Source organism: Pseudorca crassidens, chromosome 18 (genome assembly GCF_039906515.1).
Source record: "Pseudorca crassidens isolate mPseCra1 chromosome 18, mPseCra1.hap1, whole genome shotgun sequence".
Lineage (NCBI taxonomy): Eukaryota > Metazoa > Chordata > Mammalia > Artiodactyla > Delphinidae > Pseudorca > Pseudorca crassidens.
In genome coordinates, this window is record NC_090313.1 from 75,868,622 (window position 1) to 76,012,800 (window position 144,179).

The window sequence follows — 144,179 nt, forward strand, 5'->3', positions numbered from 1 at the left end:
CCCTCGACCCCCGGGGTCCCTACCCACTGGACTCCCTGTCCTTAACCGCGGCCGCGTCAGGGACTCCTCCGTCCTCCCTCCGAGCCTCGGGCGATTGTGGCGACGTCCCAACCGCCTGCCTGCGCTCCCATCCGCCGTGGCCAGAGACTGAGACCGGAGACGTCTCTCTCTTTCTCTGTTCACCCGGGGACAGACCGGAGGTCATGGGGACTTCAGAATCCAAACCAGATCCTAAGGCACCCCTGGGGTGTCTCCTGGCCCACTTTTCAAAACTCGGCTTTTCTCAAGATCTCCGCCGCAGGCGGCTCGTATTCTATTCCACCGAGGCCTGGCCACGGTACCCTCTAGAAAATCAATCTAAATGGCCTCCTGAAGGGACTTTCGATTTCAACATCCTCCGCGATTTAGATAACTACTGCCGCAGGACGGGTGAATGGTCCGAGGTCCCCTACGCCCAGGCCTTCTGGTATTTACCCTCCCGCCCTTCCCTCTGCGCCGATTGTTCCACCTCCCAGATCCTTCTTGCCAAACAGACATCTCCTACATCCAAGCCCCTAATTTCCTTTGACGATGACCCCTCTCCACTCGCCGACCCACCCGAATCTCTCGCCTCTCCCCCGTCCAGAGCTCCTCTCCAACCCCCACCCTACCCTGGACCGGCCCCTCTCCCTCCCGAACCCACTCCAGCACCCCCCCCCCCACCTCTCCCCCGCTTCCTCTCCCTCAGTCTCTCTCCCATCACCCCTCTCCTCGCCGGTCAGCTCACACACCCGCTCTCACCACCACGACTCCCAAAACCCAAACCTTCTCTGTCCCTTAAGAGAGGTGGCCGGAGCGGAAGGATTAGTTAGGGTTCATGTTCCCTTTTCCTTCCAAGATCTCTCTCAAATAGAAAAGCGATTAGGCTCCTTTCCTGCCGAGTCCTCCCGCTACATCAAAGAATTTCGCTACCTCTCTCAAGCTTATGATCTAACCTGGCACAACATCTATGTGATCCTATCTTCCACTCTGACCCCCCGAGAGGGAATGAATTCAAACTGCTGCCCGTAACCACGCAGATCAGGTCCACCTCACTGATAACTCTATGCCCGTCGGAGCCTCTGCCGTGCCTGGCACTGATCCGGGCTGGAGTTATCAGAACGGCCAAGACGGTCACCGCAAACGCGATCTAATGATCCAATGCCCCTTGGCTGGTATGCAGGCTGCCTCCCACAAGATTGTCAGCTTCGAAAAGCTAAAAGAGATAACCCAAGAGCCCAGTGAAAATCCAGCCGTTTTCCTCAACCACCTTACAGAGGCCCTAACTCTCTACACCCGCTTGGACCCTGACACCCCCGCAGGCGCAACGGTCTTGGCCACCCACTTTACCACCCAATCAGCCCCTGATATCAGAAAAAAACTTAAGCGGGCAGAGGACGGCCCCCAGACTCCCATTCGAGACCTGGTTAAAAAAGGCCTTTAAAGTCTACAATGCCCGTGAAGATTTGGTAGGGTCCAGCCGGCAGGCCCGGATGCACCAGGAGGTGGCCCTCCAAGCCCAAGCCCTCGTAGCCGCCCTGCGGCCGGCCATCTCCCATGGACAACATCCACGGGACCCGCCGAAGGCAACCCCACCAGGGGCCTGCTTCAAGTGCGGAAAGGAGGGGCACTGGGCTCGCCAATGTCCCAATCCCCGGCCTCCTTCCAAGCCCTGCCCTGGCTGCGGGCTAACAGGCCATTGGAAGAGTGACTGCCCTACGGCCGGCCCTCCCTCAGCGCCTCCACGCGGAGGGCGAACCGACCCAACGGCTCTACCACTCGAACTCCTGGGATTGGCTGACGACTGACATCACCCGGACTCAAAGACCCCCATCACCCTCGCCGAGCCCAGGGTAACACTACAGGTAGCGGGTAAGTCCATCTCATTCCTGGTGGACACGGGGGCTACTTATTCGGTCTTGCCTACATATTCCGGGCCAGGTTTTCCTTCCCAGATCTCGGTTATGGGCATCAACGGTAAGCCGTCCTTCCCGCTCCAGACCGGCCCCCTCTCATGTTACATCGAGAGGCTCCCTTTTACTCATTCTTTCTTAGTCATACCTCCTGCCTGGTTCCTCTGCTAGGTCGTGATGTTCTCTTCCAATTAGGGGCCTCTCTCCAACTGGCCAGGCTTGATCCTAAGGCCCCCTCCTCTCAACTCCTGCTCCCCCTCCTCGGTCTGGTAGCGGAACCCTCTCCCTCCTCTCTCCCTCCTCCCATCTCCCCCAACCTGATAGACCCCCAGGTCTGGGATACATCAAAACCCATAATAGTGATACACCACCCCCCTGTCCTAATCCATCTTAAACACCCCTCCAAGTTTCCATCCAGGCCCCAATTCCCCAGCTCTGAGACTCATCTAAGGGGCTTACAGCCTATTATCACCAGACTCTTAGACCAGGGGCTCCTCGTCCCCACGGACTCTCCCTGCAACACCCCCATCCTGCCTGTCCGCAAGGCCTCAGGAGATTACCGCCTGGTCCAGGACCTCCGACTGACCAATGAGGCGATAATTCCCCTCCACCCAGTTGTGCCAAACCTGTACACTTTGCTCACCCATATTCCCCCGTCCACCACCCATTTTACGGTCCTCGATCTCAAAGACGCCTTCTTTTCTATCACCCTGCACCCTGATTCCTACTTCCTTTTTGCTTTCACCTGCACAGATCCGGACACCCAGGCTTCCCGCCAGCTCACCTGGACGGTTCTTCCCCAGGGCTTCCGCGACAGCCCCACCTCTTTGGCCAGGCTCTGGCGCGGGACCTCGCTTCCTGCCCTCTCACTCCCAGTATAGTCCTCCAATACGTGGATGACCTCCTCCTCTGTAGCCCATCTCTCAGCCTCTCAAAACAGCACACTGCTGACCTCCTCAATTATCTCGGCTCTCGCGGCTATCGGGTCTCTCCAGCCAAGGCCCAACTGTCTACACCCTCAGTAACCTACCTGGGGATTCACCTTACCCCCACAAGGAGCCTGACAGCCGACCGCACCCAGGCCATCCGCGACCTCCAATCTCCAGAGACAGCTGACCAGATTCTCTCCTTTCTGGGCCTAACAGGATTTTTCCGACACTGGATCCCTAACTTTGCTCTTCTTGCTAAGCTCCTATATTTAGCTGCTAAAGAAACCCCCCAAGGACCCCTTACCTCTCCCTCCACTGTTCAACGGGCCTTTCTCACCCTCAGAGACACCCTGCTATCCTCCCCTCCCCTCTCTCTGCCTAACCCAGACCGTACTTTCCACCTCTTTGCAGATGAACGGACCGGAATAGCAACTGGACCCCTTGCCCAACCCGTAGGGCCTTCCTTTCGCCCCGTGGCCTACCTCTCCAAACAACTTGACCCGACCGTTCGGGGACGGCAACCACGCCTCCGAGCTGACCAAACAAACACTCAAACTGACCCTGGCCCGCCCCTGACTGTATTCTCCTCCCACCGACTGGCCGACCTCCTAGGCCACAAGTCTCTCTCTCTCTCAGGCCCCTCCTGCATCCAGGAATTCCACCTGCTGTTCATTGAAAACCCTGCTATCTCCCTCGACCTCTCCCCCCGCCTAAACCCGGCCTCCTTCTTGCCTATCTCCGATACCGGGACCTCCCCTTCCCACTCCTGCCCCCAAGTCGTAGAGGCCCTCAGCCCGCCGAGGGAGGGACTCTTTGATGCTCCACTGTTAAACCCGGACCGCACCCTCTTCGTAGATGGCAGCTTAATACTCGGCCCCGACGGACGCCGCCGGGCGGCCTACGCGGTGGTAGCCATCTCAACCGTCATCGAGGCCAACCGGCTCCCAGAAGGGACAGCCTCTCAAAGGGCTGAACTGATCGCACTCACGCGGGCCCTCGACCTCTCTAAGGGCCAAAGGGTCAGTATCTACACAGATTCAAATACGCCTTCCCGATCGCACACAGCCGTTCGGCTCTTGGGAGGGAGCGCGGATTTTTGACCACCAAGGGCTCCCCGGTGGTCAACGCCTCCCTCATCGCAGAACTCCTGGATGCCCTCCAGCTGCCTGAGGAGGTGGCAATCACCCACTGCAGGGGCCACCAGGCTCCCTCTAACCCAACAGCACACGGTAACTCAGAGGCCGGCTCCGTGGCCCACGAGCTCGCCAAAGAGGCCCCTCCAGCTCCGATCTTGTTCCTCACCACCTCAATCCGACCCGCATACGACCCCCACGAAGAGACGGCCCTACTATCCAAAGGGGGCCACCAGGCCGAAAAAGGATGGATTTTTATGGACAACAAAGTTGCCCTCCCTTCAGCCCAAGCGGCCAGCCTCCTAGCAGACATCCACAAGTCCCTACACATTGGCCCGAGGGAGATGTTCCGTTTCCTAGATCCCCTCTTTTACATGCCTGGACTCGAGATGCCATCTCACAAACTCACGCGGCTTGCCAGACTTGCGCGTCCGTCTCTCCACAAGAAGGCCTACGGCCCCGAATCCCTACTCACCAGATGCGCGGACACCAACCTGGCGAGGACCGGCAGACTAACTTCACCCATGTGCTCCGCCATAAACGCTTCCGATATTTGCTCACTGTCGTTGACACCTTTTCAGGTTGGATCGAGGCCTTCCCAACGGCCCGAGAAACGGCAGACACGGTCGCCACCATCCTTCTCCAACGTATCATCCCCCGATTTGGCCTGCCGATCTCCATCCAGTCGGACAACGGACCCGCCTTCATCTCACAGGTGGTTCAACAGGTTTCTCCGCAGCCGTATACAAGAAGTCTGTCGGGTGGCGGTGAATCAGATGCTCCTCCACCCACATGCCTTACTACCCACAGAACCCCCCGCTGCCGCCCTCCCCTAACCTCCGGACCGCTGGCCGCCCGACTCCCTTCCGGCGCCCCCGTACAGCAGGAAGTAGCCAGAGACCAAACGTCGCCCCATTACACCAAAGAAGTCGGGACGTAAGGCCAGCAAGTCCGGGGAAGGGCCCAGGGAGCCAGACGGAACCCCCGCCAAGGAGGCGGATGCAGCCGACCGGTCTTCCCGCTCCCCGAGGGGCGGAACCAACGGCTCTGAGGCGGATGCAGCCGACACCCAACCTTGCCACAACACCCGAAAGGTTACCACAAAAGGGGGCTGCTTCACACAGCAAGCGCCTCCCCTGCGTCCACCCTATAAATTTTGTTGGCGCCCGCACCCGGGCGCGACTTCTCTGGCCCCTTTCTCTCGGACCAGTGAACCTCGCCCGGGAGCGCTCCCAAATAAAGCTTGTTTAAGCTCTCCTCCGCTTTTGGTGCCGTTCCTTACAGTGACCTGCCCAGGGCCATGCAGCCAGCGGAGGGCCGATGGGCGACCAGAGCTCCGGCCACAGGCAGGGCCCTGCTCCCCGCTCTACCTCCGTGCTGCCCCTCCCCTAACCCCACCCTCTCCTGATCACTGCAGCGTTACAGTGAGTCTTCAGCAGGAGCGTCAGCCCTCTGACTGTTTCCTCCTTCAACATCGTGCTGGCCGCTCTTCTCAGACCAGCCCTGGCCCAGCCACACCCTCTCCTGAGCCCAGCCCCCCTGCACCACACCCTCTGGCCAGGCCAGGCGCCTGCCTGCCCATCCTCCAGGAATAGTGGCCGCTGTATAGACCAGTGTCAGCCCACAGCCTGGCAAAGGGCTTGTTTTGTCTGAGTCTGGTTTCCCCCCAGCAGACTGCGGGTTCCTGCGGGACCGCCGTGTGGGAGGGGTCCCTGCCCTAATCCTTCATTCCTTCATTGCCCCCTCTTGCCCAGCCGAGAAGCAGTAGCTGTTCTTTCATACCTCTTACCTCTGTACTCCTCGGGGTCCTCTTAAGGAATTAACCACCTGGTAGGACTTCACCTGTTAGGAATTAACCACCTTGTCTTGTTCTACTTAATAATTCTTTATAGAATTCCCTGGTGGTCCAGTGGTTAGGATGCCACATTTCCACTGCGGGGGGCACAGGTTCAATCTCTGGTCGGGGAGTTAAGATCCCGTAAGCTGCAGGGCCAAAAAAAAAAAAAAAAAATCTTTATATTAAAATACCCCTGTTCAAATAACCAGTAAGTTTCTGTCTCCCAATTGGACACTGACAGGCCCCCAGCCGAGCTCCAGGCTGGCAAGAGGGGGAGTGTCTCTGGCAGACTCCCCGCCCCAGGGCACAAAGCAGAGTGGGGATAGGGGGTTGGGGGATGGGGCGTGCCTGTGGAGATACGGGAGAATCACTCAACAACGAACTGAGGGTGAAATAAAGATATTTTCAGATGAAAAGAATGAGTTTTTTTCCATCAGCAGATACTCACTGAAACAAATTCTAAAATAACATACTTCAGGACAGAACGAAGTGATCCCAGATGGAAGTCTGAAATACGCAAAGAAAGGATGAGCAAAAATAATGATAAATATTGGGATAAATCTAAAAGGACATGAAACAATGCTATCTTACAAGGTTGAAAAAAGGGAACATGCAAGTCAGACGGGGTGGGGGAGCTATGGACAGAATCGTATTTCCCCAAAATTCACACGTTGAAGCCCTACTCTCACTGTGATATACCATTTGGAGGCAGGGCCTTTGGGAGGTGATTAAGTTATGAGAGGGGCCCTCATGATGGGATCGGTGCTCTTATAAGAAGAGACCCCAAGGACTTCCCTGGCCGTCCAGTGGTTAAGACTCCGCCTTCCAGTGCAGGGGGTGCAGGTTCGATCCCTGGTCGGGGAGCTAAGGTCCCACATGCCTCGTGGCCAAAAAACCAAGACATAGAACAGAAGCAATATTGTAACAAATTCAATAAAGACTTTAAAAATGGCCCACATCCAAGAGTAAATCTTAAACAAACAGAAAAAGAAGAGACCCCAAACAGCTCTCCCTCTCCCCCTGCCCGGCCGTGTGAGGACACAGTGGGAAGGCGGCTGTCTGCAAACCAGGACGGGGGGCCCTACCAGAATCCAGCCACACTGGCACCCTGATCTTGGACTTCCAGCCTTTACAACTGTGAGAAAATACATTTCTGCTGTTTAAGCCACGCAGGCTGTGGTACTTCATTATGGCAGCTGAGCTAAAACAGGGATAAATGCTGCAAAGACCCTTGTATTGTCCTGAAGGAGTGAGCAGACAGGGCTGGCACCCAGGCGGCGTGAACCTGTACATCATCCCAAGTGAATTGGCCACTAGGGTTCTGATTGGTCCGTGTGTGTCATAAAACAAATATTTTTATCACCTCTGCAGAAAATTATTGACTAACTTTAGACTTTGATAAATTAAGCTTTCATATTATAATTCTTAGAGTAATGACCCATTAAAATTTTTCCATTTAAAACACAGAAACTGTCAGAATGAGGAAAATATCCAAATATTTGCTAACAAGAGGCATATCTAAAACATAAGAATACAGACGTTGAAAGTAAAAGGACAGTAGAAGATGCAACAGGAAGATGTTAATCAAAAACAAAAAAGCCACTGGAACATTATAAATATTGGACAAAATAGATTTAAGGCAAAGATAATCACCAGGACGAAGCTCGTGTCATAATGACAGAAGCTCTTTCAGTAGAACAATGTCAGTGTGGTTAAAAGAACAGGTTCCAGAGTCAGTCTGTTCAAGTTCCAGCTCGGCTACTTACTATACGTGTGATCTTCAGCAAATTGCTTCGTCTCTGTAGTTTTCAGTTTCCACACGTAAACGGGATACTAATAGTAACTACCCCGTAGGATGGTTAAGAGGATAACAGAGTTAGCATATATTTAAAGCACTTAGAACAATGCCTGCCATGTATGGACACAGTAGGCATTACACACATAGGGCATGAAATTGCAAACCCTAATAACATGCATCAAAATACGTGAAGACAAGTTTAACAGAACGACAGAAATGAACAGATACCAGTCCAAATTCTCAATGGGCTATTTTAAACACATCCTCTGAGTGATTAAAAATTCAGTAGCAATATGGAAGAGTTGACAATACAAAAAGTCTATGGACACATAAAACACTGCATCCGATAACGTATACATTATTTTCCAAAATTTGCCGTATACTGGGTCGTAAAGTGAATCTCATCAAATTTCCTACAAAGCATGCGTGAAATCATGAGAGACATGTTCTAGAACTACATGCAGTAAAGCTAGAAACCAAGAACAAGCCAAAACACCTAGAAAATCCTCATCTGGAAATTAACATTTCTAAATAATTCACACAAAGTGGAAAATGTCTTGAACTGAGTGCACCATCACTCCCCACTGTGCAGAGGAGGAAACTAAAGAATCGGTCATTTGAGTAACTGCCCAAGGTCACAGAGCAGAGGCAGGACTTGAACCCCAGAAGCCTGATTCTAGAGCCTCACTCTTTACTGTCGTACTTTACTGTTTCCCTTAATTATAGAAAAATAAGGTGAATGTTATAATGGTCAGCAGCAGTCTTTCGTCTCTATATCACCATGTCTAGCATATCAAAAGGCCTTTATACATTTAAAAATAATTGATCAGTTTTTTTTAGGTAGGTGAACATTTACTTGGTTACAAAATTGACAGGTACTGAAAGGGGAACATAGCACAGATTCCCCTCCCCACCCCCAGACAGCCGGGTGCCCTCCAGAGGTAATGCTGTCACAATCTTATGGGTCCTTTCAGAAATGTTTTATGCACATATAAACAAAGACATATATTTTTTCTTTTTATCTAATGAATAGCATATATGCACATTTTCCTGCTCTTTGTTTCTTCACTTTAATGATCTATCTTGAAAATCACATGAATGCATTTGAAACATCCTCATTCTTTGTACAGTTGCAGAGCATTCCATTGTGTATGTACTATAATGTCATCCATATTCTGTTGCTAGAACAGTAGGTTGTCTCCAATCTTTTGTTATTTTAAACCATACTGTGGGGAATATGTCATTTTGCACATGTTCAATTAAGTCTGAAATACCTATCCGTCCCAGTTACTGGAATCTGTCTCGGTTCCTAAAGATGTATAACCAGTTACACCAAATCTGAGTTACCTAAAATGATGGCATTTATTTCTGCTCACAGATCTGCAGTTTTGCCCTGATGAGCTCTGTCGGGATGGATGTCCCTGCCTCAGCAGGTGTCACCTGTGGCAGTTCATGGCGGGGACTCTGAAGGGGTCTTGCCCACTCATGGGGCTGGCAGGTGATGTTGGCTGCTGGCTGGGACCATGGCTGGAACCAGACTTTGCATGTGGCCCCTCAGGTGGCCTGGGCTTCCTTACAACATGGTGGCTAAGCCCAGAGGGGGGTCCTGAGGGAGAGCCAGGCTTCTTGCCTTTGTGACCTTGCCTTGGAAGTCAGGCCTGCAGTGAGGCAGCCCCCAAGTCCCATCAGCTCCAAGGGGAGGGAAATAGAATCCACCTCTTGACAGTGGAGGGGCAAAGTGCTGGAGGAGAACATGGGGCTGAAAATACTGTCCTCACACTTTTGGAAAATCCACTCTAGATGTAGATTTGCTTGATCACGCATATGTACAGTCTTTTTTTTTTTTCTTTTTTGTCCTTCTTTGTTGGCATTGCCTACCATTATTACTATTATTATTATCATCTTGGCTGTGTTGGGTCTTCATTGCTGTGTGCGGGCTTTCTGTAGTTGTGGCGAGCGGGGGCTACTCTTTGTTGCAGCGCGCGAACTTCTCATTGTGGGGGCTTCTCGTTGCAGAGCACGGGCTCTAGGCGCGTGGGCTTCAGTAGTTGCGGCACGCTGGCTCAGTAGTTGTGGCTCGTGGGCTCTAGAGCGCAGGCTCAGTAGTTGTGGCGCATGGGCTTAGTTGCTCTGCGGCATGTGGGATCTTCCCGGACCAGGGATCGAACCCGTGTCCCCTGCATTGGCAGGTGGGTTCTTAACCACTGCACCACCAGGGAAATCCCCTACCATTACTTTAAAAAAATTTTTTATTGGTGTACAGTTGATTTATCAACACAGTGTTGTGTTAGTTTCTGCTGTACAGCAAAGTAAATAAGTTATACGTATACATACATCCACTCTTTTTTAGAGTATTTTCCCATACAGGTCATTACAGGGTATTGGGTAGGGTTCTCTGTGCTATACGGTAGGTCCTTATTAGTCATCTATTTTATATATAGTAGTGTGTATATGTCAATCCCAATCTCCCAGTCTATCCCTCCTCCTCCCCCCGGTTTCCCCCCTGGTAACCATGTTTGTTTTCTACCTCAGTGACTCTATTTCTGTTTTGTAAATAAGTTCATTTGTGTCATATTTTAGATTCCACATATAAGCGATATCACATATTTGTCTTTCTCTGTCTGACTTACTTCACTCAGTATGACAATCTCTAGGTACAGTCAGTGTTGACAGATGTTTGCTAACTGCCCTTTGGAGAATGTGTCCCAATTCACTCCTAAGAGCAGGGCGCGAGAAACACATGCAGGACGGATTGAGGGAAAGAACGGGTTATGTGCCGCAGGAGTGAAGCTGGTGCACCATGTGGCCACTGGGGGGCGGAGCTGCGCCCTCGGGAGGCTCCCTAGCACTTGGTGACACGCACTTTAGCAGAGGGAGGCCGGAAGCTCCCTGCATCCGGTCCGTACTTCGGGGTCACACGGCACGGATGCCTCGGTGGACGGAAGAGGGGAGCCGGGATCACAGATTTCCGTTTCTCTAGCTTATCTGTACAGGGGGCGTCTGTTCCCCGTGGAGAGTCCTCCCAAAACCACAGGACCGGGACTCAGAACCCACCTGTCTTCTGCAGGGACCTCAGGGGGTGATGCAATTCCTTTAAAGGCAGGTTTCCAAACGGCCTCCGTGTTAAGCCGGGAGTCGCTCCGCCCCGGGAGAACAGGAGATGCTGCTCTGCGGCCCAGAGACCGTGCGGATACTGAGCCCCGCGCTCCGGCTGTTGCCCAGGTGATTCCAGGGGCGCTGCTCCTCGCCCCGCCCTCCTGCGTGCAGAATCCTCAGTCGCTTCCAGGGACCCCAGACCAGAGGCCCCCGAGACCACGGGCGTCGGCTCCGGGCGTGGCATCCTACGGGCAGCAACACCCACTCTGCAGACATCTGCCCACACGGTCGTTTGCGGAACCTCGCATCCTGAGATGCAGGCCCGCCCTGGTGTCATCATCATACAGATGCCTACTCCTGACAGACCCAGTGGGGATGTCCGCGTCCACCACTGAGTCCCGGGCGGGGCTCGGGACCTGCTGGAGTCAGGGAGGGTCGCGGGAAGCAGCACAGCGCCTCGGGACATCCAACAATTGCTTTTAGTCCAAAGTGGGGGACCAGCAGCCTTCTTCCGCTGAGCCCTGCCGCCTGCCATGAAGAGGCCGTGTTGCCCCTTGCACGGACTCGTCTAGTTCTGGGGTCCATTTGTGCCCCAGCCCCTCGCTTCCACCTTGCAGTCCAGCCTCAGTCCAGCAGCGGGGAAGGCTGCCCAACGAGTCCTCCTGCAAATTCCTCCAACGCCTGGGAAGGCGGGGGCGCGGAGTCCCATCAGGAAGGCCTGGTTTGAACCTCAATCCTGGGACCCTGGGCGGGTGACGTGGCCTCACTTTTCTCACCTACGAAACGGATCACAGCCCCCACGGCACAGAATCGCTGTGTTCAGTCAGAAAGCACACGCAGCCATCCTAGCGTGAGGCCTGCCACGGGGGGCGGGGGGGGGCCAGCCCCTGTGCCAGTCCCGCCACTCTGGCCCTGCCCTGACCTTACAGCTCCCAGCCCTGATGCCTTCGTCCAAACGGGAGATGCAGGCGTCCTGGCCACACTCACAGCAGAGGCGGGTCACGCTGAGACTCAGCACCAAGGCTGCCGGGGCTCACGAGCCTCCCTCCAGCTTCCCCTCCACGCTGTTTCTCCAGCTGATGTGGACGGGCCCTTGGGGACACGGCAATTGCTCCCCCTGCATCACCTGTGTTGGGGGGCAGGTTGAGTGTCAGGCCCCGGGTGCCGGCTCCACCAGGGCCCAGCCCCGCCTGACTCTCTGCTGGACTAAATGGATGCTGGACTTGGCCCTGAGCCCGGTGCTGGTGGCTCCAGGCCACAGAGGGGTGGGGTGCCCTCCTCTCCATGCCGTGGCTGGCCCCTCACTGCCCTCTATCCACATCCACTAAGGAGCCTGCCTCCTACCCTCCCAGGTCGGAAGCGAGGCCCCTGCTAACCTCCTTTCGGGATTGCTTTCCTGCGGTGGCCTCGGAACAGACTGCGTATGAGTCCAGCGGGCAGGGCCGGGAGGGGTGGGGGCTCCAGCAGGCTCCCTGGGCCCCCAGGCCGAGCACAGGCGCGTCTTTTTCATGCAGCGGTGGAGGGCCCGGCGGGGCGTTCATTAGTCTCTTTGACCGCTTGTCTTAGCAGAGGGCACATAACCATGGTACTAGGTGTGGGGCTGACTGGAGGATGTTTATTCTGTTTCCCACTTAAAGGCAGTTACCACATGGGAAAGGACAACCTAGGGTGCTCCCCACCCTGGACCGGTGGTTAGGGACCCACCCGCCTGGGTCAGCTCTGCACACCAACTGCACCCGGGGCAAGGAAGCCCCCTTCCCCCCTTCCCCGCCCTGCGTGACGGGCCAGGACCCCACAGCAGCATCTTTGTAAGACACGCGGCCCAAAGAAAATCAAGGAAGTGCTTGGCTCTCTTTCACGCCGCCTTTGACGCTGCCCGGCCCCGCGGGGCCGAGGGGCAGGGCACCCCCCGCCATCGTAACCTGCCCCACAAGCTGGTTTTATGGGCCATGAAGGGAGATAAGGGAACCTTTAAGAGTAGGTGCTCACAAGCCCAGGAGAGAAGTCCCGGGAGCCTGGGGCCAATTCACACACCTGCGTGCATCATGCCACCTGTTCCCACCCCAAGGACCCCATGGCGGTAGAAACAGAGCAGAGACTCAGACTAACATCTCCCAGTCCAGCCACGGGAGGACGAAGCCCTGTCCAGTGAGTGACATCAACGGGGACAGCCCCCAGGCAAGGATCAGGCCCCAGCATTTGTCTTCCCAGGTTCTGAGGCCAAGAGCTCAAAGGGGCTCCTAACTTACCTGCCCCGAGACCATAACATCTCCCAGGGGCTTTGGGCAGCCAGGACCCATCGATATAAACAAGTGAGAAGCTTGGTGGAGGTGCCGAGCCGCAGGCAGGCTTGGAAGCGAAGGGACAGCTGCCCTGAAAGGAACATGGAGCTGGGCCACCGGGTGTGAAATCAGGGATGGTGATTCTGCATCCCTGCACCTGGGGTCCAAAGACGAAGATGGCCAGCAGGGACTCAGCTCGCCCCTGAGTGCACCAGGGCTGCACAGAGCCTCCTTCAGGAGCCAGAGTGACACACAGCCCCCTCCTGTGGTCTGGGGCCCAATGTCCAGTCCGCTTGGTGCCTCCGCCGGCTGAGCAACAGCCTAGGTCACCACAGGGGCATCTCTGGGCTCCTATCAACCATGGAAGGGCAGGTGCTGACCTGGCGTTTCTGGAACTTTGGTGTCCCTAAGAAACACCTGCGTGACGGGATAAACTGTGGATTCCACAGTCTCGTGCTCAAGGTTTGGGAGAGGGCCCGGAAATCTGCATTCTAATACGCATCCCAGGTAACTTTGAGGTGGCTAGGGTGGGGGACCGCCCTGGGAGAAAACCCCGGCTCTGCTGGTAAGACAGGGAAGGGGCGCCTGGCCTGGCTCCTCCCCCCACATTCAGGAGCACCTCGGCTCCGATGCCAGGCTGAGTCCTCTGTTAACTGCCTTGGGCCCCTGTGCCCCCAGCGTTGCCTCAGAACCCGCTGTGGCCGCCAGCTGGCCGCTGGGGCCCGGGGGGGGGGGGGGGGGGGACGGCGGCGGTGGGGGGGGAGTGGAGGGGCGGGAGCGCCCTGGAGGGGATTACGAGAATACCCCGCGGTGACTCGCTCAGCTCTGCCTCAATGCACAGGCCGTTGAAACTCTCTAACTTACAAATCAAATGAATGCCTGGGTCCTTGAAATATTTCAAAGGAGCTCAAAGGTAACAACACCCGACCTTAATTATCAAGGTCATAAAGTCTCGATTTCGAGAGGGTACATTTCGAGCCACCGTCACGCGCGCTCGCAGAAGGCAACGTCTGATCCACGCAAACGCTAAGTTACGCTCACGTCTGCGGGATGCGAAGGCTACGTACTCTTCAATTGCCCGACTTCAACTTAAACTGGTTTTAGGCCAGAACAGCCGAAGCACATCCTAGAATATTAAATGCTTTGAAATGTCACTTCATGGGAAGGCTTGGTAGGCTTTAAATTACTCTCAAAGGGCATATTTTCTTCATTTATCTTCATTGTGAATCCGCTACCAATGCACCACCTCTAGCTAATCACGGCGCTGTGTTTGACGCTAATTACTCATATCACAAATGTGCGGGACGGATGCAGTGGGGGACCTGGAAAGACGACAGAAGCAAATATTCACGACAGAGCTACTGTGTTTGGGCAAATCCATGTCCAGCAGGTGTCAGCTCTGTGAAGAAAGTGTACTTTCAAAGCAAATCTCTTTCTCATCTAAGTCCCTGTCAAGACAGATACCTCTACAAGTTACTCACACCTGCAAATTCAATACGTAAGTCTTCTCAAGCTTTGACATACCTCTGTATTAGCACTGCCTTTGCAGAATACAAAACCGGCGCACAGTACAATGCGCTGTTAGCGGTGTGAATGCTTCTTGGTCTAAGGATAAGAAAATCAGAGAGTGATGATGTCAAGCAGTGGTTCTCAAACTGTTAAGTAGTGAAACCATATTTTCAAAGGAACCCCCAATAATAGAATTTCCATTTCTAACACTCAGTGAAAACATTAAGGTTCTTTGGGGAACATAAAAATTTGAGACTGGGGTTAATTAAGGCCGGCAATTTGCAAAAGTAGCTTCAATCTCCACATTATTTATGTACTGTGTTTTGCCGGCGGTTTAGAGAATACCCTGATTCACAGACACAAGGAGATGCATACAGCACGTGTTTCAGAGCACACCATGCGTGCAACCCTTCTATACCATATGAATAAAGATATCGCAAGTTTTATTGCAGAGTCCTTGCAAAAACAGGTTTGCCTGGTAGAAAATCTGAACCGTTGGTGGTCTGTTATATTTTGGTATTCAACAACAGTCTGCATTTTTAAAAATCACATTTAAAAATATTTTAAAAATAAACATTGCATCAAATATTTACAGACTGAGGGCTCCTGGGAATGAAGGACTAACCCATTCCAGACCAATTCTTTACAGAAAACAATTATAAACTGGACAAAATAGACCTCACAACTATTTAAGGCACTGGAGAGAAATCAAAAAGACAGTAGAGGAAGTTGACGCTTGGAAGGAAAGAAGTTTGGTGCATTTCCTGTTTTTTAATGGCTTTTTTGCCTGAGGACAGGCTCCGTCCTGCCAAGCAGGGCAGCTAAACTTGAATAGAAACCCTGAAGCCTTGCTGGCGTATCCCAAAGTCCACTGGCTCAAAGAATAAGAGGACTAAGTTCAGAGAGACCAGAGTAGATAGAAAGTGAAGGAGGATCCAAGAAAGGAGAGCCTGAGAAGGGACCCAAACATTCTGTGAAAAACTGCCCACCTCCCGTTGATCCTGCAACTAGGCCTGAGCAACGCAAACTCCAGGCAGCCTGACTAAACTAAAAGAACCTAAAAGATTTCTGCTGTTATACATTGCAAGGGGAGTGGGGAAGCACTGGGAGCTTAATTCTAGCCATGTTAACTGTCTCTCTTAAAAAAAAGAAAAATTGGCACTTTTCAGAGGAACATAATGGAATCCAGAGTCTCTGAAATGCGTTATTCACCAAGTTTAGGATACAAACCCAAACTACTAGGCCTTGTGCACTCAGGAGAAGAGGCCATCAATAGAGACTCATCCGGAAAAGATCCAGATGTTGGAATTAGCAGGCAAAAATTTTTAAAGAGCTGGTGTAGCTATGTTCAAAGAGGTAAAGGAACATAATTCTTATTTTTTGGCCGTGACGCGAGGCAGGCAGGATCTTGGTTCCCCGGCCAGGGATCGAACCCGTGCCCCCTGCAGTGGAAGCTCAGAGTCTTAACCGCTGGACCAACAGGGGAGTCCCGGAAAATAAGCTTTTAATAAATGAACAAGTAGGAAATCTCAGCAGAGAAACTATAAAAAAAGAACCAACAGCAAATTCTAGAATGGAAAAAAAAGAACAATGAATAAAAGATATACTAGATGGGCTTAAGAGCAAATTACAGATTACATATGAAGATCCAGTGAACCTGAAGATGGAGACATAAAAATTATCCAATCCGCAAAACAGGAAGAAAAAGAATTTTTAAATCGAAAGAGTCCCAAGCAATTGTGTGCCAACATCAAAAGGTCTAACATATGTATACAGGCAGACCTCGGAGATACTGCGGGTTTGGTTCCAGAACACTGCAATAAAGCGAGTCACGTGAACTTTTTGGTTTCTCAGTGAATATAAATTTATGTTTACACTATACTGTAGTCTATTAAGCGTGCAATAGCAATATATCTAAAAATTAATGTAAATACCTTAATTTAAAAAACTTTATTGCTAAAAAATGCCAAAACAATTAACAATAGTAACATCAAAGATCACTGATCACAAACCACCATAACAAATATAATAATGAAAAAGTAAAATATTGAGACAGTTACCAAAATGTGATGCAAAACACGAAGTGAGCAAATGCTGTTGGAAAAATGGCACCGACAGACTTGCTTGAGGCAGGGTTGCCACAAAGCTTTGATTTGAAAAAATTTCAGTATCTGTGAAGTGCAATAAAGCAAAGCACAAAACGAGATCTGCCTGTAACAGCAGTATAAGAAGGCAAGTATGGAAAGGGGCAGAAAATATATCTGAAAAAATAATGTCCAAACATTTCCCAGATTTCATGAAAGACATAAATTTACAGATTCAATATCAGTGAACCCCAAGCAGGATAAATACAAAGAAAATCACATCTAAGGATGTGGAGCAACGTTGCTGATGGCGATGAAACAGTATATCCACTTTGCAGAAGTCTGGCAGTTTCTTATAAAACTAAACAGGCACCTACCGACGATACAGAAATGTCACTCCTAGACTTTTATCCAAAGATAGATGAACACGTATGTCCAGAAGGGACTTGTGTTAAGTCTTATCCAAGAAAATGGATAAACCCACTGTGGTATATTCATACAAAGGAACAGTACTCAGCAATAAAAAGGAACTAACAATTGACACATGCAATAACGTGAATGAATTTCAAGAACATTACGCTCAAAGAAGCCAGAAGCAAAAGGGCACGTACTGTTTTATTCTATTAGATGAAGTTCTAAACAGGCTAAATTAACCCATGGAAAACAAACAAACAAAAAGCTAGAACAGTGGTTGCTCTGGGGACTGGAATAGGAGAGAACTGAATCTGAGAGCGCCCGAGAGAGCTTTCTGAGGTGAGGATAATGCTTCTATCTTGATGGGATTTGCACTACACGAGCGCACACATTTTAAAACTCATTGAATGGTATACCTAAGATGTGTGCATTTCACTCTAAGTATCTTTTACCTTAAAACATTAAATACAAATATTAAACTCTAATTTATGATATACTGAAGTGCTCAGGGGTGAAGTATACTGGAACTTTGAAATGCATGAAATAAGGTGGATTGATGGATGGGTGGATGGATAGATACAGGTGCGTGGGCATTTACTGAACAGGTCTGCTGTGGAACAGGGGCGCCACCGTTTGAAAATAAGACTTAAGAGACCAAGTTCTGCAACCCAAGCGATGGCCAGATTCCCCATCTTTAAGGCTAGGGAGCTGGACTAGCCTAGCACTAAGAAGCCTTCTAAATATAATATAAATAAATAAGTAAAACTGACCTAAGTAAAACTAATACGCTACATAGAGTATTAGTACTAAGGCACGAGGCTGTCGAGATCAATGAATAACCAACATGCTGCAAATATGGAGAGATTTTCTATACGTTTGAAGCTGCAGCTGTGGTGGCTTAAAAAGCCCCCTCAGGGGCTTCCCTGGTGGCGCAGTGGTTAAGAACCCACCTGCCAATGCAGGGGACATGGGTTCGAGCCCTGGTCTGGGAAGATCCCACGTGCTGCGGAGCAACTAAGCCCGTGCGCCACAACTACTGAGCCTGCGCTCTAGAGCCTGCGAGCCACAACTACTGAAGCCTGCACGCCTAGAGCCCGTGCTCTGCAACGAGAGGCCACCGCAATGAGAAGCCTGCGCACCGCAACGAAGAGTAGCCCCCGCTCGCCGCAACTAGAGAAAGCCCGCGCACAGCAACGAAGACCTGATGCAGCCGAAAAAAACAAAAAGCCCCCTCGGTCCTGAGTACTGGGCCCAGGAAGGTCTCCACCCTATTTGTACCCCATCTCATGACACTGTCCTTCTTCTCGCTCCATTTCACTGATCCCTGGGTTCCATGGTCACCTGTCACGGTCTTTCCCACTCAGCAAACACCAACGCTGTCCCCGCTATTGAGAAACCCCCTCCCTGCCCTTGGCTCCCAGCTAATTTCTGTCCATTCCTAGACCTCAGCTTCCCCTGGTCCAGTCTAGACTGAGCAGACCTCACCTCACCCCTGAGTAAAGTATACAGACAATGATCAAAATTACTTATTCGACAACATATGACGTCTTTCTCTTTAGACGAGATGCTCCATGAGGGTTAAGACCGACCTGTGCCTCATCTTCAGCAAGTGGCCTGCAGATGCCTACAGCCAACATTCCCATCTGTCGACAAGGTGTCCAGCACAGTTCTGTGCACTTTACGCGGGTTATTGCATTTACACTCTTCTTAAGCCTTCGAGTGTGTGTTGACGAAGGCTTCTCTTCTGCTCTTTCTTCTGCAAACGACCATCAGTCAGTAAAGATGTGTGGGCCCCTAGGAAGTACCAGGTGCTGTGCTCAACAAACAGGCTGTAACAGTAAACACGAGGCCCCAGGTCTGTGCTGCGGAGCCCAGGCTGTTGGGAACACACCCAGACAGAGTGGGAGCCGTGCGTCCAGGGACAAGGAGGAAACATGGGGTACCTGGCAAAATGCTTCATGTTGTAAAAATGGCACACAATTAACTTCTGGTGAAAAAAAGTAACTGGAAAATCTGTCATTCATCCAATCACTGCACAAGCAGCTGCTCACCATCGAGGGGTCGGGCCGTGCCGGGAGGGTCTCGGGACATGCAGAGGAACGTAGCACACGCGGAGCACACCATGCACACGGGCAGCTCGGGGCAGCGGCCACAGCAGCCTCGACGCCAGCCTGCTCCTGCTAAGGCGCCCCTCTTACCCCCCGACCCCCCGCAATGCTGCAGTTCAGATCCCCCGAGAACCTTCCCCGGGCCAGCAGCTGATCTTCACTCCGTTCCCTCCCACAGGACGCAGAGAGGATGCCCCTTTCAAAGGTTAAACGGAAGCATCTCAGAAGCAATCAATGCTCAGGGTATCAGTCGCTATGATAACTGAGACTGGATGCGGTCGAGACGCCTCTGTCTTCTGGGCAGGCTGCTTCCTGCTCTGGGAACGGCTTCTTCTTTCTAACTGTACCAGTGCTTTCCCGACTCACTCGAGAATCCAACCTGAACTCTTGGCTACACAAGAATTGTGCAGAAATTTAAATGGAAATCAGAGCAGTATCTTCTGTTACCTAATAAGGAAAATGCTAATTAAAAGCCCCACCCTTGGGCTTCCCTGGTGGCGCAGTGGTTGAGAGTCCGCCTGCCGATGCAGGGGACTCGGGTTCGTGCCCCAGTCCGGGAAGATCCCACATGCCGCGGAGCGGCTGAGCCCGTGAGCCATGGCCGCTGAGCCTGCGCGTCCGGAGCCTGTGCTCCGCAACGGGAGAGGCCACAACAGTGAGAGGCCCGCGTACCACAAAAAAAAAAAAAAAGCCCCACCCAACCCCCAACTTACCCCCCTCCCCGCCAAAGATGAAACATACAACACTTATCAATAAGCAAACGTGTTTAGGGTGAAAAGTGTAATTTTATTTAGATGTTACTTGTACATAATCTATAGTAAGATATACAAACAGATAAAAATTGTTTACTAGGAGGTTTTTTTTTTTATACCACTTTAAATTCAATGTACAACAGCATTGGTAATACTGCAAGATGACAGACTCTGGTTTAGAAAACAAAAATTACTTGCTACTGTCGCTGACACATTCCCATGAGTGTTCAATGGATGAAAATGTATCATGGATTTCAGCTGCAAATTATTACAAAACTTTCACAACCTAGCCACTTGGTGCTCAGAAAAGATTTCGATATTCTAAAAATTTACTGAAATGAAAATGCTAATTCTCCAACAGTATACTTCTACTGAAGAAAACCAAAAGTGACCAAATCTTATGGTTTGGGGCCAAGAACAGAAAATCAACCACATCATGGGTGGTTCTGAGGCATCTTCTCATCCCTCTGCCTGATCTATGACGTGAGGAAAAGCTTGTAAGAAATTAAACTAAATACACGCCAGGGGAAACGGGACAATTTAAAATAACCTTACCACATACAACTACTTTAAAATGTAAAATCCATGGATATGAAGGATGCATTTACATGTTTTTCTCCATCTGTTTTGTAAATACTTTTTGCAAATGAGAACGGACAATTCAAAATAGTCACTTTTTCCTTTTCATGTACTATCATATTAGAAAAAGTCTGGATTTCATTTTTAGAATAAATCAAATGCGCTGAGAAAAATACTGCAAAAAATAATCTACACTGGATTTTAGTCCTCTCCCCTTCTGTTAAGGGCTACGTAACACATCAGGGCGAAAGCTTTTTCACTAGTCAGAATATCAAGTTGAAAATAACTTGCTAATTAAACTACAGGAAGACAACCAATACTTAACAGGCTCATGAATATTTACGGATAAAGTGCCACTAATTTTATCGTGATGAGATATAAACAGAAGAAATCCTGACACGGATAGTAGCTTTACGCATTCTCTCCATCCTGAGGACAGAAGGGCCGTAAGAAAAACCAAAGAAGCATTCCAAATACAAGTTCTAGAATGACACAGGTGACTCCTTATCCAAAGTAAAGCTAAAGACGAAATATTATAAGAAAGACAAAATACGATCGAAAGTGGTAAAAGTCCCAAGGAAAATGCCAACACAGTTGGCCTCCACACTGGGGAAAAAAAGGAGAGAAATTAAAGAGAGAAACTGAAAAGTTCATTAACAGCTACTACTTACAGGCAATAAACGTATGGTGACGAGCTCCAAGACACAGAAACTCAATCAAGAACCACGTGCCCAGACAGCTGGCTTTAGCTGAAAAGACTCAGATAACCTGGCCCGGGCACTGGGAAAGGTAATACAGACCTGAGGCTTTTCAGAGTTCCAACCTAGGTGACTAAAAGCCCGTCAGGCTGGCCTTACAGGATGACCACGACCTTCCACAGGCCACAAGTGTCCCTCGGGGACACAGACGTGATGGGGGGGGCCGGTGACGTCCTGAGGAGAACTCATTAACAAAAGCCGGCAGTCAGGGTCCTGCTGACGTTCTACCATCCACCCAAACACCTCTGTCTCAGCTACAGATTCCTGGGCCACAACTGAGTCACTAGGACCCACAGTCCGTTTGACACACGGTACAGACGAAAGAACTGCTCAGTGGGTAAAGTGTCTCGTACATCTGTGAAGTTATATCTGAGATCAAAGCCTGGGATGTTTATTCCTTCCAAACAAGCAGTTACCCTTCACCCAGCATTACAGAATGTAAGCTCTCATTCATGAGTTTCCCAGGGGTTTGCCTTGGGCAGGAAAATCTGCCTGGGCTCGCGTGTCACCACGTGGGAGGGGACAAGGAAGGGACATGACCTGCTCCAGCGAAGGGGCGACTCTCCTCTGAGGTACCTGGTCCAGCCTCGTGTGCTGACAACCGTGTGGGAAAGGGACCGATGTGCTTCTAGGACAGAGCGAAGGCCCTACTCGTGCTGGGTCCCTAACTGGCCATCGCGCCAGGAAAGGTGAAAAGCTGCCCCAGTCTCCTTTCACCTAAACTGAAGCTGTCAGGATTCAGACCAGGTGGGGCGAGGTGCCGCCCGGCCCCTCCTCTGCAGCACCGAGGCCTCCACGTGGCCTCACTTGGCACATGGCTCCGGAAGAGAGGTTGTGCAGGGCTCTACACCCGGGGCCACCCGGGGCCGGGCAGGCTGGCACCCGAGCTGCAAGGACCGCCAAGGGCTCTGCATGCCATCGCAGACGGCAGTGGCCCTGAAGGAAGAAGGGCTGATCTCCACTTTCATTACGGCTGCGCTGCTGAAACCTCTTACAAAACTCCTCAACAAGCACCGGCTCCACGGATGCCCACAGGGGATCCTGCCTGCAAAGGGCCAAGTTCCCATTTCACAAGAGGGAGCAAAGGAAGCGCAATTCTTCAACAGAGCGTTCCCACGCACAGAGGCTACCAGGCCAGAGAGACTGAAAACAGAAACATCTAACTCTCCTACTTGTCAAATCTTTCTCTCTAGAACCAACTTCTTCTGAAACACATTTAAAAAAAAAAAAAAAGTGGAAACAATATCTCTTACGGATGGGAAGACATCAGTCTGACGCACAGTCATTAATCTTGCAAAGACCAGACATCAGGCAGCTTCACAAACGCACAGCGAGTCTGCAGGATTCTAATGATCAAGGGGAGTGAACCCAAACTGCACTAAGTACTCTCGTGGCCAGGAGGAAGGAAGCAGAAGGCTGTTTTCGGGACAATGCAATAGTTACAGCTTATTTCCTCGTGTGCAGCACGGTTTGCTATGTTTCGTGGCACTTAAGTATTCCACAGTAAATACTGAAAAACCCAGAATTTTTGCATGTGCAAGAGCAATCTCACGTTATCGATACAAAAGTCGCTAAGCTACGGGATTATAATACCACTATGTGGGCGCCGGGGCCACAGAGATCGTCAGCACACTCCCCAGCCCGGGGCCCTGGGCGCCAGCCTCAGTCGGACCAGTCGTTCTCGTCCAGCTCCGAGTCATCGTCCGAGTCGCTGTACTCGACGGCGATGCGGCGGGACAGGATGGTGGCCACGTCGTTGCCCACGGGCTCGCGCTTGGCTTCCTGCTCCTGCAGTTCTTGCACCTTCTTCAGCTGAATTCCTGGATACACGGGACACGGCTTAGAACGACACCCCTTGGCTTACCGCTCCAATCACACAGAACGGACAGGGAAGTCTACCCGGCTGCTGTTCTCCCCACTGACACTCTCAGAAAAAGCTTGAGAAATCTGAGGGGAGAAGCTTGGGAAACAGAGTTTCATGAGCAAGAAAAAAGGAATGTGCGAAGTCATAAGGTTCTTTACAGCGGTGCGTTGAAATGTAAGAAAGTCAGTTACAATTTCAGCGCACACAAGCACCGTGAAAGAAAACTCCAGGACGGCACAGCCTGACCCGGCAGCCACCAGGCACGAGAGGCTGTTTCAAGGTAGATTTACGGTGGCCGGTGGCCCCCATAGTGGACCGTGTTCCTGGACAGCCTGGGACCCAAAGGCTTGGGAAACAGAGCCAAGCTTCTGGCTAAGCGGGCGAGGTAAGTGAGAAAGCTCAACTTCAACAATTACCGTTGAAAATGGGTATGAGATCGCAATCACCTTACTCTCTTACTTTTGTAAGTAACAAAATGGGATATCTAACAATGTGCTGTGTTATTTCCTTAACCTTTTCTTTCAGAGTAATTTCAGACCTATAAACTAGCCGTAAGACTAGTAGAAAAACGTTCCCATATAACCTACTCAGATTCCCCAACTGGTAACATCTGACCAAATTTATCCTCTTTCGCTCTCATTTACACACACACACATACTTTTTTTCTGGACCATTTGAGAGTTAAGTGGCATATAATGTCCCTTTGCCCCTAAAATACTTCATGTGTCTTTCCTAAAAAAAAAATTGATCAAAATCAGACTAGCAGCAGAGATACAATAGTACCATCTATTCTACGAATTTTATTTAAATTTTGCAAATAGACCTAATATAACAAACGAAAAAAGTTTTCCACCAGGTTTGGGATCCGCCATGGGATCTCACCTGTTACATTACTCGCCACGTTTCATTAACCTCCCTTAGTCTCTGTGTTCTACGACCTTCACGTTTCTGTAGGACGTCCCTCGATGTGGACCCCTCAGAGGTTTCCTCTGACACATCCAGGTTACGGATCCCTCTCATTGGACAAGGCTCACAGGTGTCAAAAAGCAAAACACTGTCCTACCAGGCCCGCAAACGCGTGATCAGTGAGGTATTCTGACTCTGGGACTTTTTCTTCTTGACAAAATCATCGTGCGTCAGTAACGTCAATGCATACAAGAGCTCCCCGCCCTGATCTGACCAGAGACGCTCCACTTCTTAAGGTTTCGTGCTCTGGGGTTTGGTGTAGGACCTTCACCTGACAAGGGTTTTGCTACTTAAATACATGTTGAAAATCTACTGGCTTAGTACATCAAACTAAAAATATGAAAAGGCTAAGTAAGTTACATCCTAGGTTTCTAAAAAACTAAATCACTGACATGAGCTCATTTTCTTTCATTTATACTTTGGCCCTTAGAGTAGAACGCAGAGAAAGAAGATCCAATTAACTAATGATCATTTTTATTATCCGTTTCTGCTCAAGTAAAGCTTTCCTGAATTCAGTGCTTTATCACTGAGCTTACTTTGCACTGAAAAAAACATGTATCCACTATTAAGAAAAAAGAAAACCAAACAAGGCTCCTTCAACCCTCTTCTACCGGCCCTCTGGGGCAGAGGGGGTCCCTGGAAGCAGACGAGGCTGCAGCCGCCGGGACAGGGGGCAGCGTCCCGGGACGCGCACTCACCCATCCGAATGGCAGCGAGGAGGTCGCTCCGGGCGTCGCTCACGGGCGGCTGCGCAGCCTCCGGCCTCTTTGCCTCGGCTCCCGGCGGGCCGTGCATCGGGGAGGGGGAGAGCGAAGAGCCGGCACCTGGAGGGCCCGGCGGCGGCGGCGGGGGGCCCGGGGGGGGCGGCGCCGTGACCACCAGCCCACCGGAGGGAGGGTGGGTAGGACCCGCGTAGGAGGGGCCGGCGGACGCTGGGAAGGGGGGCTGCGTGGGCATCTGGAGGGGGCTGACGAAGGCAGTCTGTGCGGAAGGGATCATGGGCGGGGGCGGCGGCGGCGGGGGTCCTGAGGGGTTGTAATACTCCATGATCTGTGCCGGGAGCATCCTGGCGGAGACACGAAACAAGAGTCACCAAAGAGCAACCCAGGGTCCCAACCTCGGAGTTCCCGCACGCCTCGGAGAGGGGCCTCCCCGGACAAGACGCACACTGGCAGCTGAATTTACAACACTGCAGGACACGAACATCCACGCTTTGGACCACAGGACCACACAAATCCCTAGGTCGGAATTCAAGAGCATCTACTGACGTGCACCAGAAAGTTAACCACTGAAAACGTAACTTTCTGTGGAACACTGGAACAGCTGACTGCAGAGGTAAGAAGGCAGCACAAATGCATCCTTTGCACGAGGCATCTCAGAAGTGGGGGCTTGAAAACCCATCTTACAAGGGTTCTGTGGCCAATCAGATTGGACACTTCTGTATTTTATATCGCGTCTCCACGGAAATTCCCCAAGCCCATGACGCCCATCAGAACATCCAAAGCTTTGAAAACCCCTCCAGCCGAGAAATCTGCTGAGTTCCGCGTAGCCAAGAGCTTTCCAAACCAGCTGGACTGCAAACCCTCCCTGCCTGATACTTGGGAAGAGCCACAGAACACACTCTGGGGATCCTGACTTAAAGAGAAGCAACCACGGGAGAAAACCTCGGGGAGCTGAGGGACCGACATCCAGAACGTGACCCACGCTGCTCTGGAGTGAAGAAAAACAGTCGATGGGAACACATTTTCAACTTCCCTGGGCGCTGACTCGGAGGGGCTAACTCTTTAAAGGCTGAGGTGGTGCGAAAACCACAGCCTATCAAAACACAGGCAGGGGGCTTCAACGAACAAACGCTGAACAGGAGGGTCTTTGTTTAGGTGGTGTTCGAATTTTTCCCAAACGACAGAAAACAAGAGGACCTGGTGGCAGAAGAGTATTTGGGTACCAAGAGGTCCGGGTGACATGTACAAGTGTAGCAAGCGCTGCACTGTATAGCTTTCTCCTTTGAGATACGAGTTCTCTGCGGTTCGCCCAGCATATCAGAGAAACACTGGAGCAGCTGGGACAGGCTCACAAAACCGGCAGCTCATCCTTTGTCAATGCCTTGGCTCAGTCATTCAGACATAAAGGGAACGTGTGTTTGCGAATACAGACACCAACCTGAGGTTTATCTGTAATAAAAAGGGGGAGTAGCATGACACTGCATTTTTTCACACAGGATTTCTCACGACTGACAGTATCCGTATCCGGTCATTCTGGGCTGCATCCTGGCCTCCACAGTGTGATTACTCAGTGAAAATTCTTCCACCACGCACAGCAAGACCCCAGTGCAATGGCAAGGCACGGTCAGAGCCCGGGAGTGGGGAATTACCCGTAGTCGGCGGGAGCCAGGGGCGCGGGGGCCTGCGACGCCTCTGCGGCCTGCGGCGGGGGCGGAGGCGGCTTCTGGGGCCGGTTCAGGGCCAGGTGCCTGGCCGAGGCCGACGGGGGCCGGAACTCGTGCTCGGGGGCCTGGGCTGCCGGCCCGCGTGGCGGTGCGTCACCGGCTCCATGGGAAGGCGTCCCGGGCTGCGGGTGCAGAGAATGGTTGGGGGTGGCAGGATACGAGTAATCCGTGACGTCCGACGCGTGGGACCTGACGGCCAGAACCAGGGGTGGGAGAAAACGACGTAAGTGAAAAAGATTTCCCCTCCCAGGCATCAGCATGTATTTGAATAATAACACGGCCAAGGCACAGAAATCACACGCTTTTTCCCTTTCCCATCAGCTAGATCTAGGCCCACAAGCGACAATGTAATCACGACTTTGGCAGCAAGCGCCAGGGTTACGCGGATTCAGAGCCGCAGCTTTGAAGTGAGCGCATCAGACGGACACGGACGGGCAAGCGGCAGACAGCAGAGCCCCCTTCCTCAACATCGCAGCCGACTCTCTTCTAAGAGAGGCTGCAAGACACACAGTGCTTAGCTTGAAAATGGCATCGGAGACCTAAGATTTTAGTGCAACGAAACTGACAGCATATGATGAGACCTTATCAAACGGCAGACGAACCGGATACGTATTAACAGTAAGAACAGAAAAAGAAATCAAGGATGCGATACGGTGAGTCGCGGTTTTCTTAAACAGAAGAAACATATTTAGCCAAAAAGGAGAGGAGGAGTGCGGTGCCACGCGCAGAGGCCCTCTTGCTGTCTCTGAACGCACGGGTGGGAGGGAAACTCTGAAAGGAATGCGCGTCTTGTTTTAGTCAGCAGGGTTCAGGAGGATGCTGGGACCCGGCCGCTGGGGGAGGGGAGGGCTCGGCAACGTCACACGGTGTTAGTCACCCGGGTTACGGGACGCGTGGTCAGTACAGGGGGCACATCCTCTCGTGACGCCGAAGCAGGGGGCTGCTGAGGCTGCGATCCAAGAACAAGCGGAGCGACAAACCCTCTGGGCGTCCTGTCGTCTCCCGAGCTCCCTGCCTGCTGCAGTTTCCTGGCGTCACTCATAAACTCAATGCCCATCTTCCTTCTCTCCCACTCTTCTCTTCTCGTTCTTACTTTTCTCACACTTACTTGCTGGTTTCTGTTAGGATTCAGCTTGTGTCTCTCCCTCTGAAGGAAAGAGGCAAACACACATCGGGTCTTTGGAATTCAGACAGTAGCGTCCCTGGAGCGTCACACCACACAGAAAAGTTCTTTAAATGGCAAAAGATCACTGGCTTTTTTCTTTTTCCTTCCCTAATTGCAATATAATAATAACCTGTAACTCACTTTCTTCTCCCCTAAGTGCCCTATGAACTCTAGCTTACAGTGCGCGTGTGCCTGCCTTCTGAACTGTGGCAACCGCTTGCTGGTCAGAGAGTTAAAAATATTTTCAACGGGGGAAGACTCTGACCTGTATTTAGATTTATCTTATTCTAAAAACGTAAATACCTAAAACTCTGGAGTCCTTGACGATGGGTGCTTGGCTCTGTCGGGGGGGCTGCGTCATAGACTGGGCATAACTTTCTAAGGGAAATGGACTCGTCTACAAAACACGGACTGCTCCTGCGGGGATGCGAAGCCAGGAACTGGGAATATTCTGGCACCATTTGGAAAGCTGTCCTGTAAAGCAGCTTGGTGATAAAGGGCCGAAAGGAGGCAATACAAACGGCATAATCGGACGGAGGAAAGGAATGGGCGGTGAAGGTCCGACATCAAGAATTACAGCAGGAGAGCGGGAAGGACAGGGCTCTGACGAAGGGTGCGTGGGAGACGGGACCGGTCACTCGACGGGTCACTGCCCAAGTACAGGGGACCCCGGTGGGCTGGAGGAGAGGTGAGGAGGGGGGTGACCTCTGAGAGACAAGGACCCCTACAGGAAGGCAGAAATCAGCCACAGAAGACACGGCACTAGTGTGGGCACGAGCGGGTGGTCCTGAAGCTGCATGAGCGTCAGGAATTATCTGTTACGGGAAAGAGAACTTGGAGGACTGAAGACAAGATGGAAACAGGAGGAAGTAGGTGTAAGCAGTGGAGACCCAGTGGGAGAATCAAACGAATCCCGCAGGGTTCTGTGGGTGGGAGGGTGGGCAGAGTCGGGCGTCTGCAACACCCAGGACAGGAGGAGGAAAGGGGCGAGGATGGTGGGCAAGGAGGCATCCTGCTTCCGGGTCGCTGGGGAGAGCAGTGGACAGGCACTGCATCAAGTCTCATCCTAAACGTACGCTTAGAATCAAACCATCCCTGACCATCTACAAAGAGAGTAAAACTTATCATCAGTTCATGCAATCAGCTTAAAATATGTAAGTTATATGAACAACTTATACACGTACCATGATACCTGATACTCAAATTTCCCTCAGTTATCCTGAATACATCCACTAAAAACCAAGTTTCTAAGTAATACTTAAAACGTGAATACAAGAAGTTAAAAAATCAGAAGATAGAAAACAGAGCAGGATTTCACTTTTGTAAAAAAAAAAAAAATTTGCACATTTACAGAAAAATGACCAAAGAAAGAAATACACTAAAATGCAAAAAAAGTGGTTTCTTTGGATAACAGGATTATGAATACTTTAATTTTTTCTATAATTTGCAAACATGGAAAGTTTATCTTATTTCATAATAAGAAAAATAGTGATATGCTTTAGTCAAATAAAAAATAAAAATTTCCAAAATAATTTAAGGGATCAATTGTACACCCAGTATGGCACAATCTAATCTCAGATTCTAGAATAAATATCAATTATTCAACTGAGGGATTAAAAAAAGTCATTTTCCATCTACCTACTGAAATGAAAGGGAATATATGGAGAATTGCAAAGTATATGTTTTGCATGAGTCAACAGTCACAACTAAGTTAGCTGGGAAAAAACAAAACCCAAATGGCCCTCCTGGGACCGATCAAGTTCGAGCACTTCTCCCACCCAAAGAACTATGGGCACAAGTGTGTCATCATTCTTACTTTCCACAGAAATAAACTGACATAAAGATTAAAACTTGAGGCCAGGGCTCAGTTAAAGCTCCAGTAATTCTCTGATAGCTAACCGATCGCAGCTTGTACAGAAAAATGACCTAGACCTGCCTCACAGGCAATGACTGACAGCCCTTGTGGGGTAGGAGCATCTATAGGGCTGTAACCACCAAATATCAAAAGCATCTTCCATCTGTCAGTCTGTGCTAAACGCTGAGGTTAATAAAGACAAACATAAAAAAACCCCAAAACCCAGATCTAACGCAAGGTCCAGGTTGTTGCTGTTTGTGAAACATCCTTGAATCATGTAAGAATTCTCTATTCACATTTTTAAACACTGACGGAAGACTCCAACTTTACAGAAGCAGAAATAGGAAATTAACCGTAAGTTACAATTGACTGGTCAGTTCTTCTCCTTCAGTGAAGCCCTTTTGGGATAAATGCTGCTTACTGACCACATCTTTCACATCTGCAAGAGAGATTTTTACTTAATTGCTAACAAATTTTTAAAATAAACTTCCACAGAATTCTCCTCCTGCAATTAGAATACATAAGATTAGCGAACTGAAGGAAAAAAATCTTTGTTCATCACTTTTAGAAAAGGTTATCAAAAAGAACAACAGTTATTCCTTGATCACATCAGCTACCACCTACCAATCGGTTCAGATACCAAGTGAAAGGAAAGGCAACATTCTAAGCAAAAGAGGCGGAGAGAGAATTAAATGATTATTAAAATTAAAAGGGTCAGTCATAGGCAGTTACGATGCCCAAATTCAGAATCAATGTTAAAACAGTGCATCTAGGTTAACGGAATGCTCGAGTTAAGCCAGAGAGACAGAAAATCACACAAGTAACCCAACGTCACAGAAAGCTGCTGTGAACTATTATATACGTTCATTTCTGAGGGAAGTTTGGAAACACACTGTGGGCCAGAGAAGCACAATGCTACCGTGCGTTTCCATTCACAGGGACGCCAAGGCCGGCTTTGCACACACACATGCACACGAACACGCACACGCACACACACCTAGTGTCTGGGGACAGGGATCCCTCGGAAGATGCTCCGTGGTGTACGCTCTGCGACAACCTGGTGTCGGGTCTAAGCTCTTTGTCATACGCCATCATATTCCATTCCTGGCGCCTGTTTCTGGCTTTTCTAACCTTTTTCACCTCCCGGGTTGTGCCATCTATGCGCTTTTGCTCCTGACGTCCGGGAAGGAAGGCAAGCGTGCCGAGACAGAGGGAAGGAAAAGAGCGGGTTAGTGCAGCGGCCCCGGCAGCCACGAGCCTGGCGTGCAGGCAAGGCAGGCCCGTTTCCATCACTCCCGGGTCAAGAACGTTCTAACATGCTTACCCAACTCAGACCCGACCAAAATAACACATACCTAACGATTTAATGTCGACACATCAGAGTTACCGTGCTGCAACTTCAAGAGTCGCTTACCGTCATTTTGGATCAAGAATTCTCACTTCACTAGGATTTAGCTCGTTTTCAATGTACGACACCTTTTAGATCCCTATTACACACATGAAATACCTGCCCACACCAGACAGAGAAATCGTTTCCCACCCCCACACCATTCTGACTTGTTAACGTGCAATCACCTTTCAAAACATAATTTTAAATGCTCCATTTCAGTTTGAAAAGGTTATTGCAGAATATTTAAGCGAACCCTGCAACTAGCTTAACAAAAAAAAAAAACAAGATAAGAACTTACCTTCCGTCCCGTACAAAGAATCATTCCTGCTCCAGCCCTACTTTGCCAGCAAAAATGTCTTCGATAAATAACTTGGGTCCTACGCAGGTGCTTCTTTAAAGGTGAGGACAGTTACTTCTACATGTGTTTACGTCCCTCCTGCTTCCCCCGTGAGACCTGCTGACCTTTAGGGAGGTGAACTATGCGCCTTTATGTCCTACGCTCCCCTCACGGCACCTCCACGCTCAGTAAACGCGGACTGAATGATCACGTGCAGGTGAGCGATGGTGCTCACTACGTCCCAGCACCTGCCAGGCCCGGACGGTACAAACGGCAAACAAAAGAAGACAAGGATCTGCCCTCATGGAGCTTGAGGTCCAGCGGGGAAGCCCACAGAGTCACACAGGTAAATGCACAATTATGAAATGTGCAACAACACGACTGTATTACACAGAGAACGCTGTCCGGTCTGGAAGTCAGGGAGGGTGCCCGAGAGGCTGGGACGAGCTCTGCAGGGTGAGGAGGCCTGAGTCCTGCAGAGGAGGGGGGCAGACGCACGCAAGAGGCCATGGGACAGCATCTCGCCAGGAGAAGCGACAGAAGGCGAGTGTGAATTCGGGCGAACGGTGGGTAAGACCCTGAAGGCTGTGTAGAAATGTTGTTCTTTATCCCAAGAGCAACGGGAAACCATGAAGACTGAGAGGGGAGGGGCTGGCACGTGAGAGGAGCCCCTGTGCTGGGGACAGAGTCCACGGGGAGAGGCAGGGATGCCGGGCAGAAAGCTGCTCAGGTGTCCAGAAGGAGAGGAGGCCCATGGGAGAGGAGGGGAGCCGTTAGCCCAGGTACCCAGGAGGCTCAAGTGATGTGCTGGCAGACGACGTGAACGTGAAATTCACAGAACACATGCCAAGTGTTAATAAAGACACGGAAAGATGTGCCATTCGTATTTGATTTTTTGGGGGGTGGGGAAGCTCATCAAAAAATAATAATAGTTCATCAGCAGATGAATGGATAAAGAAGATGTGGTACATATATACAATGGAATACTACTCGGTCACAAAAAAGAACGAAATAATGCCATTTGCAGCAACATGGATGGACTTGGAGGGCATTATGCTCAGTGAAATAAGTCGGACAGAGAAAGACAAGTACTGTATGATACACTTATATGTGGAATCTAAAAACTACAACAAACTAATGAACATAACAAAAAAGAAGCAGACTCACAGATACAGAGAACAAACTAGTGGCTACCAGTGGTGGGGGGCACGTAGGGATGGGGGAGGGGGAGGTGCAAACTAGTGGGTGTAGGGCAGGCTCGAGGATGTATGTACAACATGGGGAATAGAGCCAATATTTTGTAGTAACTGTAAATGGAAAGTAACCTTTAAAAGCTGTAGAAAATTTTTTTTAAATTTTTAAATAAATGAAGATAATGCCAGATAATAATAATCATCTTCAGGACTGGAGGAGGCCTGTTAGGAGTATAAGCTGGCTCAGTCCTTAAAGGGTCAGGAGCAATAGGATGGGATCTTTCCAATTTTCAAGTTCGCATTGCACTTCTGGGAATTTACTCTGACGAAGTATGTGCACGTGAGTACAGGTGCCCCCTACAGTGCTGTAACAGCAACAATTCAGAAGCAACCTAAATATTCATTAATTCGGTAATGGGTAAATAGTTTATGAAGCCTCCGAACTTTGGAATATGACACAACTATTAAAAAGCATGAAGTCCACCTTTATTACGTCACTGTATGTATATGTCTGTGTGTGTGTGTATACAGGTCAATTCTAGGAATAAAAAATACTCTGTGAAGTGTGTACACATGTATTTATGAACGCCCTACAAGGCCGAAAAGTATGCACATGTGTTACCAGAGGGTGGTTATGCCTGGGCAAGGGAGAGACTCACCCCCAAATTTTCTAAACAAATGTGTTTTACTTCAGGGTAGGTGGGGCATTTTACAACTGGCATGTATTGTGTGAACACTTTTAAATCCAAAAGAGAGAACAAAGAAGGGAGACCTCAATGGACTCCAATATACATCTCACTCAAGCGTCACTGTATTACACTAATTGATAACTATCACCCTTACTTTTAAGAGATGTATGCTGACACATTCAGGGATAAGTGTTATATCTGCCACTTTCTTTACAATGGTTTAGTCTCCAATCTACCCATCAACACACACCCGACACACACACACACACACACACACACACACACACACACACCCCAACTATAATAAAATGCTAACCATGAGGCATCTGCATCTCAGCTACGCTGCCTAGGTTAAAATCCTGAGGCTACTGCAAGCTGTTTCCTGCCCCAGGATGATCCTAGCTGCTCCTACCAATACCTGAAAGCCCCTCGGTCTGCCCAGCACGCCTCCGGCATCCCCTCTCATGTACATGCACGCACAGTCGCACACACATTCACTCTGCGGAGCTAACTTCTGCTATCAGTTCTTGCACCTCAGCGAGCAACACCGAGGGGCCTTCCTCAACTCACCACCTCACCTTCTGCACTGTCACCCCACCTGCTGCTGCCACCTCCCCCAAGGCTTCTCCTTCCCAGCACTGTAACTACAGCCTCACAACGACATAATTATTTGCATAACTTAAAAAAAAAGTTCTTAGACCATCAAACCAAGGAAATTTAATGTTCAGAAACAATGGATGTCTTATCCCCAAATTTTCTAAACTAATTCTTCCTTCAGATAGAATTGTCTGTTCCAAAGTGAAAGTGACTTTTGGGTTTCTAAAATCCTGGGAAATTAAGGATATCTTGCCTCATTTTCTGTTCCTGTATAAAGCAGATTTGTATTAAAATTTTCAAATTTCTTTCCCTCTTTGAGTTCCAAAGGACAGCATGATTATCTAATGTTTGTTTCCCCCGCTATATTTTCATCTCCATGAGGGGGATAATCCTTTCTTTTTCATCACAGCATTTACAAGCCATTCAAAAAAGAACCGTTATATAAACGAATGAATAAGAAATTCTCATCAGAATTTTATGTCTTTGAGGAATATGGAATGAGACAAAACTGCCAAGGAAATGACAAATAACTCTGAAGACACAGTAACCACACAGAGTAGATTAAGACTAAAGAACAGTGGCAAAAAAGTTAAATATTTTTGGCAAAAGTATCACTGATGCTTCTAGGAAATCCCGGGAGGCCACTTTAAAAGCAGGAGATTTTTAAAGGAGAGTACTCTTAAAAGTACTTGGGGGTTTGCCCTGTTACCATAAAAGAGTTCGGGGATTCAGACCAACAGGCCTTTAAATCTCTGTTCCTTTTCCTTTGGAGAGATTAGTATCTTCTCTTTCTTCACCTGAACACTTTGCAGCTTCTTTGCTTGGATATTTCTCCGCGTGAATACCCAGCAACTCTTCGAAGATTTCCCATTAAATCTCCCCAACCCATCACCACGAGAAGTGCACACAGATAACCAAGTCTGTGGAATTCTCTCCCAGAATTCGTGGTAACCTCTCATACTTGCAGTCTGCAACCTATTTCCATGTTCCCTTTCCTAAATCCTGTTTTCAAATCTCAAGTTCTCTTCCATCTCGAACTGTCACTCCTACTGGGCCAATACACCTACTAGATGTCTCAGAACCTTCAGGCAGCCAGCCCACAACATGCTAAGCTCTTAATTCACACACCCTAATAGTTGTCAAACAAAGCAGGTGGTCATTTTTTAAAACACAGCTCACATATAAAAGGCTTGGCAAATATCTGCCTTTGGAGAGTTAACTCTGATTTTCAATGGTTGAAGTCTAATTTCTGGGCCCCAAAGGGATAATTTTCAAAACAGAAGTTCCTTAATCTGAGAGTGGGTTTGTCCTCCCAAGAGCGTTTGCAGTACAGATGTCTCTCAACCTTCCAACTTGCAATTCTCCTGCCTACGACCACCCCACCAAAGGGAATCTCATTTTTAGTAAATACTACCCTCCTCCAAGTGTGCAGATCACACACGCTTTTCAATCCAATATGAACCTCTCACCACGGTCTTAATTACAGTTAGGTGACAACCCAACAATTAATAATGTTAAAAAGACCAAAGCAGAAAATTCTAACTGATACGGAATGTTGACTACTTTACGAAATTTGAAGAGCAAGAGAAAAGTTATAAACCACAGTTACGAACAAAACTGTATTTATTAAAGCAAGTATTAGAGAACAAATCAACAGTATTTATTGAAAACAGTATTACTGTGTTAGACTGAATGGTATCTTCATGTGACAAATGCAACCTCTAAAACAACTTCACGAAATTCAACATCTCAACTGTTTAAAGAATTTACTGATTTTAAACTTCTAATTTCTAAGGGAGAATCCCATTTATACGCACGTTTCCCATACTAGAATTATTTACCTTTTGACGTCTTTTCTCTTTCCTTTTGTCTTCTGTGTCCTGTAGCATTTTTTCTTTCCAGAGGTCAAAGAAATAGGAAGGATCAGTATAGAACTTCAGCCCGTCCTTTTTATCATCTCTATAAACCAATGTATTACAAGTCGGGGGGGAGAAAAGGTCGTTAGAGAGTTTCATACGGGGTAAACATTAATGTTAATTCTAAATCATGAGATGATAACATCTACGTGAGGAATTTGAACTGTCCTTATACACTGTTAAGTCTCCCAATTTTCCTTATTTGGAAAAATGTGTGAACATGCAAGAACAGCACTTTTTTTCTAGAATAATGAAGTAAAAACTACTCTTGCAAATTTAGATTTCGGTACAGCAAAGTGCTGCCCAAATCACAATATGGCTCGTAAACAGCAACATTTAGTTCCACAGTTATTTCAAGGTATGTTCTGTTTATTCCAATGGGGGCCACACACACAGATGGATTCTTAGTATATATATACATTCACTTCTACTCTGGAGCGACAATGTTATTAGGATAAAAATTAGCAAGTACTCTGTGCTTTTCTCTTAATCAGGTTTGCCCAACGTCTACAATTCAATTAGGAAAGGAGCAAAAGGTTCATGGTGTATAAATGTAACTAGGATAAAAAGTGATGACCTAGATATTTTTTTAAATGGAAGTAACCGACAAAGAAAATTCACTTGTAGCCATTTCATTGTCAAGAACTGCTACAATTACTATATTCTAAAAAATACTTCAAGTCTTTTTTTAGAAAATTTATTTATTTATTTTGAGCTGCATTGGGTCTTCGTTGCTGTGCACGGGCTTCTCACTGCGGTAGCTTCTCTTTGTTGCAGAGCACCGGCTCTGGGCACACGGGCTTCAGTAGTTGTGGCTCACGGACTCAGTTGCTCCACGCATGTGCAATCTTCCCGGACCAGGGCTCGAACCCGTGTCCCCTGCATTGGCAGGTGGATTCTTAACCACTGTGCCACCAGGGAAGCCCCAAGTCTTTATATAAGTTATTCATTTATCATAAAGCCAGTAAGAATGCAGCCAATATGAATCCACAGTTGTAATATAAATCAATAGACAGCAAAGCTCAAAATAATCATGATAAGGAGGGAACACTCTATTTATTCTACTAATGCTTTAAAAAGTATCTGGCCTGTATATTACCTTCAAGAGAAGGCAAAACATTTACATTTAAAATTAGCATGTCAGGGACTCCCCTGGTGGCGCAGTGGTTGGGAATCCGCCTGCCAATGCAGGGGACACAGGTTCGATCCCTGGTCTGGGAGGATCCCACATGCCGTGGAGCACCTGAGCCCATGTGCCACAACTACTGAGCCTGCGCTCTACAGCCCGTGAATCACAACTACTGAGCCCGTGTGCTGCAACTACTGAAGCCCGTGTGCCTAGAGCCTGTGCTCCGCAACAAGAGAAGCCACCGCAATGAGAAGCCCGCGCACTGCAACGAAGAGCAGCCCCTGCTCGCCACAACGAAGACCCAATGCAGCCCAAAATGAATTTATTTTTACAAATGAGCATTTCAATTAGTCATTTAAGGCATACAGAGAAAGAAAAAAAAATCAGAGAAATGAGTATAGAAAAGAGTTTGTGGCCACACAGTCAAAGAAAGTGACATGAATTACTCAAGGAAACCTGGTCTTGAAGTTCCTGCTATGCCGTGTTCTGTAAGCTTCTCAGCATCAAATAAAGAGACCCAGGCTTTCATGAGGGTCATCTGGTAGCTCTGTCTTAAAGTCGCTAACAAATCAGCACAATTCACTCGGTACTTTAAACTTTAATTACTTAAAATCCTTTCTTTTCCAAATTTCCTAAGTGAGAAGCAACCTGCACTATTGAGATTTTATTAATAACATTATTGTGAAAAATATAAATTATTTCCCTAAGATACTAGGCCTTCAATACAGGTGAAGACAGAAAAACTGAGCAGGAACTTGCTGCAATTTTAAGATGTATAAAATGCACCTTCTTTTTTTCAAAAATGGAGCTAATACTTAATGGAATAAATATGTTTAATAACTTAAGCAAATGTTAACCTTGACATCAGAATATAAGCAGAAATGTCCTATGTTTATCGCAACTAAACATTCGATTTTTCAGTCACATTGTACATCTCATATTTAAGACTGCATTGTGACTGTGTCATATTTAAGTCCAAATGCAAAAGTTTATGTGTTTTCTTACCCCAAACATTTCTGTATTAATAAAAAGGAGATTTGAGCTGGCACTACTATTCTTAAATACTATTAAAAAGTCAAAGACATTTTTCTTTTCCATAAAACTGAGTAAACACACAATAATATAATATATAAAGGTCGATTCATTTTTTATGCAATTAAACATTTTAAATCACCACAAATATTTAATCATGATCTTGAATAATCAAACACAAGTGGTTCATTGAATTTTCTGGGTTTCTTTTTTCCTTTAGAACAAAGTATTTACTGAGGTTTCTTAGGAAAATTTTACTACGTTCTCATGGCTCTGGGCTAATAAGTAAAACTGAAATTGTCCCAGAAAAATGTCTATTGAACAAAAGCAAAGTCACAAGTTAAAACGTTAGGCTTACAATACCACTATTCATCTACATCTTTAAGTGAGTGCGCTAAAACCTCCAGAAAAGTGTGCTTGTTTCATATAAAAATGTGGTACCCTGGTCCTCTCCCATCACGGTTTCCATGGAATCTCTATTACATTTTTTGGAGAATCTTTCTGTCCATGCTGAAAGACAGGGATGCAGTCTGAATTACTGCTTTACTAGCAGAGCCACAACAAAGCACAGCTCCAAACGTCTCCTTTTGGACCCTGCGAAAGGATAGTTAATTCAGACCCAAAAAACCTCTGGGCACTCCCTGAGAAGGGCCACTGGGCCCAGGAGGACAATAATGGACGTGAAGGACACAGTGATTTCAGGAAGGCCTCTGCAGGGGTACTACCCAGCAGAGCTAATCCTGGGGGACCGTGGGGACCCCACCACCAGCCTGACTGAGCTCATCAGAAGCTGGACCAGTGAGCTCGACAGTGGGGTGAAAAGACAGGGAAGTACATGAAATGGGAAAGAACACACGGATGTGGCCGGCGGGAGGAGAGGAGTTCTAAAGGGCATTTTTAGTTAGTTTCTTAATATTCATTTTTTGCACATTTTCTCTTCTTTTTCCTGGAAGTCTGGTCCTAATAATGTGTCCTACCACTTCACACAGAAGGTTAATTTCTTGACTATATATTCACTCTTAGAAACCTCTAATGCTGTAGAACATGTTTTTCTGAATTCAGTAACAAACGTCTGCAGGGCTGAAATGCTGAGACAGGTGTTTTTCTGCATTAGAAGTGAATTATGCAGTTCCTTTAAACTTGCTTTTGCATGCGAGGAACACCACAATCCCACAGGGTTATTACATAATGTGCCCACTTCTGCTCTAGATATCTGCGTTTAAAAGCGAACATGAGCGCTCCCACTTCTCTTGGTAAACTTATTTATATTTTGAAAGACTCAGACTTTAGCAATTCTGTAAGTAACTAATTTCACTGTGGCTGACACCGCAATTATCATTCTCAAAGTCTGAAAAGATATTTTCACCGCACTGCTCGCCTCTCTCAACTCATTTACGCTGAAAAGGCTCTGGGGATACACAAGGCCGTACCTGTACGGTGTAAGGATATTCAGAGGAGGCGGTTTATCACTCTGGTTGTAAATGTCAGCAACAGGATTGGGAATGCTGTTCTTTGAAACCACCTGCTGGTCTTGGACTGTGGAACTTTTGAAAGCTTTTTTCATGTTGATATCCTGTAGTGACACTATGTAGAGAAAAGTCCAAGTCGGGTTATATGGAAATATTTTAGAAACAAGTATAATTTGACTCACAATCATAAACATCTCCTAGAACAGCCAAATAATGTCTTTTATTGTTCACTTAAAACCATGCTTAAATAGTACATGCATCCTCTCCCTCTGATAAACAGTCATCTCTGTAAGTCGCGCCTTTCCTTCTTCTGTAGCGATATAATGATTTCATTGAACCTAATATTAGAGCGTCATTCTTTACTTAAATAGCATTTCTCAGAAACCACACAGGAATAGAGTTATGAGTATAACAGGAATGTAAACACAATACCCCTGGGTATCTTAGGGGGAAAATCACTCAAACAGTTAATACCAGTTTAATTACAATACATGTGGGAAATACTTCTGCAAAAAACACACAAATGGAAAAACTGCATTAAATTTTTCTGACACTAACATTAAAGAGAGGGCAAAGCTTTTCAACCTACCTGTAGTCCTAGAAATTAAGCAGCATGATACGAATCTACACTAAGGAATGAGAGAACCAGGCTAAGTATCCTCGTTTCCTGAGTTTGTACAACATGTTACATCTCAGGTTTCAACTCATCTGACCTCCACACGGACTTTTTGAGGTGGGTAAACTGTTGCATTAACCCACTGGACCAATGAAGCTGGCGGTCAGGGGTGTTAAATGACCTCTCCAAGGTCACCCCGCAGGACAGTGGCAGGCCCAAGGAGAGCACAGATCTCCTAACTCGGCCGAGGGACTTTTCTACAGTTACATCCACGGCAAGGAAAGCAATAAGGTAAAATCTTGATTGGCAAGAAATTTTCAGGATATGAGATATGCTGTGGAATCTCATGAGATTTAACCTACAGACTAACCTTCTCCAGTGTAAGGTTTATCACAGGCGTTACAACTGCAAGAGCCAACAAAAAACTGAAGACAAATATTTTTTAAAAAAATACTTGTGATACCATTTGAAAAGTGAATGATTAATTTAAAATGTTAAAAATTTCTTATCTGAATAGACCAAGCAGCTATTCAAATTTTTATTTTTTAAAATAAGAGATACATTTTAAAAATCAGATTAAAAAGAGCACAGCTTCCGCTTGCTACTTATTGTTCGAAGAGTCAGTAAGAAATGCTCGTAACAGATATTAAATATCAATGTTCTACATTTCTGTTAAATTTTTAGTTTGCTAATTTAATTCTGACCTTTGAAAAAGATCTGAACATGAGAAAACATGTTTTTCTTAAATGATGAGGGATGAATTCCATAAACAACTATATTAAAAAAAAGAAAACCTTCTTATTACTACTACTATTAAAGGCCTAGTAGAAAAATCAGATGCTAGGACTGTTTTAATGTAACAAGAGAAATTGTAAGTACCCTTACATAAAGGTAAAAATAACTTTTCAAAGTAAATATAAAATGGCATATCTTGATTTGGGGGGACAGATTTTTTCCAGTCTAATTTCAGTCTTTTGTTCAAAAGAGACAGCAAGTGGAAAAATTTTAAAAGGAATTGTTGAATATTCATTTTGTTGAAACTACCCCAATTTCAGGGTATGACCACCAATTAACTACACAGCGCCTGTCAACACTAACTTTGTTTTAAAACCCTGAAGCCTAGAGGCCTTCAGTAAATGTTATTTCTGGGTAGTTAACCCAGAAGGATCAGCGGCATGACTTAGAAGCCTCGGCCCTAAGGAGAGCAGCAGGTGATAGCTCACCCTCCCCCTTAGCTGGACAGAGTCTGTGATTTTTAGGTAAGAAATTATCTTTACTACCAATAACTACCAATGACGTCCATGAGGACTTCTAATACCGAATGCATTCAAAGAGTCCTTTAAAACAAATACTACATGTGTAGTTTATTTAAAAAGAGAGTGTGGGGCTTCCCTGGTGGCGCAGTGGTTGACAGTCCGCCTGCCGATGCAGGGGACGCAGGTTCGTGCCCCGGTCCGGGAGGATCCCACATGCCGCGGAGCGGCTGGGCCCGTGGGCCATGGCCGCTGAGCCTGCGCATCCGGAGCCTGTGCTCCGCAGCGGGAGAGGCCACAACAGTGAGAGGCCTGCGTACCAACCAAAAAAAAAAAAGAGAGTGTGGCACACAAGGCTGACAAGATAGGACTCTCTTAATTACTAATTAACCCCATTGTTGTGGGTTTTCCCCCTCATCGTTCTTCTAGAAAAAGACAAGATGAAATAACAGCATGCGACCCCAAGGAAGAAGCAGGAATTACCCCGCGATTAGCCACTCCTGTCCCGTCCGCACCATCTCCAGCTCACAGCTCTCAGGCAGTTACCTACCCTCTTCCACTGTTGAGTCCAGCTGGGTGACTTTGACAGCAAGGCGGTCGATTCTGTCTTGAAGAGAATTTGCTCGGATGTAGAAGTTGTTGGCCTCATTAAACAACTCACCAAATATGTCTTCAGCATGTTTGCCTGGAGAAGGAACGCACGGGAAAGGCCACCTGGTCAGAACCCACATTCTCACCCAAGCCAAACTCCAATCTCAACACGTGGGGTTTTGTGCAAATGATCACAAAAATGAAGTATCACAGTCAAAGGCCTGTAGAATTTTTCAAAATTTATTAGGCATGTTCCACGTATCTGAGACTGACCCAAAGTTGTAGAATTTTAAAATGCCCCAAAATGGTATAGAATTTTTACTTGATTGTTCCATGAGCTATTCCACCAGTTGCTTTCCATTAAGCTTCTTTAGAAAAAACTACTCTCTCATTTTGCAGGCTGCATGTATAAACATCTCAGGACCTACGGTTTCCCTTTACTTCCCAAGGTAATTCGGTAAATCATGTTGTTTTCTAAACTTAGGATTTTACCTCATTCACAATCGGAAACGTTAGACATCTTATATGGCGCCGACAACTTTCCAATGGCATTAACGTCTTCTAATTCATATTTCAAAATCTAGGTATACAGTGCTGACTCTGGCCCTCCCTAAAAGTCGACATGTTGAATCCTGAGTTACATTTTTCTCTGTGGATCACCTCTTCATGCTTGTGAGTTTTAGACATACTTCCCAGTTTTTCTTAAAGTGTAATTAATAACATTTCTGAAAGTTTAACAAGCAAGATAGGAATCAGTACCTTACGATGAATTTCCAAATCCGAACGCTATTCCTTCATTCTCTCAACAATCATTTAGTAACTACCTACTTGAGTGTACAAGGCACGCCTGCATCCTCTCTCCCCGGACAGACATACCACTATTTTTTTTTTTAACTAGATTTCATTTTTTAGACAGTTTTAGGTTCACTGAAAAACTGGGCAGAAAGCAGAGAGTTCCCACGTAACACCTGCCCCCCACACACATAGCCTCCCCTGCTATCAGCACCCTGCACCAGATGGCACGTGTTATAACTGATGAACACACACTGACATGCCATTATCACCCCAAGTCCACGGTCTACATTAGGCTTCACTCTGGTGTAGGACATCCTATGGACTTTGACATGTATATACAATGACGGGGATCCACCACTGTAGTTATCATACAGAGTAGTTTCACTGCCCTAAACATCCTCTGTGCCCCAGCTGTTTACCCCACCCCATCTTGGCAACCACTGATCTTGCTTTTACTGTCTCCATAGTTTTGCCTTTTCCAGAATGTCACAGGATTGAAGTCATATAGTAGAGAGCCTTTTCAGACTGGCTTCTATCACCTAGTGATATGCACTTAAGGTCCCTCCGTGCCTTTTCATGGCCTGATAACTCATTTCTTGCTGTCACTGGATAACATCCCATTGTCTAAAAGTAACACAGTTTTATTTATCCGTTTACCTACTGAAGGACATCCTGGCTGCTTCCAGTGTTTGGTGATTATGAATAAGCATTTGGGTGCGGCTTTCCGTGTGCATCTAAGTTTTCGACTCACTTGGGTAAATACCAAGGAGCATGACTACTAGATTCTACGGTACGAGTATGTTTAGGTCTTTAAGAAACAGCTAAACAGTCTTTCGAAGCGGCTGCACTCCCACCGGCAATGAACAAGAGTTCCTGTTGCTCCACGCCCTTGCCAGCACTTGGTGGTGTCAGTGTTTTGCATTTTTGCCATTCTAATAGGTGTGTAGTGATATCTCGTTTTAATTTGCACTTCCCCGATGACATATGATGTGGAGCATCTTTTCATGTGCCTGTTTGCCATCTGTACACCTTCTCTGGTGAGGGGTCTGTTCAATAAAAAGCCTGCACACAAATTACATATGTTTTAAATACTGCAACTAGACGTGGCACCAGAGTTAACGTTTGTTTGCTGCCTTGTCAACTCTTTCCTGAGCAGACTTGTGCATCTAATGACCTCATAAACATCTCCACATGGATGTCCTGTACGACTCTCAACGCCAGCACAAGTTCTCATAGGAACTCGTGTCCACCTTAACTCAAACGTGCACCCCCACGTGGAAAGGCACGGACCACCCCGAAAGAAGCCCAAGCGAGAACACAGTCCTCCGGGACAGCTCCCTCCCTCCACGGCCATTGACACTAAACCTCGGCCCCTTACGCCCCCAGCCCCTCGGCTCTGGCCCTCCTTGTTTCTCGCCCGAATTACATCAACAGCTTTGTTTTTCTGCCTCCAGACTGACCTTCCGCCCTCAAATCCCTGCGGCACGCTGCTACTGTGCCGACCCTGCACGGCTCCCAGCAGCCTAACGCCACCCCTGAGGCTCTCAGCAGGACACGGGGGGCCCTGTGCACCTCCGCGCTGCCCCTTTTCTGGGCTCCAGAAGAACGCACTGGCGAAACCTGCCCCACTTGCTCACAGACCCTGTTAGTCCCTCCTCAGGTTCGAACCCGTGCACTGTCACCTCGCTCAGAAGACGCTGAAGGCCAGTGACGGCCCAGAAGGTTCTACGTGGTCCGGCTCATCTGCCTCGCTGGCCCATCCCCTGCTTTCCTCTCCCTCCCACGCCCCACGCGGGCCACACTGGCCCCTGCTGACGCTCAGCTGCGCCGGCCACGCCCGCTCCTCCCCAGGCTCACATCTCCTGTCCCTCCTGCCTGGGCCACTGCTGCCATCCAGGTCTCGACCCAAGGTCACCTTCTAAGGGAGGTCTCCTCCAGCCACTACAGCTAAATGACCATCGCCTCCCGCCCACTCTCACAGACGTAAACAAACACACAGGCAGCCCGTCCCTGCCGGGCTGTGTTTTTCTCCCGAGCACTTACCACCACGTAGTAAGTCACACACCCGTACTTATTCATCCCGTTTCCTGCCTGGCTCCCGCCACTAGGACATACGATCCGGAGAGGAGGTCTCTCCTCGGTCTGTGCGCTGCTGTTTCAGTCGCCAAGGTCTAGGGCGTGCCTGGCTCATCACAGGTGCTCAAAAAGAGTTTTGAATAAACGAATAAAAATGCATACACTTAAAATCAATCCTTCCAGATGCAGACTGGGGTCTGTGAGATCAGAGGCCCCTCTCTGTGTTCGCAAATACAGTGAGTCTGTTACATACGAACCTTCAAGTTGTGAAATTTCAAAGACCCGAACATGCGTTCCCAGGTCCAGTCGTGTAAGTTAGTTCGCGTGTCTGGCGTACATGGTCACGTGCGTGCGTCCTCTACATGTGGCTGTGCTTTTGTGTGCTTTACTGTGCAGTACGGTATAGAGCACAGCAGTGCAGTCCCTTTATTTCAAGCCCAGGACATCCAGAAGCAAGTGTAGAAGCAGCAATGATGTGGCTGGTACTACTGTACTTTTCAAGGTGCTGTACTGTAAGATTAAAAATGTTTTATTGTTTGTGTTTGTTTTTTATGTATTATTTGTGTGAAAAGTATTATAAACCTATTACAGTACAGCACTATATAGCCGACTGTGTTAGCTGGGTACCCAGGTTTTGTTGGCCTTATGAACAAATTGGACTTACGAACGCACTCTCAGAACAGGACTTGTTCACATGTCAGGGACTTACTGTACCCAAAGGACGCCTCAGTCACAGGACGCATCACATGCCCCTATTCTTGTCTTTATTGACGGAAGTTCTTTAAGGGTGTGAGCCATGCCTTAACTGCATTGCTTCTCTGCATTGTCTGTGCTGAGCCTGTGCTCAGTATCTCTTGAATAAAAACACATAACCTGTACCAGTGTTTTCTTGTTAACAAGGACACAGCCAACAAAGGCTCCCTGCTCATGTAAGTTTGGGAAATGCTGGACTAGAAGGATTAAACATGTATTTATGCCTCAGGGCATCTTAAAATCTTTAATACACTCGTGTGTGTTAGGATTCTGCAGAAGCCCCTAGCACACCCTGTTTTCAAACTGACTGGGCCTGGAAACACCAGTAACACCTTTCAGAAATACTGTTTTCTGAAGCCCATTTGGGAAAATGCCTGCCCGTGCACCGGGATGACCTGTAGACAGAGCACCGTGTTCCGAATGCTTTAGATCCAGGTCTAGGAGTTGTTTATTTGGAATGCCAGACATAGTCAAAATGGAACCAACTGATTTTTGTTTTTCTACTTGCCCATTCATGGTTAGAAAAAAAAAAAATTCCAGTGCAACTCCAGAAGAACCCTTTTCCCTTCAACTCTGCAGAAATCTAACTAATAGGGACAGCATATGCCAGCAAGAACACAGGCATATACAGCACAACCTCTTGCAGAAGAGACATCAGCGTTCTCAAAGCACAGCAAGCGCTGCTGAGAAGCACACTCTGCGAGAGGCTAAATGAGCTGAAAAGGGCCAATAACACGGGCCCTTTACCTTCCATGCTTAACCGTACTTGAAAAGAACACACAACTGCTGCCATACTCCCATTGGAAGTTCTCAATTTATAAAAAGAAACAGAAATTAAAGACTTGCATACTTAATCCCTTCCAGCTGCTGAAAGCTGACGAGTGACTGAAGAGAAGGAAATGGAAGAACTATATTTTCCGATGAACAAGAATAAAGTGTTGCAATTACAGCATTCCGTTTTGCAAACTGCAACTTATTCGAAAAGCTTAATTGTACTCACTCTTCCAGTGGCAAGTCCAATAATAGCTACACTAAAATAATTCTGAATTGAATTAAAGACCACACAGAGGTAAGCACCATTTATTCATTCTTTACTGACAAAGGATCCATTTACAGATTTATTGGCACCACCACGAGCTTACGTCCAAGTGTGTCAGGTCGCGAAGTGCGCCTCCCAACTGCCAAGGCATCAAAATTATGTGCGGATTTTCTGTTGTATTTAGGATTTTCGGGGAACAATCAGTGTGTCTGTGAGAGTCCTTTCTGCGGAACAAGGCACCAGTCATAATGAGGTCCTTCAGAAATTTTAATCCGTACACCTAGCACCTTGATCTTGGGTTCGTCACGATTTTGGCTTTCCATTTTCCACTAAAAGGAATGAGGCTCCTTGAAAAAATGACGGATTCTAGGGATGATGGTGAAAAAGTACAAGATGTGCTTAGAATATCTTGGTGTGCTTTTCAAAAAAAGCAAAGAAGTATTCAGAGAGTGGTGGGGACATGTCAAAAGGACACAGGAGCCAGCATGAAAGGGTCCCACTGGCCAAGTCTGGGAAAATGTGAGTACTAAGACAAATAATCAAGATAACGGCTTATAATCCACGGAATAAGAGTCCATGAGTCCAGACTGTTGTAAATAAACGAATGAATGAATAACAGGCAAAGAAGTGAAAGCACTTACATCAGAACTCCAACTAATAAACGCAGAAGAAGTTAGGGAATGACAAAAATCACCATTCTGTGACCCCCCCCCCCCCAATAATAAGTGCTTTGGCCAAGGACCATCCGTGGATGCTAAGACTACTGGGTAGAACTGGGACAGAACATGGTCTCAAAGTGTCTCCCCACAAGATACTTACTAATTACATAGGGGATAAAACTTTACAGTACAGGAACCCACACAAAATGTTAACCAAGCAATCAGAGTTCACAGGGGCAGTTACGGGACAAGCCAGTAACGTGAGCTTCCAGATAGAATGCCCTGAGTAGGAGGTGTCAACCCTCTGTGACAGTCGTGAGAACATCTTAAATCTAGTCATGAGGGAGCATCAGAAGATAGACCAAGGAATGGTCCATAAAACCATGGCTGGTTCCCCTTAAAATGTCAAGATGTCAAGTCATAAAAGTCAAGACAGACTGAGGAACTGCTCCAGATTAAAGGAGAAAGATAGAAATAGATACATGTTTGTATATATAAGAACTATATATGTATGTGTATGCATGTATGTACACACAGACACAGGAGGGGACAGAGGAGGAGAAAGCAGGGCAGGAGGAAAAGAGAGGAATTTCTGAGAAAAAGAAAAGATGAGGTAAAATAATATGTGGGCGAAAGTTTGAGAATTCTTCATTCTCTTTTTGACCTCTTTGTAAGTCTGAAATCATTTCAAAATTAAAAATTAAAAAATAGGGCTTCCCTGGCGGCGCAGTGGTTGGGAGTCCGCCTGCCGATGCAGGGGACGCGGGTTCGTGCCCCGGTCCGGGAGGATCCCACATGCCGCGGAGCGGCTGGGCCCGTGAGCCGTGGCCGCTGAGCCTGCGCGTCCGGAGCCTGTGCTCCGCAGCGGGAGGGGCCGCAACAGTGAGAGGCCCGCGTACCGCAAAAACAAAAACAAAAAATAAATTTATTACTGTGTCTGTAATAAAGTCCAACTGCTTCTGAATTCCATGAAATAATGCCATAATTATTGGGCCCTACGTTATTTTTTTTTCCTTTTTAAAGTTTCACTTTTTTCCTACTATGAAAGTAATCCATGCTCACAAGAAATGTAGAAAATATGGAAACGTAAACAATAGGAAAAACAGCCCAAAGTCCAACCTAAGGCAGCAACTTCTCACACTCATTTCTTTTGTCTTTGTTGTATTTATAAGTATGTATAAAAGTTAAACAAACAAACAAACAAAACAGGGCTTCCCTGGTGGCGCAGTGGTTGAGAGTCCGCCTGCCGATGCAGGGGACACGGGTTCGTGCCCCGGTCCGGGAAGACCCCACATGCCGCGGAGCGGCTGGGCCCGTGAGCCATGGCCGCTGAGCCTGCGCGTCCGGAGCCTGTGCTCCGCAACGGGAGAGGCCAGAATGGTGAGAGGCCCGCGTACCAAAAACAAAAACAAAAACGTAGCATACAGCCTGATTCTCTGAAATGTCTTTGTGGGTATATAAAAGCAACACAAGCTCATGGAAGAAAATTTGCAAAACTCAGAGAACAATAAAAAGTAAAAAATGTCATGCATAGTTAACCACAGTGAACTTTTTCGTACACTTGTTTACAACACCCTTTCTAAGCATTTTATAAGAACTAAGACAACAGATGCTGATTGTTATGCATTTTCAGCTTATTCAGCAAATATGTATCAAACACCCACTGTGTACCAGGCACTATGCTAGTCACTTGAAGAAATACAGCAATGAACACAGCTTTTATTATATGCAGACAATACCACACAGACCATAAATAAACACACAATCCATCACATGACAAGTGGTATGAAGAAAACAAAACTGCAAGAGAATATGGTAGGAAGTGGGTGACACTCAGGTGGTCACAAAAGGCCTCTCTGAGGAGGTGACGTTTGGGCGGACGGTGGCTGGAGGTGAGGGGGCACCTTCCAGGCAGAGACAGGCTGCAGGTGAGGACAGCGTTCAGGGAGGAGGGCGAGTGGCGGAGGAGGACGGAGAAAGGGATGTCCTTCCCTTGCGGTGGGGGGAACCAGAGTGGGGCGGGCAGGTCCCACAGGGCCCCCGTACAGCAGGGCTGGGGCAGCTGGGACCAGAACTGCGGCAACAGAGGTAGGAGCAGGTGTGCGGATTCAGAACACACTGTGAAGATGCAGGAAGAGAGAAGGGAAAGACCACGGCAGCCGGAAGAGCAGAGCCCCCACCTGCTAAGATACATGGGGGGGAAGAGAGAAGAAAATCATTATTTCGGTTTGATCACGTTGCACGTGAGATGCTTCCGGAAGCAGCTGTACACACAAGTTTGAGGTCTGGGGAGAGGTCGTACGTTTGGAAGCCGTCAGCGTGAAGGTGGTATTCGGGCCACGGCGGGTGAGGTGGCCTGGGAACCGGGAGCGGGGGAGGGCTTGTGGCCACACCCTGGGGCCCAACGATGCAGAAGGGCTCGTGAGGCGAGAGACACCCTGAGGGTGCTGGCCCGAGGCAGGTAAGGAAGCCCTCCAGGACGGGGAGGGAGTTATCAGGGGTCGAACGGTGCTCAGGCATCAGGCCACACGCCTGAGACTGAGCACGGGACTTAGCAACGTGGGTGTCACTGTGGGTGACCCTGACAAGCACAGTCTCAGGAAAAGATGCGACAGAACTTCAGTGGGGACAAGAGACAAGCGGGGGTAGGGTAAAGGCAGGAGTGGTTCTTTCAAGGAAGCTTGCTGTGAAGGGAGCAAGAAATGGGGTGACGGGGAGAGGATGACCTGAGCGTGATTTCTCAGTGTGTTAACATTCAGTAGGAATGATGCGGACGGGGGTGGGGTGGAGGACACGGGAAAGATGGAGCGTAACCCAGTCCTGGAGTGAGTCCTGGGGTCAGCACTGTAGAGCAGGGGGGGCAGGGCACCGGTGCACAGGCAGGTCGGAGGGCTGACCTGGCAGGAGGGGGCTGTTTGGTTCTCCCCTGAATGCTCTTATTGTCCCAGGGAAATAAGCAAACCACCAGCTCAGAGTTTGGGGTGGAAAGAGAAGATGTGACACAGGCACCTCCGGGCGGGGAAAACTAACGAGCGAAGGAATTTCAGCAGGACTGCCAGGCAACCGAGTGTTCACCTGAGGAACGCTGGTGATTTGACATCTCTCTTCTTTCCTGATACAAGCATTTAAAGGTACAAATTTCCCCCTAAGCACCTCTTTACGTTAATCTCACAAATACACTGGGGATTCTGTGTGTTCATTACCCACACAGTTAGAGACAGTTTGCAATTTCCTTTTTGATTTCTTCTTTGACCCAAGGAGTTATTTAGAAGCTATTGCTTGGTTTTCCAATATGTGAGAAGTATCTAAAAAGGTTATTGTAATTATTTCCTCATTAACACCACACTCTCTATGGTGTCAGTCCTTTCAAATGCATTATTCTCTGGCTAAGCATATGCCCCACCTCGAGGAACATTCCATGTGGGCGGAACATTAGAAGAACGTGTATCCTACAGGTGGGCGTTTAGTGTTCTGCAAAGCTCCATCAGGTCAGATTGGGGGGGGAGTGCTGTGCAAAACTTCTGTATCCTGGTGAGTTGTGATTCTCAGAATCTGTCTGTCTTTCCAAATTTGGGGGCAGCGGTTTGTCCTGTGACCTCAGTTCTCTGAAGGATCTAAGAGAAGCTGGTGGATTTCGGTTTGTTGAGCTCTTTTCCTGTTATGCAGGTGGGAGTGGCTTCTAAGTTCCTGAAACGCCGGGCTGGAGTCATCTGTGGATCCTGTTGCTACTAACTTCTCTTTCTCTTAATTATGAGTCATGCTTTTCTCCTTTCCCATGTGTCTCCTATTTTAATTTTTTGCTGGACAACGTGTGTAAAAGACTAGTCAAGAATGAAGTAGACAGGGCTTCCCTGGTGGCGCAGTGGTTGAGAGTCCGCCTGCTAATGCAGGGGACACGGGTTCGAGCCCTGGTCTGGGAGGATCCAATATGCCGCAGAGCAACTGGGCCCGTGAGCCACAACTACTGAGCCTGCGTGTCTGGAGCCTGTGCTCCGCAACAAGAGAGGCCGCGATAGTCAGAGGCCCGTGCACCACGATGAAGAGTGGTCCCCGCTTGCCACAACTAGAGAAAGCCCTTGCACAGAAACGAAGACCCAACACAGCAAAAATAAATAAATAAATTACTGAACTCCTACCCCCAACATCTTCTTTAAAAAAAAAAAAAAAAGAATGAAGTAGACAACATTTACTCCTATGAAAGGTGCTATGTCGAGGAGGAACACGACTCAACTCAGGACGCTGGTAATCACAATCGTGGACCTGAGAGGGGAGTGATCATGGTTAGGACAACTTTAGAAAACAACATTAAAATCCTTGAAAATCTTCCCTCAAAGTTTTTAGATGATAATAACAGTGTAAATCACAACCATCAGGAAGACACCTGTAAGTCACTGAAGACACGTTACCATAAGCCTATGAACTCACGAAATGGAAAGAATACCGATGACAAAAGCAGAGAGGTTTGACGGCAGACTTGACTGAACATTCGGACGTGGCTAGCTCTCCACCTGTGCTCTGGACAATTAGTCTACACTTAAATCCTGCTATGTCGCAACCTGTCCAGGGCAAGAAGTGAGAAACGGCCCCCTCGTCGTTTCTTCTGTGAAGGAAGTGTTTCCGATGTTCCAGGTGGGGCGGTAAGTGCTTGGATTCCCAACAGTCCTGCCTTTGTGGGGGACTCTCATTATACTCACCTCCAGTTCTACGGCTGACGGAGTTGTGCCTTATACTTTCCTAAGTACACATTTCTCTTACCTCTCTTCACTGGCTTCCTATTTTTATCCACAAGTAATGCAAATACTTATCTCAGATTGAAGCAGTAAACTTTAAAAAATTCGTGCTGTTTCTTCCAGTCAGCTCTGTCCACTACATTCACACGTTTCCTTTTAAAGTACCTCAACCCAGCCTTAACCTGCATGGAAATGAACTTATGACCTATTTCTTGCATATACTGTGTTTACATCTTCCCTTTCACTTCAAAAATCCCATTTGGCTAAGACCATCCAAGAAATCTATTCAGTGCATGCCTTCAAAATACTTAAATCTCTATTCTGACTAGAACTGCACTTGGTATAATCAATTAATACAACCCTGAATTTCAGATCCAATTACATAAAGCAGATGTATTATACTGCAAGCCCTCAAGGAAGCATTTTTATGACGATTTGGCATTTGGTTTGATACGAGACATAATACATACCATAAGGAGTAGCAATAAAAAAAATAATCACTAATTAAAATCTGAGAAGAAAACAGAATTTCTTTCTCATTTATACAAGTACTCAATATAGAAATTAATAGAAAATAGATTTTGTAATAACTTTTTTCAGAGACTCACATTTAAAATTAATGGAGTCTCAAAATTTTAGACCATTTGTAAGAACGATCCTAGCTCTTTGTGAGGAAGTTTGATGACCTATAAGATGTAAGAAATCTTAAAAAAAAAAAAAAAAAAAGTGCCAAAAAAGACTAGTGCCTCCCTGACAAAGAAACATACAGTTATGTCCAACAGCAAGATAATGGTTAATGATACTGTATCAATATAACACAGTAACCTCTAGCTATTAAAAATGTGTCTTAGAAGACTCAACAAAGATGTTTACTATATACAAGTGAGTATAGGCTACAAAACCGTATGTGTGAGGTATCATTTTTATAATGATATATACAAAGCATTATCAATGATTTCCTGATTAATAAAAAAATTGTAATTTTTTTCCTTTGTGTTGTCCTGTGCTAAGTTCTCTATATGATCTTATTAGTATCATCAAATATAACCAAAAACTTTGGGGCAGGGGAGGCACCTAAGGTCTAACTCTTTTCCTTGTGACATACTCTTAAGAAAGGAAAGGGAAGACAGCTATAATCACAAGAACGAAGTGAAAGAAGTGGAAACCAGCCTGGGAGGTATTGAAGTGGATTTGCGTCATCCTTGGTACAAATGCCCTATTTCCTTTTTAAAGCAAATTATATTAAAATTACATTATAATGTCAGTAGGAATTTGATTGCAAGACACTGTAATTTTTTTTTTTTTTTTGCGGTACGCGGGCCTCTCACTGCTGTAGGCTCTCCCGTTGCGGAGCACAGGCTCCGACGCGCAGGCTCAGCGTCCATGGCTCACGGGCACAGCCGCTCCGCGGCATGTGGGATCTTCCCGGACCAGGGCACGAACCCGTGTCCCCTGCATCGGCAGGCAGACTCTCAACCACTGTGCCACCAGGGAAGCCCAAGACACTGTAATTTTAATTGAGCAACTAGCTGATAAGAACAAGAGCACTCAGATAATTAATCAAGGAAAACGATGAAAAAGCACTCCTGATTTAATGTTAAATGCTACACTAAACTGTCATTATTTGAAGAAAAAAATATCAATATTCCATTACTGGAAAACCAAGTGACACACTAATTTTTTTTCAATGAAGTAGAGTTGACTTACAATATTATTTTAGCTTCAGGTATAGAGTATAGTGATTCAGTATTTTTACAGATTATATACTCCATTAAAAGTTATTACAAGATAATGGCTGTAATTCCCTGTGCTGTACAATATATCCTTGTTGCATATCTATTTTATACCTAGCAGTATGTATCTCTTAATCCCATACCCCTATCTTGCCCCTCCCAGTGGTTACCCCACTGGTAACCACTAGCTTGTTTTCTATATCTGTGAGTCTCTGTTTTGCTAGATACATTCATTTATTTTTTCGATTCCACATATAAGTGATATACAGTATCTTTTTCTGACTGATTATTTCACTAAGTATAATGTTCTCTAGGTCCATCCATATTGCTGCAAATGGCCGAATTTCATTCTTTTTTATGGCTGAGTAATATTCTACTGTATATATGTACCACATCTTCTTTATCCATTCCTCTGTCAATGGACATTTAGGATGCTTCCATGTCTTGGCTGTAGTGAATAGTGCTGCTATGAACACTGGGGTGCATGTATGTTTTCAAGTTAGTGTTTTCATTTTTTCTGGATATAAACCCAGGAGTGGAAGTGCTGGGTCATATGGTAATTCTATTTTTAGTTTTTTGAGGAACCTCCATACTGTTTTCCATAGTGAATTCACCAATTTATTGATACATTCCCACCAACAGTGTACATATCCTCACTGACATTTGTTATTTGCAGACTTTTTGATGATGGTCATTCTGATAAGTGTGAGGTGATATCTTGTTTTGATTTGCATTTCTCTAATAATTAGAAAAGCTGGATATATCACCCTCCCAGACTTCAGACTATACTACAAAGCTACAGTAATCAAAACTGCCTGGTACCAGCACAAAAATAAACACACAGATCAATGGAACAGAATAAACAGCTCAGAAATAAACCTACACACTTATGGTCAGTTAATCTACAACAAAGGAGGCAAGAATATACAATGCAGAGAAGACAGTCTCTTCAACAAGTGGTACTGGGAAAACTGGACAGCTGCATGTAAAAGAATGAGATTAGAACATTTCCTCACACCATTTACAAAAATAAACTCAAAATGGATTAAAGACCTAATTGTAAGATGTGAAACCATAAAACTCCTAGAAGAGAACATAGGCAGAACACTCTTTGACATAAATCACAGCCATTTTTTTCATCTGTCTCCTAAGGCAAAAGAAGCAAAAGCAAAAATAAACAAATGGGACCTAATTAAACTTAAAAGCTTTTGCACAGCAAAAGAAACCACTGACAAAATGAAGAGACAATCTATGGAGTGAGAGAAAATATTTACAAATGATATGACTGACAAGGGATTATTATCCAAAATATACAGACAGCTCACACAACTCAATATCAAAACAACCAACCAACCCAATCAAAAAATGGGCAGAAGACCAGAACAGACATTTTTCCATAAAAGACATACAGATGGCCAACAGGCCAAGTAACACACTATTAAGCAAAACCACTTTAAAAAGTGGCTTTCCTTCTCCCTCCCACTCCCCTCCCCACACCGTCACTCATATTAGAAGTTAGTAACACTCAAAGGAAAAAAATCTGAAAACTACTAAACACTAATTTTTTATTTTATTGGACAAAGCTTTGAAAGCTTTTGATACTTATTCTCTAATTATAAGGCTGGTCAAGTTACAAATTTCCTCTTCCTCATTTCTATGACTGTTCTTATACTCAATACCAATAAGCAACATTTTTTCATTGAAAAGAAACAATTCCCTGAAAAGCCTGGGAAATATCTAGTTCTGACAAAATTTCTGGCCCTTTAAAGTCAAGTGTCTAGTTTGGATGTAGTGGGAGCACTGTAACCGGTAAAAACCTAAAGATTTCCCCAAAGTTACGTAGAGTCACTGGGGCTTCAAAGGCCTATCTGGTACCAGGACCAGGTTCTCTTGTTTGATGTAAAGTTATTTAAACCTTCATGATGACCCTGAACTGTTCCCCCATAGATGTGATGAGAATCAGAACGATCTGGTGAATCGGGCCCTCAATTGCTAGTCTTCCTTTTTGGAAAAGACCAGAGAAACTCCTTCTGGCCCCTTGGTCTGTTCTTCCTTCCTTAGACCCACTAGAGAATTAGTTACTCTGGATTACGGCAGGAGGACAAGTCTGCTGCTCAGGCAGGTATGACCGCTCTAGGATCAAGGCAAATCCCTAAAGTTCCCCTTGGGATTCCCCCAAGACGGCCTTTGTAGACAAAGTCTAGCCTCCCTCTGTATCACTTACAGGAAGTTCAGATGACTGTACATCACCTGTCCTAATCTGGGAGTGGAGGCGCTGGGGCAGGGTGGGCAGGAGCCTATTGAATGACGGTCAGAAACTCAAAGGAATAAAAAAATAGACTCTGTTTTGACTTTATCTTGAAAATTCATCCTCAGTAATAGACGAATTTTAATATGACAGACTCATACTTTCCTAAAACTTCACTTTAAAAATAACTGATGAATGATTAGAAAATTAGAAAACAACACAAAAACTCTACTCAGTGCTCTGTGGTGACCTAAGTGGGAAGGAAATCCAAAAGGAGGGGATATATGTGTATGTATGGCTGATTCACTTTGCTGTACAGCAGAAAGTAACACAGCATTGTAAAGCCACTATACTCCAATAAAAATTTTAAAAAAGAAATCTATTTATGTCCAGGAAAACAAGGAAAAAAACATTGTTTTATTGATTTATAAACATTCTTTTAAATTCTTATTTTCCTTAACAATTTTAGATCATAAAAATTTTTTTGCATATACCCTTTCTCATCTCCTGTATTTCCACTCAGTGGGAAGAAAAACCTACAAAAACTAAAGATTCACCCAAAATGTAGACGCCACTCATCATGTGCGAGAGTTTATGGCAGGTCATAATTGCATGTTGCCTATTGTATGACCATATTGACGTCAATTATATATGCTTTTGTAACTTCTAAGTAGGGACCCAGTTGACTTTATTTGCTGTAGGCTGCACCTAGAGGAGCACCAAGTGAATAAACAGGAAAAAATAAATCACTGGTTATCAGTAATTTGCTGCTCCACCACCAATAAACAACCATCCTAGTTTTCTGAAGTTACACCCTTGGTTCTCACGCCCCCGTCCTCCCTGGGCGGCGAGCACGGGGCACCTGGGCACCTGTGAGGGTCTGCCGTGAACCGGCCACGCGGCTCCTTGACTGGGCGCGGGGCCATCAGTGCAACCCTCCTGCCTCGCCGGCCTGGGGCCTCGCTTGTGCCCAGTGCCTGTTTCTCTCCCCGCGCCCTCCTGCCTTTCTTCGTCCGCTGGCTTCCTCTAGCTCCTTGAGGCCTCCCTCTAGCTCCTTGAGGCCTCCCTCCACCCCCCGCAATAACCACGCAGGCCTGCGATGGCCACCGGGACCTCTCGGTCCTGGGCCACACCCCAGCGGTAGATCCCACGATAAACGAGCACACGCGCTGTGTCTTAGTTCAAACTTCCCGACAGAACACGACTGGCCCAGACAGGCTTTTCGATCTAGACACGCAGCATCTGACTTCGTAGGTCACCCCAATCACGATCCCTGCAGTGATTCCTAGCATCTTCTGTTCAAGCTCCCCCAGTGATTCTAGCAGAGAATCAGGGCTGAAGCAGGCTGACTGGGGTTGGACTGTGCTTGAGGCCAGGACCCATGCCTGGTCCACTCACGAGGCTAGAGCAGGATGTGTGTACAAAGTGTCACCACGGCTCCAGTGGTGCACTGTTTCCTACTGCTGCTGTAACGAATTTTCACAACTTCAGTGGATTAAAACAACACAAAATTACCATCTTACAGCTCTGGAGATCAGACGTGTGAAATGTTACCACGGGGCTGAAATCCAGGCGCTGGCAGAGCTCTGTTCCCTTGGAGGCCCCAGGGGAAGGTCCAGTTCCCAGCCTTTTGCAATGTACAGAGGCCACCTGCACTCCTTGGCTTGTGGCCTCTTTTCCTTTCTTCGGACCAGCAACGGTTGATGGATCCTTCTCACATCCTATCACTCTGACACTCCTTCCTCCCACTTAAAAGAGCCCCGGGATTACATGGGGCCACCAGACAGCCCAGGATAACCTCCTTCTCGTGAGGTGAGCTGACGAGCAGCCTTAATCCTCCCCTTGCCCGGTCACACAGCACATCTGCGGGTTCCCAGGGTGAGGATGCAGACATCCTCAGAGGGGCTGTGATCATTCTGCCTACACACGGACTCTACAGAACAAAACGTACCCTGCGGGTAGTTTCACTTAGAAGAGACTGTGGCCAGGCAGGCACCTCTGATGTAACCCTGCGCACGAGGCATGGTGTGATTATTAAAACCTCAACAGTTCATGTTGGTTTTCATCACTTAGACCTTATGCCAATAGACGTTTCAGCCATAAGAAAACAAGAGACTGAAAAAACATTCTCGTGGAGATATATGAATGCACACAGAAATACTTTCACCCTTCAATAATTCACAAGGTATCCTCCTGTAATTATACGAATTTATACATTTTGCCAACCACCACTACCAAAAATCAATTATAATTAGTTCAGATTCCAGAAGAAATCTATTTTGAAGCACACTTTAAGCAATTTCCAAATTACTTTTGTTTAGCCAATGATTATAGACATAATATATCAAAAATATACCAATAATGATGCGCTACAATTCTTCTAAAGAAAAAAAAAAACTCATCCATAGTGTTTCTTCTCCAAAACAAATAAAAGCACTTGAGTTGTTTTTAAAACCACTCTCCCCGGCTTGACGCGGCCAGGATGTGAAATTTCATGGAGGATTTTCTCATTATTAACAGAGGTTCTGAAAATTTAACTGTGAAAACCTGTCATCCAAAATGCAGTGTGAACCATCTAAACTGAAAAGGAGTGGGACGAAGTGAGAAAATAAGATCACGACGTAAATGTAAAAGTTAGGGAGAAAGACTGCAACTTCAAAAAGCTCTGAAGGAAAAGCATTTTCATGCATATGTGAGTCTTAAGAAATAGAATATTTCTTGGGTATTTCATATTCATGTTCAAAATTAGAGTAACAGGAAGTCCTCTCTTCCTTACGCTTGTGTTTGCTTATATTTCTATAATCTGTGTATGCAATGTGTACATGGCACTGCGTACGTGTAACCATCAACTCATCTGCTGACCTCAATCTGGAAGTCAATACCTGCATTTTAACCTTCAGTAGGTTAAAATCAAGTCTCACTAGCTTGGGGCTTGATTCTTTGATTCATTTGGAATATTATTCAATCAACAAACATGTATTGAGCCTCTATTCTAACGCCGGGCATATCACAGGTGCGACCTAGTTTTCAATTCGTTACACTGAAAAATAATTAGTCCTGTCCAAGTTTAATGCATAATTCACATTTTTGAAAATGCCAATTATTTTATCCTCATTTTTAATAAGCTTTTAAAAATGAACACTACTTTAAATCTACACGTTTGGTGGTACCTAGTGACTTGTGAACTGGTCAATGCTAACTTCGTCACATGAAGCTGGTAGCAACAGACCAGTGAGGGGGCCACAGCTGATTGCATGCTGGGAAATTCAAGAGGGAGGGTGGGAGGGAGGGAGGGAGGCTCTCTCCTTCAAAGCTGCAGGCCTCTTCTCTGGACAATCACATAACTACTGAATTGAAATCAATTTGCTAGTTTGTTGAACTAGGTCACTGGTAATCAGAAGAAAGGAGTCCCGAGGCAGGACACTCACTCAGACTGCTCAGCTGACGTATGATGGCGGCCAGGGTGCTGTTGGTCACACACTCGAGTTCACTGGGGATGCCCTCGGGCAGGGCTCCCCGGCACAAGTGCCGGGGTTCGATGTTCCTCTTCACTAAAGGCATGGCTCACAATCTGAAAATTAAAAAGACAGTTTTAAAAGCTCATATTCACGTTTTAACAAGCCTAGAGTTTCAACTCCCTGGAAAACTGACTCTTTTCCAGGAATCTGCATTATCCTATCATTTCTATGTGAGAGAATCGGCTCAATATGCAACAGATGTTGAATTCCTTACGTGAATGCCATAGACTTCAGAGATATATGGACAGCACAATCCCACTTTTATAGAAAAGGGATGCACGCGAGATTTCCAGTGAAGCGTTAGCGACTGAATACATGCATTCTTACCCTCCCCCACTCCGCTAAAATGACGAGAGAGAGGAAAGGCACAAGCCCACACGTACTAAGAGAGGAAAGGACACAACAGCCCAAAACCACAGGCAGCGCTTACAGACTAGGACACAGGAAAGGCCGAACCTGGGCTGCCAAGGAGGGAGCAGGACGGAGCCCACCTACCTGGGCGAAGGGTCACCAGACACTCAGGAAAGCCTTCCCCGTTATCCTGGGAATTCAATCCACTTCTCTCCTCAAAAAGTACGTTATACATCCAATGACATCTCAACGTTTTGTTTAAGGAGGTATATAGAATTTCAAGCCTCCCACCTATACAGCAAATCTACTGCCCCCTACAGCAGGAGAAAACCCAGTGACTGGGACACACTGTCACCCTGACAGGGCGCCCACAAGGTCCAATTCACAGGAGCAGCACCAGAAAAGCCAAGGAGCCTGGTGGCGTCTGAGCAATTCTCGCTACGTGAGACAAATAATACCCTGTTCAAGTCACTGTTGCTGGGTGTTCTGTTACTGAATTAAATTTATTCCCAACTGGTACAACGGCTCACCTCAAGAAGCCGGAACTAGCGAGGCACACGGTAAATCTTTCTTTCCTTCCTCCCCTCTCCATTACCTCTGTTCACGCATCCCATAAACACCTGCTGAGCACTGACCGGACACCAGGCAGTGTGCAAGGTGACGAGGACCCCGTGGTGAGTGAGACAGACAAGGCCCCTCCCCGCCCCCCCGGGGAAGTGAGACATCGGTCCAACCGCCCAGGTCAGTGGACTCAGGTTATGAAACCCCCTGGGGGACCCTGGGCAGCCTCTCTGTGGACGTGACTGCTGAGCTGAAATCAGAAGGGTGGACAGGGGCTATCTCACAGGGCTCTAGCAGAGGGCGAAAGGTGGGGGCAGCTGTAGAGGAAAAGTTCTGCTCAACTGGCCAGTGTTTTTATCGACTATTTCCGGCTCTTGTCCATTAAGGGGCTGGTTGAGCACACCGACCACATCTTCCAACCCAAATACTACTTCATCCACTGACCTAGGTGCACAGCCTGTGGTACATCACTTCACCCCTCCATGCCTTCCTTTCCTCCCCACAAAACGGGGACAACGGGACCTACCTCACGGAGTGAGGACTTAATGCGTTATTACATAATAAACCACTTAGAACAGGGCCTGGCATATAGGGACACTCAAACAATGTGACTAATTATATTAATTTTATCATACCTCATATGTTGTTATGATGTTAATTCTGACTCTGATTATAACAATAAAAAAGGAACAGTTCACTGGTTGAAAATAAGGCTGAACCACAGAAGACGGATAACAATATCTACATTAAAATTATGTCTAAGAACATATATACACTACTATGTATAAAACAGGTAACTAATAAGAACCTGCTGTATAGCACAGGGAACTCTACTTCACTTTGCTGTCCAGCAGAAACTAACACAACACTGTAAAACAACTATGCCTCAACTTAAAAAAAAGGAAGGTAGAACTGCACGTAACCTCAATAGCCGTGGACCCATCAAACACTGAGCACCGACTGTGTACCGGCCCGATGCTGACGTCTGACACCTTCATAAATTCAAGTGGGAGACTGAGAGGTACCAAAGGAGAAGGGCCTGGAATTATCTAGAAACTGGAAGAAGTGAGGAGAAGCCCCCGACCCTTTCAACTGAAAGCCTGTGGGCCTCCTTCCGTGCAGACACTGCGGTGTCCACTGGGCAGGGTGGGTTTAACAGGCCTCATGATGCTCTCACTGGCCTTCCAGGGCCATCCCATTCCCCACTCCCATCCAGAGCATCAGACTGGGATGTCCCAAAGCCACATCACTGATGGGAGGATATCTGAGTCCTATTTGGGGGACTAGTTTGGGGAAGTCGGGCACCCAGAGGAACTGTTAGAGTCTGGTTCATCTCAGTGATGTCAGCCATACTTCTACATCTGTTCCTAAAATTGTTTTTCTCAACGTACACATATGCTGACATTAGGAAGACATGGGCACTGTCTCCCACCCCGTCCTTAAACATCTCATGATTATTAAGAATAAGAAAGGGACCAGGTGGTGACGAGAGAACCTTTATATGCATAAAGATAAACTAAAAATCTCCCAGAGTGCCAGAAAAAAGAAATGATGTCAAGGAAGAGGTACACATCCAAGGAAAGCGTGTTAAACTATGAAAATTCTAGATATACTAGTCTCTAGTCAAACGTGTAGCTATGATTTATGCCATTTCTTCCTGGGAGAATCAATTAGAGCAAGAGGCTGGTAACTAGTCATAATAAACTAGAAAATCTCCTAAGGAAAAAAAGAAAAATCATTAACAAACTTAATAAAAGCATAAAGTATAGGAAAGAAAAATACTGAGAACCAATCAGCAGAGACTGGAGAACTCGCAGGCAATTAGGCAACAGCAACTACCAGGTACATAAAGAGGCGGCGAGCACTGCGGGGGCGGGGCGGGGGCGCAGCTTCTACAGACGCAGGTGAGCAAGGGATGCGGACGGGACCGCAAGGCTCTGAACCCACCTGCTCAGGACGCTGCTCAGTGAGAACGGCCCACGTGTGAACTAGCTCTCGAGTAAGTTCTCACAAGAGGGTTGTACAAGGGCTTGGGGTAGACATGAGCTCGGAGCTGAGCGCCGACTGTGTATATAACATTCTCTTCCACGTGCATTTGTATTTATTCAAGATGGAATGTCCCTCCTTCCCCATATTTTTCGACCTCTGACAGCCCCAAAACTTGCCAGTCTGACACCCCCCGGCCCACCACCCGTATTTCTTTGGATCCGCCGTCGTTCAGATACACAAAATCCTAACTACACACGCACCCCGCAGACGTCCCCCCTGCACGTGCAAAGCAGGCCAAGCGGTCATCACCTCCCCCTCCTTCCCTGACTGGGTGGCTCTCCGACGTCAGATGTGCCGTCACGTCGTCGTCCTGGCGTATCTGGAGCTAACACCGCCGTTTCCCACAAGCCGTCCTGAAAACCACACCAGCCTTTTCGGAGCCTCCCCTGCCCTGCCGCCCTGCCCCGCCCCCGCTGAAGTCCTTCACGTTTACACCTGAGACACCCGCTCCGGCATCGGTGAGCTGCCTGGAGCCTCCGTGTGTCCCTGACAGACGTGCTGAAGGCGCCCACCCGAACACTCGCCTGTGATGCTATCAGGGCACAGAGGAGAAGAGCTTAAGTCTCTGCAGGGGCATTAACCACATCTTGTCTTTTCTGGATTCTCATGCTTCGACACCTGAGCCCAGGCTCAGCCTGCAGGGGCTGCCCCTCCTGGGACTGACCAAATCCTGAACTCGCCTTGCCATCCAGCCCACCAGTGCAGGGCCCTCGCCACCACCTCCACTGCTCCCAGCAGGCCACCTTCCGCCTGCCCTAATCACCCGGGCGCCAGACACCAGGGGTGACCTCACACCCCAGAGCCCCTGAGATTATTCAAATGAGCTCCTCCTAAACCCGCTCACCCTGCCTCACCCGTGCCTCCGAGAAAATCCACAGTACAGGCTCCTTCCCCTGATCCCCCCCCACTCCCTCTGCCTCCGACGGCCCTGGTGCTTCCCCGTGGGGCCCCCGCCCCTGGGAGCGACTCACTCTCTTGTCAGTGGCAGTTGTCTCTGGATCCACTGGCTTCACTACACCTCGTGTTTCCTATTAACACACCATATTCTAAACAGTGAGAGGTCTGAGAAGGATTCAGAAGAGGCTGCGTTGTCAGACGCTCACACAGCTCCCCGCTTACTGTCCCCAGCACCCCGCAGAGCCGGTGTGCCTGCACTGGGCCAGCACAGACGGCGTCTCTCCCCGCAGGGCAGACCGTAAACTGCCCAGATTTCGGGGCTGAGTCTATCGACTCTGTTCCCCACAAAGCCCTTCACAGCCCACACCATGGCTCGAGCACCCCAATGATGCCTGCTGACCTCGTGCCCATATACATACACACGCACATGTCTATCTGCCCCTCCCTGGGCACCTGGCCTATTGTTCAGTAGTTCAGCTCTAATTAATCCCAGCCTTCACTTCTCACTGTCATTGTACCTAGAGGTGGGGTTCCCGCACCTGTCTAAATACACAAGACAACAGAGAGAGGACATGCTGCCGTCTGTATGGTTTTAGAAGAAGGGTTGCATTTCACGGATCCTTTTGAAAGTTCTAATCACCCAGCAATGACTCTTATGGCTTTCCTGTCAGTGTGAAGTACTCTAACAGGTGTATTTTTTCCCAGACAGCCTTTATCTGACACGAATCCAGTTTTGAATAAATGGAAGCGCAAGGAAGAGGTAAAGGAGAAAATGTTGAGTCAATCGATTCTCTTGAAAACGCTTTGCAGTTACAGAAACAGACATGGAATGAGCGAATCCACCCAGTCACCAGCAAACAACTTCCATGCGCTTCACCAGCCCATCCCTGGAACATCCCAACCATGCTTCAAAGCCACCCTACGTGCTAAGAAAAAAATCTAACACTGCTAACCAAATGCTCAAGGACTATCCGAGGTAGCATGAGGTTTACTGCTAAGCCTGCAGTTTGTCCAACTTTTCTGGGAAATGTCTCAGTTTACAGACACAACCTGGTTCACGCAACTGTGGACTAGATTCCAAGGCACGACCAAAACCAGGCCAGGGTCCCTCCCCAGGAACCTGGAAGTGGGACCACGATGTCCAGATCAGTTGCTGCTCTTTGGAGCAGCAGAGATGGAGAACTCTTCACCACTTGAGAGGGAGGCTGACGGTCAGTCAGCAGCAAGAAATGAGAACGGGACAGCTGAGGGGAACCAGCAAAGACCAAACAGTGACGGGGCTCCCAGTGGCTCTGCCCAGGCTCCTGCAGACCTCAGCCAACCAGGACGGAACCTTCTCCTACACACCCACCCCGGGGTCGGACGTGCATCACGCAGGATGCCTCTTCCAGCCTCCTCTCCTCTTTTCACACAGGCACATCCCCCATCAAACTTTTGCAGGTGGGATCCCATAAGGACACAGAATAATATAAGCGGACATTAGACTCTGATTTTTGTGTCACCTTTTCAAAATAACCCCGAGTCAGTGTGTACTAATTACACCTTCTGCGGGTTCCTTACAGGCCGTATGGAGGCTCGCGTGAAAACGTGTGCTGGGCAACAACATGTAAGATACTAATGATCTTATTACTTTAATATTAATATCACGTTCATTACTGAAATAAGATACTTAATATTTCCCATCTAATTTTGCTTATTGTACAATTAACCTAAACCTGAATTTTTCCTGTAATTTTACTCATTATGCAACGAAATGTCTGCAAACTGGCACTTAACTTCTCCAAGTAGTACTCTTGTGATTAAAGTCAAAGGATTAAAGAATTTCAGAACCATATCAATGTGCTTTCTACTTTCAAACTTTCCTATCTTCCAATAACGTATTTCACCTCTTTTTAGAATTCCATAAACTGAAACTCTTCCGTTTTCCTACAGCATCATTAATTGGAATGCTTCTTTTTCTTAAAAAAAATTATAGAAGCAATTCCACAGATGTTTAAAATAGTAAGAAGTTCTCAGAATGTCCCTTTCCACAGCCATTCCTGTCCATGTGAACCATCTGGAAGATCTCTTTCGGGCGAGCAGTCGACTTAGTAATACAAACACAATGAGTGGGTTTTTCCAGATATCCCACTGCTGGTGGTTTTCAGTTGAATTTCATTGTGTTCAGAGGACAGGCTTTGTCTGACTTTAACTCCCTTACATTTGCTGAGATTTGTTTTATGGCCCAGAAACCCACGATTGTGATCATTCCCCAGTTTATATTACGATTGTAGAAAGGGTTGATTGGATGCAGAGTGACTTAAAGAAAGTGCACTAAGTCCTTATTACATATTTAAAACTATATTACTGATAGCCCTGTCTGAGTGTATAAAACTGACAAAACTGTGATGGATTTCTGCCTCCACCCTGCAGCCATAGAGACTTCCTGAGGCTGGAGAACACGCACAGCTCAGGAACCTGACGGTGCTAATGATGCTTTCTTTTCTGCTCCCGACGTGCTGGTAACCTCTGCTCCGACTGCCACAGGCCTGGCAGTTACAGCGCAGCACGTAGCAGAGGAAATCACGCGCTCAGACTCTCCTGCACACAGCAGACTACACGTGTGCCTACTGCACATGTCTGGATTTTTAACCACATTGACTTGTATGTAGGAGTTGTGTCCTCAGAAAAAACGTGATCCCAGCACATGTGGCCCCATCCCTGCACCCACACAGAGCCAGTCCTCTGATTCCCACCATATTTCCCGCTGTGCCCCTTTTACTGTGAGGGGCAAGGACCGTGTCCGCTCGTCCCTGGCTTTACGGGACCCCGCCTGCCTGCTGACATTCCCCGGAAGGTACCCCCAACGCCGTCACATTCCCGCAGCCAGAGGAAGAGCCTGGGCCTCCTCAGCGCCCACCCTGTTCTGTGGTCTTCTAGAGCGACACTGCCTCACCTCTTTTACGTGAGCTTCAGAGGCAAGTCGTGATGAAGTCGGGGGGCGAAGTGGGGGAAAGACTGCATAAGTGTAACAGTTGTGTTTCACTGGGATAAATGTCTAGGCTTTGTTACTAGAACATGGTCTGTAGGCTCCTGCATGATGAGGGACAGAAAGGCGCAGAGGAACCGGAGGCCCTGGGTTCCAGGCCCAGTTCTGCCACCAGCACTGCGTGACCCTGTGCAGGTTTCTTAACCAAGGTGGGCCTCGGTTTCCTCCTCCGAAAAAACAGATTTGCTCTCACAGGGCCCCCGAGGGCTGGCGCGCTTTCTTTCCTTCCAGTTAGATATACAGCTGGCTTCCAGAAATATCCACATTGGATTCAAACTGTGCTCCAAACACCTTGTGCATTTTTATTATACTTTAGCCAATGGAAATACAAAGAATAAACATCAAAAATAAGACAAAATCCCTTTCCTGGAGGAAGTAATGGTTCAGTGAGAGAGGCAGGCATATCAATAAAGTTACAATCCAGGGTGACAAGCACTAGTTTAAGGTATTTCTCATACCTGGGAAATTAAAACACAACTGGAGGGCTTCCCTGGTGGCGCAGTGGTTGACAGTCCGCCTGCCGATGCAGGGGACACGGGTTCGTGCCCCAGTCCGGGAAGATCCCACATGCCGCGGAGCGGCTGGGCCCGTGAGCCATGGCCGCTGAGCCTGCGCGTCCGGAGCCTGTGCTCCGCAACGGGAGAGGCCACAGCAGTGAGAGGCCCGCGTACCACAAAAAAAAAAAACAAAACACACAACTGGAAAGACTCCACTGGGGGATGGGGAGGTCACACCGCTTCACCGACCCTGCAGCGCACGCTCGGCACACGGAGGCTACTCAGGAAACATCAGGTGGTGGAGGAATGCAGTTCGTTTCCAAGGGTTGGAAAGTATCATCTCGTTTTTGCTCAACAGCCTCAACAAGTAAATAATAAGTACCCCAGGGGAAAAAAGCAGATGTATGTCTATGGAATAACATAGTGATATGAAACCCCTGTCAAGTGCTTATTTTTGGAGGACGCTCAGAGATAAGAAACGGTCGCTTGTCTTTTATGGGCTACAAAACATCACCTGGACATTTTTTCAGGTGGACGCTAACATCTGGTTCTAACTGAAAAGGCAGAGAGTAGAGGTCGAGGCTGAGATTCCTCTGCACCAGCGTGTTCACCACTGGCTCCTGTCTTGTTTTTGTCTGCTGTAGAAAGAAACCTCAAGGCCAGAAAAAGTGAAGAAAATAACCTACCACGAGTGGGATATGGAGAAGCAAGTGGTGAAGAGCATCCAGTAAGTGAAGAACAATCCGCGGTCTCTGCCCCGTCCTCCTCTCCTGGGCATCACGGGGGTGGCCACGGGGCTCAAGAAAGCTTCTCTTCTAGAACCTTCCACCAGTTATCTGCGTATCTATATTGAAATTGACTTTTAAGCTCTGTTATGTCCTTCTTTAGTTTGGACTGGTTTTTTTTTTTCAATTTAAAGTGATGAAATAAAATTATTTTTAAGGCAGAACAAGAAAATGTTTAAACATAAAATTTTCTCTGCCATTTGAGCCACTACCCTCCCCCCCTCTTTAGTGTGCACTTTGCATCTGTATCACACATTATATTAACTGGATCCCCTTAAAGACACAGGAATGCCTGCTCACCCAAAAAAAGCAACTTCCTACTGGTGCCAGTGATGCAATGACTTAGGAATAACACTCCTTTCTCAATCCTGCAAGAGGTCACCGTGACCCACGACTCGCCTTGTTGGGCTCACAAACTGTCAATATGTTCCTCTGATGTATGACTCTTTGTCTCAAAAACTTATATAACGTGTGCTTTGACCTCCGATGAGCAGAGTCTTCAGAGATTTCTAAAAGACTGCCTCCTGGGTTATAATCTTCAGGATGGCCTGAATAAAATTTTCTCTTTCTTTCTTAGATTGACTATTGATTAATTTTTCATCAACAAATTACTAAATTCCTTTTAGATGTAAACCGCTTTAAAAATATATTCGTATTTTATTTCTAAGTCATTTTATAGTGTCTTGGTATCCATATAATCAGACACTCAGTACATTTGGGACTGTAGGATATACTTTATATTTGAGCCTACACCTGTTTTCTATTTCTCTGTTGCACATGAAAGTTTATTCTGATTCACGTTACTAATCCAGGAACCTCAGAGATGCTTTCACCGGGAACTGCCTTCCTTCCCTGTTTTGACCAGCCAGACAAAACCAGCTACTTAAATAAACTTTTTTTAAGATAAATGGAACCTGGGAGATCTAGACTGTAAAATAATCCCAGTCACTCCCCAAAGCTTCATTCTAGAGTAAAGGGGGAAAATCACTAGTAAAATGGATGAAAGTACAAATCACTTATTGAATGAAGGTCTTATATGCAAAACATACAAAGAACTCTCAAAACTCAGTGATAAAACTATCCAATTAAAAACACGAGCAAAATATATGAACAGACACTTCACAGCAGACAGACAGATGGCAAATAAGCACCTCAAGGACATTTCACACCATCAGTCATTAACCATGAAGGAGATGCAAATTAAAACCACAAGGAGATAGCACTGCACACCTATTAGAATGGCTGAAGGCAAAACCACTGACCACACCAAACATCGGTAAGAATGTAGAGAAACCAGAACTCTCTGCTGAAGGGGATGTAAAACAACCCAATCACTTTGGAAAACAGTCTGGCAGTTTCTTAAAAAGTTAAACGCACACTTACCAGAATGACCCTAGGAACCATTCCACTCCCGGGAATTTATGCAGAAGAAATAAAAGCATATGCCCAGGGACTTCCCTGGTGGTACAGTGGTTAAGACTCCCAGCTCCCAATGCAGGGAGCCTGGGTTTGATCCCTGGTCAGGGAACTAGATCCCACAGGCATGCCGCAACTAAGGAGCCCGCCTGCCGCCACTAAGACCCAGCACAACCAAATAAATAAATTAATTAAAAAAGAAAAAAAAGCACATGCCCACACAAAGACCCGTACATGAATGTTCATACAGCTTGATTTGCAAAAGCCAAAAACAACCCAAAAGAGAAACGACCCCAAAACCCATCAACGGGTGAATGGATAAACAAACTGCACTTTTTTTTTTTTTTTTTTTTGCGGTACGCGGGCCTCTCACTGTTGTGGCCTCTCCCGTTGCGGAGCACAGGCTCCGGACGCGCAGGCTCAGCGGCCGTGGCTCACGGGCCCAGCCGCTCCGCGGCATGTGGGATCCTCCCGGACCGGGGCACAAACCCGTGTCCCCCACATCGGCAGGCGGACTCTCAACCACTGCGCCACCAGGGAAGCCCAACAAACTGCACTTCTTAGCAACAACGTGGAACGAATTACTGATACGGGAAACAACAAGGATGAATCTCGGATGGTTATGCTGAACAAAGGCCAGACAAAAAGAGTACACACTGTAGGGTTCCTCCTATGTAACTATGATACTGTGATTTATAATAACAAATACGTATTTTGTCTTCATCACCACTAATGGCACAGAGCTCCTAAAACTTAGAATTTCCTAAGTGATAAGAGCTATAAAGGGGTCTTTTGACACAAACCAACCCCTTTGAACCACACTTGCGTATGTTAATGAAGTGACTTCCGGACCTTCCCTAAGGATGGGGGCTGGTTGCCAGGGGAACCAACCCAGTGATTAGAAGGTTGGAATTTTCAGTCCCACCCCCAGACCTCTGGGGAAAGGAGAGGGGCTGGAAACCATGTTCAGTCACCCACCGCCAATGATCTAACGAATCGTGCCTGTCATGAAGTCTCCAGAAACCCTCCAAAAGGATGGGGTTCAAGAGCTTCTAGGCTGGTGAACCGGATGCATCCACGTGCCAGAAGGGTGGTGCACCCCAAACTCACGGGGTTCTGTGTCTCATCATCGAGCCGCTCACTCATATCCCTGAAGGTCCTTCGCAACGGCCTGGTCGTCCATCTAGTGGGTAAACTGGTTTCCTGAGTTCTGTGCACCATCAGGCCCAGACAGGGGTCACGGGAACCTTGGATTTACAGCCCCTCGGCCAGACGTGCAGGTAACAAAGGAAGCTGGGGGGCTTGGCTGGGGGGATCTTGTGGGACAGGCCCTTCACCTGTGGGATGGGTGCTCTCTCCACCAGATAAACGTCAGAACTGAGTTGAACTGCAAGCCACCTGGCCGGTGTCACCAAACTGCTTGCCGTGGGGACACTACATGCCTGGTGTCAGAGTGAAGAAGCAGGAGACACACAGAGGACTGCTTTTCCTTTACAGTAACATTCTGGAAACGCACACCAATCTCAGGACAGAGAGCAGATCCGTGCTTGCCTGGAGGTGCGGGAGAGACGGTGGGGAGTGGGGAGGGTGACAAAGGCCGGAGGAACCTTCCGTGGGCGACAGCGTGCGCGCTCACGGCTGCGTGCACAGGTCAGAACTCACCAGACTGCACCTTTCAAACATGCATCATTTACTGTTGGCCAGTTACGCCTTATTGAACGAAGGTCTTATATGCAAAACATACAAAGAACTCTCAAAACTCAATAATAAAACTATCCAATTAGTTTAAAAACTGGATCCGTGGGGTTGGATAAGAGATAAGAGCAGAATACAAATTGGGAGATGCCTGGAAAATTATTTCATATTTAGATTTTGACACGATGGTCAGGGAGAAAGAATTACTGTGAGCCACAGACACGGGACGAAAGACCACGACAGAAAAAAAACAGAAAAAGATAAATTTAGCAACTCGTCAGGCGCCACAGTTAATGGCTCGATGAATACAGCAAACGGAAATGCTAACTCACTTCCTAGGAAAAGTTTTCCTCCTACAGAGTTCCATCCTCCAGAGTGGATGTGTCCCCGCTCCACCATCAGGGATGGGCAGTGCAAACAGTGAGCACAGACAGCCGTCCTGAAAGGGGCCTGGGCCTGGCACAGCAGCGAGCAAGCCAGACCAGCGAGCAGAACCCAAGTTCTTCAGGAGCTCAAGCCCACTACACCCCAGTCCTCACCTCCAAGATGGAAGCAACGCCTGCCTGCTCCCCTCCGAGGGCTCCGATGAGACCTCTGATGACGTGGTACACCAAGGCCACAAACAGCGTAAAGCGGATCCCAAACCCCAGATGCTACCCCTGTGAAGGAATCCGTGCTTACCTGACACATTAGAAAACGAACTCTGTACCTCCCTTTTCCCGTTAGCTGGACAAGGAGGGGAAGAGTGGTTTAGCAGCACCACAGTCAGGCTGCGATCACACTGAGATGCGTGGGAAAGGCTCACAAGCTGCTCAACGCGATGTTATTGTCACTATTTATGACCCCCACTAAGTATCTGTTACATGAATGCCCTTTTAAATAAAACTGAAACTGTCAGCTTCTTATTCAAAGTACAATAAACACAGGACCCATGGACACTTTCTAAACACAACATTAAGCTGAGTGAACACTGCGCTATTTTCATAACATGAAACACGTGAATAAACCCTCAGAAGCTATAACCATCCAGAGTGGCTTTAGCACTTGTGAGGGTGAACTGATCTCAGAGAATCTTCAGGGACTCAGACTCTACCTGTATGACCTATGACCTCAAGGTTTAATTCTCAAAAGCCTCTAGTTTTTGTTTCTATTTACTCGACCATAAATTGAAAGTCTTCTTGAAGATTAGGCAGCATCTCCTCTTCTTGTTACGAAAGATGCAGCACTTATTTTTCTCTGTCCTACTCTTTTGCACCAATTACTTGAGAACAACGTTCACCAAACAAATTAATGAAGCAAATCCAAAATGCGTTAAAAATAAATGTAAGCTCCTAGAGGAAACAACAAATTATAAGATACAAAATTAGATCATTTACCAAGTGTGTAAAGAAAACACTAACAGCAGAGCCTGAAATATCCACTTGGACCATATGGAGCTTCCACTTTTGTTGGTCAAAAATAGCCAAACGTTGGCAACTCATACGAACGACATCCTGAAATAAGGTCAAAATAGCAGAAAAGCTGTAGAACCTACCAACTGTTCCCTAGCAGACACGCTACAGATCTTGAGCCTGTATTTTTAGAAACCAAAAGCATCCTGGTGGCAATATTTTTGGCAACTAGAAGCTGCGTTCATGAAAGATAGTTAAGATAAACTGAATGGTTATTTTAGTTAACCACTCCCAACTGTTGGCACTATGCAAGTACCAGAGAAATACTAGTAAAATATCTAACATTTGCAACACTTGGTCTCAAAACATCAAGCCTGGCACCCTATCGGCTTCATTCTTCTCAACACAGTCCAACAGGTGAACCGTGACCATTCGGGGTTTCTAGTTCACCTTATAGAAAATCAACCAAAGAAACAAAATCATAAAGCTAACGATGGTAACCCCGTTACAGGTGATAAATGGGAACATTTTACATACCTGAGCATTTTATTATATACGTTATGTCATTTACACCCCACTACAACCTTATGGGTTGGCACTGCCCTCGCTTAACAGATAAAGAACTCAGGGCTCAAAAATTAACTTATCCAAAGTGACATGATTCATAAGTAGAAGAACTTAAACTCAAAACCAGTTCTGCCACATGCCGTGGAGCGGCTGGGCCCGTGAGCCGTGGCCGCTGAGCCTGCACGTCCGGAGCTTGTGCTCCGCAACGGGAGAGGCCACAACAGTGAGAGGCCTGCGTACCGCAAAAAAAAAAACAAAAAAGTTCTGGTGGGTGCCAAAGTCTTATGATGTTTCTGCAACTAAGACCCTCTACCAGCATCACCATCCGAGGGTCCACGGTCTCTCAGATGCTCTGAGGAATATTTTCAATGTTTTCAGCAGCTTATCAAGATTATTATCCTCCTTTTACAGATAAGGGAAATGAGGATCAAGGATTTACGTGGATTTTGCTCGAAAGCTTAATTAAGCCTCTATGTTTTTAGCATTTGGACCCAAATCTTCCGTAACTTCTAAATTTACACTCGTCCCCTGTGCTATACCAAGTACCGAGCACCAAGTGACAGGGCCGGTAACATGTAATGAAATGCACACAATTATTAAATTTGTTTAAGATTTGTAAGTATTCTACTTAGGCCGAAAAACAATTTCATTGCAAGAGACTTAGAAATGATTCCAGTAAAACCACCCAGAGATGCTGTCCTGTCATAATTCTCCCAGACAATTGGGACCACGACTCAAGATTCCCTCAGCCCCACACTGCCAACCACCGCAAAAATGAGCAAGTACTTGGAAATTACATAGCAGCCATTAAAAGGCACAATATGTGTCTTATATTATTACACAAAACACGTCTGTATAGTCTAAGAACTGTTAACTCCTCCAAAGTTAAGTGAGGGTTGTAACAGATTTAACAAATAACGTTGTTTGCCCTCACAAAATTTTAGAGGACATCTTTATATTGTTTCAGATAGCCTTCTTCTTTAACTTAAAAAACAAAAGCTATTTAATGAAGTTTAAACCAATGTGTAACTTTTAAATACTACACGTGGCTTTCCAGTTATATCAACGGAAAGAAGAAGATGCTGAAATAAGACTCTCACAATAGATTATGCTGACTTTTAAAACTTTAAAGAACAGTAATTTAAACCCACAAGTGATATAAATGTTGCCTTGCTTTTATGATTTTCAGATCATGACCACAGAACCCAAAATGTAGTAGATTTTATGTGCTGGCATTCAACAGCTATTCCCCAACTCCTGCTCTCCCTTCTATATCACAGAGGCTGGCAGGCTAAAGCAACATTTCTCAGGCCCCTTGCTAGGGGAGTTCTAAATCTGCTTTTGCTTCTTTCCCTAACCATATGCCTTTTATTTCTTTTTCCTGCTTTATTGCACTGGCTAGGACAATTCTGAATAGGAACGTTGAGTGACTAGCCTTGCTCCTAATGTCAGGCAAAAGCATTCAGTCTTTCACCCGTAATTGTAATATCAGCTGTAGGTTCTTCATAGACAGCTTTTATCAAGTTCAGGAAGCTCCCTTCTACTCCAACTTTTTTGAGAGTTTCCTTCTGTTCTTAGTTTTCTGAGTTTTTAATCATGACCGGATGATGAATACTGTTAAATGCTTTTTCTACATCTATTGAGTTGATCATAGGGGTTTTAAAAATTCTGTTGTTTAGTTTGTTGATATTGTGAATTATTCCTGCATTTCTGGAATAAATGGTCCTTGGGCATGATATATTACCCTTTCTATATAAACTGTATTTAATTTGTTAATATTTTGTGGCGAAATATCCGTTTTTTGTATCAGAGTAATACTGACCTCATAAAATAGTGTTCCTTTCCTTCTGTTTTCTGAAGGGTTTGTATATAATTGGTATTATTTCTTTCTTAATAGGTTGGCAGAATTCACCAATGAGACCATGTGGGCTCAGAGCTTTCTTTTGGGGACAATTTTTAACTACAAATTCAATTTCTTTAATAAAGAGCTATACAAGTTACCCATTTCTTTCTTTTTTTTTTTTAAGATTTTTTGATGCGGACCATTTTTAAAGTCTTCATTGGATTTGTTACAATATTGCTTCTGTTTTATGTCTTGGCCTTTTGGCTTGCGAGGCACATGGGATCTTAGCTCTCCAACCAGGATCAAACCCGCACCCCCTACATTGGAAGGCAAAGTTCTTAACCACTGGACCGCCAGGGAAGTCCCTATCCATTTCTTCTTGAGTGAGGTTTGGTAGGTTGTATCTTTGATGGAATTTGTCCATTTATCTAAGTTATCGTATGTATTAAGTGGCTCATAATATTTCCTTATCTTCCTATTAATATCTGTAGGATCTAGATTGATGGTCTCTCTTCTCTCTCTTTTTCCTGATCACTATGACTACAGGTTTGTCACTTTTATTGATCTCATCAAAGAAACAGCTTTTGGTTTCACTGATTTTTCTCCTATTTTTTTTTCCTGTTTTTTATTTCATTGTTTTCTGCCCTTATCTTTATTATTTTCTTCCTCTGCTTGTTCTGGGTTTAATTTGCTCTTTGCCTTCTAGTTTCTTTTCTTTTTTTAATTAATTTTTTTGAAGTATAGTTGACTTACAATGTTGTGTTGATTTCTGCTATACAGCAAAGTGATTCAGTTATAAATATATATATTCTTTTTCATATTCTTTTCCATTATGGTTTATTACAGAATATTGAATATAGTTCCCTGCCTTCTAATTTATTTTCTTTTCTAACATCTTTATTGGAGTATAATTGATTTACAATGGTGTGTTAGTTTCTGCTGTATAACAAGGTGAATCAGTTATACATATACATACATCCCCATATCTCCTCCCTCTTGCGTCTCCCTCTAACCCTCCCTATCCCACCCTCTAGGTGGATATAAAGCACTGAGCTGATAAAGTAAAAGTTTATATTATTGTTTCAAAACTTCTGTTTTCTAATATAAGCCTTTAACACTATAAATTTCCCTTTGAAGTACTGCTTTAGGCACATCCCATAAATCTTGATATGTTATATTTTCATTTTCATTCAAGATATTTTCTGATTTCCCTTGTGACCTCCCCTTTGACCCGTGGGATCTTTATAATGTGATGTTTAATTTCAAAATATCTGGTGATTTCCCAAACATCTGATACTGATTTCTAGCTTAATTCTGCTGTGGTCAAAGAATTCAGACATACTACTGGAAAATTACCTGTAACATGAAAGTATGGGAATCAACATCAGTTTTTTGACAGGAAGTTACTGGAGTGCCAAGGTCAAGGTGAAGCAGGATTAGAGGTCAAGGCTTCTGGCGTGCCCCACACACAGATATCAAGAGTAATACGTTCTCTCTCAATACCAACTCAGAACCAAGACTTGTTATTCTCCCTCTACCCTTAATGCAAAAAAGGACAATTCCACAAACATCAAGTGATTTTTTTCACTCTGTAAAGCAGGCAAGACAGACGGCAGAATTTTGTACAGAAGGAAAGTGAGGTTCCGAGCAGGACCTGCCTTCCTAGTACACCATCCTCGTTACTCGAGGCATTCCTCAAAGATAGGGAAATACAGGTCATTTAAACCCGTAAATAATTCAAAACCTCATTTGAGCCACTGTTGGAATCACCACTTCACTTCAGAGTGAGTTACAGTAACACCTGAGGAGGTTTAAGTCTTATCATCTTGGCTTCTCATACCCACTCGTTATTAACAAGATCCAAAAAATAATGAACTGGTTAAACGTCAGGAAACAGAAAGTAAATGGGCAAGATATATAGGGGGGGAAATGAGACCCCAGTTTAATGAGTCAAAAACTGCATATCCATACTTGTTCACTTAAAAATTAATAGGAAATGAATATATCAAATTATAGTTTTTCTCTTTCAACCTCTCACTGTTGATTAGGACCAAAAGCTCTAAAATATTATCTGCTGTTAATATTTATATATTAAAATATATTGATATTTTGAAACACTAACATATTTTATCCTACTCCATTTCAAATTCTAAACTATAATGTTATAGAAATTAAATGGCTTTAAGGGTAAAAGGCACACAGTCTTACCGTGTAACTGTTGACTTATGGGTTGCAGAAATGTCGCTCAGGTAGCATCACCACTTTGGCTCAGATATCAGTAGTAACAGCAATCAAAATTAAAACTAAGAAGAAAGAAAAAAAAAAAAATTAAGTACCGGCAAGCAAAATGCATTCACGTCTCCAAGAAAGTCTTAAATTCAAATTTCACATTCCAATAATTTCGTCAAGGGAGCTCTAGTCCCAGAACTAGTTCTTTTTAAGTTAGTTTAAGCAGGGAGCTAATAAGGCATGTGAATTCTGGTATAATTCCCACTCTCTATCCTGGAATAAGCTCTGAAATTAACTTCAAGGTATCTAGTAAATAACAGCCGAAGGGAAGAAAAACAAAAAAGCCCAGTATACCACAGGTCTATTCAACTGAACTGCTTACACACATTTTAGGTTTGTGACCGCCCACAATTAACTGAATACAGATCATTTGCATAAGAACACAAGTCAATAAAAATCTTGGTGATCACTTCACAAATATTTTAATAGTACACGTGGGGATAAAACAGTAACGACGACGTAAAACCGGCTGAATTGACCCTAGAAAGTGTTTCCAGGATAACTGATATTAACAGCAAGCCTACAGAGTTATCTGAAGATAAACACTGTTTGTGGTACCAAAAATATAGTACAGTTTCCTACCCAAATAGAGTTACCATTCACTTAGGAGAATACATTTAAGAAACATGTAGAGAACAAGCATTCGTTCATTCGGCAAAACATTTCTAAGCATCTTGCGTAAGCTGGCCCCCCTTTAAACCCTGCAGACACAAAAATGACTGAGAAAACGCCTGCTCACGAAAGAACTGAGTCTTGCAAGGGTGACTGATGCGCGTAGATAATTATAATACAACACAGTAGATTCAGGAAAGAGCAGGGCAGCCCAGAAGTGGGCTGGGGTATAGCAAAAGCTTCGTGGGAGGTCAAGGAAGGGTGGGGGGAGGGGGAAAGGCCGTGCAGGCCCTGGAAAGGAGGGGGTGTGATGTCCGTAGGAAAGGAAAGCAACTTGAAGTCTAGAAGGGACTGTCTGGCTGTGCGTGAATTGTATGTGGGCCAGTGGATAACGAGAATGTCCACAGTTAAGACTGTCACCATCCTTTTGAAAGTGTGAAAAAAAAAATAGGAAGGTCATTCGATAATACTACACATGTCCTCCTACTTTGCTCAGGTAAAATTAAAAGCAGCACATGATTTTCTCTCCCTTCCTTCGGAGCGGCTGGACAGCACTTGATGCAAAATGCAAAAGTGACTCTTTCCTGTCGTTTGCATAAGTGATCACCCTATTTCCAAATACAGAGACGCATCCCTGGGTTTTAGATTATCCAGGCCAAATTTCACCTGAACCAGATCACCTTATTTGCATGATTTTGGAAGTAACCAGCACTATGTGACTATACAACTAACTGTACCCAAGGGCGATCCAAACGTGTGTGCCCTGGACGCCCCTTCACATTCGCAATCACGTGTTAACTCTTCCTTTGGGAAACACAACTATGCATTTTCCCATTTGTGTGAAAGGTTAAGGTTATGTTACTAGGTACCACTTGGTGAATGCCTTACTGAGGACTAAGCAGAGCGCTGAGTCACCTATGAGTAACTTAATCTTCACAAGGCAGGACGGAAAAATGTTGCCCGCCATCAAGCTAGCAGCCGCTGCAGCTGCCCTGATGGTGCGCCCTGAGGGGATTCAGGACGGAGAAAAATAGGATACTGGTCCTAGATAGTTAAGATGCACATCTAAGGAAGAATTTCAAAGAGCCCAGACTCTTGCATCTTCCCATACACAGAAAGACACTAAAATCATTAACTTGAGATGTTTGGTTTTTGCGATCGGCAGTCATCTTTAGATGTTCCACTACATGCCCCAACCCCACCCCCACCCCCCCACCCCCCCGCCAGCAAAAACTCCTATCCTGGCTCCCTCCTCACCTCTTTGGAATACTTCCTCAGGGTATCTGAGAGGCTGTCTCCCGGGTTATAGTCCTCGGTAAATTCCCAAATAAAACATAACTCGAAGCATTTATTTAGCTTGTGTGATTTTCTTCAGTCAACACAGGTAACATCTCCATTAAAAAATGAGGAAATTGAGGATCGGAAGGTGACTTGCCCCAGCCGACACAGCTTGGAAGAGGCAGAGCCAGGACAGGGCTGTCTGGCCACCGTCCCTGTTCTTAATTACTGTATCAGATGGCCTCCTCTGGACGTGCATACGTGCCTTTTTCTTTCCTACTGAGCTGATGACCCGTCTAACCTAAGTCAGGAACCACGAAGGTCTTGAAGAGTTAACTGGACTCTGTGAATGTGCTGCCTTACTTTACAGGGGAAAAGCGCATGTTGAACTCCTCTGAAGGTACAGGTTAAGGTTGTTAAGTGTGAAACGCAGCACCTCTACTAAGAGGTGTTGCATTAGCACAGGGAAACACATTTATATGAAGCACCAGGATTTACATGGTTTCTGTCCTGGTTAAGCCCTGGCCATGGTGCTGAACATGCCACTCCGGCTGCACCTGGGAGCACAGCCACCCTTAACTTCCTGCCAACTGGCTTGCACCTGTGATGCTCCCCTGCCACGAACGCCTCTCCTCGTGTGGCTTCCGTGCATCCAAATTGGCTCCAGTCTTTACAGCGCAAACTGTGAAGCCTCCTCCACCCACCGTTCCTCCCTCTATCAGTTTAATAAACACTTGCCTGCTGTGGTGATGTGTCGGGCTTCGTGTGCCCCGACCCTGGACAGCCAAAACCCAACCCTGCACCCCCAAGAACCTCTTGATCCCCCAGAAGAAAGGCTGTATCAACAAGGAATTGGTATTCAATGTGACAACTGTGTGTGTGTGGTACCAACGGGGGGGGGAGGGGCAGGGGGCAGCCGGGGGCGGGGGCAGGGAGGCTTCACAGCTCTGGTAACACTGTGGCCTTAATTCAGATGACAGATGACCCAGACCTACAATAAGATGGGAGAATTTATGAATGGGAATGAACTTGGGAGAGGTGGGCACTGAGTGCTAGAGCGGATGGGCACCGAGGGGTCTCGGGGTGGAGCCCAGGAGCAGAGGTGGGAATGCCAGGCTCAGCCCCCCGCAGTGATGGGTGTGTTCCACACGTGGACGGCGGCCCACGTGGTGGGCCCAGTCACAGAGAGCACTCGACCGACCACTTTACCTGTGCCAAGTGTGACTGAGGGACTGAGTTTTCCATTTTCTTTCTTTTTAATTAATGTTGATTTGAAGAGCAATACGTGGCTAGTGGCTACGGAACTGAACAGTGCAGCTCCTAACATTGCAGACTCGAGATTCTGAGCTGAGGGGTTGTCACCAGACCTGGGAAAAGGATCCCCAAGAGAAAGGGACGCGGACACGCAAATATTTGTTGAATAGATGGACGAACAGGCCAACGGACAGAGTAACAAAGTGGGTGGTCTTAAAGGGTTCCTCCCTTTAAAATCCCATCAAGAGGTGCGTGTCCTCGCCATTCGGGTCTTGAGTGATGCCCTCAACATGGCAGCATCCACACGTACTCATGCTGGCTCCAGGTCGCAGCCTCATCCTTAAAACACTACTGCTACCTTACAATTCCCTGCACTACGAATTCCTCATACTCTGAAGAAAGCAAAAGAGAGACAGAGAAAAGGGGGGAAAAGGAAAAGCTATATTTCTGAAACCATAATTTAGAAAATAATCATAGATTAAAGATAATCAATGAAGCCAGGATAAATTGCTGTCTAGTAAAATACGTTATTTTCTAAAAACATGAAAGGAAGCAGGGAGGGGAGAGGAGTAGCAGCTTTACCATGAGCTCAGGTAATTTCAAATACATTACAGACCCTTCAGCTCCTAAGCAGTTCAGCTGACATTTGGTCTACACTCTTCTGTACTCTGATGAGAGAAAAGACTGAATTTACTCATGAAATACCTTATTTTGTTCTAGAGAGCATTTTAAAAGGTCAATGATAATAAAGTTTTTCCTAGGAATATGCCCTTTCCTCTTAGTTACCTACAACATCCAAAGTCAACATGAAAGAAAGAACTCTGTGACATGAAAACATTTAACCTGAGAACAGGTTGTGTCTAAGTAACTCACTGGTAATCTGCCAATATTACCCTAATCTGATTGTATTAGGATTTGTTTACTATTTTGGTCCTTGCCATCTCACCTAAGCTTCTGAATTCCAGTTTTCCAGAAATGGGAAGCCGCGTACACACAACACACACACGTGGTCCAGGACAGCAGTTTCTGCACTGCATTCCGGGGCCACCTTCTTCACCAGGCTCAGATTCTAGTTCCTCTCCATCCAGGAGGTCGTGTCATCAACGTTCTTCACTATGCACAGAGCAAGCTCTACTTACAAGACTGTCAGACACTCTGCAACGTGCAGACTCCACTATCTTCAGAGAAACACGCATCAGCACGTCTAACAGGAATGTTTTCAGCTAGAAGCGTGTCCAACAACACGACAAAACAGCAACCTCCGTGCTGCCTTGCCCGGCCTCTCAGTCGGTTACCTGAGCTTCAATTCCCACGGCTAGAACTGCCCTGCATCACTTAGATCAGAGCCACAAGGAACACACGTAGCTGGCCCCGCAGTTCACCTCAACGCGTAAGTGAGCTCTCACGTAGGAGGGATGCGGAGTAAGACACGGTCCTGGTGCCCAGAGAGCTTTACCTGCTGAGGAAGGATGTCTGTGTGTGTGTGTGCGTGCGCGTGTGTGCCCGTAAAACAAGCAGCAGTAGGAGTACTGCTGTACACAACACAGCAACAACGTCGGTCGACACGGACTGAACCCCTACATATAAGCCCCTTCCCAGCTAGGGACACATTCAGTTAACAATTAATAAAACCACATTCATTATTCGATGAGGGTGCAAATGAAAAATTCTCCCAGTTTTTTTTTTTTTGCGGTACGCAGGCCTCTCACTGCTGTGGCCTCTCCCGTTGCGGAGCACAGGCTCCGGACACGCAGGCTCAGCGGCCATGGCTCACGGGCCCAGCCGCTCCGTGGCATGTGGGATCCTCCCGGACCGGGGCACGAACCCGTGTCCCCTGCATCGGCAGGCGGACTCTCAACCACTGTGCCACCAGGGAAGCCCTAATTCTCCCAGTTTTAAGTAATTTGTTCATTTAAAAAGTATGTACCACAGACCTAAATACTAGCGTCATAAAACAATAGTTTCTTCCCCTTAACCTGATGAACAGTAACTACCTAGTGAAATAGGAAGACAAAATGATCAATTCTTGATATAACATGGCTGTGCAGAGAGCCACAGCTGGCCTATACCTCTGGGCTAACGGTCCCCGGCCAGAGAATCGAATAACGCAGATCAAGATCTGGGCCACATCAACCGCCCATGATCTATTCAGACACTTAGTTCCTTTCTACAATACAGGAGCAACGCAGCCATGAGTCAGGCAGCAGGGACACGACATACAGAAAGACAGCACACCGAGGTCCGAAAGTGCCAAGTGGCAAGAGAGATTGTGCCCAGTGTCGTGGGAGGAAAGGACCAATGCCGGCTTCAATAAACAAGACTTACAATGTGCGTGCGGAGCAAAGCGACACCGAGAGACTGACTCCTGTCCTCTGAAACGCACAGAGGATGCGAGGTTAACATAAAGACAAGCGCTACCTCACCACCTAAACATGAAGACATCACGAGGGGGTCCAGAAGTTCCCAGGTCCAGAGCTTGCTCATAAAATAGAGTGTGTACTGCCCGCCTGGGCAGCTACAGGATACGCGCAGGCCAGAGCTGTAAGGGCCCAGAGACCCACCCGCCGTCCAGTGCCGACTCCCCTCTGCCCCATCCCTGGCTGCTTCTCGTGAACACTGTCCAGGGAGAGGAATGTGTAACCTCTCGTTGAGAACCCAAGCTCTGTATTCGGTTAAAGCCTGTATCTTTAACACTTCAAACCAATGCTCTCTGTTCTGCCCTCTGAAACCAGAGAATCTACCAAAGCCTTCAACTCTGCAAGCTTCCAAGGGTCTGAAGGCACTCTGGCCTTTCCCAGGTGCTCCAGTCTGCCCTTCACAGGCGCAGGGACAGCAGGGGAGCCGAGGGAAGCAGCACACCCTCTGTTAACGCGGCCCGTCGGCCTGTTCCATCGGCTTTACCTTGGGGTCCCTGACACCGCCGCCCTGCAGGGCAGGGTCTGCAAGCTTCCCTACCATCACTCCTCCCCACACTGCCTTCATGCACACACCCTCCACACCTGCATCTCCCCACACCTGTATCTCCCCACACCTGCATCTCTCCACACCTGCATCTCTCCACACCTGCATCTCCCCACACCTGCATCTCCCCTCCCCACACTTGCAGCTCCCCACACCTGCATCTCCCCTCCCCACACGTGCACCTCCCCTCCCCACACTTGCAGCTCCCCACACCTGCATCTCCCCATCCCACACGTGCATCTCCCCACACCTGCATCTCCCCATCCCACACGTGCATCTCCCCACACCGGCCCTCCTGCCCTCTACCTTCTGACCAGCGAGGAGTCACTTCCACCGCAAAGCTCTGCTCAGCTGCCGGCAGAGAGCACCCCCTCCTCTGTGCCCACCAAGTCAGCCAGGCGACACAGGATGCCATGGTGCAGTGGGCTCTCAAGCCAGGATTCAGCTCAAACTGGCTTCCCACTTACACCCTCTAAGGCAGGTTATTTAAGCTTAAATTCCCCGAAATACAACGAGAGCGAGAATCAAAGGAGTGATCCCTGGGACAAGCCTGGCCTCACACGTGGTAATAAGCCCCTGAGAACATCCATCACTGACCCGGCACCACTCCTGCCTGTTGCTCTGGCACTGTGACGGCCCCCAGCGTGGGAAGAGGGTCACCCACGTCCTTATGCCCGCAGGGCTTCACACAGAAAGGAGCTCCGAAGCCTCCCGAACAGTGTTGAGTCCAGAACAAAACAAACAGTGAATCAATAAACGAGCACACAAAAGCCTAAAAGCAAGATGACTGAAGAAGCCCAGATTTAGTTCTGGTCTTACCCGTTTGCCTGGTTACCATCACTGCAACACAAAGTACCGCGCTGCCGCGAGAGCAAAGAACTCAGAGGCGGAAAAGGTTCGGAAATTCACGGTAAACCATCAGTTTTCAAAGCAAAAGTGCATTTTCTAGTTATGTGTCGCTTCTGCCTACCTATGACTGTTAAGCTTTTATAAAATATATATATATATATTTTAACACTCATCACAGAGAGGTCTGGCCCTGCGCCACCACCGGAGTCCTAAAACTGCACTCTTCACTATCAAAGACCTTTCTCATTTTCTTTTTTTTAATTCCTGGCTCAATGTTCGGCACACAAGCAACACTCAAAAAACATCTGTCAAATAAGTGAACTTCCTCAAATGACTCGGTTAAAAAAATCATCATGCATCTCCGTGACCTACTTCAGCCAGCAGTGTCCTGCGACCCGGTGCTGGCCCCGTGGTCACCATTTCAAGGGCTGCGCTCCGTCCAGGGAAACAGCAGGAGAACTGGGGTCAACAGAACACCACTTTCAGGGCAACCAAACAGTTAATGAGCTTTTGCGGAATGGGCATAAAAAGATAAAATAATAATAACTTGCACAGGATAAAAATAAGGCTTCCAGCTTGAAGAAAGATTGCTGACTGGGAGCAAGTTTTCAGAAAGCTGTTTAGCAACATTATGGAACAATCCACAACCACTAAACACAAATGTGGAGTGGGACCAACTGGCAGCAGCACGCCGTTTGCTTTCGCAATATTCACAGGCAGCTGGAGAACGGAAAAAACAAAGGAGCGGCAGGACAGATGCAGGAGACAGAGGGACAGAACTGACCATTGGGGAGGGATGGAGGACAGGAAAACAGGGGGAGGCCTCGGGACCCCTGAACACTTGTTCCAGAGTCCCGCAGATGACAGTTACAACAAGCTTACCCGTTAAGACATCCCTTCTTAGAAACGGGACACTGTGTCCTCGGCCGAGGTCCTGGCACCCTTCCTGTTGCTTGTGACCCCACAGGGATGACAAGCCAACGATTCCGGAGGGGGCAGGGGATGGCTGAGGATAATAGTCTAAACCCTGAAACAGGTCCAACTCAAGTAAAAAGATTTTCTTGCCTAAACGATGTTATATTTTTCTCTGCTTTAATTACTGAATCCTGTAACTGGAATTTCACCACTGATTCAAAGAGATGCTAAAAATAGTCTGTTCTAGAATGAGGAATGAGAAGCATCGTGTAATTTTGCTACTAAATGGACTCCTGTTTTTTTCACAGCTCAGTAACTTACTCTTCAAATATATTTCCTCTTTTTATTAACCAAAAATGTAAAGCACTTCAGATGCATATTAAACATTAATTTTCAACACTAATTATGTATTTATAAGTTTATAAGTAAAAACTCAGACATACACCAACCTTACTTAAAAACAGTCTCTTTGACTCTTTTCCTCAACATCTAATCATGACCTTCATTAAACACCTCTGACTGCAAGAATACAGTCTCATTTCCATACGATGAATGAACAGAGCTGTGATCCAACAGGCTCCCGCTGCAAATGGCAAATTATTAGTAACACCTCACATTTGAATCCATGGTGCCGTTTACAAAGGGTTTTCACGTAAATCATCTCGTTTAATCTCTACAACAACCCTGCCACAAACAAGCAAGGCAGAAATTACTTTAACCAGCTTACCACTGAGGAAGCAGGCTCTGAGAGTGAAACAGCTTGTAAAGGTGGGACAAACCCTCACCTACGTCCTGCTCACGCCAAGTCCCACCTCGCATTCCAAACCAGCCCCTCCTAAGACTCACACAATTCCCATCCTCCAAGTCCAACAGAACTCAGGATGAGCAGAACCCAGGTGACTCCCAGCACCTCTCCTTTCCACTGAGGCTTACGTCCAATGCACAGGCTCTGTCTTCTCAACTCAACTAGAAGCCCTGGAGGGTAAAAATGGAATCTCACGTTTCGTACTGTCTAGAATGATAGCACACACATCACAGGGATACACTGAATTACTGTCATGATGCCACCTGATCATGATGCCATGATCAACATCTCTTGATCAGAGAGTCATCAAGGAGACCAAGGTCTAACTCCAGCACCCCAACGATGGCATGACTCTTGGCTTCGGCCCACCTTCCTAGCTGCAACTAGGTTGGAAAATCCTGGAAGTCTGTCCCAGGCCATCGTAAGTAAATATAAAAGAGGTTTCCTTAGCAATGACTAAAGTTGCCTTACATCTTCAACTGGTTTGAGTCTTTGCTGCTCCCCCACCCCCGTAAACGGTCCCTGGATTCTGACTGTGTGTTGGTTCCTGAGCACCCGGGAACGGGACCCACTGGGTGTCTCCATGGGGTCTATTCGCTTGATGTGCCCCGCCTTGACTCCCATATTCACCTGGCTTCTGTTCCCGCCAGGACCCACAGCTTGAACTTCCAGCCCCACTTGGTTCTCTCGAGCCTGGCTTCCCAGCCCACCCTCACATCAACCACAGTCGGCCCGTGCGGGGACCTGCGAAGCTCTACAACTGACCGAGAGAGGTGTCCAGCCTACGTTTTTATCTTCAGCTTAGACCTGGAGTTCTGCATGTCCACAACTCCTTAAAGAGAAGGACAGACGTAACACAGGTACCAGAGCAGTCACTCTGACTCCCCCCCCCAGTGACACAATGTCCTTCCCTCCTCAACCTCAGACTAAACAATATAACAACCTCCTAAAATACCATACAGGCAGCAATCAACATGCTGTCAGATACCAAACAGATCATAACCAAATCAGGATTACTGTTTAGTTTCATTAAATATGCTGAATCTTAAATTTGGACCAAAAAATTATTACATAAATATACAAAAATACTTAGGAAATCTGCACATTATCAGATGGAAACAGCAGATGTAAATGCCGCATGGCAGACGGCTGGGTTTTTTTCCGATCACCATGACGATTTTTACATATTCCAGAATCAAAATCTATTTCAAAGCTTTCTGTGTAATGTTAAACCTGACATAAAGATTACACAAGCAATTCAACAAGTAACATCAGTTATTTTTCTCCCTGAGGAAAGTATAGTAGCAGCCGCTGTAACAAATGGGTCCATAAACGTCCCCCCACAGGTGACCTGTGCGTTCAAACAAGACTGACACACGCAGCTGTCACGTTCAAGTCTCCCGAGCCCCCAGTCATACCTTGCCATGGCTGCGTCTGGGGTGTGGGAGCTGAACGGCTCAGCGCACACAGTGAGAAGGAAGAACACAGCCCACGAGAGGAGACAGAACAAGGGGAATGATTACCGCCCAGAAAGGAAGACAAAATTTCAGTCGCCTGTGGAGAGTAACTCATCACCACTGAATAAACAGGAAAAGGGAAGGACTGAGAATCACTCCCCCACCTCCAACCTTAATCTGTCTCAAAAGGGAGCAGAGGGCTTCCCTGGTGGCGCAGCGGTTGAGAGTCCGCCTGCCGATGCAGGGGGCACAGGTTCGTGCCCCGGTCCGGGAAGATCCCACATGCCGCGGAGCGGCTGGGCCCGTGAGCCATGGCCGCTGAGCCTGCGCGTCTGGAGCCTGTGCTCCTCAACGGGAGAGGCCACAACGGTGAGAGGCCCGTGTACCGCAAAAAAAAGAAAAAAAGAAAAAAAAAAAGAAAAGAAAAAAACTAACAAACAAAAAAAAGGGAGCAGAGCAGGGGAGAGCAGGTCGCGATGGAAAGACAATAATTACACGCTTGGAGGTGGAGAACTGACGTGCAGGGGACCTCCAGATCACCAGTGAATGCAGAGCTGAGGCTGGAATGAGAAGTCACAGGCCTCCAGCACTGCTGTAATTGAGGGAATGGAACAGAGACACAACAGATGGCAAGGCCAAGGGGAATGAACACGAGATGGGGAGAAAATGGCATCAGAGACCAAATTCCAGGGAAAAGGGGATCTCCTAAAATGTCAGTGGGGGCATAAACTGTGCCACTTTTGTTGTCAGTATGTGTTAAGAGCCTTAAATTATTTAAATTATTTAAACTACTAATTCTTTAGCAACATATCCTAAAGGAATAAACACAAATATGGGCAAAGATTTATACATAAAGTTGTTCCCATTAGTGTTACTTGTGATAACAAAACACAAACTAAATATGCCAAACAAAAGAATTAATTTGAAGTAAATTATGCTAGATCTATCAGATAAATTATTACGCAATACCCACGTCGCATTTTAGAAGACTTTCAAATTATGTGATAAAAGTCTATGACATGAGATTACATGCGAAAGCATACAAAATAGTATATACAGTATTTACTTATGAAAGAATTATTTGTTGAATACCTTCTATGTACTAGCACCTAGGCACTGGGGAGAAAATGCAATAAAAGAAGTAAGTCCTTATTTCTGTGGAGCATGGATTCTACTGGTAAGTGTCCCAGAAAGGGTAAATAAATAAATCTGCAAGAGAACCTCATAGGAAATAAATGCTAACAAGGCAAACAGAACAGGTGATGTAAAAAGAATACTATCAACTATAAAAAGTACCTGAAATTGACTTAAAATAAATAAACTGCAAGATTAATAGTAAAAAATAATGTCAACTGAAAACCAAAAGCAAATTTCAGGTGGCTTAATAAACGGTCTAGAAAAAGAAAGGTGGCATTGTTATAACCGGAAAGTGTCCGGGCCCTTTATGGTTTACCCTTCAGCATCCCCAGGAGGCAGAACTTACAAGCTCTCCCCTTTCTCAACCTCAAACATAAAAATCAGGAAGTGCACGAAAGCAGCCTGGCTACGGAGGCCTGTGCCCCCGCTGGACTGCTCTGGACCAAAACGATCTCCTCCGTAATTTCACAAGAGAAGTGATCCTTCCAAACACAAGCTAGGACGGTATTTGGTACCTTTCCATTTTCACGACAGATCAACCCCCCCTCCAAAACACACACACACACACACACACACACACACACACACACACACACTCACTTACCTAAGTTTGTTCATTCATTCATTGAACCAATATTATAGGGCAGGGACTCCCTCAAAATCACAACATCCCCTATAGAAACCAAGGACCAGTTCCCCAAATGCAAAATGTTCCATTCCTTAAGCATTTGTGAAAACACTAAACTGAAGGAAAGCACTGAGAATACTGACGCGAGCTGTACAACATCTTACACAAACGCTCTGAAAAATAATGCGTCTATACTTAAAACACATGCACAACTCGGATGACATTTATCCTCCAAACAATTACTCTTCAGCAGATAACTGGTAAGAATGTCCTCATAGTAGGTATGGAGAAATTGAGAAAACATTGTAAAGTAAAAATACTATATAATTCCATGAGGAAAACTACTGCAAAAAGCCACACAAATATTCCCTGTATTCTGGAATATTTCCTGAAAAGTAAGATTTAAATGCATACTAATTACTTATATTTTTAAAAAGTCAAGTTTCAGAATGAGATATTATATTATGGAGGTTGGTTAAATAAAGCATTTTGCAGAGGTAGGTGACATCATAAACTTCATTAAAACCATAATACAGGAAAGCTTATCCTATGGAGATCAGGCAAAGCCCGGAGCAATCTAGAATCACTCTGACGTAGGAAGCAAAAGAGAAAACCAACTTCCTCTTTCCTTCTAGGTCCTTCTAAGCTACTCCCTGATAAATATTTCCTTCCATCAGGCGGTCAGCCACCCACCCTGAAGAAGCAGCTGAGCACACTGGGGGTTAATGCAGAACACAAGGGCCCACAGCTCAGTCCCTGGACCTTTGCTCTCCTCCATCACAGCCCCTCCTCTCAGATCTCATCCAGTCCAGACAACCGCCAAGTTCACATCACCAGACCAGACCACTGCCCTGAATTTCAAAGCAGTGCCCTCGCTCTGCTCCCTGCTCTCACCTATGGCTCCGCCAAGCCCCCCAGCCTGGTCTCCACTTCTCACCTTGACTCTGCTGGCCCCAACCTGATCTCCCACCTCCACCCTTGGCTCCCAATAGCCTGTTCTCCACTCGGGAGCCAGAGCAATTCTGTCAACAGGCAAGTCGGATCCTGTGTCTCCTGGATTTGAAACTCTCAGGGCTGGTCACCTCACTCCGACCGTACACGGAGCGTGACAGGGAGTCAACAGCTAGCTGCTGGGAGTTTGCGTGGCATTTCATTCCTACTTTTTATACAGAAGACACTAGAGAATTGTGAGATTATCAGACTTCTGATATATTTATTTGGAACGTTTCTTGGGTGATCTCTTCTAGTAACCTCATCTATATCTGCCTGTACTTAACTCTCAGCCAGATCACCTTCCACGAGTAGATTTTTAGGGGATATTTCTGGTTTAAGATCTACATTTAAAGATGAGATCTGTAGGGAGAAAGACATTTTCAAAGAATCATCAATTCTCCACCTTACGCCTCCTTTTAGTGTTTTCCTCAAATAAAAAAGGTCAACATTCCAAAAAAATGACTGAAGCAGAAGTAAATACCACGTTACATCTTTCTACAGAGAGAGGCGGCAACCTCACCAGTACAGAAACCATTAAAAACAGATATCAGGTGGTTTACCCTTTTTTTTCTGAATATGATTAAATGGGGAGGGGAGACCTTCTCAGCAGAGGATCACGGATAAGAAATGAACAGGATGGAAACCGAGCACCCCGGCCTACGGCCAAGAATACCCTGACAGCGTCTTGTAATGAGAAACCCTGTTGCTGCACTACTCAGACAGGGCCCTTCAGCGTCAGTTTCCCCAAAGGAACTGGGTTCATTCACAGGGGGAGGGAAAGTTACACACACAAGAACAAAGGCATGTTTACATTTTCCATTCACTCCTGTAACCTGAGCTGATGAGGTCACATCCGCTGGCACTGGGGGTAGGCGGGGGGCAGTCAAGGAACTAATGCAGAAACGGGACACTGCTTTGCTCCAATTCAGTATAAGAGGCACGACAACAGTGCTCGCGGATGCTAAAATCTAAAGAAACATCTAAGCCCCGAGACTCTGTGTTCAAGACAATCCAAAGCACGAGGTCTAACGTCCTCTCGGAGGGAGAAGGTTCACTCCAACCCAACCTCCACCAACGGGACTGTTTTTAATTTAATTTCAAGAGAGGTACACACATAAATTTGCCCAGCTCTGTGGCGCTTTGGAGAAATAACAAAAGGGAAGATTTAAATACCAGATATAGCAAAATCATTCCCTAAGTATTATCATGGTACCGAGTTTCCTCTTAGAATTCTATTAATGCTGAAGCAGCCACCCCTCCTACACATCCATCAATGGACAGTGCTGCGCCAGGCTGGAATCTCTGACCTGCACGGAATTTTGTCACTTGAGACATCAGGAACTGTCTAGACCAGCAGTCCCCAACCTTTCTTCCACCGGTTTCGTGGAAGACAATTTTTCCACGGACAGGGGCTGCGGTACGGTTTCCGGACCTTTCAAGCACATTACATTTATTGTGCACTTTATTTCTATTATTATTACATTGTAATATATAATGAAATAATTATACAACTCACCATAATGCTGACAGGAGGCGGAGCTCAGGAGGTAATGGGAGCGACGGGGAGCGGCTGTGGATACAGATGAAGCTTCGCTCGCTCGCCCGCTGCTAATCTCCTGCTGTGCGGCCTGGTTCCTAACAGGCCACGGACCACTACGGGTCCGTGGCCCAGGCGTTGGGGGCCCCTGGTCTAGACCATACAGCTCCTGAGGCCCACTGGGCTCAATGTGTGGTCTACCGATGCACCCATCACAGCGGTTCCCACCAGACACGCTGCTCCCCCATCACTTCCTTCTGTGCTTTGCTGGCACCTGCCCACTCCCTCTGCCCGAGGCAGTCTCGAGATGAACCATTCCTAGTGCTATATTTGATGCCTGATGGAACAAGCTGAAACTTCTCCCAAACGATTCCTCTAACAAAACAGAAGACTCCCTGCAGCCCAGAGATTCAGCTGAACAAAAACAGAAGAGAACCACGTCACACTCCATCCAGCGATTAACAGAAAAGCAGGCGTGAAGAAACGCCCGACCTCGAGTGACATCCATATACGCGAATGAAAGCCGCAATGCCATACACTCTTTTCACTTACCGTATCAGCAAGGACTGAAACACGAAAACCCCCGTGTTGGCCAGGCTGGGGTTCCTCAGGCACTCTGACACTAGCAGAAGCTATAAATGAGGCTCTTTTTAGACTGCAAAGGGTGCCCAGGATCAAATTAGAATCTAAGGGAAAAAATATGTATTTCCCAAAAGGTAGTCTGGATTGCTGACACAGAAGTCAGTTTGGGATGCTGTTTAACGCTGGCGGAAACCGGAAGGGTTAGCGTGACACCCCCCACTCCCCACACTTCCTGGCCACGCGGTGACCAGGACGGACACAACCCAAAACGGGCCAGTCGGCTTCCCTCCCAGGAACGGGGATCTGAGAGCCCGATTCTGGTGGAGTCTCATCACGTGAGCTGGAACGAAGGAAACTGAACTCACATCGAGAGCTTCATCTAAAGAAGTCCCGAGTTCCTGGCATATTCTCTTCCTGCTTAGCACACAAACGGCATCTGGATTCAGTGAACCGACTTTCACTTTGAGTTTTTCAAATTTATACTCTAGGATTATTTTCTGCTTATGTCCTCGTTTTTCCTAAACTCCGATTTCAACCAGTTTACTTGACGACCATATTGACTTCCTGTTTAAGAGCATGATGAGCTATGTTTCTTAAACAGACTGGGTCTGGTGCAGCTAGATTCAACAAATCCCCAAACTCCCCCTCCGCTTCAGAGTATTATTCTGATAGGATTATAGGATTTCTGGTCAATTTTTTGAGGTTTTTTTTTTTTTTAAGTCCTATAACAATTTTAAAATCAACGAATCCTGAAAGTAATTTTCCAAAGGGGGCAAAAAAAGAATTATCGTCTCCTCATTTTTAAAACTCACTTTAATTTCATGGTAACTGCCGTTCGCCAACAGATGAAGGCCAATTTTCTCTCATCATTTGTTCCATTATTTTCCAACCTGTTACAGAATTCTACAGACTATAGATGCGATGTGCCCTTCAAAATGTGAAGTCTGACTTTAGAAAATTAACATAGCCTGGCTTGTCTTCTCCCATAATCATTCGTCCAGGGCTCTCCCCCAACCTCACAACCAACACTCAGAAAGGGAAGAAGATATATACATACTTATTTCAATCATAATAGTTAACCATGACAACACAAAGAATTCAAGCTTTCAAAGCACTTAATTCTGCTGAAGATGCAATCATGTTACATGCTTCGAAAATAACGCACTCCCCCATCCTGTTTTTAGAGAACTTTGAAAATCTAGACAATATGCTTCCTTTCAAAACACCAACTGCTTCCAGAGAAAAAGAAAGAAACAGACAAATGATCTTGCCAAGAACCATCTCTGCAGTTTCTCTTGGTAGAGTAGCCCTTTCAGTGGCTACAAAGATTTAAATTCAATCCTTGATTGGATTGATGATATACCACCTTTCATTTACTTAGAACTGGATTTTAGAACAAAAAAGAGCTTAGAGTACTCTAATTCAGTTGTTTCCAACTTTTGCAAGGATGAGGACCCTTCTGTGATGCTAAAAAATGTTAAGGATTCTTACAATAGCTGTGTCTAGTGATTGAGAAAGTAAAGAAGAAAACCATGAGTGCACAGTAATTCTTTAACAGCCACCTGCAAACACCTGTAAAATAGTAACACATGAATCTTTTTTTCTTATTACAGAGCAAGTTAACGTCAGAACTGAGTCTAAAAACAAGTCTCCAGACTTACGACACAGATGGGGTTCTAAGATTCCAGAGCGTCACTCAGCACGGAGGAAGGTTTTCTCTAAGTATCCCCAACAATCCGCTTAGGAACTAGACAAAGCGATCTTCAAGTTCTTACGGGAAAACAAGCAAAGATCCGGAATTCTGAAAAAGACGACTGAAGAGTAGAGGGCATCCCTGTCGGCTATGAGGCTCTGTACAGCTACAGTGACTAATCAGTGTGCCTCAGTGTGCCGCTGAAACGCAGAAATGACTCCTAACACCTCGGAACACAGTATAAAATGGGTGTGGCATTTCGTATCGCTGGAGTAAAGATCATTCATTAAATGCTACTGTAACAATCCATGGGGGGAGGGCAATCAAACGGAGTCCGTCCTTACCGCTCAGGCCAAAAGAAGCTCCAAATGGAACCAACAAAGGACCAGAAGAAACACAGAAGATTTTTTTTTTTTTAATAATCTTGCAGTGGAGAAGGTCTTGTGAAACATGATTGAACAACAGAAGCCAAATGTTAAACTACTTGAAAAAATCAAATATTACTTCATTACTGAAAATCCGACAAACAAAGCCAACATCACCCACCGAATGAAGCCCCTCCGGAGCGTTACAATTCTAACCATCAGACAAACCCAGATTCTCTGCCATCCAAGCACAGCACTCCTTCTGTTTGCCATACAATCCCAGATTCCTCAGAAGATAGTTTTAAAACCATGAAAAATTAAATCTCACAGAATCCATGGAAACGACCTCGCCTAGGCCTGTGGAGTGAGATTTCTACAGCACCACCCTCAGCTGTGACCTCTACTCACACTAGAAACCATCAGCAACACAGTAAGTCTTTCGTAGGCATTGGGGGCCACAGTTTAACTTTAGCAAAACGTACACGTGGCAAAGCAACAGGCATTTTTTCAGAGTAAGTCTGCTCTGGGATGTATGGTCTGACAGTCAGCATGCAGACTCAGCAGTGAATGCTCACCTAGTTTACAATGTCAACAGACACTATTGGGCGCCTCCTGCATGTAAGCCAAGCTCTAAGATGAAGAAGAACCAGTCTTCTGCCTTCCAGAAGCTTACCATCTAATTTATCCGCGAAACAAACCGTGAGGAACGGATGTCCTTATCAACAGCGGCAACATATGTTTCAATCTTCATATTTCCCCACGTGACTGAGTAAAGCAAAATTACAGTTATCTAATGTATTACTTATAAGCAAATCCCTTCTAACCATGGGATTTTTAAAAAATTAGTTTACGGGTATACCTAAGTGACTCGGCCCCCAAACCGGAAGGCACCACGTAACAGCCCATCAGCTGAGCGGGTGCTCCATCTGCAGGGAAATGTAAACAGCTGCTATTTAAACTCAGTCATCATTCAGTATCATATTGGTCCAGAAACCAGGCAATTTTTACCTCTTGTGGACTTTTCCCCTTTATCCCTATCTGGTATTCCACCAAATTCTCATCCATTCATTCTTTCTCTTTGACATGAAAATATTACCTGTTACAATTACGTATTCGCTCACTTCTGTCAATTTTTTCAAAGTTTTTCTTCCTCTTTTGCTTCCCACACTATCGCTTGGGAGGACGTTGTGTATTTCACGATGAAAGCTCTGATTCAGAAGGCATCTGCCCAGCCCCCCCTCCCCCCCCATCTCTTCCCAGAGGCTGGACGCTACTTCTCCTCCATAACCTTGCCCAAATGGCACCAGCCATCAGAACTATCAAAGGAGGAACTGTTTTCACTTCGTTCCGTTTACAAAGACTTTGAAACAGTTCTGACTCTCTGTAGGATCATCTACAGGGCAATTCCGACTTTGCAAGAGATGCCAAGACCTCTTGTCCTATATGTACCTTCAACGCACAGATACTAGCAAGTAAAATTCCTGAATAATTATCTCACGTGTTTCTTTGCCACCCATGAGTGCTTCCCAGATAACATAAAACTGAAAAATATTTCATAAGTTCCTTATTTTAATTTGAAGAATGACTGAACTCAAATCATCCTTTTATCTGTTAATTACAAAGAAATGAATGAAATTATAAGTCAATCCCAATAAGCTATCCTTAATAATTTCTGTAATAAATAATTCTTTGGTTAACAACCAGACCCTCAATATTCTACAGTGAACGTATCACCTACAGATTAGGTTAACAGAGGCCATACAGTCTTAATTCTAGATCCCATGAATACTGTTTCAGAAAAATTATGTTCACTGCCTAGTACTGGAAATTAAAGTCACACTTTTACTCTAAAAATAAGCGCTCTAGAGAAGCACTCTTAGCAAGTATTTCCCGTGAATTATAAGACACCCTCATTTGCCACAGTCAAGGATTTTCATAGTAAGATCTTTAAAATCCTGAGATGTTTCATTTGTATTCCAGCAGAAATCATCAGCCCTCAAGAAAAAGCAAGAGAAAGGCTCCCCATTCTGTTAATTTACTGGTCCCCGGTGACTAAGCCATGATGAAGTACCTTTGTTATAATGCTTGCTAGATCTCCATAATCCTGCAAAACCAAGGGTGTCTTTTTTTTTTTCCTGGAAGGGAGGGGGATGGTAGGAGAGCACCAGAGGTACCACTTAAAAGTTAGAGATTTAAGTAAACATTAGGAAAAAATGCAGCATCTTCCAGGAGGTCAGAGATTCACTGCCCTGAGCCCAAAAGGAACTTCACTGAACTGAGTTCTCAGGATCTTTCTGAGCAGATCACTTCCTGGTGAGCCGTGGCTTCTGCCCTCCAAACCTTTTCGGGCTCCTGAGGCAGCACCCACACTCCGGATGCCTGTTACCATCCGCTCCCACTATCTGAGGGGAATGAAACGGTCCTGACACAGCCTCCCGACCACAAAGGCAAATTTCAAGAAAGCAAGAGTGGCTTCACAAGACTGTCACAGCTTTAAGGAGGAAGAAGGGACATTCTACAGATTACAGAAGGATAATTTAAAGACAGCTCCCAAGCCCCAGTACAGTGTGTTTAGGGCCACTTTTCTGAAAAACTGCTCAAAGAAGCGACAAAAACAGGAAATATCATCAAATTCATAATTTTAAAAAAATGCTTTTTAATAGAACAAGGAATTTTTAATGAAAACACCACCTAACATAAAAGAACTCTGCTTGGGTTTGAGGATCCCTGGGCCCTGCTTCCCCCTCACCTGTGCCGACTCTGACTACGGCCTTCTCTGCATCTTCTGTGGGACCGTTTTGGGCACAGACAGAATAACAACAGGTGCACAGGAGAAAGGGCCCCCCGCTGCATCAGGTCCTCAGCCAGCACTACCCATTCACCCGCTGCTTGAGGCCCAGGAGCAGTTCTCTGTGTCTCATCCATTAAGGAAAATCATCCTACTTTTTCCCATCCTTGCTTGTCTCTGTTGCCTCTGGAACTTGCCCTCACGTGATCCGGTACCATCTGAATAAAAAGCTCCCGCAGAGGACTGCCGTAGACATCAAATTTGATCACGTAATGAAGACCCCTAACACGTAAATCATCAGACGTGCACTCTTCTGAGAGCTGACACACATCGCCCACACGAACTCTGTCCAAGCCACGGCACCTTAGCTGTTACCCTCTTTTCACTAAGACCCCAGGCTGCAAATTACCACTTAGCATTCATTTCTTTCTGCCCCATTTTTAAACGTCCATAGAGGTGCCCTTCCACAGCTTTCTTAGTGACTAATTATGCCCTCAAGGTATTGACCCTCTTAGGAGATCTGTTAACAGCTAACAAGGACATCTAGGTTGTTCTGCCCTCTCTTCCAAGGTGTGGTCCCAGGACGCACACACAGGTCTGAAGGTTTCTTAGGAATTTTCTTGCTGTTGCTATTGTTCTTTTTTCTGCCGATTCCTGGGCGATTTTTTACTCTCAGTACAGAAGTCGACCCTTCATTCAGTATTCACGTGGCTTCCTTTATTCCTTCCATCAACTCTGCGGGGCAGGTGCTGTTTTCTTAGACAAGGAAGTCAAGGCTCACGGAAGTTAAGAAATGGCCCCCAAACCACACAGCTAATAAACGGCAAAGCCAAGATGTGACCCCAAATCAGTCTGGCCCCAAACACCGGCTCTTGACTGGGTTGCAATTCTGTCTCTCATCGGGTCTGAGAGGCACTCAATCATCCAGCCCTGTGCACATCCCACTGTGTTCCAGAAACAAGACAGCATTTATTGGAAGTAGGTGAAAAAAGAAAAGGAAAATAAGAATAGAAGCATTAAATGAGCTAGAAATGAGACACATACAGAAGGCATCCCTTAGATCCTGCACATCTGCTTCAGGTGAGCCACAAATCTGGTTCAAGAACCTGTAAAGGGGAATCTAAGGTTTTACAGAATAGTGTCCACAAGCCACACATCTACCAACTACTAAACCAAAGTGCCTTTACTCCTGATTCTAAGACCCGGAAGCAATTCCAGCAAACACAGAGTCCACACCTACTGACATCCTATCCCAAAGCAGGGGCTGAATAATCCCCAAGGCATATTCCTCTTTCTTCAATGTTCCAAATGGCCCCTCTGTTCTGATTCCAGAGCCTAGCTGGCATAGCATCATAGCAAATGACTGTCGAGGAAAGAATCTCTAGTAAATGGTCATTAAAAATAAAAAGCCAAGAAGCTCTGATCGTCTTCCATTGATAATGTAAGTTGGGACCCCTTGCCCACAGAGCAGTAGTTTTGTAACTTTTTTTTTTTTTTTAAAACAAAATTTTCACCAGAATGCCAAGCAGCCAGAAGGGAGTAACTCTGGTTGGAACTAGAGTGAAAGCTTCCAACTGATTTCTTCATCATAACTTCTCTGAAACTTGGCAAGTCACTCAGGACTGTCCCCTGCCCTCCCCGACACTTACAGCTAACCCACCTCCTACTGCTTCCTTCAAAGTTTATCGCTTGTTTTCCTTCCAAAAGGAGCAATTAGCAGCAAAGTGAAACTCGGGGTGGTAAGTCTATTAAATAATACACTTCTTAAACGTACATACAGGATATCTCAGCAAATTAAGAAAACTAAAGCAATACGCAACTTACATATGGCAGCAAGGAAATAGGAGTGACTAAAAAAGTTATAAAACTATGCTAGATTTAACAGTGAGAGCATTAAAACATAATCTTAGGATACAGCATTTACCGTTTATACATCTGGGGGAGAGGGAAGGAAAACATCAAAAAGCTCTGGTCAACTCAAACCTCTCTGGGTTTCTATTTATTCAACTTTCCTAAAATGTGATTTAACTAACTACTGTTCATATCCCTAACACTTCAGGAATTCTGGGAAGTTAAATGTAAATGAAATTTGCCGAACCTTATGATTTATTTTAGTACTTTCATGAGAAGACCAGGATGAATCAAATTTCACTCAATTTAGGAAAAGAAATCACATTCCATTCATCCAGATAAGGAAGGATTCCTCATTCCACCAATGACCAATGCGTGCAAAACAAACATCATCTTTAAAAACAACAGAAAGAAATTCCAAAATTACCAGAAATAATTTGAGGCTGACACTAGAATTAAAGGGGGAAGAAAAAAGTCAACAAGCACCAAAATGTATTAGATGAAATCCAACACTTCAGAAATAATATTTGAATGCTAACTGGACCTACAAACGCATATGCGTCTAATGCTTGGCCGCTTTTATACAAAGCCCGCTGAAAGTGGGAGTCCATTCACCGAGGTTCTTTGAGATGTTCCAGACAGAAACAGCAACTGCGCAAATGTTTAAGCTGCTTTATGCTACAGCACTTCTGAGGGAAAAACAGCATGAAAGCCAACTTTTGAACATATTCATATTAATAAAAACCTATCCTAATACCCTTCTAAATGGAAAACCTTAAGAGGTTATTTTTAAATGCAAATTTACATATTGGAAAGCCAAAAATACGCAGCAAGAAATGACTGGAAATACAGGCATCTCTACTCTTCAACATCTAAGGTTTCGGAAACGCAGTCAATCTAGAAATCACGTGTTTTTCGGCATGATTCAGTTTCATTTTTTCTGGGCTCATTCATTCGTTTCTGATGACCATGCACAATCAGTGGGCACGCTAACCGTTGGGAATGCTGTCTCCTGGTGGAAAAGGGTCATCACAGGGGTGTATATCATGTCTAAAGATCACCGTAAGGTGGGGACAAAGAAGGAGCAAGATACAAAGAGAATAATGCTTTCCTTGTCTTTCATTCTTTTTCCCCCAAAAGTTCAAAGAGACAAAAAAATAATGGTAAACTAGTCACGGTGATAATGGACGTGAGATTTTGTTTTATCTGCAAAACAACCCAAAATATCAATGTCTCCTCAGCGAAAGAGAACTGTTGTTTTCAACCTTATTTCCCATTCTTGGCACTTCAGTTTAGTGTTTGTCTGGAATCAGGCTACTCACCTGTGTAATCCATGGAACGTTAAAATATTTGAATTTTGTCTGTCTATCATCTCAAATTACTCAATAAAAGGAAAGCAAAAAAAAACCAATCATTAAATAATTTGCTTATAATGAATCATAACCAGCCTTCCCCTTCTCTAGCTTGGATATTTTATTGACTTTTGTATTTTAATCTAGTTTCTCTCTTCTTGTTGTTTTACAGTTTCACAATAGAAAGACAGTTCCGCACAACTATCATTCTAAAATTCTATAGTCTAAAACACAGTAAACATAAATAGGTACATAGATGATTTCCATCATTTCCTTTAAACTCATTTCCATTTTTCCTCTCACTTTTAACTTACCAAATCAAATTATTACTGAATAACATTTTAGCATCAGATAAGCTCTCAAATGTTTCTTTGAAAAGATGACTGTTAATTTCAAAACAAATGCTTTTCACCTCTCTTTAAAAAAATAAAAAGTAAAACACAGTCACAGATCATTTTTCGACAATTTTGAGGTTAAGTTCTACCTAGATGTTAGGAGATTAACAAAACTGACAAACCTTTAGAATGACCACACACACACAGAAAAACGAGAAAAATCACACGCTGGTAAAATCAAGAATGAAGAATAGACATTGAGGGGCTTCCCTGGTGGCGCAGTGGTTGAGCGTCCGCCTGCCGATGCGGAGGACACGGGTTCCTGCCCCGGTCCGGGAGGATCCCACATGCCGCGGAGCGGCTGGGCCCGTGAGCCACGGTTGCTGAGCCTGCGCGTCCGGAGCCTGTGCTCCGCGGTGGGAGAGGCCACAGCAGTGAGAGGCCCGCGTACCGCAAAAAAAAGAAAAAAAAAAAAAAAGAAGAAGAATAGACATTGATCACTACCAACCAGAAAAACTTCACAAGGATTACGAGGGAATACTCTCAAGAAGTTTATGCCACCAAACCAGACAACTTAGATGAAAAGGAAAAATCCTGGAAACATACAAATTAACAAAACTGACTTAAAAAGAAAGAGATAAGCTGAATAAATGTATAGCAAGTTAAGAGATTGAATTAGTAATTAAAAGTCTTCCCACAGAGAAAACCTCAGGCCCAAATGACTTCACAGGTGAATACCTAAAACAGAAATACCAATCTTTCACAAATTTTTCTAGAAGAGGAAACACTTCCTAACTCATTCTATGAAACCAGTTTTATGCTGACACCAACGCCAGACAAAAATAGCACAAGAAAACTACAGATCAGGGCTTCCCCGGTGGCGCAGTGGTTGAGAGTCCGCCTGCCGATGCAGGGGACGCGCGGGTTTGTGCCCCGGTCCGGGAAGATCCCACATGCCGCGGAGCGGATGGGCCCGTGAGCCATGGCCGCTGGGCCTGCGCGTCCGGAGCCTGTGCTCCGCAACGGGAGGGACCACAACAGTGAGAGGCCCGCCTACTGCAAAAACAAAAAACAAAAAAACTACAGATCAATATCCCTCATGAATTAGATGCAAAACTACTCAACAAAATATTAACAAATCAAATCTAGAAACACAGAAAAAGAATTACATACCATGAACAAACGGGATTTATCCGAAGAATGCAAAGTTGGTTTAACCTCCAAAACTCAATTAGTACTATATGTCATATTAATAAACGACAATACTATATGGGTGTCTCAACAGATACAGATTTTTCTTTCACAAAATCCAACACCCATTTGTGGTTAAAAACCCCCAACAAAGAATTTAGCATCTATTCATTCACGGTCAGGGCTTTCTATTTAAGACATTTTTCCCTGCTCTAGGCCATGAAGCTACCCTATATTATTTTTTACCTTTCATCTTTAGATCTACAGTCTGTCTGGCATTGATTTTTGTGTATGTTATAAAGTAGGGGTCAAATGTCATCTATGGACATCCATCTCAAGGATCACACACCAATGACCGAAAACACCAGCCTTTCCAAACTATTTTACACTTAACATAATCAAATGTCTACAGATGTTTGGTTCTGTTTCAGGTCTTTCTGTTCAGTTTCATTCATCTGTTTGCCCACAGTTGTGACAATACCACATGGTCTAGAATATTACAACTTTATAAACTCTTGATATCTGATAAGTCCTGCCACCTGTTGTTCTTCAAGGGTGTCTTGAAATTCTTTGCCCTCTACATTTATATAAATTCTAGAAACAGATAGTCAATTTCCACCTCCTAAGATTTTTTCATGCTATGGACTAGGGTTGAACAGTATCTATATCAATTTAGGGTGAACGGACATCTCTATATTTAGTCTTTCATACCATGAACATGGTATATTCCCTCTTTTCTTACCTGTTCCTTAAATTCTCTAAATATTTTACGGTTTCCTATGTAAAGGCATTATAAATTTCTTACAAGTTCTATTCCTATATATTTGGATTTTTAATGCTATTATAAGTAGTACCTTTATTAACTTCATTTTCTAATTGTTTACGGCTATAGAGAATCTAGCAACCATGCTAAAGACACACCTTAAGTCTAATAACTTACACGGATTCTTTTGGATGTTTCTGCATACACAATAGTTTCACCTGCATATACTGAATTTTTTTCTTCTTTTCCAACTCTAGTATTTTTTATTTCTTTTTCTTATCTTACTGTGCTGGCAAGAACCTACAATATAATGCTGAATAAATGTGGTAATTACAAGCATCCTTATCTCATTTCCAATTTTAGAAGATAACTTTTCATTATTTCAACACTAATATGATATTTGCTCTAAGTTTTCTCACCGATACTCTTCCTAGTTTGCTTAAAAGTTTTTCATCATGAATAGATATTAAATTTTAGTGTTTCCTGCATCTAATGATGACTGTATAGTTTTTTTCTCCATCAATATGGTGAGATGCGTTGGATTTGTTGAATGCTAAACCAACACTGCATTCTAGAATAAACACAAATTGTTCATGATATATTATCATTTTATGTTGATAGATCTAATTGTTATTTTAGGATTTTTGCAAGCATGTTCATGAATGAGACTGTCCTATGATTTTTTTCTTGTAACATCCTTGACAATATTAGATATTAAGATTATGCTGGCCTGGCAGGACTTTCAGGCTCAGAGGATTTTGTCCACCTGCTTCCAAATCTCCTCATACATTCTCCCTCCAAAACATACACAAGGAGAGCAAAAGAATCCACATATGATCTATGCCTTCCAGCATTAATATAGGAGGCAGAATACAACAGCCTTCAAATCATCTGTAAGTGGAGGGATAAACTAACTGAATTCCAACAGAGCTTCCAACACACACCACTGCAAGCCTAGAGATGCTTCTCGTGCTGAGTCACTGACACGTTGCATTATTCACGTAAGCCCACCACACCTAAAACACCAACTTGGGAGGCTCAGCCATCACCGAAAGTACAGGTTTTGTTGTTTTCATTCCTGATCCTCATGTAGTTTTGATTCTCATTATTTATATACAGCTTCATTATGATGAGTATTTCCTGTAAGTTCATTCAAATCTTTATTTAATGGGGGACAAGACAGACAAGCTCCCACCACTTACGTCCAATAAAATCATAAGCATCTCAAACAGTAAAAAATTGCATAAAGTATACATTCCATTAAAAAAAACTGTACATGCAACTTTTACTTATACACAGTTGATCTAAGTTATATCAGTGTCCAAAAAGAGAAAAAATGCTGAGTAAATATTAAAATGCAGGGCAATACTGTTTGTCTCAAATGAAATTTGACTATCAGTAGCAACCAAATAGCCTAAGAAATAAAGCCACAAACTTCTAAACTGCATAGCAGAAAAAGCAGCCATAAGTGTAGTTTAAAAGAAAAATTCTGTCCTAAACCCTTTAATGCCTGAGCCCCAACACAATTCTTCCAAATGATACCCTAAGTTTTGTCATGGCCATAATCTTTTTTTTGGAGGGGCAGAATGGAAGGAACTGGGCATATTGGAAGTGGAAGAAGGCTTTAATTAGCCTGTGTGATGCAGTGGACAAACAGCACAGAAGCTGTGCGTTTTTAATTACAGCTCAGGTAGGGACTTCATTATCGCTGATAAGCCTTGTAACCGTTCAAAATTCCAATGCCAATTTTTAAAAAAAGAAGTAACGTTTCAATAATCTCCCTCCCTGGGATGTCTCAAAGAACAATTCCCACTGTAGTCAAGCCTTTGGGAACAAAGTTGTTTGCGGTGTGTAATTAAAATCTGAAGGCAGGCGACTGGGGAATCTGGGGGTTTCTGTGACTGCCGGTTTTTAAACCAATAATCAAGGTAGTTAACTCTAAAAGGTGTACAAAAACGGGAGACAAATCCTATGGAAAACTAAGAACCAAGATATGTTTTAAATCTACAGGGTTGGTTATAAAACAAATGTTTTCCCATTTCTACTGAAACAGACGAAGGTCCTATTCTGAAAAATTACAATCATGCCCCCCAAATTAAGGTCTTACTTTGCAGAGATGGAAAGTGAATCTATTCCTCCCCTTTCTAGGCTGTGGACAGCCTCGCACGGGATGAGACCAACGTGAGCACAGGCTCTATCTCCTTGCAGCCTTCTGGTTAATGTCATCCTCCCTTTGGACTGGACATTTTGCTCCCTCCTGTTTAGACACTATTCCTTCCATGCACCACGGGGAGTAATTCAAATCCATGGCCTCTCCTTAAGCATTCACTCTAACCTGAGGAAAGAACACCACCCAGCAAAGAGTTACAAAGTCAACTGAAAGCTGATATCTGCCTAGGTAATTCCCTAACACAGGACTACATAAGGTAATAGGCAAAAACCAAAACCCCCTGTGTCATACACATATTTTGAGGAGCTGAAAAAATAAGTGTGACATTAGTAGGGCAAGATGACTCAGATCAAGTTTTTAAAATTACATAGTAGGGGTAGTGTTCTGCTTAGGTCATGAATCAAAACTTATGACATATTCAGTCAATGAAAAAGTATCTGTTGAAGCTCTTCTATGGCAAAGAATACACTATTACATCCACTTAGCTGATAAAATACGGCTACACGGGTTGTGGCTCACAGTCAATCACATCCACACTTTTATACTGCAACAGAATTTCACGGAACTGTTCACGTGCACAGAAACAAGTCCCAGCACTCATGGGAGGATGCTATGAGATGAACTAAAATGCAACGGTTGTAGCAGGCGATGCAATCTTTGGATTGCGCTGGAGCACAACTTTTATAGGCCCAACACGGTTTTCAGAAATCAGAAGTACTCAGAGACCAAAGGTCACATCCGCTGGGGGAAGACAATGTGTGTTATCACTGGGAGCTAAGGCTATGACCTAACGAGGTCTTTACCTGAGGTTATCTGACAAAGGCAGACACACCTACGAAACAGGCACCGAGATGTCTGGTTGTTGACCAGAAGGGAGTTTATAGTTATGTGAGCTGGACAATCGACCCTCTGCCTCACCTCTCTAGCTTTTGACGACAGGACCTTGGCTGTATCAACACTGTTATCACCAGTAACTAGCGTGATACACAGTAGGCACTCAAACACGTGTGGACCTCCTGAAAAGAACCAGAAAGCAACAACTGAAAGAAAGAAATTAAAATAAATAAAACACTGAAAAAGTTCAAGAATATAGCTGAAGACGTCTTTACATTAGTTTCAAGACCACTGCTCCAGAAGGTCAAAGGGCATCCCAACAAGAGGAGCAAGGGACAATGTCACTCGTCCAAAGTTTAGAAATGATCCCAGATGCTGTGCTCAGGGTCAAGGCCCAGAGGCTCTAGTAGACCTGAAAGGTGGGGAAATACCCTGGGATGTTTGGGATGTTTAAAATTAAAAAAAAAAAAGTCAACAGAAGCAAAGAGCTAACCTCAAAGAGAACAGGCACAGGTCGGGGAAGAAGAAACAGAACAGGGTGGCTCTAAAGATCAGGACTGAAATCCGAGTATATGGAAAAATATTCTAATCTAGGGACATCTATTAAGTTAGGAGGATAGGCTCTGACACAAAACAAACAAGACTGGCCTTGAGGTAAGTGGCTGAGAAAGCACTGCCAGGACAGGGCAGCAACGGAGAGGACGTCACAGATAATGTGACCCCGGAGGACACCAGGACCTGGAAAAAGACAAGGCTGTGCGCACATAAACCCACCCTTGGAAGGACCACCCACCCTAGGAAAAGCATGCCTTAAAAGGAAAACAGCATCCTAAAAAGTTTGTTTTTAATAAGAGAGAATAAAGTCACTGTTAAAAACATTCCACCCTGCGCCAGACGTTCCTCTCTAGTGAAGGCCCTTCTCTCCTCTTCAAAATCCAGCCTCCCCTGACTGGCTTCACCTCCTTAGCACCACCACCCCTTAATCCACGGCAATAAGGCTCCACTGTGATGCCTCTTGCCAAAATCAGTAATTACATCCTAGGGCTAAAACCAATGGAAATTTTGAAACCACCATCTAGCAACCTCTGTCTAGCAACCTCTCTCTCTTGGTACTTTAATATACACAAATCCCTCCATTAAAAAAGAAAAGAAGGTCCCCCTTCACCCACCCTCCCCTGTCACCCTTCAGCACCAGCACACTTCGTGGCCCCTGCTCACTAGGAAGCCCTCTTACAAACCAGCCATCTCACTCCTGTCCCCATCACTGTGTCATCACTGCCGTCAGCTATGTTACAATGACCTGGCTGTTATCATCCCTCTTTGCTGACGTTTTCCTGGACCATGGCTTCCCAGACACCCAATCCTTTCAGTCTCAGTGTGGGAGCTTATCTTTTAAACACAAGAGTCCTTCAGATCCCATTCTCCCCACTCCTTTTCTTTACGCATGCTCTGCACAAGCTTCTTGAATCTACTCCATTAACAAAGGCAGAGGTTCTAGAACTTTCTCTGCTCACTGCACCGGTTCGCTCAGCCCTGATTGCAAGGACAAATGCCTACTGAGTAATTGAGCCATTAGATACTGCACATAACAAGTATCTATGTCCTAGCAACTTAGTACCCATTTGAAAACAGCACACTTCAACTGAGAGAAAGTGGGTATTTCACTTCTCCCTTCAGTAAAACACAAACAGCATAATTTCTCACACCTTGGAGTCAGACTGGATAGCACCTCCCCCGTTCCCTGGTCCACACCGATCTGCACGCAGAACAGCAACCAGTGAAACCCCAGCTTTGCAAAGATGATGTCATCAGAAGGAACGTGACATAAACTCCTGGAGAAACCGAGCAGGCAGGTCCCGCAGGGTTGACAGCTGTTTGCACTGCTGAGCGTCCTTCATCGAACTCATACTCCCTGCGAGTTCACTGTGGCAAGCAGTTTGGGAACCGGTGCTGAGAACTCTCACGCGCGTGCCTCCAGTCCAGACACCTCCCAATATCCGGATCCCAGTGCAGCCACTGACCGCTGCGTCCCGCAGGCACCTTGAACTTGACAAGGGCAGCATCTTTCCCCCAAACGGCGGCTGCTCGCTGTCCTGGGGCCTAAGGACGGCCTCACCACCCACCAGCCGCCCGGCCACAACTCGGCACTGCCCTGTGCCCTCGCTCTCCCAGCACACGCGCGCGCACACACGCGCGCCGACCACGCCGTCCTACCCCCTCAGGCTCCCCTCCCTCCAGCCTTGCCCCGCTATCCGTTCTCCAAGGGCACGTCTGACTGCGTCCTTCTTCGGCTCGGAAGGCTCCGGCCGTTTTGGTCACCCAGCAGGGAGGCCAGGCCCCTCCTAACGGGCCTCGCAGGGCCCCGGAGGCCCGGCTCACCCCTCCTCCTGCCACGCGGCACCCCGGCCCCCTCCCCCCACGCAGCCCTAACCTCGGCTCTAGCTGCTCCAAAGCCTCGTGTCCCCGACAGGCCTCTGTACTCTCTCCTTCCCCCCTGGCACTTCTGGGGGCGCTTTCCTCGTCTCTCCGAACCGGGAGCTCGGGTTTCTGGTCATCCTGGGAGCTCCGCGAGGGCCCGTTCGGAGCACACTGCGCCGTGACCAGCGGCTCCCACGGTCGCAGATGCCGCCGAACCGGGAGCTCATCCGGGGCCCACAGAGGCACCTGCCTTGTTCCCCTGTGTCCCCGAACACCCCGTGAACCCTGGAGTTCGCTGAATGAATAAAGCGGGCCAATGAGTGGGTCCGGCCACTCACGGGATGCTCCACGGGCCTCACCGCGGGTTCTGCCTCGGCAGCCGCCGCGTTGCACGCGAACTGTTCGTCTCGGCACACCACGAGCATCCTCAGAGCTGTCGTCTCTTATTTCTGCAATCCCAGGATTGAAATAGCAGCGCCCGGTACTTCGCAGGCATCCACTAAAGGGCTTTTGAATAAAAAAGGTGACTACCCCATGGCATTAAGTGCGGTTACCCTTGGAGAAAGAAACAGGACCAGACGGGGGGCGACAGGACCAGGAGGAAGGGGGAACTCAGACTTCCGGCTCCACTTATCTCTACAGTGACAGTAAATGTATGTTACAATATGCGTTATTTACGCATTGCTGGTCTACGATATTCCTGCATTACCAGCCTTAAATGAAGGCAGGGGTAGAGAACCAGCGGGGACGAGGCATGCATGGGTCCCAACGCCACGAGCAGCTCCCGAGAACATCTGCCCTCTAAGAGGAAAACCAGGCCTTAAGAAAAAAAGAGGACTTAAAAGAGAAGTCGAACATTTGCAGTCTGTCCAGCCATATGGAGGCGCTCCCAAGAAAACATAAGGAATGATAGCAGCCTGTGAGTGGAAAACACAATCTCGAATATTCTCCAGAGAAAGTCCTGGGAACTCTAAAAGACCATTAGCAGTGGCCCACGAGCTATATGTTGAATACTTATAACAGGCAACTATTTCAATCAAAATGTTCCAATAACCAGAAGGTTCCTTGCCACATGAAGGCTTCCATGGGAAGGGTAAGGCGCGTCTACAAGGACACACTGAGAAGAGATGGGTGCTATAATGTTGGCAGGACCGCTCGGCAAAGTGTCTTTTTTCACCTTTATTTTCAGAATTTTGTAAAACTGGGGTAGCACATCATTGCCTATTAGGCCATAAATCTGAGGCAAACAGAGAAAACAATGCTATAATGCAACTTCATGTCAGCAACCAGACATGAAAGAACAATTTTTATAAGGAGATAGTTCCAGAACGAGCTTCTTTTCACTGTGTTAAGAAAACAGAGACTACAGGTCAGACGGTAACTATATAAAGCCAACCAAACTTTCCAACCTAGTGAGCTTGAAACATCTGAAAAGACACAACTCTCATGAATATCAATTAAGGAGGTCTTTAAAAAATAAAGAAAAATGAGTATGACGTGGACGCTCTTTGGAAGGAGACCAGACGCACAATGAGAATTGCCTATGGGAAAGGCCAAACCCGGCTTTCTTTCGTTTAACCTCTCAAGTAGATAAAAGAACTAGCTTTAAAGAATCTCTGCATTGTTTCACTGCTAGAAAAGGAAAGTTGGGTAAAGCACGTACAAAAAGAAGCCACCAGCATTCAATAGAATTTGCCCTAGAGGCAATAGAGAAGTAAGTCAATTATAACACTTTGAACCTAGTTTTGACAGAGAAGCAGACATTTTAAGTTTTAGACAAACCTAATTTTTTTTAAGATGCAAAACATTTCTAATGGCTGGCTCCTGCCCTTAAAAAATGTGGATTCCGATTCTTAATCTTTCACGCCCCACGACGCATTTGATTTGAAGAGCTTCAAAGCAAAAACAGGCCTTTTTAATTGTGAGTTGTTAAAAACGTAATAATTACTGCTGGTAATAACTGAGAATTTAAAATTCATCCCCAAATGAGAAAGAATTCCTATTCCGCCCAATAGCGGCTAAGAAACGAGATGCTCCATTCATCCTTAAACCCACAGCTGAGTTTCTTAATAATTAAGAACTCTGCTCTCCACCAGGGAACTCTCCCTTGCACAGAAGCTGAACCAAGAAGAAATCGCCATTGCCGGTTAAGCAGCACACACGGAACACACACGGAGAGGCAAAGGCTTTCCCCTCGCCGAAGCCCCGGCGCGGAGGAGGCACGAGAGCCAGGCCCCGCCGGGAGAACCTCCCGAGAGGACGCATCCCGGCCCGCGGGCCCCGGCGCGCCCAGTCCTCGCGCCCCGCAGCGGGCCGCTCGCAGGCTGCCGACCCCTTCCCGGAACCCGGAGCCCAGCCCGGCTACCGAGGCCGGGACCAGGACCACGGGCGCCCGCAGCCCCGGGGGAGGGGGCACCGGCCGCGGGGAGGGCGAAGCCGAGGGGAGAGGGCCGGACCCGGGCGGCGGGCATGCGGGGACTGGGCCAGGTGCGGCGAGACCGCGCGCAGCCCGGAGGGACGCGAGGCTCCTGGACGCGAGGCAGCCCCGGGCCCACGCGTGCGGCGCGGGCCGAGGCCCGGGCGCCACCTGCGGCCGGGATGGCGAGCGCCTGCCCCGCAGCCGGGTGGCGCACACCGGGGCCGGGGGGCGGCGCGGGCGAGAACGGCGCCGGGCCGCGCGGCGACGGCGGGAAGCCCGGGCCGGCGCGGGAGCCGGCGGGGAGGATGCGCCGGGCTGCAGGGCGGGCGCGGGCGGCGGCGCGGCCGCAGTGGGCCCCACCGCCCGCCCGAGCGCCCGGGCAATGCAGCAAGTTCACTTGGCCGCGGGGCTGCGGGGCCCGCGCCCGCCTCTGCCCGCGGGGCAGCCGCCCAGCCCGAAGCCGAGCAGCGCAGGGGTCAAGGCCGGGTACAGGGAGCCGGCTGGCTGCAGCCCGCACTCACCGGTCCGCGGTTCCGCCGCCGGCGCCGGCGCCGCGCTCTCAGCTCCATGGTCCCGCCGCTTCGCGGCCGCCCGGCGCCCCCACCCCGCACCGCCCCGCACGCAGCGGCGCCAGCGACGCCGCCTCCGGCCCGGCCACGGCCGCGGCCACGCCCCCTCCCGGCGGGGGGCCAGGCCGGAGCGAGAGGGGGGCCCAGCGCCGGCTCCACCAACCAGGGCCGGCTCACCGGCCGCTGCTCCCGGATTGGCGAGCGCCTCGACCAATGGGGGCGCGGCAGGAGTGCGGCGCGTCGGCGCCGGGGGGCGGGGGATTGCGGAGGAGGTGGCTCTAGCCCTTCGTCCTCCGCCCCTGGGGTCGGGCTGAGGCTTTAGCCGGAGTCCCTCCCGGAGTGGACAGGTAGGGACTCTTTGGGCAGAGTTTAGCCTGGGGGCCGTGCAGCACCTCCGCTAACGATGTACCACTGCAGTCCCTTTGGGTTTCCACCCATACTCTAACCTTCCCTGGGTTTGAGGGCTCTTGGAGACAGAGGTCCATCTATCTACCTGTGTGCTGCAGAGTTGAGGGTTCACAACCCTGAGAGGATTACAGCCATGCCCTCGGTTGGTCTTATGCCCTTCTCAAATCCGTCAGCATTCTGCCTGCAGAATCTTCTCATTCCCTCTGCAGATTCCTCTCTTCTTTTCCCCCCCGCCCCCGACTTCAGTCTCCGTCCGCCCAAATGTGAGAGAATCCACAATACCTATTAAATACAGGGTATCCCTTAAACTGCCCAGCCAAGCCCCCTGGCAGTGGGACTTGATTGATGACTCGGGGGTAAGCTTAAGGAGGAGGAAAAGGAAGGAAAGGAAAATAAGAAAAAAAGGAAAAGCCAATTATGTTCTCCTAGGTCCTGAAGGAAAGGCGTTTAAAAATGGAAGTGTTATTTTTATTTTACTTGCCTTTATGCTTTTTGGTTTACCAATAAGGTCACTAAATTGAAAAGCTTTTAGGAAATAAGTTCAAATCTCAATAAAGAGTCCTAGAAAAACTAACTCAGGTTGTCTTTACAGACATGTGATAACTACCCACATCTGATCCGGCTCCTAACAGCAACTAAATGCTAGGGAAAATGCATAGCAGCTGAAAACAATTTTAGCAAAGTTTGAAGCACCAGAAATGCAGAAGAAAACTCATGCATCCCTCTTCATGTGTAATCTATTAACCTACATTACTTCCAAAGGAAGCGTTTTTAAAGCTCTATTTTAAGGTGACATATATTTAATTTCCATACCATGTCAACATGAAATATTCTGGTCATTAATAAGGTAAACAGGGTTTTAGTGAATTATTACAGTGCTCTGTATTTGTAATATTGATAGTAGGGTGATAAATTTCTGTTGCATTCAAAGCTGACTTGTTATTCAAGTTGAAATGGCTTTCCTTCATTTTATCTTCATTTACCCAGGGGAATAGCTTCCAGGTCTATATTTAGGTCATTGATTTAGAATTCAAAAATGTGAAGGTGTAAGATACCCAGAGTCTGTTTTCAGGGTTGCTAATCACATTTCCCTTGCTTCTCCTGTCTTCAGTGACCCCCCCCCAACTTTATATGAACTGCTGCTACACTTAATTCACACCCACTATTAGCCCTTAATTGTACTGTCCTGAAGTGTTCAGGATTGTTTCATATAAGTCGGTTTTATCTCTAATTAGATGTTAAGTTCCATTAGGGTAAGGTCCTTATTTTATACTACGGTTTCCTTCCCCCGTGATGTCTAGTGCAGTGCTGAATATGTAGTAAATATAACCCTACCCTTAGTATTGTGTCCATAATGTAGAGAATTTTCTTCAAATATAGTACTTCTGTGAACCAGCCCTTTAAGTAAAATTGCTCAGAGCAGTTGCCTGAAGGGGCTAATGCCTCATACTTAGCTGGAAAAATGTTGCCAAATCAGGGAGTAAATTGGTTGCCTGTAACAGAAACTTGAGTAAAGTGCAGACCAACAGGGCTTGCTTCTTACCACGTGACAGGAAGTCTGGAGACAGCCTGGAGGGTCTGCAATATCTCCAGGGTGTCAGTATATCTCAGGCTGCTTCTCCCCGTTGGCTCTGCTGTCCTTAGCATGTGGCTTTGTCTTCCTCTCACAAGATGGCTGCTCCCCTTCTGGACATTGTATCATATTCTGGAAAATGGTAGGGGGATGGGTAAAGGACGTAAGATCAAAGAGATGCCCGCCAACTGAATCTTCCCCTTAACAACCTTTCTGGGAGGCCCCAACCAGCACCTTCTGTTTGCTTCTTATTGGCCAGACCTGTGTCACACTGTGACATACCCCTGAGTGCCAAAGCGTCTGAAATACTAAGTAATATAAGCCAGGGACCTTGTCTGCAGCAATGTGAGGGTTCCGTTAGTAAGGGAAAAGGGGAATGCAGTTTCTGCCACAGTTGCTGAATAGATGACATTCTCTATTCACTCCCGTTTATTTATTCATGAAATGACCCACTTTTTTTTTAAGCCATTCAAATTGCAATAAGAAAACAACCCAGTATAAAAATGAGCAAGAGATCTGAAGAGATGCCTCATCAAAATAGAGATGGCAATATTCAGATGTCAAATAAGCATTATATGTCAGAGAATTGCAAGTTAAAACAATGAAATGCCACAACATACCTTCTAGAATGGCTAAAATTCAAAGAGCTGATAATACCAAATGCTGACAGGGATGGGGAGCAACTGGAATGCTCATTCATGGCTGGTGGGAATGCAGAATGGTACAGCTGCTTTGGAAGACAGAATGGCAGTTCTCCACAAAGCTAAGCATAGTCTTACCATACAATCTAGCGATCGAGCTCCTTGGTATTTACCCAAATGAGTTGAAAACATAGGTCCACATGAAAACCTGCATACAAATGTTTGTTTATAATTGCCAAACACTGGAAGCAACCAAGATGTCCTCCAGTAGGTTAATGGATAAACAAACTGGTACATCCAGACAATGGGATGTTATTCAATGATAAAAAGAAATGAGCTATCAGGCATGAAAAGACATAGAGGAAAAGGCAAAACTATGGAGACAGTAAGAAAAAGATCAGTGGTTGCCAGGGGTTAGGAGGAGGGAGGAAAGTACAGGCAGAACACAGAGGATTTTTAGGGCAGTGAGACTGCTGTGTATGATATTATAGTGGTGGACTCCTCATTATACGTATGTCAAAATCCATAGACGGTACAACCCAATGTATAACACAAAACGGGACCTTCATGTAAACTATGGACTTTAATTAATAAAAATGCATCAGTCTTGGTTCATTCATTGTAACCACACTAAAAGAAAATGTTAATGATAGTAGAAACCGTGTGAGGGGCTAGAGGGGTAGCGGGTGGGTATATGGAAGTCTATGTACTATCTGCCCAATTTTTCTGCTAATCTAATCTAAAACTCTACTAAAAAATAAAGTCTGTTAATCATTTTTTTAAAAATGGGAATCATAGTTACCGTAATAATGTCAACATACTGAGGTTACCATTATAAAGAGAAAAAATTTGCTTTGGAGATGTCACTTTTGTTTTATTTATGGACCTTGAATGCATTCACAGACAAATTCTATTGCCCTTCAACTATGGCTAAATCTTAAAAAATTCTTCACATATACTTTTTTTTCAGTTTTAGTTCTGGGTAAAAGATTTACCAATTGTCTGCACATTGCCCCTTTTTTTCCTCAATCTTTATCAGTCTCTGTCTCCCTCCCTGTCTCCCACTGCCACTTTATCTCTGTCTCTCTACCTCTCTGCACACAAGCAGTTTTTTGTTACTCAACCACTGAAGGTGAATTGCAGACACCCAGACACTGTACCCTAAATATTTCAGCATGTATCTGCGAGAACAAAAATGTCTTATTCTATAATAACAGACAAGCAGAGCCTACGAAATGGGATCACAGAGACTAGGTATCTCTAACTTCTCAAGACTTCATTACTCCCTTTTTTTTCCCCTGTAAATATTTGTCCAACCTGATATATAGGTGCCTTTATCCCCAGGAACTGATATGCTGAAGCAGGAAAATTAAATTTGGGAGCATGGGAGGTGATGATAACGCATCGCGCTAAAGAGAATTCTGGTGATGTGAAGCGATCAGTCATTTCGTGTTCCGTGAAATGATGTGTGTGAAGCACGTGGTGCAGCCGGTCCTGACCCGCCAGTGAGCTGAATGCACGCTGTCCCGTGTTATTATAACAACTGAACAAGCTCTCAAGCATGTTCCTAATGAGCTCCTCACAGCTATATTTTTTTAAACCTTTTGAAATGTGCCATCTTTGTTCCACTTCCCTCTTGCCTGGTCAAAATCTTGGATAAATTCCCAAAGTTAAAATGTAGGCAGCTTTAGTGTCATCTTTACTTCAAATCAGATGAATCTGGGAGTGATGACACGGTGACTTTTTCAAGACGCTTTATAAATGAGATACGTACTCAGTGAGTTACTTAAGTTCTCTTTTGTCATTACGAAGTCTTTAGTGGAAAAACAATTGTCATTCTTTTTACTTAATAGCATGTCATCTTACGTAAAAATTACAAACTGTTTTGCATTAGGAAGTGAATTCAGTCTCACTTCAGGGGAAGCAAAAGAACAAGAGTGGTTACTAATTAAAAGAACATAATTAGAATACGTAAGAAATCAAATTATAAGAGCACAATAATTGTCGGCATTTTTGACATGTTCATCTGTACTTGTTCTTAGAATGAAGTGAAATAATGGCTATAAATACCTCAGTTCTCAGGAGTTAATTTAGCTCCACACATAAATCTTCATAAACACACTTCACTCATTTAGCTTTCTTTTGAAGGATAGTATCTATTTTTATCTTGACCCTAGAGTGAGATAAATACACATACCTACATACCCACATCTCACAAGAATAAAATCTACCCCAGAAAAATGAGGAACTTTACCTTCAATCGGAATATTAGCCCAATTATCTCACAAGAGCAGGGCAGCATATTGATATTAACCTTATTTTCAAGTGAGGAAAATTATGGGAAGGTGAAAATAATTCACACATATTGACAATTCATAATTTGCAGTATGATGTGCTTGCTCTATTTAACATTCATAACATCTATTCAGTACATGGAATTACGCCCATTTTACAGATGGGGCACAGAGAAATTACGTTATTTAACCAGGGTCGCTCAAGAGTCGGTGATATTTTTGTGGAAAAGCTATTTTTCCAATGAACCAGGACAGCTGTGAAAATGGCCACGTGTACACACTCTTCTGCGACCACAGCTGGTATGTCCCTTGTCTGTTCCCTGCCCTCCTTTCCTAGTGCCACTACCCAAGCTGAGGGCACTGCCACTGCCTTCTGTGCTGTAGAATATTTCTAACACATGTACCCTGGCTTTATTCCTCTTCAGCCTGTCTTCACATTATTTTATGGGTGATTTTTAAAATTCATATAGATCTGATTGCACCTCTCTGCTGCTCAAAAACCTTCAGAGGCTCCTACCGTCTACAAGATAAGTCAAATCATTTTCCAGCTCCAACCAGTTTCCCTAAAGCATCCTGAACTACTAGCATTCTCCCCATGTGCCTGGGCTGTCTGAATACCTGTGGTGCCCTTCCCTTCTGCACCTGGGAAGCCCACCTTTCACAAGGCAGCTCAAACGGCACCCTCTCCGGAGCCTTCTTCCATTTATCCACGTCTGCCTCTGCGCTCACATTGTACCCCTCCGCCTGCCTTTCCTCCCACAATTATTTCACTGTCCCCCACCAAACAGGGAGTCCCTGTAGGGCAGAGGCTATTTCTTATCCATCTTGAATTCCCAGCCCCTACGGCATGCTAGGCATATAACTAATGTTTGTTGAATGGATTTCATGATAGCAGAGGAATATCTAATGTCCGAGCCATCCAAACAGCACTTAAAGACAGAGGGCTCCAAGACATCAGTCTTACAAATTTCCATGGTGAGCGCATGGGAAACAGGCTTCCATTCCCCGCGAAGGCCATGAAGCTGATCACGGCAGCAACAGGAAGAGGGAAGGTGTCTGGGTGGTGGGCAGCCTGGCAGCGCGGGCCTGTGTGTCCTGCCTCCTCCACACTGCCCCAGCCCCGCGACACTGGTCAGCTTCTCCTGACCCTCATCCAATAGCCTCACAGTCTGACCTTGCTGCGGGGAAAGCATCTGGATCTGAAGTTACCTGGCTGCCAAGTGCGTTACAGCAAGATAAGCACGGGCCATAATTAGACGCCATTTATTGTCTGCTCACTCTGGGCCCCAGAACCTTGGGAGGCGGGGGGGATGGGCTGCAGACAGCGTGAGCTCTTGAATGAACCCCTCAGGATCTGCACTCCACACCCCTGTTCACTTAGGACAGTAACTTAGTGTCTCTGAGCCCCCAGTTACCTCAGATAAAATGAGCATAAAAGTGGTTGTACCATTGCCAGTGTTCAGGGAATGTTAATTACTCCTCTTCTCTGCCCTCTCCCTGTCCAGACAGCACTTATTTATCAGCTCTATTCCCTTCTCCACCTGAAGGAAATCTGTTTTAAGTCAGTATTTTACAAACAATGCAGAGGGTTACCTGGAAATGACTGAACCAAAGCTATGACACGGACTCAAGTTCACAAGACGTATTTATTTATTTATTTATAAAATAAATTTATTTGTTTATTTTTGTCTGCGTTGGGTGTTCGTTGCTGCGCGCGGGCTTCCTCTAGTTGCAGCGAGCGGGGCCTACTCTTCGTGGCGGTGCGCGGGCTTCTCATTGCGGTGGCTTCTCTTGTTGCGGAGCACGGGCTCTAGGCACGCGGGCTTCAGTAGTTGTGGCGCACGGGCTGAGTTGCTCCGTGGCATGTGGGATCTTCCCGGACCAGGGCTCGAACCCGTGTCCCCTGAATTGGCAGGCGGACTCTCAACCACTGCGCCCCCAGGGAAGCCCACGAGATGTATTTAAACAGATAGTAAATTGGGTATAGGATGAGCCTATGTATTGCAATAATGAATTAAAAAAAAATCAAACCCTGTAAACGGATGTCGCTGAGGGCAATGACCCTGTGCTGGTCCCGTTGCAGCCCACAGAGAATGTGTTCATTCCTATCTGGGAGTGATGTTGCTTTTAGATCCACATGTACATTATTTTCATATTATTACAAAAATTGAAGAGCACTTGCTCGGAATTCGGTTAGTAAACTACAGAGTCTTCATTTTGCTGCTTGGGTTATTACTGTTCCTAATTTGCTTCTGAAACAAGTATACAGCTGTCTGTTGCACTGCAGACGGCAGAGTGCCCCGCTACAGCTGCTGGGCTGGCTTTGGTCTCGTGTGTGGTGAGGTCGAGTTAGAGAAGCCACCAGGGCCCTGACGGAAGAAAACGGCTCCCAGGTAGATGCTACCTGAGGAACGTGCCTTTGTTATCAGACGTTCCCCTTGACCACTGGGGCCTAGGAGTTTTGCTAGTTAACCATTCCAAACCCATTTATATGTGGGTTATTATGCAATGGATTTCCTATAAAAATTAAAGAGCTTAACAGATTTGGGTGCTTTTTACATTTTACTTTTTTCTTAGAAAAGCCCTTGAAGATAAAATATTTGATAGATAAGGCATCTAAGGCTCAAGGAAGTTAAATAACTTGCCTGGGGTCATAGAGGATTTTTATTTTAATAAATCCCAGAATATTTCCTAATTGCCTTAGCTCCCAGTCTGAGTCATTTTGGGTGGAAAGGGCTGTTTGACTCCTCTTTGCGATTCCCCATGTCAGGTCCACTAGCCCTCACTACCCATAAGCGATAGTCAAGTGTTCTTACTTACTACAAAGCGCTGATTATATTCAACAAACTTTTCTAAAAGGAGACAGGTTGCAAGGTGTTCTGGAGGGCGACAAGCCAAGTATCATGTTTCTTCCTGCCACCAAGGAGCATCCCTCCAGCTTGGAAGGGGAAACCCAGGAATGTTATCAAATGCAAACATTGTTAGTCAAGGAAGAAAGGTAGTAGGTTCTAGGAGAGAAGTCAATTATAAATTAAATTCCACTGGAACGCCATGAAGGGGGGAAATAGATCTATCCGAGTGGAAGCATGGAAGAGATAACCTTCAAGTTGAACCTTCAAGGGTAGATGTCATTTTGACAAGCCGACATGTTGGAGGAGGACGCCCCGGTGTGGGAAATGGCAGAGTTGGGGAGAAATGGGAGAAAGTGGTGGAGAAGCTGGAGGAAGAGATTAGGACTTAACTCTGTAGGGTCATGAATGTCTTGCTAAGAAATTCAGACATTATTGCATAGATGGTGAGGACCCACCAGAGGCAGTTCATCCATCCAACCACGTGTGTGAGCGAGCAAATTGGCCCAGCGCTGCAGGAAGGAGTTGAAAGGATGAGCACCTGTGCTTTGGTAGGGCTCCTGCCCTGCCCGGATGGGAGGTGGGTTGGAGAGGAAGGACCCGAGGTGAGGAGGTGAGTTATTAAGTTCTCACAGTTAGTGACAGGTAACGAGGGTCCAAACTGGGAAAGCAGCAGAGAGAGCAAAGAGAAAACGTGGGTGTGGGGCATGGGACAGGGGTCCAGCCCCAGGATTTGGTCCTGGACTGGAAGGAAGAGGAGAGGAGGTTAAAATGTCAGAGATGGGCTTCCCTGGTGGCGCAGTGGTTGGGAGTCCGCCTGCCGATGCAGGGGACACGGGTTCGTGCCCCGGTCCGGGAGGATCCCACATGCCGCGGAGCGGCTGGGCCCGTGAGCCATGGCCGCTGAGCCTGCGCGTCCGGAGACTGTGTTCCGCAACGGGAGAGGCCACAACAGTGACAGGCCCGCGCACCGCAAAAAAAAAAAAAGACACTTCCCACTCGCTTGCCAGTGGACACCAGGAGAAGAGGTCAGGCTCAGCCAGGCTGGGGATACCAGCAGTGCCCCATGATCTGTCTGTAATTCCAGTTTTGTTTTGTTTTTTTTGAAAGAGAGAGAAGCTTCAGGCAGGTGCCACAAAACATGGCTCCAGACACCAGGACTGAGGACCTGAAACCATCAAGTCTCTGGGACCTGGCAGCCCTGTTTGTTTAGTGCTGCCCTGGCTTCTTACCTGGAGTCCACACACTGCCTCTCTTCCTTGCCCTAGAGTCGGGTCTTTAGAGCTGAAATTTAACACAGCATGAATCTATTCCTCTCCCCATCTCAGCGCACCCCATGCAACAGTGACAGTTCTCTTCATATGATTCACAATGAAGTCATCATCTCTTTGAATGGTCCCTATTGTATTTCTTCAATTATAACTGAAAGCTAAAGGCTTTCTGAATCAATAAATGATCCATCTTCATTCCCAACAACTTTACCCATTTGACCTACATAGTTTCCCAGTTTCCCATGTTTGTTTTCAAACTAAGCAGACAGCCATCCACCCACCCATCCATCCATCCATCCATCCATCCATCCACCCACCCACCCACCCACCCACCCATCCATCCATCCATCCATCCATCCATCCATGCTTTAACCCCTCCCACACACGCAGAGGGGTCCCAAGAGCCCAGGGGAAAGGCAGGAATGCTTCCAGAAAAACAAAGACCCTGGGTCAAAGCCAGGACAGACACCTTCCCATCACCTCCACATCACCCCAGCATCCTGCTGCCCAGAGGTGACCCCAAGAGGTGGGGCTCAGGCTTCAACACAGGAATCCACGGGCCGTGACGTCCCAAAGCCCTGTGCTACCTTCCTTCACGTCTTCATTTTCTTTACCTGCTTTACAGGGTCACACCTTCTAGCCCAACTCAGAAATTATTTCTCCTGTTAAACCCATACGCTCCTCACGCATAGACACCGTTTCTGTTCCCTCCAGACATTGAATAAATGTCACAAGGCAACCAATCTATAAGCATTTGTTGAGCACCTATTCTATGCCCAGGGCAACAACAGCCCTTGCTGGTCAGTTTTCAGTGGGCTTTGGGCAGGAGGTGGTGCGGAGGGCCAGTTAACCCAGACGAAACGTGCTCGTTGTGTGGCCTCGAACCCTCATGCTCACGTCAGTGTGTGTGGTTAACACACAGCCTTGGGCAAAGAGGTACCCGCCTTGCCGACCACTTCTCACTGGCAGGTTTTGCTTTTGGTTTTTTTTGAAGTTTGTTTTATTAAAGTACAGTTGATTTACAATGTTGTGTTAGTTTTCGCTGTGCAGCAAAGTGATTCAGTCATACATTCTTTTTCATATTCTTTTCCAATATGGTTTATCACAGGATATTGAATGTAGTTCCCTGTGCTACGACAGTAGGACCTTGTTGTGTTTCCATTCTATATATAATAGTTTGCATCTGCTAATCCCAACCTCCCACTCCTTCCCTCCCCTCCCCACCCTCCCCCATGGCAACCACAGGTCTGTTCTCTATGTCTGTGAGCCTGTTTCTGTTTCATAGATAGGTTCATTTGTGTCATATTTTAGCTTCCACATATAAGTGATATCATATGATATTTGTCTTTCTCTTTCTGACATACTTCAGTTAGTATGATAATCTCTAGATCCATCCATATTGCTGCAAATGGCATGATTTCATTCCTTTTATGGCTGAGTAGTATTCCTTTGTATATATTTACCGCATCTTCTTTATCCACTCATCTGTTGATGGACACTTAGGTTGCTTCCATGTCTTGGCTGTTGTGAATAGCGCTGCTATGAACATAGGGGTGCATGTATCTTTTCAAATGATAGTTTTGTCTGGGTATATGCCCAGGAGTGGGACTGCTGGGTCATATGGTAGCTCTCATTTTTTGAGGAACCTCCATACCCGTTCTCCATAGTGGCTGCACCCATTTTCATTCCCACCAACTCACTGGCAGGTTTTGATGCCGTCCTACAATCAAGATCCTGCGGCTCCCCGGCAAATGGGACACAAAAACGTTTGAGAAGGAAGTACGGTCTAGATGGAGAACAAAACGACTTACAGTTTATTTGCCGAGAAGTGCAGGAGGGAAGTGTCAAACACAACTGTAGCAAGTCTAGCATTTTTCTTCTCCAAATATACTGCAGCTGACTGTGCAGCCCCACCTAAACAGCCCACTTCCTCGTGCTAACATGGGCCGAGAATGACAGGCCACCACTGCTCAGCACAGACATGCCATCCCAAACATTTGCAAGTTTGTGGCCAGACACTGGTTTACTCAGTCAACCTGCAACCTTATCTGCAACCGACCTTGCAGATAGCGAAGATCTTAATGGTGGAACTCTTTGAAACGGCCAGGCTTTACACGTGACCAACGATCAGATTTTGAATGTGCAATTAATCTTCCTTACAGGTGTGAAGCAACAAGTGAAGGACAGTTGCCTCAAAGCACTAAACCTCAGCGTTTCACAGGTGCCCAGCTGGGAGATTTTTGTAGGGCCAATTGGTTGTCTTCAAAACGTGCGATTCAACTCAGACAATTCATGTGTACTACAGCCTGGCAGCCATGGCACAGTTTCCCGGCATATGGTTCCAAAGAGGAATAAAACAAGTGCCCAACTGACTGGCAGAAGGCAGGCACATTCAGAGTACCTGGTGTAGAGTGACAGACAGATGCAGGGGAAGGTTCGGCCACTCCTGGTCGGAGGCTCGGAAGAGGAAATCTTGAGTAAAGGATGTGGCGTCTGAGATGGAGTTGAAAGGCTAGATGGGGGACCTCCCTGGCGGTCCAGTGGTTAGGACTCCGTGCTTCCACTGCAGGGGGCGAGGGTTCAATCCCTGGTCAGGGAGCTAAGATCCTGCCTGCTGCGTAGAGCGGCCACAAATGAAATAAAATAAATCGCTTTAAAAAAAATAAAGAAAAGAAAGGCTAGGTGGGACTTCGGAGATATAAAAAGGAGGAACCTGAGGGGTGTTAGAGGGCCAGGTGGGTCCTCAACCCAGCCCTGCCCTCCTTCTCTCCCTAGGAGCTAACTGATTGCATACTTATTGTATATCAGACACCATTTGAAGTACTTATTACACAATATGATCCATTTAATCCTCAAAATATTCCTCTGAGATTATCCATAAAATAATCTTATCCCATTTTTCTTATCAGAAAAACCAGGCACAGAGAGGCACGACATTCTACCTTGTTCTCGTTGCCCAGCAAGGCTTGACAAGTGGTCCCTCTAGGGCTGTAGGACCACAGACCCCTGGCTGGGTGCCGGCTCTGATCTGTGGACTTCCTGTCTATCGGAACCTGAACATTTCCACACACCCCCCATCACGGGACCCCTCCAAACCTTGCTCTGGGTTTCAGTGTGTTTGCTCACATGGCTTCAGACACCGTGTTCTGCCTGCCAGATGGGCTGTCCTTCCCACACCTGTACCTTACCTGGGCCTGTCCCACCCAGGGCCTCCGTACGGCAGGAGTCAAGCAGGCTCCCCGCATCATGTCCAAGGACACTGCGGGAAAAACAGCAAGATGGGCAGTGAGAGGAAGACAGGCAGGCCACTGGGTGGAGGTGGGCTCAGCCAGGACGTCCAGGGTCTCAAAGAACAGGACGAGGAACCCGGCCAACTCAGAAGTCAATGGAGAGCCATAGGAGGTCCTAAAGCATCACTACAAAGGTTCATCTGGAAGCAGTACGGAGGACGGATGCAGGGGCAGAGGATCAAGCAGTGCTTAATTCTGGCTTCTCTGACATCCCCTGGGAAGCTTCTGGTTTGCCCATCTTCAGAGACTCTAGTGTAACTGGTCTAAGAAAGATATTTTTCAAATACCGTGAGGGTTTTCATTGGGAATGGGGAGTCTTAAAGAAAGAACATATCCCCAAAACACAGCTGAGTGGTCTACTCATTTTTTTAAAAAAAGCAGTCAGCAGAACGCTATCTCCAGGATCCAATTCCTCCTTGGGTTTCTGGTTCCTGCTCTCTCTTCTGCGTTTGTTCCTGAACCTGGCACCCACCCTCATCCTCTGCCACCTTCATCCCTACTCAACAGTTCCTGCTCACCTGACTCTCGGTTGGTCACCCCACCTCTTGGTAATTAGCCCTGGCTACGCTTCCAAACTCTGCATTTGCCGCCGGAGTTGTTTTGACATCTACCGTCGTCTTCCCTGCGAGCCCACACCCCCAGCCTGAGTGGAGCGGAGAGCGGGGGAGGGATGTGAGAGGCATCGCGAAAGGAAGCACACAGGTCTCGCAGCTGATTAAAGTTGACAGCCTACCACTGAAGAAAGAAGAGCGAGACTTCACTGAACAGCCACGAATGCCTGCAGCGTATTAACATTTCCTGAGAACACAGAGTGCGAAGTCTGTAGGAGGAAAAACATCTCCTCGCCTCCACGTCCTGGGCTGTAGGAGGGTTTGCGTTTCTGGCAACAACACGATGGTGGTGGTGAATGATGGGAGGGGGGTGAATTGACAGGTGTGGAGAGCAGAGCAGGAGCCCATCAGGAGGAAAAGATAAGAGAAGATTAGTAAACCCACGGCGGCTGGATTAGAAACACGCAGGAGGTCCGGCTCCTGAGAAGCCAGAGCGAGGCCAAGGCTCTGCGTGAAGGAGAGTTCCGGGCTTTGACTTGAGCCGTGATTTGAGTAGAATGAGTATCTGATAAGGATTTTCCCTCCTGGTATAAAATGAAATGATTACAGATGTGGAGGCTTAATGTTTAGATTTCCTCTGTGAGTCTGATGCTTCAGATGGGCTCAGTTTGGAATTGGCACATAAGACAAGGACGTTCTGGTCTGATGGGAACAGAGCTGTGCATTCATGGGTGGAGAACCCCTAGTCCGCTCTGAGACGTTCCGGGGAGTCCACAGGCCCACACAGCCCCCGTCCAGAGACCTCAGCCTGAAACCCAACAGTCTGTATTCATCTCCTTATGTGCCTTCCCCTTAGGTTCTCTTTTTAAAATTCACTCTCATTTAGAGACAACACGTTAATCACATTTGCACCAAGGTGTTAATGATTTCTCAGATCTCCTTTCCTGATGACAGAATGTTGAGTAAAGGGTGAAATCACCAGAAACCTGGATTACAAATCAGAAGGAAGGAGAGGGAGGGAGGAAGAGGAGAGAGAGTTATTTGTATAGATGTTCAGAGCAGCATTATTCACAGTAGCCAAAAGGTGGAAGGAACCCAAGTTTCCTTTGGGGGATGAACAGATAAACAAAATGTGGTCCCACCATACAGTGGAATATTATTCAGCCTTTAAAAGGAAGGATATCCTGACACACGTTACATCATGGATAAACCTTGAGGACATCGTGCTAAGTGAAATAAGCCATCCACAAAAAGACAAATACTGCATGATGCCACTTATGTGAGATACCGAGAGCAATCATAGAGACAGAAAGTAGGATGGTGGTTGCCAGGGGCTGGGGGAGGGGGGTGGGGGAGGTCAGTGTTCCATGGATATGGAGTTTCAGTTTTGCAAGATGGAAAAAGTTCTGGAGACTGGTTTCACCACAATGTGAATATGTTTAACACTATGGAACTATTCACTTTAAAATGGTTAAGAAGGGAAATTTGATGTTATGGGTTTTTTTTTTTTTTAATTCAGGGTAGTGAAAGACAAAAATAAATTTTGCCTATTTTGAAATTCTGCACAGAGCAGGCCCTGAATGGAAATTTTTTTGTTTTATTTGGGTTTATTTTTGGTCTCGTTCTCTTTTTAAGCGACAGAAGGGAGAGATGCATCGTCCTTACTGCTTTTGTGCCTGGAGCTCCCACCTCGGAATCCTCGTTGGCAGGTGTTAGGGTCTGTTTCACCATCGTTGTCAAGTTCAGTTCCTACAGACTGAAGACCTCCTACGGCGTCCGTGCTCCAGGCAGCTTCTCTCTTGTGAGTCCTCACAGCGGTCCTAAGGAGGCAGGGACCACTACTGTACAGCTGGAGAAACTGAGGTCCCTAATCCTCCAGGGTCCAAGAGCTGGTGTGCCGAACTCGTTTTGGAGAGGTTTTTGCCTTTGTTTTTTGGCCCTAATCAGTGTTTGTATTCCCCACATCTTCTTTACTCACCTCTGAAGATGACAGAAAACCTGGAAGTGGAAAATAAGAGCCTTCATAGATCTCCTTGAAAACAAGTGAGAGACGCAGCGTGAGCGGAGGAGCGCAGCTCAGTGACGCCCGCCGTGAGCACGCCTCCCAGCCTGCGTCCTATGGCTGCACGCACGTTCACACCATGCGTCCAGTCGAAGCCCAGAACAGGCACGCGCCCCTCAGTGTGAAGACACGTGCCTGCAAAGTTAGCAAATGTCCTTGAGATCTTGTGACATAGCCTGTGGGCTGGGAGCCGAGGACTTCTGAGCTGGTGGTCTTCCCTCTTCCTTTGCCTTCAGCAAACAGCCGTGTTTCCCTGTGTTTACACTTCAACACCCGAGGGTAGAGAGGGCTCCTCCCCTCTCCCCGCTCCCCTCCATCCTGCTTTCACTCCTATCCCAGCCAGACCTTCCACTGGTTCTTCTGGACTTAGGTCAGCGCCCAAACGCTGCCCCACAAGGCTCTTTCGAGGCCCCGCCCCCTTCCAGCCTCCTTGCTCTTGGCTGACGCACACGTGGCCAGATCCACACTTGTTAAGCTGCTTGTAGTTCCCTGAACACATCACTTTGTCATACCTTTTACATGGTAATAATTGTCTCTACTTATCGAGTGTGTTAAAGGCTTCACATATGTTATCTCCTTTCATTTGTAGAGCGATGCTGCAAGGTCAGTATCATTGACCCCGTTTTACAGATGCGGAAACTGAGGCTCGGAACTATTCGTCAGTTTGTCCATGATCACAGAGCTTGTAAGCGGCAGTAAGAAGTTGAAACAGGGACTTCCCTGGTGGTCCAGTGGGTAAGACTCCACACTCCCAATGCAGGGGGCCTGGGTTCTATCCCTGGTCGGGGAACTAGCTTCTCACATGCATGCTGCAACTAAGCGTTTGCAAGCCTCCACAAGGACCCCGCAACTAGGACCCGGCGCAGCCAAAATACATAAATAAATAAATATTTTTTAAAAAAAAAAGAATTTGAAACAGGCCTGCCTGACTCCAAAGCCAGTGCTCTCAAACATGGCCAAGTGTGCTTCTCAAAATGCTACAAATCCTTCTTCAAACCCTCCTTGAATCCCTGCCCTCCCCGCTTGCAGGCGCGTTCCGTGACGGATCCTTCCTGCCTTCCTGGTTAACGCCTGTGTACTGAGCGCCTGCCGTGGGCCAGGCCTGCGCGGTGTGCGGGACAGCGGTAAGTAACTGTCAGTCCCTTGAGGGCAGCGCCTGGGCTGTGTTTTGTTGCTTGCCCTCATTTTGCACAGTTCCCCGGTTGTTGAATAGATCGACCTGATTGTCAGCCTGGAGGCCATTGGTTAAGAGTATTTTACTCATGGAGTAAACCAGCTTTGTCAGTTTCCTCAGGGGGGTTCTTCTTCTCTCCAAATCCTTCGGGACCCCCCCCCCCACCACACACACACAACAGGGCTGTCCAGAATTAGGCTCAGGGCAGCAGGTCATGGACCCATTTCCCCCGCCCCCAAGGTGTGTGGTCATCATAATCCCCAACTAATCATTTCCTTTAATAGATCCTTTCAAAATGATATCAGTCCAAAAACAATCTGGCTGCCAGATGACTTCTAAGAAATATTCTGCTCAAACTTGCCATGAACCGATTGCCTGGGCACGGGTGACAAAGAGAGAAAGCCAGGTGCTCTCTCCTCCAGAGGCCATCAGTGCCAGCAAAGCACAGGACACGTGGCGACCGGCCTGTCCTCGAGTCCTGCCAGGGCGCTCAAGGTGCTGGCTGTAAGAGCAGGTGTATCCACCATGGGCGCCCGCCCATTCTCTGTTGACTCATTCCCACGTCCGTGAAGGGATCCAGTCTCCTGTCCTGACCTCCGGAGAGCGGCCAGGTCACCCATCCAGAGTCCCGCATCCCGTCCATCTGGTCAAAGGAACGAGATGCCCGGTGCCAAGGATTCTGCCCTGGATGGTAGCCAGAGGGAAGCTGCTTGAACTCTTTTCGGCCATGAAAGTACCATTTACCAGATTACAGAATGTTCAGAGCACCTGAGTCGTGGAATTACATCCCGGGAGTCCGTGGTTCCACTAAAACGTGTGAGAAAGGAATCAACCAGCACACAGAAGACTTGGCTGTCTATTCTGTGCCTGGGGAATCATGTCTGCTTTGCGAAACACTGCAAACCAGGGCATTTTATCATGTTTTATGAAAATCCAGTCTCCTGATACCCTGTTAACAGGTCACCCGTGGTAGGTGCCACCTGTCTACCTCTCGCCTAACTTGAGTCGTCGGTGTGGAACACTAAACATCCTTTGGGAAAAAGTGCTTAGACACTGGCAGAGGCCTCCTTATATAGATACAACCTCAGGACTGAGATTCTTTCTTTCTTTCTTTCCTTCTTCTTTCTTCCTTCCTTCCTTCCTCCCTTTCTTTCTTTCTTCCTTTTTTCCCTCCTTCCATCCTTCCTTCCTTTCTCTCTCTGTCCCTCCCTCACTTTCTTTCTTTCTTTCTTCCAGGAAACACTCCGGAGGGCACATCAATTAGTCATGTAAGCCCAGAGCTTTCACGCCATTTTCCTTCCATTGAGACATGTTGAATTTATGAAGCTGGGCTTACAGAGTAAATATTTCCAACATCTCATGGGAAGCTCTTTTTTTTTTTTTGCGGTACACAGGCCTCTTAGAGTTGTGGCCTCTCACATTGCGGAGCACAGGCTCCGGACGCGCAGGCTCAGCAGCCATGGCTCACGGGCCCAGCCGCTCCGCGGCATGTGGGATCCTCCCGGACCGGGGCACGAACCCGTGTCCCCTGCATCGGCAGGCGGACTCTCAACCACTGCGTCACCAGGGAAGCCCCTCTTTTTTTTTTTTTTGCCATTTTGTATTGTCTAAACTCTAGATATTTCAGGTGTTTCTTTAAAAAAAGACAATATTAAAACTTGTATTCTCACTGAGTTTCAGTCAATAATTTTTCTTCTGGAAGAATGTTCCGTAATATGGCAGGAATAAATTGTGGTTATTTCTGAAGAAAGGAAAAGGGAAGCAGGTTCAGGGGTGATAACAAATGGGATTCTACTCTTTTTCTAACTGTTGAATGCTTTCTAAAGAAGTATATACTCACGCACTACCAACATAGCTACAAATTAAAATTTAAGTAAATATAAACAATAATGTGTTACATTTAGGTCTTTAATCCATTTGGAGTTTATTTTTGTGTATGGTGTTAGGGAGTGCCCTGATTTCATTCTTTTACATGTGACTGTCCAGTTTTCCCAGCACCACTTATCGAAGAGACTGTCTTTCCTCCGTTGTATGTTCTTGCCTCCTCTGTCGTAAATTAGGTGCCCATATGTGCGTGCGTTTATCTCTGGGCTTTCTATCCTGTTCCATTGATCTATATTTCTGTTTTTGTGCCAGTACCATACTGTCTTGATTACTGTAGCTTTGTGGTGTAGCTTGAAGTCGGGAAACCTGATTCCTCCAACTCCTTTTTTCTTTCTCAAGATTGCTTTGGCTATTCAGGGTCTTTCATGTTTCCATATGAATTATAAAATTTTTTGGTCTAATTCTGTGAAGAATGCCATTGGTAGTTTGATAGGGATTGCATTGAATCTGTAGATTGCTTTGGGTAGTAGAGCCATTTTCACAATATTGATTCTTACAATCTAAGAACATGGTATATTTCTCCATCTGTTTACGCCATCTTTGATTTCTTTCATCAGTGTTTTATAGTTTTCTGAGTACAAACCTTTCGCCTCCTTAGGCAGGTTTATTCCTCGGTATTTTATTCTTTTTGTTGCAGTGGTAAATGGGAGTGTTTCCTTAATTTCTCTTTCTGATTTTTCTTTGTTGGTGTATAGGAATGCCAGAGATTTCTGTGCATTAATTTTGTATCCTGCAAGCTTACCAAATTCATTGATTAGTTCTAGTAGTTTTCTGGTGACATCTTTAGGATTTTCTATGTATCGTATCATGTCATCTGCAAACAGTGACAGTTTTACTTCTTTTCCAATTTGTATTCCTTTTATTTCTTTTCCTTCTCTGATTGCCGTGACTAGGACTTCCAAAACTATGTTGAATAAGAGTGGTGAGAGTGGACATCCTTGTCTTATTCCTGATCTTAGTGGAAATGCTTTCAGTTTTTCACCATTGAGAACGATGTTGGCTGTGGGTTTGCCTATATGGCCTTTATTATGTTGAGGTAGGTTCCCTCTATGCCCATTTTCTGGAGAGTTTTTATCATAAATGGGTGTTGAATTTTGTCAAAAGTTTTTCTGCATCTACTGAGATTATCATATGGTTTTTATTACTTAATTTGCTAATGTGCTGTATCACATTGATTGATTTGTGTATATTGAAGAATCCTTGCATCCCTGGGATAAATCCCACTTGATCATGGTGTATGATCCTTCTCCTGTGTTGTTGGATTCTGTTTGCTAGTATTTTGTTCAAGATTTTCACCTCTATGTTCATCAGTGATATTGGTCTATAATTTTCTTTTTTTGTGATATCTTTTTCTGGTTTTGGTATCAGGGTGATGGTGGCTTTGTAGAATGAATTTGGGAGTGTTTCTCCCTCTGCAGTGTTTTGGAAGAGTTTGAGAAGGATGGGTGTTAGCTCTTCTCTAAATGTTTGACAGAATTCACCTGTGAAGCCATCTGGTCCTGGACTTCTGTTTGTTGGAAGATTTTTAATTACCATTTCAATTTCATTACTTGTGATACGTCTGTTTATATTTTCTATTTCTTTCTGGTTCAGTCTTGGAAAATTGTACCTTTCCAAGAATTTGTCCATTTCTTCGTGGTTGTCAATTTTATTGTCATATAGTTGTTTGTAGTAGTCTCTTAAAATCCTTTGTATTTCTGCAGTGTCAGTTGTGGTTTCTACTTTTCCATTTCTAATTTTATTGATTTGAGTCCTCTCCCTTTTTTTCTTGATGAGTCTGGCTAAGGGTTTATCAATTTTGTTTATCTTCTCATAGAACTGGCTTTTAGCTTTATTGATCTTTGCTATTGTTTTCTTTTCTTCTATTTCATTTATTTCTGCTCTGGTTTTTATGATTTCTTTCCTTCTAATGACTTCGGGTTTTCTTTGTTCTTCTTTCTCTAGCTGTTTTAAGTTCAGGGTTAGATTGTTTATTTGAGATTTTTCTTGTTTCTTGAGGTGAGATTGAATTGCTATAAACTTCCCTCTTACATGTAAGACCAGACACTATAAACCTCTTATAGGAAAACATAGGAAAAACACTCTTTGACATAAACCACAGCAAGATCTTTTTGGACCCACCTCTTAGAGTAATGGAAATAAAAACAAAAATAAACAAATGGGACTTAATTAAACTTAAAAGCTTTTGCACAGCAAAGGAAACCATAAACAAGACAAAAAGACAACCCTCAGAATGGGAGAAGATATTTGCAAATGAAACAACAGACAAAGGATTAATCTCCAAAATATACACACAGCTCATGCAGCTCAATATCAAAAAAACAAACAACCCAGTGCAAAAATGGGTGGAAGACCTAAATAGAAGGTCTGTATGTTTTTCACCACGGAAGACATACAGATGGCCAAGAGTCACATGAAAAGATGCTCAACATCACTAATTATTAGAGAAATGCAAGTCAAAACTACAATGAGGTATCACCTCATGCCGGTCAGAATGGCCATCATCAAAAAATCTACAAACAATAAATGCTGGAAAGGGTGTGGTGAAAAGGGAACCCTTCTGCACTGTTGGTCAGAATGTAAATTGATACAACCACTATGGAGAACAATATGGAGGTTCCTTAAAAAACTACAAGTAGAACTGCCATATGACACAGCAATCCCACTACTGGGCATATACCCTGAGAAAACCATAATTCAAAAAGAGACAGGTACCACGATGTTCATTGTAGCATTATTTACAATAGCCAGGACATGGAAGCAACCTAAGTGTCCATCAACAGATGAATGGATAAAGAAGATGTGGCACATATATACAATGGAATATTACTCAGCCATAAAAAGAATGAAACTGAGTTATCTGTAGTGAGGTGGATGGACCTAGAGCCTGTCATAAAGAGTGAAGTAAGCCAGAAAGAGAAAAAGAAATACCATATGCTAATGCATATATATGGACTCTAAAAAAAAAAAATGGTACTGACAAACCTAGTTGCAGGGCAGGAATAAAGATGTAGACGTACAGAATGGACTTGAGGACACGGGGTGGGAGGGGGAAGCTGGGGCGAAGTGGGCGAATGGCACTGACATACATACACTACCAAATGTAAAATAGCTAGCTAGTGGGAAGCAGCTGCATAGCACAGGGCGATCAGCTCGGTGACCACCTAGAGGGGTGGGATAGGGAGGGGATATGGGGACATATGTATGCATATGGCTGATTCACTTTAGTGTACAACAGAAACTAACACAGTACTATGAACCAATTATACTCTGATGAAGATCTATTAAAAAAATAATAATGTGAAAAATGTAACTGATTTGGAGGTTGACATCGTTTCCCCCAACACAGTTAAACTAACTCCGTCCCGGGTCCTTGCTGCCTTCTGAGGAACGTATTCAGTCTGTACCAGCTGCCCCGTGCTGCTACCTGGCCAGGCCTGTGGACAGCACCCTGAGTGCCGGGCACCTCTGTCTCCTGGCAGTAGTTTCTGCCACAACCTTCAGGGTGATGCTGGCTCTTCCCAGGGGGCTGCTTCCAACATTCCCAAAACTGCAAACTCTTTAGGAGTCGAAATAGCTTCCTGTTCCGTTCAGGCCTCCCAGTCCTAGGGCCTTTCTTTTTGTGCATGAATTGGGGAAATATTCCTCTCCCTAAGGCCCATCTTAGCCCTTGGGGCTGGGATGAGCACCGGGTATGAGGTTTTCTGCTTCTTTTCCTTGGCGTGACTTGAGAATTTACCTCCTTCATTGTTTGCTCCAAGCACCTTCAGAATTCTCCCTTTGAAGACCTTCTTCCCCTTGCAAATCATTCAGGAAGATGATTTGGGGGGAAAAAAATGAATTCTCCCTGGCTCCATATGCAAATAGCTTAGATTCAGTCATATGTTTACTTTATACGTGCATGTAAGAAAATATATATGTGTGTATTTGAAAGCGTGAAACCATATTTATATATATGCAGATGTGTGTGAACACACAATTCAAACAGAGATTCAGGCAACCACTAAGAGCAGTGCCCAGCTCATAATCTGACAACTTGTTGCTTTTAGAATTTTATTTTCTTGCAGTCCAGTACATCCTTATTAAGGTAGTTCTAGCTTATAATTAATTCTCAGTGGGACACACTATTTCAGTATGTTTGGAAAGATCTCCTTAGGCCTTTAAATATTGCTTTAAAAAAACCCAAAACCTGGGACTTCCCTGGTGGCGCAGTGGTTAAGAACCTACCTGCCAATGCAGGGGACGCGGGTTTGAGCCCTCGCCCAGGAAGATCCCATATGCCACGGAGCAACTAAGCCTGTGCACCACAACTACTGAGCCTGTGCTCTAGAGCCCGCAAGCCACAACTACTGAGCCCGCATGCCACAACTACTGAAGCCTGCGCACCTAGAGCCCAGTGCACCACAGCAAAGAGTAGCCCCTGCTCACCACAACTAGAGGAAGCTTGCATGCAGCAATGAAGACCCAACACAGCCAAAAATAAAGTAATTAATTAATTTTTAAAAACCCCATAACCTTGCAAATGTCATAATGGAGTAAAAAGATTTCAAAATACCAGAGGTTTATTATTCATGCTATTTTACAAGTTACATTATACATTAGGGTTATGTATAAGGTAAATGATAAGAAATGATGGTACAAAATTCAGTAACTAACCATGATTCACAGAGAAAAGTATGGGCGGGTGCTCATCTCATGTTTTCAACATTCCTGTATCCACTACATCTTTTTTTTGAGATGACATGGATATTACTGCTTATACAGTAAATATATATCCCTTTATAGAAACATATCTATGGGGCTTCCCTGGTGGCGCAGTGGTTGAGAATCCGCCTGCCGATGCAGGGGACATGGGTTCATGCCCCGGTCTGGGAAGATCCCACATGCCGCGTAGCGGCTGGGCCTGTGAGCCATGGCTGCTGAGCCTGCGCATCCAGAGCCTGTGGTCCGCAATGGGAGAGGCCACAACAGTGAGAGGTCCGCGTACCGCAAAAAAAAAAAAAAAAAAAAAAAAAAGAAACATATCTATGTGCATAAATGAGAGAAGCAATGAAAATATTCTAAAATAAAGGAACTTATTTGATTTCTTAGAGAACTCATTAAGTTAATCTCACTTTGTTCTTAGGGTGGCTAAGCTTGGAAAATCAGGTCCAGGAACATCTGCTTCACAGAGGAAGAATCTGTAATTCAAGGCAAAAGAACACAAAAAGGAGACAAAATGTTCTACAGCTCATTTGGCTGGAACACACAGGCGTTTCAGGTTTGTAGGGGAAAGGAGTGTGTGCGCACATCTACCTGCATCTTTGATTTGCAGAGGTTTGGTTCCCGGCATAACCCAGACACCCAGCAGTAGGAGATGGCATGCTTAATTACTTAAGAGACCCAGAGAATAACACCAAATCTTTATTAATGGAGGCGTTTTGGGCTTCCTGCGCTCCTTCCTTCGATAAGCTGATTATTGCATTATTGGTACCGGTCTTGTCAGGACCATGGACAGCTCCATCACAGCAGGGAGCCTCATCGCTGCCTCCTTCTACTGGTAGAATTTTAGAGGAAAATAGACCTGAAAGGTTAACTGTTTTCACACCTCACTGTACAGATGCCCAAACGGATGCTCATAAAAGTTAAATGACGTGTTCAAGGCACATGTTTAAATCCAAAACGCAGTCTCTCCCCCGACATAGCATAATTTAGGGAAGGGATCACTTAGAGTAAGTGGGTTTAAATCCACATTCTGCAGAATTCGGGCTTCAGTTTCTTCATTCTGTAAAATGGGTGTAAGGATGCCTTCCATGCAGTGTAGTGAGGATCAGAGGTGACGCCTGTAACATGCTGAGCTCAACTTGACAAAAAGTAAGGCCTCCATAAACAGTAGCCAGGGATAAAATCAACACAACCCACGTACCACACTGAGAAAAGAAGAAGTGCAAGATACCACTCAAGGTGCGGTTGGCACCCCAAAACGAGTAAGACTGGATTCCAGAGAGCCCAGATTTCTACCTGACTTACCCTAAGCCGTATGCTTGTCCTTTAAGGCAAAGAGTTTCAAAGATGACCACACTTCCTCTTTCTTCCTCAGGTCATAGGTTTAAGTAATAACAAAAACATATGTACATAACTGAGTAGTTTGAAGCCGGATTTAGCAACCTTAGCAAACTGGGACCTGCTGTTTAAGGTCGAAACCTGTGCTATAGCCTTCCGTACTGTGTGCTCCCCATCAGTCTCTCCCGCTCGCTTAGACGGCACTAACATCATTAATATCCGTCCTCACTTTGTCTGCACCCACCTCCTCCATCCATATCCTTTGAGTGGGGTGTTTGCTGAACACCTGCTGTGTGCCAAGTACCAAGTGAGAAGGCAGGCAGAGCTCCCGGCTTCATGAAGCAACCATCCGAGGCAGGAGACCAACATTCAATAGGCTGTTACCATAAAGCAGCAGTGTTATCACCTGTAAGTTTCCCCCTGTTTCAAAGTGAAAATATCGGGTTTCGCCAAGAAGTTCGTTCGGATTTTTCTATAACATTGTATGGAAAAACCCAAGTGAACTTTTTGGCCAACCCAATAGCTCTTTCTTATACAGGACTCTCATCCAAACTGAAGAAAAGTGACAGAAGAAGTCACCTCTACGTTATAATAGTTGTCATGTCTACAATGGACACATATGGCAAAACCCAGCATTTCAAATCTCATAAAATGAAATATATGTATTTTTTTTAGTGCTGTCAACGTTTTCCTTCACTGGAAAAAAACATCCGAATGGGGTCTTTTTAATGTATCTAACAAAAAAAGGAAAATCTTCTAGAAGTACATTAAAATATACATCACAAAGCCCTACCCCGGGCCAACAATCGAACGCACACAAAGGATTAAAATTCAGATTATTGGGGCTTCCCTGGTGGCGCAGTGGTTGAGAGTCCGCCTGCCGATGCAGGGGACGCGGGTTCGTGCCCCGGTCCAGGAGGATCCCACATGCCGCGGAGCAGCTGGGCCCGTGAGCCATGGCCGCTGAGCCTGTGCGTCCGGAGCCTGTGCTCCGCAACGGGAGAGGCCACAACAGTGAAAGGCCCGCATACCGCAAAAAAAAAAAAAAAAAAAAAAAAAAAAATTCAGATTATTGGCAGTCCAGTCTGGAGTGAGCGTTTTTGATTTTATATGATTAATGTGAATGATGAATATGTACTTCGTACATGGCTTTTCTATTTTTGAACCATGTTACTTAATTTGTTGTGTAAATTTCACATCTAAGGCTTATTGTACAGAGCATAGCCAATACTAATAAGGATTTGTGTGTAAATTTTCATCCTCAAAGTACTCTGTAAGCATTAATTGATACATTCAGCCCCTTGTTGAAAGAGATGTGCTTTGTAGCCCTATTTTGAGAGGCTCAGGACACCATACACTTCACCACAAAGCGCTAAGGGAATTAGTGGTGGAATGCGGTTATCTCAGCGTTTAAAATCCTCAGTGTGTGTGTGTGTGTGTGTGTGTGTGTGTGTCTAAGTATGTCCTCCCTCGCTCTCTTTAACTTTATTTCTTTTCTCTTTTTCCCATTTTTTTTCTCGCCAATCTTAGAGCTCAGCAGTTTGAAAACAAGTTATGTTAGGAAGAAATCAGCAGAAGAAAAAGAAGGGAAATGGAAAAGAAAAATTATTTAGTTTGTAAGTACCTCATACTAACTTGTATAATACCTACCATTCCTTCCCATGATCCCCTACTGTTTGACTTAAGATGCCAACAGCTGTCCTGCATTGCACGACTTATATCCCAGGCATTGTGTCAGGCACCGAGGATAAAGTGGTTTTTTTTTTTAATGGAAGAGACAGGCCCTTGCTTTCAAGGGATGTACGGCATACTGGGAAGACAACCTCGGGAATGGGTAACTGTGATGTCCTGCGGTGAATGATATGATAGTTGCACTCACAGCGTGTAAAGCCAGCATATAGAAGAAGCATTTGATCTCGTCTGACTCAGTCATGGGAGAATTCCTAGAGGAGCTGAAATCTGGGCAAAGTCTTATGAGATGAATAAGAGCTATGAGGGTGAAGTGGGGAGAGGCATGCCAGGCCAGGAGTGCAGCGTGCTCTGTGTGCGTGTGATGGGCAGGGGTGCCTGGGGGCAGAGGCAGGTAGAAGCGGCAGCAAAATGTTTCTCTCTGTTACAGCACGATGATCAATGCAAAGAGTAATAGGACTTACATCTGGAATATAGACAGAAGCCGTCTGTAACTAACGGGAAGCCAGCGCTTCCCTCCGCCGGCTCTGCATCACCTGCACTGTGCACATTTTATGGAAGGAAGCTGCGTTCCTGAATATAGTTTTCATAAAATTTGTGTCTCTCATTTGAGCCTCCAGTGGCACCGGCAGCTACAGTTTCTCAGGATGCCAAATGAGATAAAGACTTTTCTGTTCCGTCATTCATTCTACAAATATTGGAGTCAAGCGCTGCACTGGGTGATAGGGAGTGAACACTAACGAGGTCACACTACATCCAGGGAGCCCGTGACCCGGTGAAGGGAGGAGGGAGGTGAGAATACCAACATTTCTCAAACTCCGAGATACAAACCGATAGACGGTAGGGGTTTCTTTCTCCTGAGGCCTCTCTCGTTGGGGTGTAGATGGCCACCTCCTCTCTGTCTTCACGTGGCCTTTTCTCTGTGCACGTGTGTGTCTGGTGTCTCTTCCTCTTCTTATAAGGACACCAGTCATATTGGATTAAGGCCCACCCAATGGCCTCATTTTCATCACCTCTCTACAGGCTCTCTCTCCAAATACAGTCACATTCTGAGGTCCTGGGGGTTAGGACTTCAGCATATGAATTTGGGGGACACAATTCAGCCCATAACACTAATAAAACTTTATTCCCGTATTTGCGCTGCATTATGCATCAACACAACTAACTCAGCCTCAAAAAAAAAAAAATTAGTAGAGCTACCAGGAAATCCTCTTTTCTAGTTACTCTGAAGCCACTGACAAATATGTTGAGAAAACAATTGCCTTTATCCGGCTCCTGCACTTCCCCACCCGCTCGTACACACACATCCAGGAGATCAAGTCTGGCTTACCTCCTTAAACATCTTTGGAACTTCTCCCCTCTTCTGCCGCTGCCTTCATTCAGACCTTCATGGTTTCTTTCCTGAATAACAGCACCCTCACCAGTCTCCCTGATGAGGGCGTGATTTCCCTGAAACACCCATCCCACCTTGCCGCTCTCCTGCCCACATCCCTTCAGCCGTGCCCCCGTTGACTTCCAGGATTCAGTCCAAACCCTCCAGCATGGTTTAAAAGGAGGGCAACCAAACCAAGGATGTCAAGCGCTGGTGAGGACGCAGGGCCACCGGAACTCTCGTACATGGCTGGCAGGAACGCAGGATGGCAAGCCGCCTTGGAGAGACAGTTTGGGAGATGCTTACAAACTAAACACACACTTTGCCCTATGAGCCAGCAATCCCACACCTAGACAATTACCCCAGAAAAACTAAAACCTACATCCACACAAACACCTGCATAAAAATGTTCAGAGTGGGCTCAGTCATGATTACCAGAACCTGAAACAACCCAAATGTCTCTTAACTGGGGAATGGATAAACAAAGTGTAGGGCATCTATGAAACAGAATACTCTTCAGCGGGAAAAAGAAACCACTCCTAAAAAAAAGAAAGAAAGAAACCGCTCCTGCTACACGCAGCAACATGTATGAATCTTGTACGAACTATGCTAAGATGTCAGGTTGAAGTCAGTCAGTTATAACTAATAGACTTAGTTAATACATTTTTTAAGATATCTATTCCGTTAAGTGTAAAAACTTTCAAAATGTCTAGTCATTTTGGCAGAATACGTTTCTAAGCTGTATGTATAAATGCAGTACAACGAGTCGTATTTTATCCCCTTGTTGACTCCATCAGGCCGTGCCCATCTTAGTTTCATATCAGGTCGGAATGGGGCACGGCCAGGCTCTCACAGACTTGAGAATACAGGGCTCTCTGCCTTTCCCCCAGCTGGTCCCAGGATGCTGTGCTTGGTGAGGACTTTCATTGCTTTTAGGGTTTGGTTTGGCTTTGTCTTTTTCTCCTCCTACTCTGTCAGGCTGTGATTTCCTTCCATTATTCATGTTCTTGCCTCTAGAAGTCTTCTGCATTCTTCTTTTTTTTTTTTTTTTGCGGTACGCGGGCCTCTCACTGCTGTGGCCTCTCCCGTTGCGGAGCACAGGCTCCCGACGCGCAGGCTCAGCGGCCATGGCTCACGGGCCCAGCCGCTCCGCGGCATGTGGGATCTTCCCAGACCGGGGCACGAACCCGTGTCCCCTGCATCGGCAGGCAGACTCTCAACCACTGCGCCACCAGGGAAGCCCTGCATTCTTCTTAAAGGTGCTTCTCACTGGCCGTGAGTTGAACACCAAATAACCAAGTCTGTTGGAATTCTATCTAAAGATTCATGGCTTTTTGTCACAAATGGTGTGACATCTCTTTTAACTTTTCAGAGATGCTCTAACTTCCTTCCTAGATCTTGGTGGTGTCACAGATACTTGAGATGGCTGCCAGATAAATGAGATGTTTTTTAGCCAAGATGATGGCTAGTCCTTCACAGGTGTCACTAGTTGTTTCCCAGGGCTCCAGAGTGTGAGGTTCATTTATACCTTTCAGCTGTGTTCTGTCCACCTTATCAGAGAGCCCTGGGGTCTTTCACATGTGTTGTCTGTTCCATGGAGTTGCTGTCAGGAACGCTTCCCTTTTTGCCTTCCCAGACTGGCATTCTGCTGACTTTATAACTCTCATAGAAGACAGATGCAATTAATCTTCCTACATCTCTATCAAGATCCAGAAAGATACCCTAATTTGTCAGAATTCATTCAGAACCATCACAAAAATCAGGGCCCACAGACAGGCAAGGCAGTTTTTTAAACGTCAGAACAAAAATTGTCTTGAGGACCAAAATTGAAGTTGAGCAAACTGGCCCGTGAGACAGCATCTACCAACACTGTGGCTCCCATAAGGGCTGGGGCCGTGCTGGTACCTGAGGGGAAAATGTCGAACCCTCTGTGCTTTAGTTTAAATGAAGTGATGAATCCCTCTGAGCAGAGCTGCATTAGGTACCCTGACAAGTTGCTGACCTCGCTGACTCTATAGATTGCTAAGCACAGTCACAGTGGATCAGGGAGGGCAGGAGGAAGTGGACAGATCATCCTTTCAGCCACGTCCACTGCTACCGAACCACAAATCCTTCTACTGCCATGTCTCTCCAAGGGTATTTTCAACCTGGCATCCTTACTCTGTTAGCAGATGTAGGGAAAAGATACGTTTCTGGTTTATTTTATGCATCCATTATGGCCCAGATAAGCCAATTAACCATTCAAGGCGGGATTTGTACTCAAAAACACAGGCACCAAATGGCAGAGAAAGCCAACGATCTACGCCCGGCCACGTTCCCACCATCAGCTAGTAACCCATGTAGGCGCCAGTCGCAGTGCCCTTGTGGAATGCTGATCCACAGGCCTGCCTGCCGTTGGGATGAACAAGATGGGGCTCTGTGACCGGGGGACCATCAAAGAGCCTTCCTAGGGTTTCAGGGTCCTTAGAAACGATGTGCGGAGGTTATACTGTTGAGAAGTCTGTTTTTCATCAATATGTATTCCATAAATAGTAAGCACCTTCTATGTGCAGCGCACTGAGCTGAGCACCAAGGGAGACGCTAATAAGGCGAGTCAGACAGGAGCCCTGTCCCCAGAGAGCTGCTGTTCAGAGTTTAGCGGGGACAGAGAATCGTACAGAAGTGCTTAGACCACAAGATAGAAAGCGGTTGGTGTCGTGGTGGATTCAAGATGGCCAACAATTCTTCTCCAGTGGAGGTGGGGTTGTGTTCTCCTGCCCTTGAACCCAATTGGCCCTGTGGCTTGTCTGGACCAATTTCATAGGTGACAATGACACCATGTGACTCCTGAGCTGGCCCTCAAGAGATCTGCACCTTCTGCCTTTGCTGTGTGAAGTGCTCCCTCTTAAAAGTCAATATGGTAGGGCTTCCCTGGTGGCGCAGTGGTTGAGAGTCCGCCTGCCGATGCAGGGGACGCAGGTTCGTGCCCCGGTCCGGGAAGATCCCACATGCTGTGGAGCGGCTGGGCCCGTGAGCCACGGCCGCTGAGCCTGTGCGTCCAGAGTCTGTGCTCCGCAACGGGAGAGGCCACAGCAGTGAGAGGCCCACGTACCGCAAAAAAAAAAAAAAAAGTCAATATGGTAGTTCGACATCCCTGAGACCGCCATGCTGTGAGGAAGCCCAAATTAGCCACGTGGAGGCAGGGCCCGTGGAGGAGGCTGCTCCCAGCCTCAATTTGTAGCAAATACACACTGATGTGTATAGATGTCAAGGGGCCAAATATATGGCACTGACTCTCAAGTACTTCAGAGAAAGTCATCTCTAGCTCCTATTACATATGATATGATAGAATATAATGCAATATAAGGTAATATATGTATGTTAGAGAATGTGCAAATAATAAAGCAAATAGAGCAACACATTAGCAGCAGGTGAATCTGGGAGATATGGGGATTCTGTGTACTATTCTTTTCTTTTTCTTTTTCTTTTTTTTTTTTTTTTGGGCCACACTGCACAGCTTGGGGAATCTCAGTTCCCTGATCAGTGCCCTGAATTGGTGCCCTTGGCAGTGAAAGTGCAGAGTCCTAACCACTGGACCGCCAGGGAATTCCCTCTGAGTACTATTCTTATCCTTGCAACTTTTCTGTGTATTTGAAATTACGTGATTTCAGATTAAAAGTTACTAAAGAATAAATCCTGGCATGGACGTATTTTTCCTTGTGGATACACAGTTCTATTTACACAGCGTTGACTCATGAATGACAGTGGCCCAGAGAAGCCACTCAGCCTTGCTGGGCTGCTGGGTTTCCGCTAACGAGAAGGAAGCCCCCGCGTTCAGTCAAGCCCTCTGGGTGACCCAGCATAAAAGCTGACACCTCCCCGGCGGTCCACGTGGGTTGGGACGCAAGTGCAGGTGTTGTGTTTCGTGTATGTTTGCCTTGGCTCCAACAGGGCAGGGACTAGGCCGCTGGCATTCATTCGTGTAAGCAAGCATTCATTTACTCACATATGCATTTAATTTAATCTAACGCTTATGGGACGCCTACTCTGATCATCAACCTGGCTTTCCTCTCTCATATGAGCTAGAATAAGTTCACACCTAACGTGTTTACTCAAATGCTAAGTGCCATGCCCTAACGCGGGCTGGCGCGGTGGCCTCTGGGGGAGAGGCTGAGGGCGTTCCAGATGCCATCAGATTTTGCCTGGGCCACAGGTGGGGAAACAAACCCCAGCTCTCCCTCTTCAGATTCAGGAACACTGGCCTCATTTCTCTTGGCACCTCCTATGGTAGAGCCACTCAGTCCTGCTGACTTAAGGGGAACCCCGCCCTTATCTTCATGGCTCTCAAGCATTCAATGCTGAGCTGACTTTGGAAGCCACCATGTGCCCTGTGCTGTATCTTAATTCATGGTTAGGAAGGGGTGGTATCATAGAATTTTTATTCGATGACTTCTGTAGTTCCCATTTCATGTAATTTTCACAGGAAGAAGGCTCACGTGAGCCCCCTGGTCCTGATCTGCGCTTTACTCTACGACCTCCTGAATCTCGGATTTCTCAGCCTGTTTCCTCCGCAGCAGGGGCTTGTCTGGTGCAATCAGAGGCGACCTTAATTGGAATCTAGATCTAACATCTCCCTCCGGTTAGTTTCAGAAAAAGACCGCTCTGAGGAACCTGCAGGCTGCTGGGCGGTGGTGAGGAGAGGAAAGATGACACTCACGTGACGGATGGAGGCTCAGAGTTAGGGGTCCCTATGCTTCCGAGTGGTCCCCGTGTTCAAGCACCTCTGGCAGGAGAGAATTAGCTTGGGGACCTCCCCTCCTGTGCTCGTCCCTTACTGGCCCTCTCCTCCCGCCTCTGACCCTGTAGGTTTGGTCCAGGGGGGAACAGGACAGGCGGAGAAAAGGAAGAAAGAGCAGATTGGGGATGCGGTGGCTGCAGAGGAGGGAAACGCTCACCTCTCCCTCCCCCAGTCCAGCCTGTAGCTGAAAAACAGCTCCTGTTGCTTTAACTTAACTCTAACCTCCCCGGCTGGGGGTGGAGAAGCCTTCTGCACAGCAAAGCTGCTTTTAGCATTTGCCATTCCAAGCTGAGAGGGGAATTACGTGAGGAAAGCACTCTTATTTCTTCTCTCCCATCCTGGAGGAGAGTCTCTTGCAAATAAATAAGAAAACTGTTTAAAAAACAACAAAAAGCCCTTCAACAGACTGTACTCCTAGACGTATGCCCTAAGAAATTCTGTAAAATAAAGCTGACCTGAGGGGGTCATACAATGAATCAGAAATATTGCCAAACAGGAAAACGGATGGAACAGAATATTGAAAATATTACCTGCCTATAAACCTCTGCTCGTCGAACACAAGCCACCTGGGATATACCAGCTGGTAAGCTACAAGCCAGCTTCCAACAAGCACACCTACTGTCATCTACATTTTAATTATCACATTTTTATGAGGCTGTTACATCTTAATGAAATACAAATTTGTTCACCCAAAATTCTCTTTGCCATATGGCTCAATAATTGGGCCTGTCTCGTAAGCTTCACGGGGTCAGGGAGGAGAATAATGATGCTTCAGGATAACACAATCTTCCAGAAGAATGCTGTCCCAGCCGTAACCCAGAGGTGCTGTCCAGTCCACCTCGGGAGCCGGCCTTGAGGGCTTAAAATGCCATTTGAAAAATCTCTCTTCAGAAGAGATCTCCACTGTTGCTCTCAAAATGTGCAAGGGATATGAATTGACTTAAAAGTGGACAGAAAATACAGAAATCACCCTCACATCTCGCAGGGAAGGGCCTCGTCTGAGGTTTTCCCATTCCTGACAAAGGAACATTTTATTTCGTCAGAGTAGAAAACGGTTTAGCTTTCTCCTGAAATGGCGTATTCTGTGGGGAGATAAAGACTCCTTCTACCTTGCAAGGAGGAGAAAGCTTTCTAATAAATCCATCTCTCCTTCCTTTCATTTAGAAATTCTCTCCTGGAACTATAGTCAATATCCTGGGATAAACCATAATGGAAAAGAATATTAAAACAAGAATGGATGTATATGTATAACTGAGCCACTTTGCTGTACAGCAGAAATTAACATGACATTGGAAATCGACTCGACTCCAATAAAATGTTTAAAAATCTCTCCTGGTGACCCTCAGTCTGAAGGCCCGAGGGGTGAGTGGAAGCTCACAGCCTCAGGGGTTCTCCATGGCTCTCACATTTCTTCTGTCCTGATCTTGTGCTGCCCCAACGCAGACAAGGGATGAAGAGGCCTCACCGTTTGCACAGGAAGGACAGCTGTTCTTTCCCTGTGTTAACAGGAACCGAAAGGCCACATGCAGAGCTGGGGTGTATCAGGGCTCAAAACCAAGCACAGGACAAACGGCAAGGACCTCTCTCTGATTTAGCCCAGAATCGGGCTGGAAACGCTCGCCATTCTCGCTGTCACCCCAAATTGGTCCCAGTGGCTGGAAAAGGGTTTAATCCAGAGGCCAAGGGCCAAAGTGGGTGGTGGGTTGCAGTGAGCGTGTTGGCCAAGGATTAAGGAGGGGGAAGGCAAGAAGGTACAGCCAAGCTGATTCTAACTCTGGCTGCGGCAAGGTGACCCCGGGATGCAGGGTTGTGCCCCAGGCAGGGGCTGCCAACGGGAGCAAGTGCGATGCTCCCGCAGGCCTGGCCAGGCAGAGATTCCAAGGGCCGCCTCTCCTTCCCTGAGCTTTG

General features: G+C 46.2%; 1 protein-coding gene across 7 annotated transcripts; it reads right to left on the bottom strand.

The window, feature by feature from the left end:
- Positions 1-19,886: 19,886 nt before the first annotated feature.
- On the bottom strand, positions 19,887-110,482 carry WASF3 (WASP family member 3). Of its 7 annotated transcripts, none has more exons than XM_067713673.1 (10): positions 110,347-110,482; positions 76,558-76,652; positions 59,180-59,322; positions 41,678-41,812; positions 39,220-39,373; positions 35,554-35,671; positions 27,467-27,633; positions 26,412-26,675; positions 24,739-25,106; positions 19,887-23,030 (listed from the first exon to the last, which is right to left on the bottom strand). In XM_067713673.1, exons 3-10 carry the CDS (start codon positions 59,310-59,312, stop codon positions 22,873-22,875), a joined length of 1,497 nt encoding a protein of 498 aa, XP_067569774.1. In that variant the 5' UTR covers positions 59,313-59,322; positions 76,558-76,652; positions 110,347-110,482; the 3' UTR covers positions 19,887-22,872. The 7 variants fall into 7 exon arrangements, with proteins under 7 accessions (XP_067569774.1, XP_067569768.1, XP_067569769.1 ...); XM_067713667.1 differs by lacking the exon at positions 27,467-27,633 and adding an exon at positions 30,504-30,679; XM_067713668.1 differs by lacking the exons at positions 27,467-27,633; positions 110,347-110,482 and adding exons at positions 30,504-30,679; positions 107,766-107,886.
- Between the last annotated feature and the right edge of the window lie 33,697 nt (positions 110,483-144,179).

Coding starts and splice junctions, on each gene's coding strand:
- WASF3 (XM_067713667.1), bottom strand. CDS start 59,312: ATGCCTTTAGTGAAGAGGAACATCGAACCCCGGCACTTGTGCCGGGGA. Junction 26,676..30,503: donor TCCCTGTCCCCAGACACTAG/GTGTGTGTGCGT, acceptor TCTGGCCGTCAG/GTCCCACGCGTCGGACGTCA. Junction 23,031..24,738: donor CCTCGCTGCCATTCGGATGG/GTGAGTGCGCGT, acceptor CCGTGTATCCAG/GAATTCAGCTGAAGAAGGTG.